The 126980-nt window shown below is 50.8% G+C and overlaps 1 protein-coding gene across 2 annotated transcripts; it reads left to right on the top strand.

Annotated features, from left to right (window-relative positions):
* The first annotated feature begins 14654 nt into the window (after positions 1-14654).
* On the top strand, positions 14655-113579 carry GSK3B (glycogen synthase kinase 3 beta). 2 transcript variants are annotated; one of them, XM_077293624.1, is made up of 11 exons: positions 14655-16652; positions 38562-38755; positions 71432-71515; positions 72805-72915; positions 75478-75608; positions 102101-102207; positions 102748-102845; positions 103717-103812; positions 104460-104646; positions 112687-112785; positions 113234-113579. In XM_077293624.1, exons 1-11 carry the CDS (start codon positions 16565-16567, stop codon positions 113299-113301), a joined length of 1263 nt encoding a protein of 420 aa, XP_077149739.1. In that variant the 5' UTR covers positions 14655-16564; the 3' UTR covers positions 113302-113579. The 2 variants fall into 2 exon arrangements, with proteins under 2 accessions (XP_077149739.1, XP_077149738.1); XM_077293623.1 differs by having other exon boundaries at positions 14761-16652; positions 104442-104646.
* Positions 113580-126980: the final 13401 nt, after the last annotated feature.

Raw genomic sequence — 126980 nt, 5'->3', positions numbered from 1 at the left:
CTACTAGCCAAAGTATCTCCCCACCCTGGGGTGCTAGAACGGATCGAGACCCTTGAAGGCATTTGGCCCATTCCAGAGATCTAAAACATGCAACTGGTGTGTGGCTAGGACGTACGATAAGTCCACATTCTCCTTGTGAAGTATGCTTCTAGAAATGTTCCTTGGCAGCTTCGATTCAGCATGACTCTATATTGCAAGCAAGCCCTTGTCCTGAGCTTAGCTGGCCCAGGATGTGACATCTGTCCTCACAGTCTTTTGAGGCTTGACCACCAGCTGAGTCAGGTGCAAGCTTTCTTCTTTGAAGCTGAGAAGGCTGGGTCACCTGCTGAGCCAGGTGTCCTGTTACAGCTACACATGTTGAAGGAGTATAGTATGATATGATACAGTTGATGAGCATGACTTAAATCCCCCCATATTTTTCACAGGAACGTTGTCCCCTTCTTGTCTGATTCTCGCTGCTTCTTAGTTTGGAGTCTTTGTTGAATTTTTTGTTTTATAATGCCCCAAATGTTTTCTATTAGTGAAAGGAACAGACTGCAGGCGGCTGGTTCACCCGCTAAATTCTTCTGCTGAGCCATGCTGCTGTGATGGATACAGTATTGGGTTTACCATTGCCCTGCTGAAATATACAAGGTCTACACTGAAATAAATGCTATCTGGATGGAGCAGATGTTGTTCTCGCACCGAGTGGCTACTTGGGGAGCCTAGGCTGGACTTCCATAGGTACTAATGCCCCAATAAAGAGATGTGAACTATGCATTGTCCTCCATAACAAGCTGGATGGTCCCTGTCCTCAATAACAAGCTTGATGGTTCCTCCCCTCAATAACAAGCTGAATGCTCCCTCTCCTTGATAAGCTGGATTGTCCCTATCCTCAACAAGTAGGATGGTTCCTCTCTCCGATAAGAAGCTGGATGGTTCCTCTCCTCGATTACAAGCTGCATGGTCCCGCTCTTCGATAACAAGCTCAATGATGGTCCCTCTCCTCGATAACAAGCTGGATGGTCCCTCTCCTCCTAAGTCCATAGGACATGGCAGATGGGGTTACCATAAAGAATCTCACATTCTGATTCATCCAACCACAGAACAGCTTTCTATTTTGCCTCTGCTCATTTTAATGAGCTTTGTCCCAGAGAAGATAGCATAATTTCTGGATTGTGCCAATATTTGGCTTCTTCCTCACATGATGGAGCGGTCACTTGCATTTGGGGATTGCACAGCATCTAATGATAACAGAAGATGGTTTCTGGAAGTATGCTGAACCCATACAGTGATTTTCACCATGGGATACTGCCTGTATTTAGTGCAGTGTGGCCTGAGGGCCCAGAGATCCCGAGGCTCCAATACTGGCCATCGGCCTTGTCCATTGTGCACATGGATTTTGCCAGACTCCTCTAATAATATTTTTTGATATACACTGCTCAAAAAAAATAAAGGGAACACTTAAACAACAGAATATAACTCCAAGTAAATCAAACTTCTGTGAAATCAAACTGTCTACCTAGGAAGCAACACTGATTGACAATCAATTTCACATGCTGTTGTGCAAATGGAATAGACAACAAATGGAAATTATTGGCAATTATCAACACACTCTCAATAAAGGAGTGGTTCTGCAGGTGGGGACCACAGACCACATCTCAGTACCAATGCTTTCTGGCTGATGTTTTGGTAACTTTTGAATGTTGGTTGTGCTTTCACACTCGTGGTAGCATGAGACGGACTCTACAACCCACACAAGTGGCTCAGGTAGTGCAGCTCATCCAGGATGGCACATCAATGCGAGCTGTGGCAAGAAGGTTTGCTGTATCTGTCAGCGTAGAGTCCAGAGGCTGGAGGAGCTACCAGGAGACAGGCCAGTACACGAGGAGACGGAGGGGGCCGTAGGAGGGCAACAACCCAGCAGTAGGACCGCTATCTCAGCCTTTGTGCAAGGAGGAACAGGAGGAGCACTGCCAGAGCCCTGCAAAATGACCTCCAGCAGGCCACAAATGTGCATGCGTCTGCACAAACGGTTAGAAACCGACTTCATGAGGATGGTCTGAGTGCCTGACGTCCACAGATGGGGGTTGTGCTCACAGCCTAATACCGTGCAGGACGCTTGGCATTTGCCACAGAACACCGGGATTGGCAAATTCGCAACTGGCACCCTGTGCTCTTCACAGATGAAAGCAGGTTCACAGTGAGCACATGTGACAGACGTGACAGAGTCTGGAGACGCCGTGGAGAGCGATCTGCTCCCTGCAACATCCTTCAGCATGACCGGTTTGGCAGTGTGTCAGTAATGGTGTGGGGAGGCATTTCTTTGGAGGGCCACACAGCCCTCCATGTGCTTGTCAGAGGTAACCTGACTGCCATTAGTTACCGAGATGAGATCCTCAGACCCCTTGTGAGACCATATGCTGGTGCGGTTGGCCCTGGATTCCTCCTAATGCAGGACAATGCCAGACCTCATGTGGCTGGAGTGTGTCAGCAGATCCTGCAAGATGAGGGCATTGAAGCTATGGACTGGCCCGCCCGTTCCCCAGACCTGAATCCGATTGAACACATCTGTGACATCATGTCTCGCACCATCCACCAACGTCACGTTGCACCACAGACTATCCAGGAGTTGGCAGATGTTTTAGTCCAGGTCTGGGAGGAGATCCCTCAGGAAACCATCCGCTGCTTCATCAGGAGAATGCCCAGGCACTGTAGGGAGGTCATACAGGCACATGGAGGCCACATACAGTACAGAGCATCATTTCCTGGTCTTGAGGCATTTCCACTGAAGTGGAAGCCTGTAACTTCATTTTCCACTTTGATTTTGAGCATCATTCCAACTCCAGACCTCCGTGGGTTTTATTGTTGTCAACACATTCCACTATGTAATGAATAAAGATTTACAACTGGAATATTTCAGTGATATCTAGGATGTGGGATTTTAGTGTTCCCTTTATTTTTTTGAGCTGTTTAGATGGGGATATTCAGTCTTTCTTATTTTATACCGAGGACCATTACTCTGAAGTTGTTTGACAATTTTTATCCAGAGTTGTTCTTGGATTGGGGACCTCCGACCATCTTTACTCCGGAGAGACTCTGCCTCTCTCACGTGTTCTTTATACACAGTCATGTGACTTAGTTGGACATTGACCCTCCCACTGTTTTTCTTTAGACCACTTACTTTTACAACCTTTGGTGTCCGAACTATTATGAGATTTGTTGCTGCCATCAATTTTAGGGATGAGTGAGTGTACTCGTTGCTCGGGTTTTCCCGAGCACGCTCGGGTGGTCTCCGAGTATTAGTAACTGCTCGGAGATTTAGTTTTCGTTGCCTCAGCTGCATGATTTACAGCTGATAGACAGCTTGAATACATGTGGGGATTCCTTAGCAACCAGGCAACCCCCACATGTACTCAGGCTGCCTAGCAGCCGTAAATCATGCAGCTGAGTCAACAAAAACTAAATCTCCGAGCAGTTACAAATACTTGCAGACCACCAGAGCGTGCTCGGGAAAACCCGAGCAACGAGTACACTCGCTCGTCACTAATCAATTTCTAAATTAGATAATTTTTTCAAATTAAATGAAGAAATGTGCAACTTCTGATTTGAGTGATAAAGTGTGGAGATATTTCCAAGTCACTGCATTGTTGGTGTCTTTACATCTTACACAGCTGCCCAAGTTTTTCTTTTAACATGGGGGTTGTAAATGATGAGCTGGAGCTGTAGTATAAGAAGTGTGGTCACATGCCTGATGTCATGTCAGTGATGTCATCACCAGGGGGTGGGGCTGACAACCTCTCCCACAGTGCATGCTGGTTGTCAGCACTAATAGTTGAGGAGTTGTATTATAAAGTGTGCGGATTTCAGGAATGATTAGAGCAGATTATCCCTCGGGGCTAAACATTGAGTAATCTTGGATTTTTGGTGCAGTCACTGGACTCTTTGTACTCTGAGGCGCATTACAGTCAAGTATAATTACGGTCTGAGGTGCAGAAGGTGGCGGACACAGATACCAGGGGGTGGGGGACACAAATACCGGGCGAGGGGGTCACAGATACCGGGTGGTGGTGGGGGACACAGATACCGGGTGGTGGTGGGGGACACAGATACCGGGTGTGGGGGGATGACACACAGATACAGGGGTGGCTCGTCACAAATGTGGAGGTGAAATCTATTCCCAACCTGAAATCAATGTCAGCTGCATGTGAAGGCGAGTGCGGCCTCCGGTGATAATCAGTCAGGATGAGTGGTGACGTCTAGCTGTCTGACACTGATCTCCTCCAGGAAGGTACTCACGCATATCCACCGCTGCAGTGCGCACTCCTGAACTACCTGGTGTAATGGAGAACTGTCAGTACAGAGCTGCAGTACCGTGTACAGCCTGCACACACAAGTGGCGCTCTCTGCAAGGAAAAAATAATTATACAACTTCATTACTAATAACAATCGTTGGGTCCATGGGTCTTTTGCAGAAGAGGATTCTGGAGCTGTCCATCACTAATCTATAGGGTGCTGTGTCCACCATCATCACTGCACATATGGAAACACATTCGGGTCCCGATTCATCACTACTGTTGTCCCTTTTTTTCATCTGCACCCAGGTCATTCTTCTATTTGAGCCTTTTTGAAGTCAATTTTATATGTGCTCGCCTATTTTTCTTGTGTTCCACTTGTGGGCAGAGTTTAGTGATTCCAGATGTTTTCAGCTGATTCTTTACGTGCAACTTTTTAAAAAGTCGCAAAATTTGGAGCAACTTTTTTTTGTGCTGAAAACCCCCCAGAAACAAATCATTTTTTACTTTGCACAAAATTTATGAACCACGTGCATGACTTAGGAATTTGGTACAAAAAAGGTCAGCGAATTCCACAGGAGAAAAAATTGTAAGTGACCTTAAAACCACAAATGATGAATCGTGGCTACAAAGTTATTGGTGCATGAATTTTAGGCAAAACCAGAACTAAATCACAAAAAGCATAAAAGGCCGGACTGTCTGGAAATGAACACATACAGTGCATGTAAAAGTCTGTGCACCCCCAGTTAAAATGACTGTTATTGTGAACAGTTAAGCAAGATGAAATGATCTAAAAGGCATAAAGTTACAGATGACACATTTAATTATTATTTTAGGCACAGCAAAAAAAGTATTTATTTTAAAAATTCCAAAAATGAAAATGGGCCAATGCAAAAGTTTGGGCACCTTTGGAGATTTGTGTGCCCAGATAGCTTTGACGAAGGTTTAAGACCTTAATTAGCCTGGTAGGGTATGTGCGCTCGGTCAGTAATTGGCTGCGCTTTGGATGCAGCACATGTTCGCTCCGTCAAAAGTGCTGCAGGTGACTGTGCATGTGTTCATTGAACCGTGCGGAATCACTGCGCCCAATACATTGTACAGGTGAGATTTTTCTTAATTCGAGTTCTCACTGTCGCTGTGTGTTAATTTCTCATGTTTGTATGTCACAAGGATCCTTCAGCTCGTAGTACCCTTCTGGGATATCCTCCCAAGAAGATAAGGCGGCGACTGTGTCCCTCACCATCCAGAAACCTCAGTTCCGTCTATATCATTTTTCATGGAAGTAGATCTCGGCGAAGACTCTAGGTGGAGACGAGTGACAGCCGGGACAAGTCAGCCTCTCCCCAAGCTCCAATATGAGAAGATACTGATCCACGGCTCTTGCTTTGCCCTTCTAGATGGGAGGCTTAGGAAAAAGTTTGTAAGGGTATGTGCCCATGATCAGTAATTGCTGCGGGTTTGCATATTTATGCAGCGTCAAACCCATAGCAGCCAGCTGCGGCAGCATAGTGGATGGGATTTCTAGAAAACTCATGTCCACTATGCATCCTGTGAATCACCCGAAGACTGACATGGGGCGCGCCTCAGCAAGAGAAACTTCATCAATAGAATGTATAGAATGCGGTGACTCCACACGTTTCAGTGAACTAACGGGAATAGTTTAGCAACTGGTCATTCCCCTGAGCGTCAACAACCTCTCTTTCCAGATCGGAGCATATAGACACCAAGTCCGTCCCCTTGCTGGTCATATCGGTAAGAGGTTTGGCTACTACCGAAAAGTTTTTGATGAACTTACGAAAGTAGTTGGCGAAACTCAGAAACCTTTGTAACGCCTTGAAAATCTTCAGCACGATCCCAATCCAATACCGCCCAGACGTTTGCCAGATCCATGCGAAAACCGGTGGATGACAATACATAACCGTGGAAAGGAATCTCATCAACCGAGAAACATACACTTTACGGATATGACATATAAAATTGATTGTCTCCGAGTATGTGTAAGACCTGCCTGACATGTACCGGATGTGACTTAAGATCAGGTGAATAAATTAATATGTCATAAAGAAAGACAACCACAAATCTACCTACAAGGTGACTAAAGATGTCATTTACAAAGTGCCGAAAGACGGTGGGCACATTCATCAACCCAAATGGCATCACCAGGTTCTTATAGTGTCCCTCAGGCGTATTAAAAGCGGTTTTCCACTCATCTCCCTCTTTAATGCAAATGAGATTATACGCCCCTCTGAGATCTAGTTTTGAAAACCATTTTGCTCCTACAATCTGATTAAAGAAGTGCGGGATGAGAAGGAGCAGATATGGATCCCGGCCCGTGATCTGATTCAGTTTGTGGAAATATAGGCATGAGTGGAGCCCCCCCCCCGTCTTTTTTTCTTAAGAAAAAAAGAACCCCGTGTGTCAAGAATTCCACCGCGCTGCAACCAATATGTCACAGTTCACGGGGAGGATACCTTTATCATCCCCACCACTCACCAATTTGTCACGAACCGGGGTTGTTTGGTTGCCCCTGATTCTTTCTGAAAGGGATTTATCTATATCCCACTTCCTAGTTCCGGATTGGAACTTGCAGCTCTCTGGCGCCCCCCTTACCCTCAGGTAAGTCAGGGTACTGCACCTAAGGTAATGTAATTAGTAGCCAGAAAGGCTGCCTGCTATGTACTGGCTATTGGGCACGCTGCAGCGAGGGCAATATAACTACTCCCACTCAGGCAGGAACAATAATTATCAACACCGCCGTCTCGCTACAAAGCCTCCCAATTGTACAGGACAAATTCTGCTGCCACCAGCTCCGATTTCCTAATTATTAATGGGTCCGGAGCCGACCCAGATTAGTAGCATAATTCACTTTAGAAGACATGACCGTACGTTATAGAGCAAAGAGAGACAAGCTAGTAATTTTATATTTTACTCCAAAAAAGGTAGGCAGTAGTGATGAGGGAGTGATGGTTTTCCCGAGCACGCTCGGGTGACCTCCGAGTATTTCTTATTGCTCGGAGATATAGTTTTCATTGCCTCAGTTGCATGATTTACGGCTTCCAGATACGCTGAATACATGTGGGAATTTCCTAACAAATAGGCATTCCTCACATGTATTCAGTGTATCTGGCAGCCATAAATCATGCAACTGAGGCGATGAAAACTATATCTCCGAGGTAACCCGAGCAATGAGTACCCTCGCTCATCACTAGTAGGCAGTGTTTACAGAGGTATAAAAAGATATTATAAAGAAAACAAATATGAACAATACAATTACAAATAAAATGGGATTAAGGTTGAAAATAAACACTTACGTTTCGTTATGCCATCTTATCTCATGGCCGACTGTGTGCTGTGGAGGATGGGCACACATCTAGATGCATTGCACGCATCTGTATAGCAGCTAGACCTCGGACAAAGACACGTGAAGACTACTTGCTTCCCTCACTTATTTCCCAACCTAAACCCAAGGCACTCCCCCTGTGGTGACCTCGCTTAGAGGCTGAAACCTCCTCTTTTACTTAGTGTTATGGCAACCATTTTTCTACCTAGCTCGCTGTATGAATCTCATGCGAAAGACACCAGGATCAAGAGGTGCACCACGTTGGGGCGATTCTTTTAAGTGTAAACACAGCGTACTTACATGATCCGCTTACGGAGAGACACGCACTTTGCACTCGTTGGGTTTAGCTTCTAGCGATTTCAGGAAGTTATAGATCCCTCGATGGACATTCAGAATATATAATTCTTATATCTCTAGCCCTGTTCGGTGCCAATATATATAACCCTGAAAGAACAATAGAAGCTAAGGCTTTCTATACCAGTTTTAACCAGTACCAGGTGGGAAGGGGGAATGAGTAGGGTAGGGAGACTTGTCTGTCCGCAGCACAGAGCCATATAAATTCTTGAGGGAGGAGGGAAATGAGGGGTTTTGGGTTACACACTCAGGCAGAGTGGGAAGAGGGGGGTCGGAAAGGCCCACAGCATGTATCTGGAAGCCATGGAACTTTTAGGGTGATACTCAAACATGGCATATTCCCATTATTGTGACACCTCCTACTTTTGGACCGCGCTACGGAGGCAGAACCTCACGGTACTCCTCCATGCGCACCTCAGCAGGTTTTCCCCAGTAGGACAACCCATCTGCATTGCCATGCTCCCTGCACGTTTTGTGTTTGACTGTAAAGTCGTACTGCTGGAGGACAAGGCTCCAGCGTAGCAACCTTCTGTTGGTTCCACACATGGCTTGTAGCCAGCGCAGAGGGTTGAAGGTATGACCGTACAGGTAGGGCTGCAGAGCCCAGACTATGGCCAGGCACTCCTTCTCGATGGTGGAATAGGCAACTTCCCTTAGCAGAAGCTTCCGGCTCAGGTACAATACGGGGTGCTCTTGGTTCCTCAAGTCGACCTGGCTGAGCACAGCACCAAGGCCAAACTTGCAGACGTCGGTTTGCACCAGGAACAGTCGACTGCTTTTAACACGGGAGAGTTGCACAGGGCTGTTTTCAAAGCCTGAAAGGCCCCCTCACAGCCATCGGTCTAGTCGACTATTTGGGGTAGCTTCTTCCTGGTGAGGTCCGTCAAGTGCTTTGCCAGGCTACTATAGTTCTGTACTTCTGCGCTTCGCCTATAGTACCCTGCAGTGCCCAGGAAGGAAATCACCTGTTTCTTGGTCCTGGAGGTGGGCCAGGACGCGATAACGTCTACTTTCCCAGGCTCTGGCCTTATGGACTTCCCACCTACCCGGTGCCCCAGGTAGTGGACCTCTCTCATGCCCATCTGGCACTTTCCCGGCTTGATGGTCAGACCGGCTTGGTGAATTCGCCTGAGCACCTCCTGAAGATACTACATGTGCTCGTCCCAGGAGGAACTGAAGATGGCAATGTCATCGAAATCCGCCAACGCGTACTTCTGAAGCAGGCGGTTGACCATCCACTGGAAAGTGGCAGGGACATTCTTCATGCCGAAGGGCATGACCGTGGACTCGTACAGTCCGAAGGGTGTGATAAAGGCGGACTTCTCCTGCGCCTCGGGGCTCAGGGGAATCTGCCAGTATCCCTGACTCAGATCCATTATGGTCAGATATTTTGTGCCAACTGCTCAAGCAGCTCCTCAATGCGCGGCATTGGGTGCGCGTCAGAGGCTGTGATGGAGTTGAGCCCCCCTGTAGTCCACGCAGAACCGAGTGGTCTGGTCCTTCTTTGGCATGAGAACTACAGGTGAGGCCCACACGCTCTTTGACTGTTGAATCACCCCCAACTGTCACATCTCATTTATCTCCTGGCGCATAACCTGCTGCACCTCGTCGGAGATCCGATAGGGTGTACGCCGTAGTGGGGCATGATTCCCGATGTCCACCTCGTGGACCGCTAACTCAGTCCTTCCAGGTCGGTTGAACACAACCCAGAAGGGTTCCAGTATGGTCCGCAACTGGGATCACTGGTGTTCAGTTAAAAAGGCACTTACCTCCACGTCCTCGATGGACCCACCAGCCTTGGGTTGGGCCAGCACGACCAGGAGGGGCTCTTCCTCCTCGTCTTCGGGCAGGCTGCAGACCGGTAGGACGTAGGCTTCACTTCGTGATGAGCCTTCTTCATGTTGATGTGAAAGGCCTTTCGCCTACCCCGAGAATGGTCAAACATGACCACGTAGGTGACTGGGTTGAGCTGTTGGTGGATGACGTATGGGCCTTCCCAGGCTGCCTGAAGCTTATCCTTTGGTACGAGGACCAGCACCCACACCTTTTGACCCACGTGGCAGGTCCGTTCCCGGGCGTTCTGGTCGTACCAGTGCTTCTCATAAGCCTGAGCCTGCGTCATGTTGTCACGCACCAACTGCGTCAAGGTCTGCATTTTGTCACGGAAGCGCATGACATACTCCACTATGGACACTTCAGAAGGGTTTGGCTCCTCTTCCCAGGATTCCCTTAACCCAAGAGGTCCCCAGAATCGCCTGCCGAACAGGAGCTCGAAGGGGGAGAAACCCGTTGAGGCCTGCGGAACCTCTCAGTAAGCGAATAGCAGGTGTGGGAGGTACCCTCCCAGTCGCATTCTTGGGTCTCAACCAGCATGCGTAGCATCTGTTTGATGGTACCATTTAAGCGTTCACACAAGCCATTGGTCTGTGGGTGATACGCACTCGATACCAGGTGATTCACCTGCATTTTCTTACAGAGAGCCTCCATTACGCAAGACATGAATTGGGTCCCTTGATCGATAAGCATCTCCCTGGGAAATCCTACCCCTGAAAAGATAGCCAACAGGGCATCCGCCACCTTATCTGCCCTAGTTGATGACAGAGCTACTGCCTCTGTGTACCGGGTAGCGTAGTCTACCACAGTAAGGATGTATTGCTTTCCAGAGCTGCTGGGGACGGCCAGCGGGCCCACAATGTCCACCACGATCCTCTGGAAAGGCTCCTCTATCACTGGCAAAGGGATCAGGGGAGCCTTAAGAGCAGGCCCCGCCTTCCCCACTCTTTGACAGGTGACACAGGAGCGGCAGTAGTTTGACACATCTGTCCTCATCTTAGGCCAATAGAAGTGTTGAGACAGCCGGGCCTTAGTTTTTCTGATCCCCAAGTGTCCAGCGAGCGGGATCTCATGGGCAATCCATAACAACTCACCCCGGAATTGGTGCGGAACGACCAGCTGTCTTTTCCATGCTGTCAGCGCATCCTCCTATCCAACCCCCGCCGAGATCAGCGCATCCTCCTGTCAAACCCCCGCCGGGCTCAGCGCATCCTCCTGTCCATCCCCCGCCGGGCTCAGCGCATCCTCCTGTCCATCCCCCGCCGGGCTCAGCGCATCCTCCTGTCAAACCCCAGCCGGGCTCAGCGCATCCTCCGGTCCATCCCCCGCCGGGCTCAGCGCGTCCCTCGGTCCATCCCCCGCCGGGCTCAGCGCATCCTCCTGTCCATCCCCCGCCGGGCTCGGCGCATCCTCCTGTCAAACCCCAGCCGGGCTCAGCGCATCTTCCTGTCCATCCCCCGCCGGGCTCGGCGCATCCTCCGGTCCATCCCCCGCCGGGCTCAGCGCGTCCCTCGGTCCATCCCCCGTCGGGCTCAGCGCATCCTCCTGTCAAACCCCAGCCGGACTCAGCGCATCCTCCCGTCAAACCCCAGCCGGGCTCAGCGCATCCTCCTGTCCATCCCCCGCCGGGCTCAGCGCATCCTCCTGTCAAACCCCAGCCGGGCTCAGCGCATCCTCCTGTCCATCCCCCGCCGGGCTCAGCGCATCCTCCCGTCCATCCCCCGCCGGGCTCAGCGCATCCTCCCGTCCATCCCCCGCCGGGCTCGGCGCATCCTCCCGTCCATCCCCCGCCGGGCTCGGCGCATCCTCCTGTCCATCCCCTGCCGGGCTCGGCGCATCCTCCTGTCCATCCCCCGCCGGGCTTGGCGCGTCCCTCGGTCCATCCCCCGCCGGGCTCGGCGCATCCTCCTGTCCATCCCCCGCCGGGCTCGGCGCATCCTCCTGTCAAACCCCAGCCGGGCTCAGCGCATCCTCCTGTCCATCCCCCGCCGGGCTCAGCGCATCCTCCTGTCAAACCCCAGCCGGGCTCAGCGCATCCTCCTGTCCATCCCCCGCCGGGCTCAGCGCATCCTCCTGTCAAACCCCAGCCGGGCTCGGCGCATCTTCCTGTCCATCCCCCGCCGGGCTCGGCGCATCCTCCGGTCCATCCCCCGCCGGGCTCAGCGCGTCCCTCGGTCCATCCCCCGTCGGGCTCAGCGCATCCTCCTGTCAAACCCCAGCCGGACTCAGCGCATCCTCCCGTCAAACCCCAGCCGGGCTCAGCGCATCCTCCTGTCCATCCCCCGCCGGGCTCAGCGCATCCTCCTGTCAAACCCCAGCCGGGCTCAGCGCATCCTCCTGTCCATCCCCCGCCGGGCTCAGCGCATCCTCCCGTCCATCCCCCGCTGGGCTCGGCGCATCCTCCCGTCCATCCCCCGCCGGGCTCGGCGCATCCTCCCGTCCATCCCCCGCCGGGCTCGGCGCATCCTCCCGTCCATCCCCCGCCGGGCTCGGCGCGTCCTCCGGTCCATCCCCCGCCGGGCTCGGCGCGTCCTCCGGTCCATCCCCCGCCGGGCTCGGCGCATCCTCCTGTCCATCCCCCGCCGGGCTCGGCGCGTCCTCCGGTCCATCCCCCGCCGGGCTCGGCGCATCCTCCTGTCCATCCCCCGCCGGGCTCGGCACATCCTCCCGTCCATCCCCCACCGAGGTCGGCGCATCCTCCCGTCCATCCCCCGCCGGGCTCGGCGCATCCTTCTGTCCATCCCCCGCCGGGCTCGGCGCATGCTCCTGTCCATCCCCCGCCGGGCTCGGCGCATCCTTCTGTCCATCCCCCGCCGGGCTCGGCGCATCCTTCTGTCCATCCCCCGCCGGGCTCGGCGCATCCTCCTGTCCATCCCTTACCGAGGTCGGCGCATCCTCCCGTCCATCCCCCGCCGGGCTCGGCGCATCCTTCTGTCCATCCCCCGCTGGGCTCGGCGCATCCTTCTGTCCATCCCCCGCCGGGCTCGGCGCGTCCTCCTGTCCATCCCCCGCCGGGCTCGGCGCATCCTCCGGTCCATCCCCCGCCGGGCTCGGCGCATCCTCCGGTCCATCCCCCCGCCGAGCTCGGCGCATCCTGCTGTCCATCCCCCGCCGGGCTCGGCGCATCCTCCTGTCCATCCCCCGCCGGGCTCGGCGCATCCTTCTGTCCATCCCCCGCCGGGCTCGGCGCGTCCTCCGGTCCATCCCCCGCCGGGCTCGGCGCATCCTCCTGACCATCCCCCGCCGGGCTCGGCGCGTCCTCCGGTCCATCCCCCGCCGGGCTCAGCGCGTCCCTCGGTCCATCCCCCGCCGGGCTCGGCGCATCCTCCTGTCCATCCCCCGCCGGGCTCGGCGCGTCCTCCGGTCCATCCCCCGCCGGGCTCAGCGCGTCCCTCGGTCCATCCCCCGCCGGGCTCGGCGCATCCTCCTGTCCATCCCCCGCCGGGCTCGGCGCATCCTCCCGTCCATCCCCCGCCGGGCTCGGCGCATCCTCCCGTCCATCCCCCACCGAGGTCGGCGCATCCTCCCGTCCATCCCCCGCCGAGCTCGGCGCATCCTTCTGTCCATCCCCCGCTGGGCTCGGCGCATCCTTCTGTCCATCCCCCGCCGGGCTCGGCGCGTCCTCCTGTCCATCCCCCGCCGGGCTCGGCGCATCCTCCGGTCCATCCCCCGCCGGGCTCGGCGCATCCTCCGGTCCATCCCCCCGCCGAGCTCGGCGCATCCTTCTGTCCATCCCCCGCCGGGCTCGGCGCATCCTCCTGTCCATCCCCCGCCGGGCTCGGCGCATCCTTCGGTCCATCCCCCGCCGGGCTCGGCGCGTCCTCCGGTCCATCCCCCGCCGGGCTCGGCGCATCCTCCTGACCATCCCCCGCCGGGCTCGGCGCATCCTCCTGACCATCCCCCGCCGGGCTCGGCGCGTCCTCCGGTCCATCCCCCGCCGGGCTCGGCGCATCCTCCTGACCATCCCCCGCCGGGCTCGGCGCATCCTCCTGACCATCCCCCGCCGGGCTCGGCGCGTCCTCCGGTCCATCCCCCGCCGGGCTCAGCGCGTCCCTCGGTCCATCCCCCGCCGGGCTCGGCGCATCCTCCTGTCCATCCCCCGCCGGGCTCGGCGCGTCCTCCGGTCCATCCCCCGCCGGGCTCAGCGCGTCCCTCCGTCCATTCCTGCCCACTTGTCAGTGTTAGCCGCCGTCCATCACTGAGGTGACTGCTCACACATGATCTGTCAGGACACATGGACCTATAGAAACTTGTGGAACAGAACAAGGTGATAAACTTGCAGCACACCCTAGAGATGACAACATGGAGGCCACCCATCAGCCACACTGTTTCCATAGCAACTCTACTTCAATCAGGCCGCTGACACAAAGTGAAAGGTCACACTTCCGGCGTCTTAAAAGGCAGTGGCCACACCCACTTCCGCTTCTACCTCAGCTGCAACTGCTTTTTCCGACCAATCAGAAGACGCTTTTCATTCCTGGCTCGCCTCGCCCTTACCCTGGGGCGTTAATTAAGACGGGCAGATGAGTAACCAATCAGCAACTGCCTTATAAACATAAAGAGGCGGGTTTGTGTTACCATTGGGTAAGATTCCTAGAATGGTTACAGATGAGCCAATCAGCGTAGAACATCGTTAGCAGTGAGCTATGGAGGAGGAGCCCGAGAGGGAGCAGACGGGAACCTGACGACTGTCGTTACTGGTTAGTAATCGGCCCCGCCCCCTTTTCACTGTCCTGCCTCCTGATTGGAACCTGAGCGCTGGCGAGTGATGAGGGCGGAGTGAGGAGGCAGTGTGACGTCATGAAGGCTCTGGCTGCGCGGCCCGCCTCTGCTCCTATTCTCCATCTCCTCCTGCGCACTCTACGCTCCGTAACTGCGCTCTATGCGCCGAGCGCTACGTCATCAGGGAGGAGGGAGGAGGAGAGTATTGCAGGAGAAACCCGACAGGCAAATGCGCTCAGACGGACGGAGAGTGACAAAGGGAAAGAGAGCGAGCTGAGGGCGGAGAGGAACCGGAGACTCCCACTGTCCGCTGCGGTGACAGGAAGCGCCGCCGGCTGTGACCTGACGTGAGCGGAGGCCGAAACCACCGCCGGTGCATTGTCTGCAGCGCTGTGAGGGCTCCGGGGCCTGAGGAAGCCGCCATGAGCGCAGACTGCGGCCTGAGCCGTCCTCCATCCCGGCTGTGAGCGCCCCCGGAGGAGAGGGAGACCCCGACCACGGAAAGGGACCCCCAATAATACAGGGAGACCCCCTATTAATACAGGGAGACCCCCAATAACAGAAAGGGACCCCTAATAATACAGGCAGGGACCCCTAATAAAACAGGGAGACACCCCAATAACAGAAAGGGACCCCTAATAATACAGGGAGACCCCCCAATAACAGAAAGGGACCCCTAATAATACAGAGACCCCCTAATAATACAGAGAGACCCCCCAATAACAGAAAGGAGCCCCTAATAATATAGGGAGACCCCCCAATAACAGAAAGGAGCCCCTAATAATATAAGGAGACCCCCCAATAACAGAAAGGGACCCCTAATAATACAGAGACCCCCCAATAACAGAAAGGGACCCCTAATAATACAGGGAGACCCCCCCAATAACAGAAAGGAGCCCCTAATAATATAGGGAGACCCCCCAATAACAGAAAGGGACCCCTAATAATACAGGGAGACCCCCCCAATAACAGAAAGGAGCCCCTAATAATATAGGGAGACCCCCCAATAACAGAAAGGGACCCCTAATAATACAGAGACCCCCCCAATAACAGAAAGGGACCCCTAATAATACAGGGAGGCCCCCCCAATAACAGAAAGGGACCCCTAATAATACAGGGAGGCCCCCCCAATAACAGAAAGGGACCCCTAATAATACAGGGAGACCCCCAATAACAGAAAGGAGCCCCTAATAATACAGGGAGACCCCCCCCAATAACAGAAAGGGACCCACTAATACAAAGGGACCCCCAATAATAACTGTAATAATACAGTGAGATCCTCTAATAACAGAAAGGGAGCCCCAATATTAGTGTAGAGACCCCATATAATAGAGGGACCCCCAATATTTGTGTAGAGACCCCGTATAATAGAGGGACCCCCAATATTTGTGTAGAGACCCCGTATAATAGAGGGACCCCCAATATTTGTGTAGAGACCCCGTATAATAGAGGGACCCCCAATATTTGTGTAGAGACCCCGTATAATAGAGGGACCCCCAATATTACCGCAGAGCGCTCCTAATAATTTAGGATCTCTTAAAGTACAGAGACCCTAAAATAAGAGGGACCCCAATATTAATGGTCCCAATCTAGAGGGCTCCCCATAGTACCGAGCCCCCCGTATTACTATTCTGCAGTGTTACTGAGCCTGGGACCCCCAGTGTTACCTTTGCTGCCACCTCCCTGGCTTGTCAGAGCCCCCAGTATCATATGCGGACCCCCACGTTCCTCCCAGGGCTCCCGATCTCCTGTCTGCTGGGTTAGTGCCCCCTCAGGCCGCGTTGCTCCTGCTCGTGGGGTCCCCCCGGTAATCCTGGCCGTGTGCCCCCCATGGGCCTGTGACCCCCCACATCTGCCGGAGGCCGGAGTGTGTGGCATGCTGGAGAAGGAGTGACTGGCGGAGGATTCTCTGACTGTATCAGGCTCGCTGCTGATTCCGACCCCCCTATTGCAGAGAGGGGTCCGAGGTGTCTTGGCCGCCGGGGTCTTCATGTGTTTGTCCTCTATCCGGCTTTCATAACGAACAGAGAGAAGCAGCAGAATGTCGGGGAGGCCGAGGACCACTTCCTTCGCAGAGAGCTGCAAACCCGTACAACAACCCTCATCATTCGGCAGCATGAAAGTGAGCCGTGAGTACCCCATATCTTCATCTCTGGGGGGCTGCTCCATCCTGTGGTCCGGGCCCCTCACTGCCTGCTCTGAGGTATCCTATATACGTGGGGGCACAGGGGTCCGTCCCATCTGCCTTGGCAGGGGCCGCTGCTGCTTGGACTGGTCTGGAGCGGCTGATACATTGTTGCAGTTTTCTGCTCCATTGTATCCTGCAGCATCTATGGACCCGGCTGTTCTATCCCCCATACTAGTCACTAGGTTGCCCGTTCTGCTATTTATTTCTGCGGATCTGGGGTTTAGCGCCTGTTTGTCGCCGTCCGTATAGTGTCGCACCCTGTCCCCCCTCCCCCGTGACTCCAGTGGGGAGAGCAGGATCCGCCATTGCAGCAGAGCAGATGATGGCAGCTGCACGGTTCCTGCTCCGCCGGCTGCCATTGTGCAGGCCCTGCAGCTGTCCGTCTGCCCCACCTCACATGCAGGCTGCAGCACGGCTGCCCTCTCCTCCGTTACATGAGCACCATTTTCCAGCAGTCTTCCTCCCACCCGCCCCACCCTTTTTCACCTTCAATAGGCAGAGAGAATGTAGACCCCCATAGCTGCAGATCTGCCATTCTGGAGAGGACTACCCCCCCCAGCCGCACAGGAATCCGCCCCTCATTCACTCCTAGTGACTCCTTTTATGTGTCTGAAACCCTGCAAAAGCCATATTACACTCTGCAGCCCTGATGCCTGCGTCCACGCTGAGCGCTCTTAAAGGGGCTCGGTTCATTCATTTTCTGATAAATGAGGCTTCGTGCCCAGAGGCCGACCCTGTAGCACTGCGGGGATGTCACTGGCATAGAAAGGGTTATTGGGAGGATAAACCCTGATCATCCCCTTGCACTGCATGAATCTCACTGCTGGTGTACAGGACAGTCCCCGCCTCGTGTCCCCTGAGGCTGACAGTTGCATTCTGGGTAGTGGTTATTGGGGGCTTCTCCGCCAGTCCTGAGTGGCAGCATCGTCCTCCTCTGGTGCCTCGGTCGCTGGATCTGCAGCTGATGGATTTCTTTTGCTGCATATTCCCCATTAATGATTCAGGAGGTCTGGGGGGGGGATGTCTGCAGGCTCCGTACCCCGGGTGTGGGGGCTCACATATCCCGGGGAGAGGCCCTGGTGTCACCGCTCACATTATACATAATATTATTATAATGTTATATTTAGGGAATTCTGATGGAGGCAGTGAGCGGAGGCGCTGGCACCCTGCAGATGGTGACTGCTGGTCCTATGGATCTGCTACCTGTCTGCAGTCGGCCGCCCCTTACACGTTGTTTCCTTGTGATGGTTCTGTGGGGGAGAAGCGTCACTGATGTGGATGGCGGCCTCTTCTCCAGCCCGCTCTGTGCTGCGGACATTGGCAGATTATTTGTGCAGAAGTTCTGTATCAGCTCCGTGGCCCAGGACATTCCCAGTCCGCAGATTCCCCCAATAATGTGACCGCCGCATTCATCGGGATCATATCCCTTAATCAGATTTCACACGAGTCTCTCCGGGGCTTCCTCACCGTGGGGATTGGATTCCCTTCCTACTGTGGGCTTGTCCCAGAAATGAGTGATAACAGGGAGCAATAGCCTTCATTCAGCAGCATCGCTAATGGGGGGAATGCGGCCGGAGTCGTGTCCTTTTTAGTTTTCCTGTACATAAGGGTTTGTGCACACGTTAAGTATTTGCTGCAGACATTTCTGGATCAAGAATGTTTCTTTACAGGAAAAACGTTGCATTAAAAGCGACATTTCTTCGCACGTTTCTGACGATGATATGAAGCTTCAAATCTGCAAAGACAAAATAAGCAACGTGTGCATGAGCCCTGAGGAGTCTATTCACTTTCCTAGCTCAGGAAATGCTGTTTTTTTTGTGATAGACACAGAAAAACTGTGACGTGATCCCCTAACCGTTCATCCATCTCTAAAGGGAACCTGTCACCCCCCCCCCCCCCCAGGTGTTTGTAACTAAAAGAGCCACCTTGTGCTGCACTGATGCTGCATTCTGACAAGGTGGCTCTATTAGTTCTTGTTCCCGGCACTGCTGCAATAATCGTTTTTGAAACTTGTCCCTCATACCTCGAATTCGCCATGGGAGCAGGTCCTTCCGCCCTAATCCAGATGTCTCCCAGCCGTCACTCATGGCCTCTGCGCGCTGCCTCCTCTTCCTTCATTAGCGTCCCCGGCGCCTGCGCGGTTATTTTTTTTCCGGGCATGCGCAGTTGCGCTGCCCTTCGAACTTACAGCGCAGGCGCAGGGGACGATAAGGAAGAGGAGGCTACGCACAGAGGCCATGAGTGACGGCTGGGAGGCGTCTGGATTAGGGGGGAAAGACCTGCCCACATGGCGAATTCGAGGTATGAGGGACAAGTTTCAAAAACGATTATTGCAGCAGTGCCGGGAACAAGAACTAATAGACCCACCTTTTCAGAATGCAGCATCAGTGCACGTTTTTTAGTTACAGACGTCTGGGGGGGGGGGGGACAGGTTCCCTTTAACCCCCTGTAGCTTGACATCCAGAGCCGCGTTGCCCCTGGATTCTAGCTGGAAGCCCCCGTCCTGCGGTTTGGCTGCGCCGTTTTTCCTACTATCCGGGGATTCACATGCCGGTTGCATTGCTGCTGATTTGCGGATTTTCCAACTGACAAGGATTCTGTGACCTTCCGGGCTCCGCTCATCTTTAGTCTTTGATTATTAAAGGAACCAAAGTGCAAAATTAAAAAAAAGGATAAATGTTCATCCCCAGATTACAAATCCGCACGGAGAGATCTGCTCAGACACTGAACACGCGGGGGATGCTGGGAGATTACAGCTCTGACTCCTGTAGAATAGTGAGCTGGGGATGCTGGGAGATTACAGCTCTGACTCCTGTAGAATAGTGAGCTGGGGATGCTGGGAGATTACAGCTCTGACTCCTGTAGAATAGTGAGCTGGGGATGCTGGGAGATTACAGCTTTGACCCCTGTAGAATAGTGAGCAGGGGATACTGGGAGATTACAGCTCTGATTCTTGTAGAATAGTGAGTGGTGGATGCTGGGAGATTACAGCTCTGATTCTTGTAGAATAGTGAGCGGGGGACGCTTGGAGATTACAGCTCTGATTCTTGTAGAATAGTGAGCTGGGGATGCTGGGAGATTACAGCTCTGACCCCTGTAGAATAGTGAGCAGGGGATGCTGGGAGATTACAGCTCTGACTCCTGTACAATAGTGAGCAGGGGATGCTGGGAGATTACAGCTCTGACTCCTGTAGAATAGTGAGCAGGGGATGCTGGGAGATTACCGCTCTGACCCCTGTAGAATAGTGAGCTGGGGATGCTGGGAGATTACAGCTCTGACCCCTGTAGAATAGTGAGCAGGGGATACTGGGAGATTACAGCTCTGACTCCTGTAGAATAGTGAGCAGGGGATACTGGGAGATTACAGCTCTGATTCCTGTAGAATAGTGAGCAGGGGATACTGGGAGATTACAGCTCTGATTCTTGTAGAATAGTGAGCAGGGGATGCTGGGAGATTACCGCTCTGACCCCTGTAGAATAGTGAGCAGGGGATGCTGGGAGATTACAGCTCTGACTCCTGTACAATAGTGAGCAGGGGATGCTGGGAGATTACAGCTCTGACTCCTGTAGAATAGTGAGCAGGGGATGCTGGGAGATTACCGCTCTGACCCCTGTAGAATAGTGAGCTGGGGATGCTGGGAGATTACAGCTCTGACCCCTGTAGAATAGTGAGCAGGGGATACTGGGAGATTACAGCTCTGACTCCTGTAGAATAGTGAGCAGGGGATACTGGGAGATTACAGCTCTGATTCCTGTAGAATAGTGAGCAGGGGATACTGGGAGATTACAGCTCTGATTCTTGTAGAATAGTGAGCAGGGGATGCTGGGAGATTACCGCTCTGACCCCTGTAGAATAGTGAGCAGGGGATGCTGGGAGATTACCGCTCTGACCCCTGTAGAATAGTGAGCAGGGGATGCTGGGAGATTACAGCTCTGACTCCTGTAGAATAATGAGCAGGGGATACTGGGAGATTACAGCTCTGACCCCTGTAGAATAGTGAGCAGGGGATACTGGGAGATTACAGCTCTGACCCCTGTAGAATAGTGAGCAGGGGATGCTGGGAGATTACAGCTCTGATTCTTATAGAATAGTGAGCAGGGGATGCTGGGAGATTACCGCTCTGACCCCTGTAGAATAGTGAGCAGGGGATGCTGGGAGATTACAGCTCTGACTCCTGTGGAATAGTGAGCAGGGGATGCTGGGAGATTACAGCTCTGACTCCTGTACAATAGTGATCAGGGGATGCTGGGAGAACACAGCTCTGACTCCTGTAGAATAGTGAGCAGGGGATACTGGGAGATTACAGCTCTGATTCTTGTAGAATAGTGAGCAGGGGATGCTGGGAGATTACCGCTCTGACCCCTGTAGAATAGTGAGCAGGGGATGGTGGGAGATTACAGCTCTGACTCCTGTAAAATAGTGCGCAGGGGATACTGGGAGATTACAGCTCTGATTCTTGTAGAATAGTGAGCAGGGGATGCTGGGAGATTACAGCTCTGACTCCTGTAGAATAGTGAGCAGGGGATGCTGGGAGATTACAGCTCTGACTCCTGTACAATAGTGATCAGGGGATGCTGGGAGAACACAGCTCTGACTCCTGTAGAATAGTGAGCTGGGGATGCTGGGAGATTACAGCTCTGACTCCTGTACAATAGTGATCAGGGGATGCTGGGAGAACACAGCTCTGACTCCTGTAGAATAGTGAGCTGGGGATGCTGGGAGATTACAGCTCTGACTCCTGTACAATAGTGATCAGGGGATGCTGGGAGAATACAGCTCTGACTCCTGTACAATAGTGATCAGGGGATGCTGGGAGAACACAGCTCTGACTCCTGTAGAATAGTGAGCTGGGGATGCTGGGAGATTACAGCTCTGATTCTTGTAGAATAGTGAGCAGAGGATGCTGGGAGATTACAGCTCTGACTCCTGTAGAATAGTGAGCAGGGGATGCTGGGAGATTACAGCTCTGACTCCTGTAGAATAGTGAGCAGGGGATGCTGGGAGATTACAGCTCTGACTCCTGTAGAATAGTGAGCTGGGGATGCTGGGAGATTACAGTTCTGATTCTTGTCGAATAGTGAGCGGGGGATGCTGGGAGATTACAGCTCTGACTCCTGTACAATAGTGAGCAGGGGATGCTGGGAGATTACAGCTCTGACTCCTGTAGAATAGTGAGCAGGGGATGCTGGGAGATTACAGCTCTGACTCCTGTAGAATAGTGAGCAGGGGATGCTGGGAGATTACAGCTCTGACTCCTGTGGAATAGTGAGCAGGGGATGCTGGGAGATTACAGCTCTGATTCTTGTAGAATAGTGAGCAGGGGATGCTGGGAGATTACAGCTCTGACTCCTGTAGAATAGTGAGCAGAGGATGCTGGGAGATTACACCTAATAGTCTCTGCTCCGCCCTCTGCTATTTTAGTCATTTACTCTGTTTCTAAACCAGTTCATAACCTTCAGGAGACCAGAACTCTGCAACTGGAGTGGACGGCGAAAACTGGAGCCCATAATGTCACTGCAGCTGGTGTGATGTCATGTGATGTAAGAACTAATGATGTCGCTGCCCCGGTGCATACAGCTGCTGATGTCGCTGCCCCGGTGCATAGAGCTGATGATGTCACTGTCCCGGTGCATGCAGCTGCTGATGTCACTGCGCCGGTGCATAGAGCTGATGATGTCACTGTCCCGGTGCATGCAGCTGCTGATGTCACTGCGCCGGTGCATAGAGCTGATGATGTCACTGCCCCGGTGCATACAGCTGCTGATGTCACTGCCCCGGTGCATACAGCTGCTGATGTCACTGCCCCGGTGCATAGAGCTGCTGATGTCACTGCCCCGGTGCATAGAGCTGCTGATGTCACTGCGCCGGTGCATAGAGCTGCTGCTGATGTCGCTGCCCCGGTGCATAGAGCTGCTGCTGATGTCGCTGCCCCGGTGCATAGAGCTGCTGATGTCGCTGCCCCGGTGCATAGAGCTGCTGATGTCGCTGCCCCGGTGCATAGAGCTGCTGATGATGTCACTGCCCCGGTGCATAGAGCTGCTGATGATGTCACTGCCCCGGTGCATAGAGCTGCTGATGTCGCTGCCCCGGTGCATAGAGCTGCTGATGTCGCTGCCCCGGTGCATAGAGCTGCTGATGATGTCACTGCCCCGGTGCATAGAGCTGCTGATGATGTCGCTGCCCCGGTGCATAGAGCTGCTGATGATGTCGCTGCCCCGGTGCATAGAGCTGATGATGTCGCTGCCCCGGTGCATAGAGCTGCTGATGTCGCTGCCCTGGTGCATAGAGCTGCTGATGATGTCACTGCCCCGGTGCATAGAGCTGCTGATGATGTCGCTGCCCCGGTGCATAGAGCTGCTGATGATGTCGCTGCCCCGGTGCATAGAGCTGCTGATGTCGCTGCCCCGGTGCATAGAGCTGCTGATGATGTCACTGCCCCGGTGCATAGAGCTGCTAATGTCGCTGCCCCGGTGCATAGAGCTGCTGATGATGTCGCTGCCCCGGTGCATAGAGCTGCTGATGTCGCTGCCCCGGTGCATAGAGCTGCTGATGTCACTGCGCCGGTGCATAGAGCTGCTGATGTCGCTGCCCCGGTGCATAGAGCTGCTGATGATGTCGCTGCCCCGGTGCATAGAGCTGCTGATGTCGCTGCCCCGGTGCATAGAGCTGCTGATGTCGCTGCCCCGGTGCATAGAGCTGCTGATGTCACTGCCCCGGTGCATAGAGCTGCTGATGATGTCGCTGCCCCGGTGCATAGAGCTGCTGATGATGTCGCTGCCCCGGTGCATAGAGCTGCTGATGATGTCGCTGCCCCGGTGCATAGAGCTGCTGATGTCACTGCCCCGGTGCATACAGCTGCTGATGTCACAGCCCCGGTGCATAGAGCTGCTGATGATGTCGCTGCCCCGGTGCATAGAGCTGATGATGTCACTGCGCCGGTGCATAGAGCTGCTGATGTCGCTGCCCCGGTGCATAGAGCTGCTGATGATGTCGCTGCCCCGGTGCATAGAGCTGCTGATGATGTCACTGCCCCGGTGCATAGAGCTGCTGATGTCGCTGCCCCGGAGCATAGAGCTGATGATGTCGCTGCAGGTGGTGTATTGTCTCTTTATGTTAGGCTGTAGCTGATAATGTCACCTCGTGCATGAATAGGACATATTTCCTTGCGCTGACCAGTTCAGGCCGGGGTTCTGGTCTCGGTCCTCTCGGCTCTTCTTACGGCTTTTTAACAACTGCCCTGTTGAACCGATTGATGGTCTCCAAAATCGTGCAGCTCGACAGCATCGGAAAGTGATGATGTGGCAATAAAGCGGCCGCATTCCGTGACGTGGCAGCGATCGGTGCTGTGTCCGCCGTACAGGCATTGATTGCTCTGCAGGACGGACAGGAGCAGCTTTGCTAGACTCCGGGCATTGAGTGCAGCTGAGAACAGTGACTGCCACTTCCAGAAGATAACCGTACAGCCCAGTGGAGACTGATCGGACCATCCGGCCCGGCTGCAAATCTGCAATTCTTGGAATAATTTCTCCACTCGTCTCCTTGACACACTGAGCTCAGTAGGATGAAAGCCCCACAAGTTGTGACCACATAGAGGTGTCCATATAATGAATGATCTCCAGTAACCTCCTACTGTACGGACCACCACAGAGGACATCATGGGCCTGCACAGCCTCGCGTTACTCTGTAACCTGGCGGACCCCATTGTAGTTGGTTTAGTTTGTTGCGTCAGTTCTGCTGCTCTGGTGGTTTCTTAGCACAAATGCAGTGTGAGCTGGGAGGTTCGTGTGAAGGGTTAATTTGTAATCTCGGCTGATCTGCCGTCCCAGTGAATGGACTTCCTGTTATTCCCTTTTGCACTTTTTAGGAGGGGTGAGGGCTCCCCCTCAGAGAAGACCACCACCAGGTCCTCCCACCAAAACTACAGAGTAAAGTTTCCGAAGTGTTGAGAAGTCGTGATTCCCGTTGCCCCCTGATCTGTGGTCCTGTCATCCGCCTCCCCTCCCCCGTACTCAGACCTGTGTGATAAGGATCACCCAGGCCAATGACCGGTCCCCTCCGCTGTCACCTGCTGCCTCTCGTACCCCTGCCGCCAGGTCAGAGGAGGACTGAGAGACCTCATTCTATAGTCCGGAGGTCTGTGTAGTCGCCCCATAAGGGTAAGTTCACACAGGACTTTTTTGCTGCGTTTTTTTTATGCTAATTTTCAGCTGCTTTTTACAATACCAGCAAAGCCTATGAGATTTCAGAAATCTCATGCACACACATTGGTTTTTTGTGTGATCAGTATTTTGTGCTTTGCTGTGTTTTTTAGACATAGAGCGTGTCACTTCTTTTAGCATTTTTGCTGCGTTTTTTCACCCATTGACTTGAATGGGTGTTGAAAAAAACGCAGGTATCATTATTTGCTGCGTTTTTGCTGCTGAAAATCCAAGGACATTAGCCTGGAAAAAGAGAAAAAAAAGGGCACCAAAAAGCGCACCAAAAACGCACCTATAAGCAGCTGAAAATTAGCATAAAAAAAGCAGCAAAAATACGCAGCAAAAAAGTCCTGTGTGAACTTACCCTAAGGGCGCTGGTCACATGAAGCTGGGGGGGAGCAGAAACTGAGGGTTGTATTTCCCCATTATTGGGGTATTGTCATCGCCGGGCTCCTGGGTCAGTGATCCGAATCTATAACCCCGAGGCAGGCAGAATCCGTCTCTCCTGGTGACCTTGTCCATGAGAGCAGAGGTCGGCTCTATTAATTGCCCACCCCTTCTGCTGATGCCTCACGTATTAATGAAGTGGTCAGGAGGCCTTTCTGGGTCTTAAATAAAGGAAGAGGTTAATGACTAGTGATGAATGAGCGTGCTCGGATAACGTCTTATCCTCGGGCGTGCTCGGATAACGTCTTATCCTCGGGCGTGCTCGGATAACGTCTTATCCTCGGGCGTGCTCGGATAACGTCTTATCCTCGGGCGTGCTCGGATAACGTCTTATCCTCGGGCGTGCTCGGATAACGTCTTATCCTCGGGCGTGCTCGGATAACGTCTTATCCTCGGGCGTGCTCGGATAACGTCTTATCCTCGGGCGTGCTCGGATAACGTCTTATCCTCGGGCGTGCTCGGATAACGTCTTATCCTCGGGCGTGCTCGGATAACGTCTTATCCTCGGGCGTGCTCGGATAACGTCTTATCCTCGGGCGTGCTCGGATAACGTCTTATCCTCGGGCGTGCTCGGATAACGTCTTATCCTCGGGCGTGCTCGGATAACGTCTTATCCTCGGGCGTGCTCGGATAACGTCTTATCCTCGGGCGTGCTCGGATAACGTCTTACTCGCAGAGACTCAATTATATTATACGAGCATGCCTGAGATACTCGCAGGGACTTCGCATAATATACGAGCACGCCCGAGATACTCGCAGGGACTCGATTATAATATACGAGCACGCCCGAGATACTCGCAGGGACTCGATTATAATATACGAGCACGCCCGAGATACTCGCAGGGGCTCGATCATAATATGCGAGCACGCCCGAGATACTCAGATAACACCCGAGCATAAGGGTACCGCCTCACAGTGGCACTTTGGTCGCTACAACGGCACGATCCGTGACGCTCCAGCGTCGCTCCAATATCGCTCCAGCGTCGTAGACTGCGGTCACACTTCGCAATGCACGACGCTGGAGCGATAATTTCATGACGTATTTGCGATGTAGAAGCCGTTGGTTACTGTGCGCACATCGTATACAACCTTTGTTACACGATGCGATCATGCCGCCACAGCGGGACACTAGACGACGAAAGAAAGTTTCAAACGATCTGCTACGACGTACGATTCTCAGCGGGGTCCCTGATCGCTGCTGCGTGTCAGACACAGCGATATCGTATGGATATCGCTGGAACGTCACGGATCGTACCGTCGTAGCAACCAAAGTGCCACTGTGAGACAGTACCCTAAAATGTTCTCTTATCCTCAGCTGATCACATTCTCTCATCACTATTAATGACACTTTGGTTGCACGGCTGAGGATGCCGAGAAATTATGCACCGCATCTCCTCACATCTGGAATTGTCGAGATAAAAAGGACATGGATCTGCTGAAGGCGTAAGATACGCTGCCGGTGGAGGGGGAGGCCTCTCAGTCAATGCTGGAGGAGGAGGAGGCCTCTCAGTCAATGCTGGAGGAGGAGGAGGCCTCTCAGTCTATACTGGAGGAGGAGGCCTCTCAGTCAATGCTGGAGGAGGAGGAGGCCTCTCAGTCTATACTGGAGGAGGAGGCCTCTCAGTCAATGCTGGAGGAGGAGGAGGCCTCTCAGTCAATGCTGGAGGAGGAGGAGGCCTCTCAGTCAATGCTGGAGGAGGAGGAGGCCTCTCAGTCAATGCTGGAGGAGGAGGAGGCCTCTCAGTCAATGCTGGAGGAGGAGGAGGCCTCTCAGTCAATGCTGGAGGAGGAGGAGGCCTCTCAGTCAATGCTGGAGGAGGAGGAGGCCTCTCAGTCTATACTGGAGGAGGAGGCCTCTCAGTCTATACTGGAGGAGGAGGCCTCTCAGTCTATACTGGAGGAGGAGGCCTCTCAGTCTATACTGGAGGAGGAGGCCTCTCAGTCTATACTGGAGGAGGAGGCCTCTCAGTCTATACTGGAGGAGGAGGCCTCTCAGTCTATACTGGAGGAGGAGGCCTCTCAGTCTATACTGGAGGAGGAGGCCTCTCAGTCTATACTGGAGGAGGAGGCCTCTCAGTCTATACTGGAGGAGGAGGCCTCTCAGTCTATACTGGAGGAGGAGGCCTCTCAGTCTATACTGGAGGAGGAGGCCTCTCAGTCTATACTGGAGGAGGAGGCCTCTCAGTCTATACTGGAGGAGGAGGCCTCTCAGTCTATACTGGAGGAGGAGGCCTCTCAGTCTATACTGGAGGAGGAGGCCTCTCAGTCTATACTGGAGGAGGAGGCCTCTCAGTCTATACTGGAGGAGGAGGCCTCTCAGTCTATACTGGAGGAGGAGGCCTCTCAGTCTATACTGGAGGAGGAGGCCTCTCAGTCTATACTGGAGGAGGAGGCCTCTCAGTCTATACTGGAGGAGGAGGCCTCTCAGTCTATACTGGAGGAGGAGGCCTCTCAGTCTATACTGGAGGAGGAGGCCTCTCAGTCTATACTGGAGGAGGAGGAGGAGGCGGCCTCTGTCTATGCTGGAGGAGGAGGAGGCAGCCTCTCTGTCTATGCTGGAGGAGGAGGCCTCTCTGTCTATCCTGGAGAAGGAGGCGGCCTCTGTCTATACTGGAGGAGGAGGAGGCAGCCTCTCTGTCTATGCTGGAGGAGGAGGCCTCTCTGTCTATCCTGGAGGAGGAGGCGGCCTCTGTCTATGCTGGAGGAGGAGGAGGCAGCCTCTGTCTATGCTGGAGGAGGAGGCCTCTCGGTCTATGCTGGAGGAGGAGGCAGCCTCTCTGTCTATCCTGGAGGAGGCGGCCTCTGTCTATGCTGGAGGAGGAGGCCTCTTGGTCTATTCTGGAGGAGGAGGCTGCTCAGCTTAGGTCTAGATCAATTCTTGGTATGTGATGGACGTGGAGTTTCTGATCTTATTGCCTCCAGTGTTTGGCATCATGTGAATGTGTCCCTCCTGGAGGCTTTTGGGGGTGGTTGTGGTGCATAGACGGAGGCCGGTGATAGTCACCGCGTCGTGCTCCTGGTTCGGCATCTGAGCTGGTTGCCACTTGTCTGCACACAATGACTGGGTGGCGTTCTTCTCCTGCGATCTGTCAGAAGAATGAGTGAAGTGCTGAGACCTCAGCCGGGATGATTCGTAACCCATGTGCACCGCATTACACCCAGTCACTGAGCGGTGAGTCAGGCTGTAAACAAGGGGATCATTGTGACATGTGCACCAGCAGGTTCAGTGGGTACGCAGCACATGTTGCCAGTACAGGTGCATTTCTCCAGGTGCATCAGGCCTGGGCTATGCTGCGGATTTGTAGAGCTGCATTTTTGTGGTTCTAAGAAGAGGACGGGAAGAACTGTTCTGCCGTAAGGGGTCAGAGGAGGACGGGAAGAACCGTTATGCCGGAAGGGGTCAGAGGAGGACGGGAAGAACTGTTCTGCCGTAAGGGGTCAAAGGAGGACGGGAAGAACCGTTATGCCGGAAGGGGTCAGAGGAGGACGGGAAGAACCGTTCTGCTGAAAGGGATCAAAGGAGGACGGGAAGAACCGTTTTGATGAACAAGTGTTGCACAGTATTGAAAACTGTAGACAAATGCTACAGCGGTGTGTGAGCTCATTGTCCTTCCGTTATGGTCCGTGGTAAGCAGAAGGGAAGGCTCCAGTGGGTAGGACTCGCCATCACTTCATGAACAGTGGTGGTGTAAACACTATCGATCTTGAGAATAAAGGGGCCGCAGCCTGCACTCTTCTTGTGTCCCCTTTACTTTTCCCTGAACTCTGGTTCTTCCACCACCAGGAAGCTGCGGCACAGAGCTGTCCATGTGAACGCAGTCCTCCTCACCGTTGGTCGGCTTGGGGCGCTATTTTGTTGGGAAAACTGAGGCATGCATCCAAGGTGCAACTTCTGAGAAGCCCCTTCATAAAATCCTCAGTGGCTTCCCACTGCATGTGACTTGTTAACGGCCGCATAGTTTCCCCTAAACCAGCCTTTAGCTTGCGATAGTCGCAGTCCACCATGATTGCCTCCATCCTCGGCAGACACATGCATGCTTGATTCGGCTGAGTGTTTTCAATGGGGAGAAGGAAATAGGTCGGAGGCGGCTTATCTTCCTTGATGAGAAGAATGGATCGGGCATATTGAAATTCAGCATGCTTGATCCTTTTTTTTTTCCCCTCTGATACGTGCAAATGAACATCAGATGTACATGAAGTGATGATCCTCGGGGTAGGATGGGATTACTCCATTAGATCCTGTTCCTCTCTATAAGCAGTATTTGTGGGTTTACAGATGGGCACCTTCTCCTCTGCCCCCCTAACATCGCCTGCCTCTGATGAAGGGGGCAGGCAGCGCTTTACTGCTTGTCTCAAATATGGCAGCCGCTCCACAACAGGCGGGAACCTGTCTGAGGTTTATATACCATGTGATAACACTCGCTACCTGACAACACCATAGAAACATCCAGCTGTTACAATGTATCAGTCCCTAGCAACCAGACAGAAGATTGGGAGATGGCAGCCGCGCAGCAGATGCCTCATGTGGGTGCTGTTATACTGCGCTGCCAGTTGCTGGGGCCCAAATGACTCTCCTTCCTATTGGAGGTCACATGCTCCCCCCCCCATCTCTGAGTCTGTTGTGGATTGGGGCGGTGGGGCACGCTGCCATGCAGGTGGAGTAATACGGTTAGGTTCCACGGTCCAAGGCCATGTATCTCGCCATTCCCAATGCGCCAGTGTGGGATGTAGTTAGAGGGCAGACACCACTTCATCACCGGGTGCAGTCTGTGTGATTGGACTATATTGTGCTGACGAGGCCAGGGTTTTATTGGTGCCCTAGCAGACAGACTGGTGAAGCCCTGCTAGCTGGCTCTCTCTCGCAGGCGGGTGAAGCCCTGCTGGCTGGCTGGCTCGCTCTTGCAGGCGGGTGAAGCCCTGCTATCTGGCTGGCTCTTGCAGGCGGGTGAAGCCCTGCTAGCTGGCTGGCTCTTGCAGGCGGGTGAAGCCCTGCTGGCTGGCTCTTTCAGGCGGGTGAAGCCCTGCTAGCTGGCTGGCTGGCTCTCGCAGGCGGGTGAAGCCCTGCTGGCTGGCTCGCTCTCCCAAGCGGGTGAAGCCCTGCTAGCTGGCTCACTCTTGCAGGCGGGTGAAGCCCTTCTGGCTGGCTCGCTCTTACAGGCGGGTGAAGCCCTGCTGGCTGGCTCGCTCTCGCAGGTGGTTGAAGCCTCGCTCTCTCCTCCGCAGATGTTTTCTTTTAGGGATTGGGCTCAGTTCTTGGAATTCTCTGTGCCGGGCAGAGCTGATGACTCCAAGGAAAGTGGCGCTTCTGAAGGGCCAGAAGGGGTATTTGTAGAGCATGTGACGCCCAGGTGTGGGCTTCATTCCCCAGTGCCCCTAGCAGGGAGGCTTCATACGATCAATAAATATTGCTGTCAGCCTCTCCTGCACCTGAAATGGCTGATAAGAGAGCAGGTTGTGTCCACCTGCCCTACAGCCTGCCTCTGCACAGATCCCTGGTATCCGGCTGATAACCTAGGACTGGATCTTGTGCCAGTGGGGGGGGTATATATGTATACTGCAGCTGTACCAGTGAATGTGACGATGGCAGACCCCCCTGTGGAGTGTGGGGTCTGTGTGTGGAGGGTAAAGGGGGTGTCCTGCTCATCTCATGATATAAGGGACTTTACAGAAGTGAAGCTTAGTAATGAAATCCTTTACATTGTATCAGTGCAGACGACTGCGCACAGTCACAAGTCCGTGAGCTGAGAGATGATAATGATGGGAGTAGTAGTCGCGTCTGTCACTGCTGTGGTGAGATTTTTTGGGATTTCCGTCCTGCTCAGTCACGGCACGTCCCACTCCTGTCTGACCCTGCGTAGCCCCGTGCATGTGAGGTGGTTTTATAATGCCCACCCCCATATGTTCCCTCTCACCCACTGGTAATCGTTCCACTAATTCAGTTAAAAATTACCCAGTAATCTGCGGCTATAGCTCTGGGGTCAAGGATGGAGCCTCGGCCGGGTCCAGGGCACAACCTTGAGCAATGCAACAGGAGAGGGCTGGGAAGTGCTGCAGCCACCCGTCACCCAGCCAGGAGTGGCTGATAACAAGGAGCAGTAGCTTGCACTAAGCTTCAGGGTGTGTGATGTCTGGCTGTCAGCTGGTGTCTGTGCATGGCGAGATATCATCAGTGGAGTCAGTCGTATACGATCAGACATGTAGCGGAGCGTCTCCCCCGCCTGCCCCTTATCAGCCCCGGGTCCGGGCGACACCAACCCTGGCTGTCTTACCCCTGTACTCCCTGCTTGATCAGTGTCTTGGTCTCTTCACACCGGGCTCTAGACTGTCACCATTCTAGGAGCTCAGACTGCTAGGTGGCTGAGAGTGCACAGTCTTGCTGACTGTTTCCAGCAGTATCCGTGGGACAGCTTGGGGCATTGTGTCTAGTATAATGGGTGCCGAGGGCTTTTCCTCTGTGCAGTACTGTATGCTGGGTGCCCCATCTGGCGGCTGTGCCCATGAGGTCACCGTGCTGCAGCCGGGTCTCCTCGCTGGTCCCTGAGGTCACCATGCTGCAGCTGTGTCTCCTCACTGGTTCATGAGGTCACCATGCTGCAGCCGGGTCTCCTAGCTGGTCCCTGAGGTCACCGTGCTGCTGCCGGGTCTCCTCGCTGGTCCCTGAGGTCACCGTGCTGCTGCCGGGTCTCCTCGCTGGTCCCTGAGGTCACCGTGCTGCAGCCATGGCTCCTCGCTGGGCCCTGAGGTCACCGTGCTGCAGCTGTGGCTCCTCGCTGGTCCCTGAGGTCACCGTGCTGCAGCTGTGTCTCCTCGCTGGTCCCTGAGGTCACCATGCTGCAGCCATGGCTCCTCGCTGGTCCCTGAGGTCACCGTGCTGCAGCCGGGTCTCCTCGCTGGTCCCTGAGGTCACTGTGCTGCAGCTGTGTCTCCTCGCTGGTCCCTGAGGTCACCGTGCTGCAGCCATGGCTCCTCCCTGGTCCCTGAGGTCACCGTGCTGCAGCCGGGTCTCCTCGCTGGTCCCTGAGGTCACCGTGCTGCAGCCATGGCTCCTCCCTGGTCCCTGAGGTCACCGTGCTGCAGCCGGGTCTCCTCGCTGGTCCCTGAGGTCACCGTGCTGCAGCCATGGCTCCTCCCTGGTCCCTGAGGTCACCGTGCTGCAGCCGGGTCTCCTCGCTGGTCCCTGAGGTCACCGTGCTGCAGCCGGGTCTCCTCGCTGGTCCCTGAGGTCACCGTGCTGCAGCCATGGCTCCTCCCTGGACCCTGAGGTCACCGTGCTGCAGCCGTGGCTCCTCGCTGGTCCCTGAGGTCAGCGTTCTGCAGCTGGGTCTCCTCGCTGGTCTGCAGCTGGGTCTCCTCGCTGGTCCCTAGACATCTTGTAGGGCTCCTCTATAGGTAGGACATCCTGACAGGAGGCTGCTTCCATGACTGGAGACTCTCTGGTCTTCGGAGGACGGTGACTGCATGCTCTTCCCATGGAGCATCGTCTGTACAGCTCCATACCAGGGTTTTGTATGGCCGCTGACTATCACCCCACAATGTCGGGGCCTCTGAGCCTCACGTGGGTGTTACACGTGGGGCGCAGGTGATCTCAGCAGAGTTTAGGTTTGCCCTGGACCTTCTTGGTGGAGTCCGATGACGCTTCTCCTGCAGGAAGGGGCCACATACTCCACGTGACAGGTTATGGGGCCCTTATCACCATGTGCACCTCTATGGTAGGATACTGGTCCTGGTCCGGAGCGTCCTGACAGCGCACACGGACCCTCCGCTCTCCTTCCTGTTTTGAGTACACAGGACCGCCGCGTGTTTGATGTCTCAGGAATGTGGCCGGACAGCAGACGCTTTGTTCTAGAGCAGATTTGTCTGAGGATTTATAATGTGGTGAGATGATCTGCAGATGATGTCACTGATCCGCAGCTGCCGACCGTTGTATGTCAGTCTCATTAAGTGCGGGAAATAAGTATTTGATCCCTTGCTGATTTTGTAAGTTTGCCCACTGACAAAGACATGAAGAGTCTATAATTTTAATTTTAACATTGAGAGATAGAATATCAGAAATAAAATCCAGAAAATCACACTTTATAAATTCTATACATTTATTTGCATTTTGCAGTGAGAAATAAGTATTTGATCCCTCTGGCAAACAAGACTTAATACTTGGTGGTAAAACCCTTGTTGGCAAGCTCAGCAGTCAGACGGTTTTTGTAGTTGATGATGAGGTTTGGCACATGTCAGGAGGAACTTTGGTCCACTCCTCTTTTCAGATCATCTCTAAATCATTAAGATTTTGAGGCTGTCGCTTGGCAACTCGGAGCTTCACCTCCCTCCATAAGTTTTCTATGGAATGAAGGTCTGCAGACTGGCTAGGCCACTCCATGCCCTTAATGTGCTTCTCTTTGAGCCACTCCTTTGTTGCCTTGGCTGTATGGTTTGGGTCATTGTCTTGCTGGAAGACCCAACCACGACCCATTTTTAATGTCGTGGCAGAGGGAAGGAGGGGCGTCTGCCAGCATGTATGCCCGGGTGCAGGGGCGTCTGCCAGCATGTATGCCCGGGTGCAGGGGCGTCTGCCAGCATGTATGCCCGGGTGCAGGGGTGGCTGCCAGCATGTACGCCCGGGTGCAGGGGTGGCTGCCAGCATGTACGCCCGGGTGGCTGCCAGCATGTACGCCCGGGTGGCTGCCAGCATGTACGCCCGGGTGGCTGCCAGCATGTACGCCCGGGTGGCTGCCAGCATGTACGCCCGGGTGGCTGCCAGCATGTACGCCCGGGTGGCTGCCAGCATGTACGCCCGGGTGGCTGCCAGCATGTACGCCCGGGTGCAGGGGTGGCTGCCAGCATGTACGCCCGGGTGCAGGGGTGGCTGCCAACATGTACGCCCGGGTGCAGGGGTGGCTGCCAGCATGTACGCCCGGGTGGCTGCCAGCATGTACGCCCGGGTGCAGGGGTGGCTGCCAGCATGTACGCCCGGGTGCAGGGGTGGCTGCCAGCATGTACGCCCGGGTGCAGGGGTGGCTGCCAGCATGTACGCCCGGGTGCAGGGGTGGCTGCCAGCATGTACGCCCGGGTGCAGGGGTGGCTGCCAGCATGTACGCCCGGGTGCAGGGGTGGCTGCCAACATGTACGCCCGGGTGCAGGGGTGGCTGCCAGCATGTATGCCCGGGTGGCTGCCAGCATGTACGCCCGGGTGCAGGGGTGGCTGCCAGCATGTACGCCCGGGTGGCTGCCAGCATGTACGCCCGGGTGCAGGGGTGGCTGCCAGCATGCACGCCCTGGTGCAGGTGGTATTTCTCGATGTACACAGCTCTCAGCCCTACCGATGTATTCCCATGCTCTCTTCAGGTTCCAGTTTATCGTCCTTTGCTCTGACTTCACAGATTGTGTAGACACCACCGGAGCCTGGGTTGGGGGATGGGAACGGTCCACATACGAGTCTGATTACACCCCTGCATTGGGGTCTCTTCCACACCCCTCCTGCGGCCACATCAGCACGGCTTTTCCATGGTTTTCACATGTTCTCTCGCTTTCCTCCAGCAGTCTCCTATTATAGGTGAATGAACCCCTGTAGAAGGGAGATTAGATCACATGCTCCCGGGGTCAGAGGTGATTTGTCCAGGAGTTCAGCAGTGTCTGCTCTTCACCATTTTCACAACCTCTGCTTGCTGTCAGTGAATGGTAATTCATGGTTTAGATTCTGGATTTGAGTCTCTGGATGTAAAGGAGAATGTTCTCATTCACTGATCTATTAGAGCTGGTGGTCCGGGACCTCTGCAGACATCGAGCGTGGCTCATGCTGAGTGGAAATCCGCTTGTGTCTCAGTAAATACCCTTCTTCCAGGCACAATGTACAGTGGCTTGAAGAACTCTCCGTACCCCGTGATCTTTTCCATATTTTCTTTCATTGCACCACAAACTGAAATCTATTTTATTGTTTTTTTGTGATAACAGAAAGTATCAAGTGTTAGTGACGTGTAAAGGAAATGATACAATGTCACTAATTGTTTTATAAACATAAATCTGACAATTGTACCGTGCATTAATATTCAGCCCCCATAGTCCGTACTTTGTAAGACCTCCTTTCTCTGCAGTCTTTTGGGGTCTGTCTCCTCCTTTCTCTGCAGTCTTTTGGGGTCTGTCTCTCCACCTTTCTCTGCAGTCTTTTGGGGTCTGTCTCCCTCCTTTCTCTGCAGTCTTTTGGGGTCTGTCTCTCCTCCTTTCTCTGCAGTCTTTTGGGGTCTGTCTCTCCTCCTTTCTCTGCAGTCTTTTGGGGTCTTTCTCTCCACCTTTCTCTGCAGTCTTTTGGGGTCTGTCTCTCCACCTTTCTCTGCAGTCTTTTGGGCTCTGTTTCTCCTTTCTCTGCAGTCTTTTGGGGTCTGTCTCCTTTCTCTGCAGTCTTTTGGGGTCTGTCTCTCATCCTTTCTCTGCAGTCTTTTGGGGTCTGTCTCTCCCACCTTTCTCTGCAGTCTTTTGGGGTCTGTCTCCTCCTCCTTTCTCTGCAGTCTTTTGGGGTCTGTCTCTCCACCTTTCTCTGCAGTCTTTTGGGGTCTGTCTCTCCCTCCTTTCTCTGCAGTCTTTTGGGGTCTGTCTCTCCACCTTTCTCTGCAGTCTTTTGGGGTCTGTCTCTCCACCTTTCTCTGCAGTCTTTTGGGGTCTGTCTCTCCACCCTCCTCTGCAGTCTTTTGGGGTATGTCTCTTCCTCCTTTCTCTGCAGTCTTTTGGGGTCTGTCTCTCCACCTTTCTCTGCAGTCTTTTGGGGTCTGTCTCTCCTCCTTTCTCTGCAGTCTTTTGGGGTCTGTCTCTCCTCCTTTCTCTGCAGTCTTTTGGGGTCTTTCTCTCCACCTGTCTCTGCAGTCTTTTGGGGTCTGTCTCTCCACCTTTCTCTGCAGTCTTTTGGGCTCTGTCTACCTTTCTCTGCAGTCTTTTGGGCTCTGTTTCTCCTTTCTCTGCAGTCTTTTGGGGTCTGTCTCCTTTCTCTGCAGTCTTTTGGGGTCTGTCTCTCCTTTCTCTGCAGTCTTTTGGGGTCTGTCTCTCCTCCTTTCTCTGCAGTCTTTTGGGGTCTGTCTCTCCTCCTTTCTCTGCAGTCTTTTGGGGTCTGTCTCTCCCTCCTTTCTCTGCAGTCTTTTGGGGTCTGTCTCTCCTCCTTTCTCTGCAGTCTTTTGAGGTCTTTCTCTCCACCTTTCTCTGCAGTCTTTTGGGGTCTGTCTCTCCACCCTCCTCTGCAGTCTTTTGGGGTATGTCTCTTCCTCCTTTCTCTGCAGTCTTTTGGGGTCTGTCTCTCCTCCTTTCTCTGCAGTCTTTTGGGGTCTGTCTCTCCTCCTTTCTCTGCAGTCTTTTGGGGTCTGTCTCTCCTCCTTTCTCTGCAGTCTTTTGGGGTCTTTCTCTCCACCTGTCTCTGCAGTCTTTTGGGGTCTGTCTCTCCACCTTTCTCTGCAGTCTTTTGGGGTCTGTCTCTCCACCTTTCTCTGCAGTCTTTTGGGCTCTGTCTACCTTTCTCTGCAGTCTTTTGGGCTCTGTTTCTCCTTTCTCTGCAGTCTTTTGGGGTCTGTCTCCTTTCTCTGCAGTCTTTTGGGGTCTGTCTCTCCTTTCTCTGCAGTCTTTTGGGGTCTGTCTCTCCTCCTTTCTCTGCAGTCTTTTGGGGTCTGTCTCTCCTCCTTTCTCTGCAGTCTTTTGGGGTCTGTCTCTCCCTCCTTTCTCTGCAGTCTTTTGGGGTCTGTCTCTCCTCCTTTCTCTGCAGTCTTTTGGGGTCTGTCTCTCCCTCCTTTCTCTGCAGTCTTTTGGGGTCTGTCTCTCCCTCCTTTCTCTGCAGTCTTTTGGGGTCTGTCTCTCCCTCCTTTCTCTGCAGTCTTTTGGGGTCTGTCTCTCCTCCTTTCTCTGCAGTCTTTTGGGGTCTGTCTCTCCCTCCTTTCTCTGCAGTCTTTTGGGGTCTGTCTCTCCACCTTTCTCTGCAGTCTTTTGGGGTCTGTCTCTCCCTCCTTTCTCTGCAGTCTTTTGGGGTCTGTCTCTCCCACCTTTCTCTGCAGTCTTTTGGGGTCTGTCTCTCCTCCTTTCTCTGCAGTCTTTTGGGGTCTGTCTCTCTTCCTTTCTCTGCAGTCTTTTGGGGTCTGTCTCTCCAGCTTTGCCCATCTACAGGTGACATTTTCCCCTTCTTCTTTCCCCCTCGCTCTCGCTCAGTGACATTGGATGGAGACGTCTGTGATCAGTGATTTTCACGTCTTGTCTCAGATTCTCTGGGATTTGGGTCTGGACGGTGACTGCACCGATCACACACAGGAATCTGCTCTGATCTGCACCCTCCATTGTGGCTCTGGCAGGATGTTGAGGGTCGTTGTCCTGCTGGAAGGTGAACCTACGCTCCAGTCTCACGTCTCCTGCAGCCTCTAACAGGTTTTCCTCCGGGATTGTTCTGTATTTAGCTCCATCCATCTTCCCATCACATCTGACAATTTTCTCTGCCCCTGCTGAAGAAAAGCCTCCCCACAGCAGGATGCTACCTCCACCATGTGTGATGGTGGGAACGGTGTTTTTCAGGGTGATGTGCGTGTTCATTTTTCATCACACATAGCATTTTGTATTTCGCCCCTAACTTTTCCTTTGGTCTCGTCTTCCACCAGCTCACTGTGTCCTCTACATGGGACTTCTTATGGATTTCAACAATGTCTTTCATCATGCTGCTCTTCCATAAGGGGCAGATTTGTAGATATACGACTAATAGTCGTCCTGTGGACAGATTCTCCCCTTTACATGAATCAGGGATTGTGGTTAGCGGTGGGCGCGGTGCTGTGGTATTTTCCAGCTGTGCCAAGAAGCAGCTATGAAGCTAATTAGCACCAAGCTGGGCAAGACGGCGGTCAGTCACTGTGATTGACCGTGCCCATGGAGCGCGCTGTACCCTGGCAGTCAGCATCTGCTCCTCATCTGCAGGCTGATGGGGTCTGAGGGCCGATCACTGGGACTAGACTAGTCTACGTGTTACCATGTCACGTCTGCGTCAGGGTCATCATGCACACAGGAGTACGGTGCCGTCGGGATCTGGGTGGCAGATGGGGGGCCGGGCTCTGGGCGGGAGATGGGGGGCCGGGCTCTGGGCGGGAGATGGGGGGCCGGGCCCTGGGCGGGAGACGTGGGGCTGGCCGGGTCTCGCAGTCATCTTTCATGCTCTTTATTTCCTGACGTTGGCACTAACCACCTTGTGTCATTTTATTTTTTCCAGGAGACAAAGATGGCAGCAAGGTCACCACTGTGGTGGCCACCCCGGGGCAGGGTCCGGACCGGCAGCAGGAGGTTAGCTACACGGACACCAAGGTGATCGGCAATGGCTCCTTTGGTGTCGTCTACCAGGCCAAACTCTGCGACTCGGGCGAGCTGGTGGCCATTAAAAAGGTTCTACAGGACAAGAGGTTCAAGGTGAGTGCGGCCGGCGGGTCACGCTGTTACTCTGGGGTCCGGTGTCACACTTTGGGTGGGGGCTTCACACCGCCTCTTAGTGCGCAGTGTTACTGGCACTACTAGAGTGATTTCATGGGGGGTAGGGGGTGGGATGTGAAATGTCCGCACCGGATCTCAGGACCCATCTCATTGATATGTGTGACTCCTCATTGGTTGCTGAACATGCCGCTACGCCCCAAAATCGGTGCATTGCTCTCCTGAAATGCTCTGTGCTCCAGAGCTGCCCGCCATCATTACCTGCCTCGTGATAGGTTTTTTCCTTAAATTTTACAAGTAGAGATATTTAAATTCGCGTTGTAAAACGATGAGTGGCTTTTGCATTTTTTGCTGCAGCTCCTACAAGCAACTGTGTAAATGCCGCCATATACCTGCCTGTTATGTCCGGCTCTGGGGCCTGCACCTCGGTGGGGTCAGTGCTCGGCTGAGCAGACGCTGGTTGTGCTCGATGCTCAGTGTCAATCTCAGGAGACCTGGACTAACTTCAGTGCTGGCGATCTCAGGAGACCTAGACTGACTGCAGCATTGGTGATCTCAAGAGACGTGGACTGACTGCAGCGCTGGCGATCTCAGTAGACTTGGACTGACTGCAGCGCTGGCGATCTCAGGAGACTTGAACTGACTGCATCGCTGGCGATCTCAAGAGACCTGGACTGACTGCAGCGCTGGCGATCTCAGGAGACATGGACTGACTTCAGCGCTGGCGATCTCAGGAGACCTGGACTGACTGCAGCATTGGTGATCTCAGGAGACCTGGACTGACTGCAGCGCTGGCGATCTCAGGAGACATGGACTGACTGCAGCGCTGGCGATCTCAGGAGACGTGGACTGACTGCAGCACTGGTGATCTCAGGAGACGTGGACTGACTGCAGCGTTGGCGATCTCAGGAGATGTGGACTGATTGCAGCGCTGGCGATCTCAGGAGATGTGGACTGACTGCAGCACTGGTGATTTCAGGAGACGTGGACTGACTGCAGCATTGGCGATCTCAGGAGATGTGGACTGATTGCAGCGTTGGCGATCTCAGGAGATGTGGACTGATTGCAGCGCTGGCGATCTCAGGAGATGTGGACTGATTGCAGCGTTGGCGATCTCGGTAGACCTGGACTGACTGCAGCACTGGTGATCTCAGGAGACGTGGACTGATTGCAGCACTGGCGATCTCAGGAGACATGAACTGATTGCAGCACTGGTGATCTCAGACCTGGACTGATTGCAGCGTTGGCGATCTCTGTAGACCTGGACTGACTGCAGCGCAGGTGATCTCAGGAGACATGGACTGATTGCAGCGTTGGCGATCTCAGGAGATGTGGACAGATTGCAGCGCTGGCAATCTCGGTAGACCTGGACTGACTGCAGCACTGGCGATCTCAGGAGACATGAACTGATTGCAGCGCTGGTGATCTCAGGAGACATGGACTGATTGCAGCGTTGACGATCTCAGGAGATGTGGACTGATTGCAGCGCTGGCGATCTCAGGAGATGTGGACTGATTGCAGCACTGGCGATCTCAGGAGACGTGGTCTGGCTGCAGCGCTGGTGATCTCAGGAGACGTGGTCTGGCTGCAGCGCTGGTGATCTCAGGAGACGTGGTCTGGCTGCAGCGCTGGCAATCTCAGGAGACGTGGTCTGGCTGCAGCGCTGGCAATCTCAGGAGACATGGACTGTCTGCAGCGCTGATTATCTCAGGAGATGTGGTCTGGCTGCAGCGATGGCGTGGGTGGCTGCGATGCTGCTATTTATATAAACGTTGTGCAATAGGCGTTGTGTGATTTGTGACGTGCCGGAATTGGCCCAGACTCTCTTCCCTCCTCCGCAGCTTTGTCTTTCCTTGTAGCAGAGAGGGCTCTGTGTCTCAAGCTTGTGTTCCAGGGATGCTGTGACCCTGGTGAAGCTCTGCGGATGGCAGAATCTGCTCAGTGGCTCCTTATAATCCGCTCCCCCATGGCCACGTTGCAGCTCCGGGCCGGTGACGTTCTGTCGGGGCCCCTGTATGTCACGTGCATCATCGGAGCTGGTCCGGCCTGGATCTCAGCTGCCGTTGTCCTCACTATTGCAGGGAGTTGCCGCAGCTCCTTTAGGGGCTGTTAATCCTGGGTGATGGCTTTCTTGTCTCTGCTCCTCTTCCCTTCTCCCTGTCCTGAGTCCTGCAGCGCTGAGGTAATTTGCCTTTCAGGGGTTTAGGAAAGCTGGGTGACATCTGATTCTTAGTATGTAGGGAGGAGCTGTGTGACTTGTGATCACAGCCGGAGGTGCAGATCCTGAGCGGAGACGCTGCACCTGGGGGAAGCCACGTGAGTGGAGCTGCCTGTACACGACACTGCAGGAGAAGTCACCGTGCAAGCAGCAGACGGAGCACCGATCCGCTCTGCTCATGCGAGTACATGGCCGCCCCTGGTGATGGTGGCGTCAGATTTACAGCAGGGGGTGAGGGGTGCAGCCGCCTCCTTTCTTCCAGGACTCACAGTGGACTCCTTTTTCTCGCAGCCGCCTCCTTTTTCTCGCAGGCCTCACAGCCGCCTCCTTTTTCTCGCAGGCCTCACAGCCGCCTCCTTTTTCTCGCAGGCCTCGCAGCCGCCTCCCTTTTTTCCCATCGAATCCTAGAATGTTAGAGTTGGAAGGGACCTCCAGGGTCATCATGTCCACCCCCTGCTCAATGCAGGATTCACTAAATCATCCCAGATGTCTGTCCAGCCTCTGTTTGAAGACTTCCATTGAAGGAGAACTCACCACCTCTCGTGGCCGCCTGTTCCACTCATTGATCACCCTCACTGTCAAAAAGTTTTTCTAATATCTAATCTGTGTCTCCTCCCATTCAGTTTCCTCCCATTCCTTCTAGTCTTTCCTTGTGCAAATGAGAATAAAGATGATCCCTCTACAATGTGACAGCCCTTCAGATATTTGTAGACAGCTATTAAGTCTCCTCTTCGCCTTCATTTTTGCAGCTAATCATTCCCAGATCCTGTAAATGTTTCTCATAGGACATGGTTTGCAGTCCACTCACCATCCTGGTCGCTCTTCTCTGAACTCACTCCAGTTTGTTGATGTCTTTTATATAATGTGGAGCCCAAAACTGGACCCAGTATTCCAGATGGGCCTGACCAAGGAGGAGTAGAGGAGATAATTACTTCATGGGATCTAGACTCTATGCTTCTTCTAATATATCCTAGAACTGTGTTTGCAGAGGAAACGCACACAAACACGGGGAGAACATACAAACTCCTTGCAGATGTTGTCCTTGGTGAGATTTGAACCCATGGCTGCAGTGCTAACCTCTGAGCCACCATGCTGATCAAGCTTATCTAGATCCTTCTGAATCCTTTCTCGTTCTTCACTAGTGTTCGCTATCCATCCTAGCTTTGCATCATCTGCACATTTGATTAGTTTACCTTCAGTTCACTTATCTAGATCATTTACAAAAATGTTAAACTTCACTGGGACCAGGACAGAGCCTTGTGGTCCCCACTTGAAACACTCTTTCAACTGGATGTGCAACCATTTATTACCACTCTTTAAATACGACCACTGAACCAATTATAAATCCACCGAACCGTAGCCTTATCAATCCAGTACTTGGTAATATTTTTCAATCAGGGTGGTGTGAGATACTTTATCAAATGCTTTGCTGAAGTCGAGATATACTAAATCTACCGCATTTCCCTGATCCACTCAGTCAGTGATTCCATCATAGAATTAAATTAGATTAGTCTGATATGACTTGTTTGGTACAAACCCATGCTGGCTCTGGTTAATTACTGTATTCTTATCCAAGTACTTACATACCAAATTTTTCGGACTATTAAGGGTAAGTTCACACAGGGCGTTTTTGCTGCCTTTTTTATGCTAATATTCAGCTGCTTTTTACAGTACCAGCAAAGCCTATGAGATTTCAGAAATCTCATGCACACACATTGGTTTTTTGTGTGATCAGTATTTTGTGCTTTGCTGCGTTTTTGGACATAGAGCATGTCACTGCTTTCAGTTTTTTTGCTGCGTTTTTTCACCCATTGACTTGAATGGGTGTTGAAATAAACGTAGCAAAAACGCAGGTATCATTATTTGCTGCGTTTTTGCTGCTGAAAATCAAAGGACATTAGCCTGGACAAAGAGAAAAAAAACGCACCGAAAAATCCATAAAAAAAAACACAAAACCTGCGTTTTTGACGCAGCTTCTTTCCTGCCAAGATGATCAGGTTTTGCTGCAGAAAAAAAAAAGAGCAAAGACGTCCTGTGTGAACGTACCCTAAGACGCACCGTATGATAAGATACATCCCAAATTTTCAGAAGGAAAATAGGGAAAAAAAATTAATGCGTCAAGTGGGGGTCCGTCTTACAGTCCGAATTCAGCTTATAGGGGGGTGGATTGTGTGATTGGGAGCGCTGGTGGAGCGGGGTTGCAGGAGGAGTTCGGTGGTCTGGCGATGATCTGACTCTCATCCCAGGCTAGTGTGAAAGTCCGAGATCTCAATCTGCACATGCACCGCCTCTGGCGGCCATTTTCTTGGAGTCCACCGCATTACAGCAATGCATGTGTCAGGGCTCCAGACTTTAACAAAATGTCAGCAGAGCGCCTGAACCTGCCGCACCAGCCTAGGGTGGAAGTCAGTCCAACTTCTGCTTTGGGCCACAGGCTTCCAGTTGTCTTCTTCTACAGGAAGACGTTCTTCTCTTGGAACATTGTGACGAGATTCTTCTGCTCTGTCAGGAAATCCTCACCTTCTGTGATGAGCGTCAGTGCAGATCTTCTCTCCTGCAGACTTTCCTCTAGCAGAGTCACAATCTACGTTCCTGGCAGTAGAGTTCCTTTCCCTCTGACAGGTCTGTAGACATACAGCGCACACTGCAGCACCATGTGGGTGATCGCCTCCATGCTGACCAAATCCAATTTATGTGGAATCACCGTAAAGGTTTGACTATTTCCTCCAAGCAGGTCCATCCAGCTACACCCAAGGATCCTGAGACTCTCAGCGGCCTCCCTTTTTCTCCCTTGCCCCTCAGCGGCCTCCCTTTTTTCTCCCTTGCCCCTCAGCGGCCTCCCTTTTTTCTCCCTTCCCCCTCAGCGGCCTCCATTTTTTCTCCCTTGCCCCTCAGCGGCCTCCCTTTTTTCTCCCTTGCCCCTCAGCGGCCTCCCTTTTTTCTCCCTTGCCCCTCAGCGGCCTCCCTTTTTTCTCCCTTGCCCCTCAGCGGCCTCCCTTTTTTCCCCCTTGCCCCTCAGCGGCCTCCCTTTTTTCCCCCTTGCCCCTCAGCGGCCTCCCTTTTTTCTCCCTTGCCCCTCAGCGGCCTCCCTTTTTTCTCCCTTGCCCCTCAGCGGCCTCCCTTTTTCTCTCAGGCCCCTCAGCGGCTTCCCTTTTTTTTTCCTTGCCCCTCAGCGGCCTCCCTTTTTTTTCCCTTGCCCCTCAGTGGCTTCCCTTTTTTTTTCCTTGCCCCTCAGCGGCCTCCCATTTTCTCCCAGGCCCCTCAGCGGCTTCCCTTTTTTTTTCCTTGCCCCTCAGCGGCCTCCCTTTTTTCTCCCTTGCCCCTCAGTGGCTTCCCTTTTTTTTTCCTTGCCCCTCAGCAGCCTCCCATTTTCTCCCAGGCCTCGCAGCGGCCTCCCTTTTTCTCTCAGGCCTCACACCTAATGATGGCACAGAGGCCATGGTGAAGTCCAGGTGGCAACAGCTGGGATCAGACACATTGTTGCAGGGGAACAGCTGTCAGGACAAAACCCCCACATCCCCCCAGATCTGGAGCTGGGACAAAGGATTTCAGGTCACATGTCAGGCACAGAACACATTAACCCTTCCTTGCCTGGGCAGAGTCACGTGACTCCTGAGGTATAGATCCCAGTCGTATAACTTCTCGCACCTGAGGGGGCGCTGTTCCATGGAGACCGCTGGTCACAGACAAATTTCGGGGCCACTCCTTTGTGTTTAGCAATGGTTAAAGCGCCAGTGATAATCATTCTGTGATCAAGGAGGAGGGGAGGCCTCTGTCCCAAGAAAGAGCCTGCAGTCACTACCTGAAATGGCTGATAACGTAGAGTAGTAGCTTGTGAAGGCTAGCGACTGGTTTGGAAATTACCTCTAGGTATATTCAGGATTTATTCATTCTTGTCTAGACTATTATAACTCTACTGATCGGTCTCCCTCTTACTAAACTCTCCCCGCTCCAATCTGTCCTGAATGCTGCTGCCAGGATCATATTCCTCACCAACTGTTATACCGATACCTCTACCTTGTGCCAGTCATTACACTGGTTACCCATCCTATAGAGTCGAATATAAACTAATCGCAATTGCCCACAAAGCTCTCCAGCACCACCCTACATCTCCTTCCATGTCACAGTCTACCACCCTACCCATCCTCTCCATGGCTCAGCACCACCCTACATCTCCTCCTTCGTCTAGTTCTACCACCCTTCCTGTGCCCCCCACGGCTCTGCACTACCCTACATCTCCTCCTTGTCTGTCTACCACCCTACCCGTGCCCTCCATGGCTCCGCACCACACTTCATCTCATCCCTCATCTCAAAAAACCATCATACCCATCCTGTCCACGGCTCTGCACCACCCTACATCTCCTCCCTCGTCTCGGTCTACCAGCCTACTCGTGCCCTCCATGGCTCTGCACCACCCTACATCTTCTCCCTCGTCTCAAAAAACCATTGTACCCATCCTCTCCACGGCTCTGCACTACCCTACATCTCCCTTGTCTGTCTACCACCCTACCCGTGCCCTCCACGGCTCAGCACCACCCTACATCTCCTCCCTTGTCTCAGTCTACCACCTACCATCTTCTCCACGGCTCTGCACTACCCTACATCTCCCTTGTCTGTCTACCACCCTACCTGTGCCCTCCACGGCTCAGCACCACCCTACATCTCCTCTCTCGCCTCAGTCTACCACCTACCCATCCTCTCCACGGCTCAGCACCACCCTACATCTCCCTCGTCTGTCTACCACCCTACCCGTGCCCTCCGTTCTAATGACTTAAGATTAACATCCTCAATAATCTGAACCACCCACTCCGTCACAAATACTTCTCACGTGCTGCAACAATTCTTTGGAATGCACTGCCCTGGACAATTCCTTTAATCCCCAATACCCAGTTTCATGTGTGCCCTAAAAACGCATTTCTTCAGTGCCCTCGTATCATCTGTTCTCACACCCTTTATGCATTTACTAGCTCTGTGTGTCTGTACTCAAACATATACTGGTTGGAGACCGGTTCATGCAACATTACATGAACACCCGATTTATTACATTATGGCCGACCGTACAATGAACGGAATTGTTACCATCCATATGGTGGGTGCTGTGTACTCACATTATGGTGATTGATGTGGATAGAGCAGATGTCAGTGGGGATCCTGCACTCATCCCTCTGTTTATAGCCCCTGTGGCCTCCTTCCCCATCACTGATGTCTTCAGGACCCTTCCTCCACTCGTCCACAGCTCCTGTCCAGACTGGAAAATGGCCACAGCGTAGACGGGCTGCAGACCTCAGTAACTACAGTTGTGGGAGACGTCTTCCCTCGTCCTTATAGCTGCAGTAAGACCCGGACAGTGGCGGCCCTTGGTTGTAGTCATTGTCTCTTTCTGGGCCTCGGCCCCCGGACGCTCTATGGCTTGAGGAGCCATTGACGACCCATTTCAGAACATGACCCCAGGTCCTGATACATGGACAAGCCCCTGATTAGCCAGGACATCCGCGGACAGCCACGCGCTTCATCTGCAGGGGACGCGGCAGGTACAATGCTGCACTACAGGCGCCAAACAAAGGAATCGACGACTTTTAGCTGCTTGTACAGAGTAGGGCACGGGTGCAGGCGTTGTGTTCAGGATACTGTCTCTTTAATAGAGGGGCTGCTAAATGCAGTGTAGAGACCACCTACACAGAGCAGCTCTAACTCTGGAGAACCTGGTATGTCCGTACATTACACGAATGTGCTGAGATCCGTGCAGTGTTCTCTGTACGTGTCCTCGGTGCGGGGTTATTACTCGCTGTAGTATCCTCGGTGCCGGGTTATTACTCGCTCTCTGTGTCCTCGGTGCGGGGTTATTACTCGCTCTCTGTATCCTCGGTGCGGGGTTATTACTCGCTCTCTGTATCCTCGGTGCGGGGTTATTACTCGCTGTAGTGTCCTCGGTGCGGGGTTATTACTCGCTGTAGTATCCTCGGTGCCGGGTTATTACTCGCTCTGTGTCCTCGGTGCTGGGTTATTACTCGCTGTAGTGTCCTCGGTGCGGGGTTATTACTCGCTGTAGTGTCCTCGGTGCGGGGTTATTACTCGCTGTAGTATCCTCGGTGCCGGGTTATTACTCGCTCTGTGTCCTCGGTGCGGGGTTATTACTCGCTGTAGTGTCCTCGGTGCGGGGTTATTACTCGCTGTAGTGTCCTCGGTGCGGGGTTATTACTCGCTCTCTGTATCCTCGGTGCCGGGTTATTACTCGCTGTAGTGTCCTCGGTGCGGGGTTATTACTCGCTGTAGTATCCTCGGTGCCGGGTTATTACTCGCTCTCTGTATCCTCGGTGCGGGGTTATTACTCGCTCTCTGTATCCTCGGTGCCGGGTTATTACTCGCTGTAGTGTCCTCGGTGCGGGGTTATTACTCGCTGTAGTGTCCTCGGTGCGGGGTTATTACTCGCTGTAGTATCCTCGGTGCCGGGTTATTACTCGCTCTGTGTCCTCGGTGCGGGGTTATTACTCGCTGTAGTGTCCTCGGTGCGGGGTTATTACTCGCTCTATGTATCCTCGGTGCCGGGTTATTACTCGCTGTAGTGTCCTCGGTGCGGGGTTATTACTCGCTCTCTGTATCCTCGGTGCGGGGTTATTACTCACTGTCTGTATCCTCGGTGCCGGGTTATTACTCGCTCTCTGTATCCTCGGTGCCGGGATATTACTCGCTGTAGTGTCCTCGGTGCGGGGATATTACTCGCTGTCTGTATCCTCGGTGCGGGGTTATTACTCGCTCTCTGTGTCCTCGGTGCGGGGTTATTACTCGCTCTCTGTATCCTCGGTGCCGGGTTATTACTCGCTCTCTGTATCCTCGGTGCCGGGTTATTACTCGCTGTCTGTATCCTCGGTGCGGGGTTATTACTCGCTCTCTGTATCCTCGGTGCGGGGTTATTACTCGCTCTCTGTATCCTCGGTGCGGGGTTATTACTCGCTCTCTGTGTCCTCGGTGCGGGGTTATTACTCGCTCTCTGTGTCCTCGGTGCCGGGTTATTACTCGCTCTCTGTATCCTCGGTGCCGGGTTATTACTCGCTCTCTGTATCCTCGGTGCGGGGTTATTACTCGCTGTAGTATCCTCGGTGCCGGGTTATTACTCGCTCTCTGTATCCTCGGTGCCGGGTTATTACTCGCTCTCTATCCTCGGTGCCGGGTTATTACTCGCTCTCTGTGTCCTCGGTGCGGGGTTATTACTCGCTGTAGTGTCCTCGGTGCGGGGTTATTACTCGCTGTCTGTATCCTCGGTGCCGGGTTATTACTCGCTGTAGTGTCCTCGGTGCGGGGTTATTACTCGCTCTCTGTATCCTCGGTGCCGGGTTATTACTCGCTGTCTGTATCCTTGGTGCCGGGTTATTACTCGCTGTAGTGTCCTCGGTGCGGGGTTATTACTCGCTCTCTGTATCCTCGGTGCTGGGTTATTACTCGCTCTCTGTGTCCTCGGTGCGGGGTTATTACTCGCTCTCTGTATCCTCGGTGCGGGGTTATTACTCGCTCTCTGTATCCTCGGTGCAGGGTTATTACTCGCTGTAGTATCCTCGGTGCGGGGTTATTACTCGCTGTAGTATCCTCGGTGCCGGGTTATTACTCGCTCTCTGTATCCTCGGTGCCGGGTTATTACTCGCTCTCTGTATCCTCGGTGCGGGGTTATTACTCGCTCTCTGTATCCTCGGTGCCGGGTTATTACTCGCTGTCTGTATCCTTGGTGCCGGGTTATTACTCGCTGTAGTGTCCTCGGTGCCGGGTTATTACTCGCTCTCTGTATCCTCGGTGCCGGGTTATTACTCGCTGTCTGTATCCTTGGTGCCGGGTTATTACTCGCTGTAGTGTCCTCGGTGCCGGGTTATTACTCGCTCTCTGTATCCTCGGTGCGGGGTTATTACTCGCTCTCTGTATCCTCGGTGCGGGGTTATTACTCGCTCTCTGTATCCTCGGTGCCGGGTTATTACTCGCTCTCTGTATCCTCGGTGCCGGGTTATTACTCGCTCTCTGTATCCTCGGTGCGGGGTTATTACTCGCTGTAGTATCCTCGGTGCGGGGTTATTACTCGCTCTCTGTATCCTCGGTGCCGGGTTATTACTCGCTCTCTGTATCCTCGGTGCCGGGTTATTACTCGCTCTCTGTATCCTCGGTGCTGGGTTATTACTCGCTCTCTGTGTCCTCGGTGCGGGGTTATTACTCGCTCTCTGTATCCTCGGTGCGGGGTTATTACTCGCTCTCTGTATCCTCGGTGCAGGGTTATTACTCGCTGTAGTATCCTCGGTGCGGGGTTATTACTCGCTGTAGTTTCCTCGGTGCCGGGTTATTACTCGCTCTCTGTATCCTCGGTGCCGGGTTATTACTCGCTGTAGTATCCTCGGTGCGGGGTTATTACTCGCTGTAGTATCTTCGGTGCGGGGTTATTACTCGCTCTCTGTATCCTCGGTGCCGGGTTATTACTCGCTCTCTGTGTCCTCGGTGCTGGGTTATTACTCGCTCTCTGTATCCTCGGTGCCGGGTTATTACTCGCTCTCTGTATCCTCGGTGCGGGGTTATTACTCGATCTCTGTATCCTCGGTGCTGGGTTATTACTCGCTGTAGTATCCTCGGTGCGGGGTTATTACTCGCTCTCTGTATCCTCGGTGCGGGGTTATTACTCGCTCTCTGTATCCTCGGTGCGGGGTTATTACTCGCTGTAGTATCCTCGGTGCGGGGTTATTACTCGCTCTCTGTATCCTCGGTGCGGGGTTATTACTCGCTCTCTGTATCCTCGGTGCTGGGTTATTACTCGCTGTAGTGTCCTCGGTGCGGGGTTATTACTCGCTGTAGTGTCCTCAGTGCGGGGTTATTACTCGCTGCAGTGTCCTCGGTGCCGGGTTATTACTCGCTCTGTATCCTCGGTGCCGGGTTATTACTCGCTCTGTATCCTCGGTGCGGGGTTATTACTCGCTCTGTATCCTCGGTGCTGGGTTATTACTCGCTGTAGTATCCTCGGTGCCGGGTTATTACTCGCTGTAGTGTCCTCGGTGCGGGGTTATTACTCGCTCTCTGTATCCTCGGTGCTGGGTTATTACTCGCTGTAGTGTCCTCGGTGCGGGGTTATTACTCGCTGTAGCGTCCTCGGTACGGGGTTATTACTCGCTCTGTATCCTCGGTGCTGGGTTATTACTCGCTCTCTGTATCCTCGGTGCGGGGTTATTACTCGCTCTCTGTATCCTCGGTGCGGGGTTATTACTCACTGTCTGTATCCTCGGTGCCGGGTTATTACTCGCTCTCTGTATCCTCGGTGCCGGGATATTACTCGCTGTAGTGTCCTCGGTGCGGGGATATTACTCGCTGTCTGTATCCTCGGTGCGGGGTTATTACTCGCTCTCTGTGTCCTCGGTGCGGGGTTATTACTCGCTCTCTGTATCCTCGGTGCCGGGTTATTACTCGCTCTCTGTATCCTCGGTGCCGGGTTATTACTCGCTGTCTGTATCCTCGGTGCGGGGTTATTACTCGCTCTCTGTATCCTCGGTGCGGGGTTATTACTCGCTCTCTGTATCCTCGGTGCGGGGTTATTACTCGCTCTCTGTGTCCTCGGTGCGGGGTTATTACTCGCTCTCTGTGTCCTCGGTGCCGGGTTATTACTCGCTCTCTGTATCCTCGGTGCCGGGTTATTACTCGCTCTCTGTATCCTCGGTGCGGGGTTATTACTCGCTGTAGTATCCTCGGTGCCGGGTTATTACTCGCTCTCTGTATCCTCGGTGCCGGGTTATTACTCGCTCTCTATCCTCGGTGCCGGGTTATTACTCGCTCTCTGTGTCCTCGGTGTGGGGTTATTACTCGCTGTAGTGTCCTCGGTGCGGGGTTATTACTCGCTGTAGTGTCCTCGGTGCGGGGTTATTACTCGCTGTCTGTATCCTCGGTGCCGGGTTATTACTCGCTGTAGTGTCCTCGGTGCGGGGTTATTACTCGCTCTCTGTATCCTCGGTACCGGGTTATTACTCGCTGTCTGTATCCTTGGTGCCGGGTTATTACTCGCTGTAGTGTCCTCGGTGCGGGGTTATTACTCGCTCTCTGTATCCTCGGTGCTGGGTTATTACTCGCTCTCTGTGTCCTCGGTGCGGGGTTATTACTCGCTCTCTGTATCCTCGGTGCGGGGTTATTACTCGCTCTCTGTATCCTCGGTGCAGGGTTATTACTCGCTGTAGTATCCTCGGTGCGGGGTTATTACTCGCTGTAGTATCCTCGGTGCCGGGTTATTACTCGCTCTCTGTATCCTCGGTGCCGGGTTATTACTCGCTCTCTGTATCCTCGGTGCCGGGTTATTACTCGCTCTCTGTATCCTCGGTGCCGGGTTATTACTCGCTCTCTGTATCCTCGGTGCGGGGTTATTACTCGCTCTCTGTATCCTCGGTGCGGGGTTATTACTCGCTCTCTGTATCCTCGGTGCCGGGTTATTACTCGCTCTCTATATCCTCGGTGCCGGGTTATTACTCGCTCTCTGTATCCTCGTTGCGGGGTTATTACTCGCTGTAGTATCCTCGGTGCGGGGTTATTACTCGCTCTCTGTATCCTCGGTGCCGGGTTATTACTCGCTCTCTGTATCCTCGGTGCCGGGTTATTACTCGCTCTCTGTATCCTCGGTGCTGGGTTATTACTCGCTCTCTGTGTCCTCGGTGCGGGGTTATTACTCGCTCTCTGTATCCTCGGTGCGGGGTTATTACTCGCTCTCTGTATCCTCGGTGCAGGGTTATTACTCGCTGTAGTATCCTCGGTGCGGGGTTATTACTCGCTGTAGTTTCCTCGGTGCGGGTTTATTACTCGCTCTCTGTATCCTCGGTGCCGGGTTATTACTCGCTGTAGTATCCTCGGTACGGGGTTATTACTCGCTGTAGTATCTTCGGTGCGGGGTTATTACTCGCTCTCTGTATCCTCGGTGCCGGGTTATTACTCGCTCTCTGTGTCCTCGGTGCTGGGTTATTACTCGCTCTCTGTATCCTCGGTGCTGGGTTATTACTCGCTGTAGTATCCTCGGTGCGGGGTTATTACTCGCTCTCTGTATCCTCGGTGCGGGGTTATTACTCGATCTCTGTATCCTCGGTGCTGGGTTATTACTCGCTGTAGTATCCTCGGTGCGGGGTTATTACTCGCTCTCTGTATCCTCGGTGCGGGGTTATTACTCGCTCTCTGTATCCTCGGTGCGGGGTTATTACTCGCTGTAGTATCCTCGGTGCGGGGTTATTACTCGCTCTCTGTATCCTCGGTGCGGGGTTATTACTCGCTCTCTGTATCCTCGGTGCTGGGTTATTACTCGCTGTAGTGTCCTCGGTGCGGGGTTATTACTCGCTGTAGTGTCCTCAGTGCGGGGTTATTACTCGCTGCAGTGTCCTCGGTGCCGGGTTATTACTCGCTCTGTATCCTCGGTGCCGGGTTATTACTCGCTCTGTATCCTCGGTGCGGGGTTATTACTCGCTCTGTATCCTCGGTGCTGGGTTATTACTCGCTGTAGTATCCTCGGTGCCGGGTTATTACTCGCTGTAGTGTCCTCGGTGCGGGGTTATTACTCGCTCTCTGTATCCTCGGTGCTGGGTTATTACTCGCTGTAGTGTCCTCGGTGCGGGGTTATTACTCGCTGTAGCGTCCTCGGTACGGGGTTATTACTCGCTCTGTATCCTCGGTGCTGGGTTATTACTCGCTCTCTGTATCCTCGGTGCGGGGTTATTACTCGCTCTCTGTATCCTCGGTGCGGAGTTATTACTCGCTCTCTGTGTCCTCGGTGCCGGGTTATTACTCGCTCTCTGTATCCTCGGTGCGGGGTTATTACTCGCTCTGTATCCTCAGTGCCGGGTTAATACTCGCTCTCTGTATCCTCGGTGCGGGGTTATTACTCGCTCTGTATCCTCAGTGCCGGGTTATTACTCGCTCTCTGTATCCTCTGTGCGGGGTTATTACTCGCTGTAGTGTCCTCGGTGCGGGGTTATTACTCACTGTAGTGTCCTCGGTGCGGGGTTATTACTCGCTGTCTGTATCCTCGGTGCGGGGTTATTACTCGCTCTCTGTGTCCTCGGTGCGGGGTTATTACTCGCTCTCTGTATCCTCGGTGCCGGGTTATTACTCGCTCTCTGTGTCCTCGGTGCGGGGTTATTACTCGCTGTAGTATCCTCGGTGCGGGGTTATCACTCGCTCTCTGTATCCTCGGTGCCGGGTTATTACTCGCTCTCTGTGTCCTCGGTGCTGGGTTATTACTCGCTCTCTGTATCCTCGGTGCTGGGTTATTACTCGCTGTAGTATCCTCGGTGCGGGGTTATTACTCGCTCTCTGTATCCTCGGTGCGGGGTTATTACTCGCTCTCTGTATCCTCGGTGCTGGGTTATTACTCGCTGTAGTATCCTCGGTGCTGGGTTATTACTCGCTCTCTGTATCCTCGGTGCTGGGTTATTACTCGCTGTAGTGTCCTCGGTGCGGGGTTATTACTCGCTGTAGTGTCCTCAGTGCGGGGTTATTACTCGCTGCAGTGTCCTCGGTGCCGGGTTATTACTCGCTCTGTATCCTCGGTGCTGGGTTATTACTCGCTGTAGTGTCCTCGGTGCGGGGTTATTACTCGCTCTCTGTATCCTCGGTGCCGGGTTATTACTCGCTCTCTGTATCCTCGGTGCTGGGTTATTACTCGCTGTAGTATCCTCGGTGCCGGGTTATTACTCGCTCTCTGTATCCTCGGTGCGGGGTTATTACTCGCTGTAGTATCCTCGGTGCCGGGTTATTACTCGCTCTGTATCCTCGGTGCCGGGTTATTACTCGCTCTCTGTATCCTCGGTGCGGGGTTATTACTCGCTCTGTATCCTCGGTGCTGGGTTATTACTCGCTGTAGTATCCTCGGTGCCGGGTTATTACTCGCTGTAGTGTCCTCGGTGCGGGGTTATTACTCGCTGTAGTGTCCTCGGTGCTGGGTTATTACTCGCTCTCTGTATCCTCGGTGCGGGGTTATTACTCGCTGTAGTATCCTCGGTGCCGGGTTATTACTCGCTCTCTGTGTCCTCGGTGCGGGGTTATTACTCGCTCTCTGTATCCTCGGTGCCGGGTTATTACTCGCTCTCTGTATCCTCGGTGCGGGGTTATTACTCGCTGTAGTGTCCTCGGTGCCGGGTTATTACTCGCTGTCTGTATCCTCGGTGCGGGGTTATTACTCGCTGTAGTATCCTCGGTGCCGGGTTATTACTCGCTCTCTGTGTCCTCAGTGCGGGGTTATTACTCGCTCTCTGTATCCTCGGTGCGGGGTTATTACTCTCTCTCTGTGTCCTCGGTGCAGGGTTATTACTCGCTCTCTGTATCCTCGGTGCCGGGTTATTACTCGCTCTCTGTATCCTCGGTGCGGGGTTATTACTCGCTCTCTGTATCCTCGGTGCAGGGTTATTACTCGCTGTAGTATCCTCGGTGCGGGGTTATTACTCGCTGTAGTTTCCTCGGTTCCGGGTTATTACTCGCTCTCTGTATCCTCGGTGCCGGGTTATTACTCGCTGTAGTATCCTCGGTGCGGGGTTATTACTCGCTGTAGTATCTTCGGTGCGGGGTTATTACTCGCTCTCTGTATCCTCGGTGCCGGGTTATTACTCGCTCTCTGTATCCTCGGTGCCGGGTTATTACTCGCTCTCTGTATCCTCGGTGCTGGGTTATTACTCGCTCTCTGTATCCTCGGTGCTGGGTTATTACTCGCTCTCTGTATCCTCGGTGCTGGGTTATTACTCGCTGTAGTATCCTCGGTGCCGGGTTATTACTCGCTCTCTGTATCCTCGGTGCCGGGTTATTACTCGCTGTAGTATCCTTGGTGCCGGGTTATTACTCGCTCTCTGTATCCTCGGTGCGGGGTTATTACTCGATCTCTGTATCCTCGGTGCGGGGTTATTACTCGATCTCTGTATCCTCGGTGCTGGGTTATTACTCGCTGTAGTATCCTCGGTGCGGGGTTATTACTCGCTCTCTGTATCCTCGGTGCGGGGTTATTACTCGCTCTCTGTATCCTCGGTGCGGGGTTATTACTCGCTGTAGTATCCTTGGTGCGGGGTTATTACTCGCTCTCTGTATCCTCGGTGCGGGGTTATTACTCGCTCTCTGTATCCTCGGTGCTGGGTTATTACTCGCTGTAGTGTCCTCGGTGCGGGGTTATTACTCGCTGTAGTGTCCTCAGTGCGGGGTTATTACTCGCTGCAGTGTCCTCGGTGCCGGGTTATTACTCGCTCTGTATCCTCGGTGCCGGGTTATTACTCGCTCTGTATCCTCGGTGCGGGGTTATTACTCGCTCTGTATCCTCGGTGCTGCGTTATTACTCGCTGTAGTATCCTCGGTGCCGGGTTATTACTCGCTGTAGTGTCCTCGGTGCGGGGTTATTACTCGCTCTCTGTATCCTCGGTGCTGGGTTATTACTCGCTGTAGTGTCCTCGGTGCGGGGTTATTACTCGCTGTAGCGTCCTCGGTACGGGGTTATTACTCGCTCTGTATCCTCGGTGCTGGGTTATTACTCGCTCTCTGTATCCTCGGTGCGGGGTTATTACTCGCTCTCTGTATCCTCGGTGCGGGGTTATTACTCGCTCTCTGTGTCCTCGGTGCCGGGTTATTACTCGCTCTCTGTATCCTCGGTGCCGGGTTATTACTCGCTCTGTATCCTCAGTGCCGGGTTAATACTCGCTCTCTGTATCCTCGGTGCGGGGTTATTACTCGCTCTGTATCCTCAGTGCCGGGTTATTACTCGCTCTCTGTATCCTCGGTGCCGGGTTATTACTCGCTGTAGTGTCCTCGGTGCGGGGTTATTACTCACTGTAGTGTCCTCGGTGCGGGGTTATTACTCGCTGTCTGTATCCTCGGTGCGGGGTTATTACTCGCTCTCTGTGTCCTCGGTGCGGGGTTATTACTCGCTCTCTGTATCCTCGGTGCCGGGTTATTACTCGCTCTCTGTGTCCTCGGTGCGGGGTTATTACTCGCTGTAGTATCCTCGGTGCGGGGTTATCACTCGCTCTCTGTATCCTCGGTGCCGGGTTATTACTCGCTCTCTGTGTCCTCGGTGCTGGGTTATTACTCGCTCTCTGTATCCTCGGTGCTGGGTTATTACTCGCTGTAGTGTCCTCGGTGCGGGGTTATTACTCGCTCTCTGTGTCCTCGGTGCTGGGTTATTACTCACTCTCTGTATCCTCGGTGCCGGGTTATTACTCGCTGTAGTGTCCTCGGTGCGGGGTTATTACTCGCTCTCTGTATCCTCGGTGCGGGGTGGGGTTATTACTCGCTGTAGTATCCTCGGTGCGGGGTTATCACTCGCTCTCTGTATCCTCGGTGCCGGGTTATTACTCGCTCTCTGTGTCCTCGGTGCTGGGTTATTACTCGCTCTCTGTATCCTCGGTGCTGGGTTATTACTCGCTGTAGTATCCTCGGTGCGGGGTTATTACTCGCTCTCTGTATCCTCGGTGCCGGGTTATTACTCGCTCTCTGTATCCTCGGTGCCGGGTTATTACTCGCTGTAGTATCCTCGGTGCCGGGTTATTACTCGCTGTAGTGTCCTCGGTGCGGGGTTATTACTCGCTCTCTGTATCCTCGGTGCGGGGTTATTACTCGCTCTCTGTATCCTCGGTGCTGGGTTATTACTCGCTGTAGTATCCTCGGTGCTGGGTTATTACTCGCTCTCTGTATCCTCGGTGCTGGGTTATTACTCGCTGTAGTGTCCTCGGTGCGGGGTTATTACTCGCTGTAGTGTCCTCAGTGCGGGGTTATTACTCGCTGCAGTGTCCTCGGTGCCGGGTTATTACTCGCTCTGTATCCTCGGTGCTGGGTTATTACTCGCTGTAGTGTCCTCGGTGCGGGGTTATTACTCGCTCTCTGTATCCTCGGTGCTGGGTTATTACTCGCTGTAGTATCCTCGGTGCCGGGTTATTACTCGCTCTCTGTATCCTCGGTGCAGGGTTATTACTCGCTGTAGTATCCTCGGTGCCGGGTTATTACTCGCTCTGTATCCTCGGTGCCGGGTTATTACTCGCTCTCTGTATCCTCGGTGCGGGGTTATTACTCGCTCTGTATCCTCGGTGCTGGGTTATTACTCGCTGTAGTATCCTCGGTGCCGGGTTATTACTCGCTCTCTGTATCCTCGGTGCGGGGTTATTACTCGCTGTAGTGTCCTCGGTGCCGGGTTATTACTCGCTGTCTGTATCCTCGGTGCGGGGTTATTACTCGCTCTGTATCCTCGGTGCTGGGTTATTACTCGCTGTAGTATCCTCGGTGCCGGGTTATTACTCGCTCTCTGTATCTTCGGTGCCGGGTTATTACTCGCTCTCTGTGTCCTCGGTGCGGGGTTATTACTCGCTCTCTGTATCCTCGGTGCCGGGTTATTACTCGCTCTCTGTATCCTCGGTGCGGGGTTATTACTCGCTGTAGTGTCCTCGGTGCCGGGTTATTACTCGCTGTCTGTATCCTCGGTGCGGGGTTATTACTCGCTCTCTGTATCCTCGGTGCCGGGTTATTACTCGCTCTCTGTATCCTCGGTGCCGGGTTATTACTCGCTCTCTGTATCCTCGGTGCTGGGTTATTACTCGTTCTCTGTATCCTCGGTGCGGGGTTATTACTCGCTCTCTGTGTCCTCGGTGCCGGGTTATTACTCGCTCTGTATCCTCGGTGCCGGGTTATTACTCGCTCTCTGTATCCTCGGTGCGGGGTTATTACTCGCTGTAGTGTCCTCGGTGCGGGGTTATTACTCGCTGTCTGTATCCTCGGTGCGGGGTTATTACTCGCTCTCTGTATCCTCGGTGCCGGGTTATTACTCGCTCTCTGTGTCCTCGGTGCGGGGTTATTACTCGCTCTCTGTATCCTCGGTGCCGGGTTATTACTCGCTCTCTGTATCCTCGGTGCGGGGTTATTACTCGCTCTGTATCCTCGGTGCTGGGTTATTACTCGCTGTAGTGTCCTCGGTGCCGGGTTATTACTCGCTCTCTGTATCCTCGGTGCGGGGTTATTACTCGCTCTCTGTATCCTCGGTGCCGGGTTATTACTCGCTCTCTGTGTCCTCGGTGCGGGGTTATTACTCGCTCTCTGTATCCTCGGTGCCGGGTTATTACTCGCTCTCTGTATCCTCGGTGCCGGGTTATTACTCGCTCTCTGTATCCTCGGTGCGGGGTTATTACTCGCTGTAGTATCCTCGGTGCCGGGTTATTACTCGCTCTCTGTGTCCTCGGTGCGGGGTTATTACTCGCTCTCTGTATCCTAGGTGCCGGGTTATTACTCGCTGTCTGTATCCTCGGTGCGGGGTTATTACTCGCTCTCTGTATCCTCGGTGCCGGGTTATTACTCGCTCTCTGTATCCTCGGTGCTGGGTTATTACTCGCTCTCTGTATCCTCGGTGCGGGGTTATTACTCGCTCTCTGTGTCCTCGGTGCCGGGTTATTACTCGCTCTGTATCCTCGGTGCCGGGTTAATACTCGCTCTCTGTATCCTCGGTGCGGGGTTATTACTCGCTGTAGTGTCCTCGGTGCGGGGTTATTACTCGCTGTCTGTATCCTCGGTGCGGGGTTATTACTCGCTCTCTGTATCCTCGGTGCCGGGTTATTACTCGCTCTCTGTGTCCTCGGTGCGGGGTTATTACTCGCTCTCTGTATCCTCGGTGCCGGGTTATTACTCGCTCTCTGTATCCTCGGTGCGGGGTTATTACTCGCTCTCTGTATCCTCGGTGCCGGGTTATTACTCGCTCTCTGTGTCCTCGGTGCGGGGTTATTACTCGCTCTCTGTATCCTCGGTGCGGGGTTATTACTCGCTCTCTGTATCCTAGGTGCCGGGTTATTACTCGCTGTCTGTATCCTCGGTGCGGGGTTATTACTCGCTCTCTGTATCCTCGGTGCCGGGTTATTACTCGCTCTCTGTATCCTCGGTGCTGGGTTATTACTCGCTCTCTGTATCCTCGGTGCGGGGTTATTACTCGCTCTCTGTGTCCTCGGTGCCGGGTTATTACTCGCTCTGTATCCTCGGTGCCGGGTTAATACTCGCTCTCTGTATCCTCGGTGCTGGGTTATTACTCGCTGTAGTGTCCTCGGTGCGGGGTTATTACTCGCTGTAGTGTCCTCAGTGCGGGGTTATTACTCGCTGCAGTGTCCTCGGTGCCGGGTTATTACTCGCTCTGTATCCTCGGTGCCGGGTTATTACTCGCTCTGTATCCTCGGTGCGGGGTTATTACTCGCTCTGTATCCTCGGTGCTGCGTTATTACTCGCTGTAGTATCCTCGGTGCCGGGTTATTACTCGCTGTAGTGTCCTCGGTGCGGGGTTATTACTCGCTCTCTGTATCCTCGGTGCTGGGTTATTACTCGCTGTAGTGTCCTCGGTGCGGGGTTATTACTCGCTGTAGCGTCCTCGGTACGGGGTTATTACTCGCTCTGTATCCTCGGTGCTGGGTTATTACTCGCTCTCTGTATCCTCGGTGCGGGGTTATTACTCGCTCTCTGTATCCTCGGTGCGGGGTTATTACTCGCTCTCTGTGTCCTCGGTGCCGGGTTATTACTCGCTCTCTGTATCCTCGGTGCCGGGTTATTACTCGCTCTGTATCCTCAGTGCCGGGTTAATACTCGCTCTCTGTATCCTCGGTGCGGGGTTATTACTCGCTCTGTATCCTCAGTGCCGGGTTATTACTCGCTCTCTGTATCCTCGGTGCCGGGTTATTACTCGCTGTAGTGTCCTCGGTGCGGGGTTATTACTCACTGTAGTGTCCTCGGTGCGGGGTTATTACTCGCTGTCTGTATCCTCGGTGCGGGGTTATTACTCGCTCTCTGTGTCCTCGGTGCGGGGTTATTACTCGCTCTCTGTATCCTCGGTGCCGGGTTATTACTCGCTCTCTGTGTCCTCGGTGCGGGGTTATTACTCGCTGTAGTATCCTCGGTGCGGGGTTATCACTCGCTCTCTGTATCCTCGGTGCCGGGTTATTACTCGCTCTCTGTGTCCTCGGTGCTGGGTTATTACTCGCTCTCTGTATCCTCGGTGCTGGGTTATTACTCGCTGTAGTGTCCTCGGTGCGGGGTTATTACTCGCTCTCTGTGTCCTCGGTGCTGGGTTATTACTCACTCTCTGTATCCTCGGTGCCGGGTTATTACTCGCTGTAGTGTCCTCGGTGCGGGGTTATTACTCGCTCTCTGTATCCTCGGTGCGGGGTGGGGTTATTACTCGCTGTAGTATCCTCGGTGCGGGGTTATCACTCGCTCTCTGTATCCTCGGTGCCGGGTTATTACTCGCTCTCTGTGTCCTCTGTGCTGGGTTATTACTCGCTCTCTGTATCCTCGGTGCTGGGTTATTACTCGCTGTAGTATCCTCGGTGCGGGGTTATTACTCGCTCTCTGTATCCTCGGTGCCGGGTTATTACTCGCTCTCTGTATCCTCGGTGCCGGGTTATTACTCGCTGTAGTATCCTCGGTGCCGGGTTATTACTCGCTGTAGTGTCCTCGGTGCGGGGTTATTACTCGCTCTCTGTATCCTCGGTGCGGGGTTATTACTCGCTCTCTGTATCCTCGGTGCTGGGTTATTACTCGCTGTAGTATCCTCGGTGCTGGGTTATTACTCGCTCTCTGTATCCTCGGTGCTGGGTTATTACTCGCTGTAGTGTCCTCGGTGCGGGGTTATTACTCGCTGTAGTGTCCTCAGTGCGGGGTTATTACTCGCTGCAGTGTCCTCGGTGCCGGGTTATTACTCGCTCTGTATCCTCGGTGCTGGGTTATTACTCGCTGTAGTGTCCTCGGTGCGGGGTTATTACTCGCTCTCTGTATCCTCGGTGCTGGGTTATTACTCGCTGTAGTATCCTCGGTGCCGGGTTATTACTCGCTCTCTGTGTCCTCGGTGCCGGGTTATTACTCGCTCTGTATCCTCGGTGCCGGGTTATTACTCGCTCTCTGTATCCTCGGTGCGGGGTTATTACTCGCTCTGTATCCTCGGTGCTGGGTTATTACTCGCTGTAGTATCCTCGGTGCCGGGTTATTACTCGCTCTCTGTATCCTCGGTGCGGGGTTATTACTCGCTGTAGTGTCCTCGGTGCCGGGTTATTACTCGCTGTCTGTATCCTCGGTGCGGGGTTATTACTCGCTCTGTATCCTCGGTGCTGGGTTATTACTCGCTGTAGTATCCTCGGTGCCGGGTTATTACTCGCTCTCTGTATCTTCGGTGCCGGGTTATTACTCGCTCTCTGTGTCCTCGGTGCGGGGTTATTACTCGCTCTCTGTATCCTCGGTGCCGGGTTATTACTCGCTCTCTGTATCCTCGGTGCGGGGTTATTACTCGCTGTAGTGTCCTCGGTGCCGGGTTATTACTCGCTGTCTGTATCCTCGGTGCGGGGTTATTACTCGCTCTCTGTATCCTCGGTGCCGGGTTATTACTCGCTCTCTGTATCCTCGGTGCCGGGTTATTACTCGCTCTCTGTATCCTCGGTGCTGGGTTATTACTCGTTCTCTGTATCCTCGGTGCGGGGTTATTACTCGCTCTCTGTGTCCTCGGTGCCGGGTTATTACTCGCTCTGTATCCTCGGTGCCGGGTTATTACTCGCTCTCTGTATCCTCGGTGCGGGGTTATTACTCGCTGTAGTGTCCTCGGTGCGGGGTTATTACTCGCTCTCTGTATCCTCGGTGCCGGGTTATTACTCGCTGTAGTGTCCTCGGTGCGGGGTTATTACTCGCTGTCTGTATCCTCGGTGCGGGGTTATTACTCGCTCTCTGTATCCTCGGTGCCGGGTTATTACTCGCTCTCTGTGTCCTCGGTGCGGGGTTATTACTCGCTCTCTGTATCCTCGGTGCCGGGTTATTACTCGCTCTCTGTATCCTCGGTGCGGGGTTATTACTCGCTCTGTATCCTCGGTGCTGGGTTATTACTCGCTGTAGTATCCTCGGTGCCGGGTTATTACTCGCTCTCTGTGTCCTCGGTGCGGGGTTATTACTCGCTGTCTGTATCCTCGGTGCGGGGTTATTACTCGCTCTCTGTATCCTCGGTGCCGGGTTATTACTCGCTGTCTGTATCCTCGGTGCGGGGTTATTACTCGCTCTCTGTATCCTCGGTGCCGGGTTATTACTCGCTCTCTGTATCCTCGGTGCTGGGTTATTACTCGCTCTCTGTATCCTCGGTGCGGGGTTATTACTCGCTCTCTGTGTCCTCGGTGCCGGGTTATTACTCGCTCTGTATCCTCGGTGCCGGGTTAATACTCGCTCTCTGTATCCTCGGTGCGGGGTTATTACTCGCTGTAGTGTCCTCGGTGCGGGGTTATTACTCGCTGTCTGTATCCTCGGTGCGGGGTTATTACTCGCTCTCTGTATCCTCGGTGCCGGGTTATTACTCGCTCTCTGTGTCCTCGGTGCGGGGTTATTACTCGCTCTCTGTATCCTCGGTGCCGGGTTATTACTCGCTCTCTGTATCCTCGGTGCGGGGTTATTACTCGCTCTCTGTATCCTCGGTGCCGGGTTATTACTCGCTCTCTGTGTCCTCGGTGCGGGGTTATTACTCGCTCTCTGTATCCTCGGTGCGGGGTTATTACTCGCTCTCTGTATCCTAGGTGCCGGGTTATTACTCGCTGTCTGTATCCTCGGTGCGGGGTTATTACTCGCTCTCTGTATCCTCGGTGCCGGGTTATTACTCGCTCTCTGTATCCTCGGTGCTGGGTTATTACTCGCTCTCTGTATCCTCGGTGCGGGGTTATTACTCGCTCTCTGTGTCCTCGGTGCCGGGTTATTACTCGCTCTGTATCCTCGGTGCCGGGTTAATACTCGCTCTCTGTATCCTCGGTGCGGGGTTATTACTCGCTGTAGTGTCCTCGGTGCGGGGTTATTACTCGCTGTCTGTATCCTCGGTGCGGGGTTATTACTCGCTCTCTGTATCCTCGGTGCCGGGTTATTACTCGCTCTCTGTGTCCTCGGTGCGGGGTTATTACTCGCTCTCTGTATCCTCGGTGCCGGGTTATTACTCGCTCTCTGTATCCTCGGTGCGGGGTTATTACTCGCTCTCTGTATCCTCGGTGCCGGGTTATTACTCGCTGTAGTGTCCTCGGTGCGGGGTTATTACTCGCTGTAGTATCCTCGGTGCTGGGTTATTACTCGCTGTAGTATCCTCGGTGCTGGGTTATTACTCGCTGTCTGTATCCTCGGTGCTGGGTTATTACTCGCTGTAGTGTCCTCGGTGCGGGGTTATTACTCGCTGTCTGTATCCTCGGTGCTGGGTTATTACTCGCTGTAGTGTCCTCGGTGCGGGGTTATTACTCGCTCTCTGTGTCCTCGGTGCGGGGTTATTACTCGCTCTGTATCCTCGGTGCTGGGTTATTACTCGCTCTCTGTGTCCTCGGTGCCGGGTTATTACTCGCTCTGTATCCTCGGTGCTGGGTTATTACTCGCTCTCTGTGTCCTCGGTGCGGGGTTATTACTCGCTCTCTGTATCCTCGGTGCCGGGTTATTACTCGCTCTCTGTGTCCTCGGTGCGGGGTTATTACTCGCTCTCTGTATCCTCGGTGCGGGGTTATTACTCGCTCTGTGTCCTCGGTGCCGGGTTATTACTCGCTGTAGTATCCTCGGTGCGGGGTTATTACTCTCTCTCTGTATCCTCGGTGCGGGGTTATTACTCACTGTAGTGTCCTCGGTGCGGGGTTATTACTCTCTCTGTATCCTCGGTGCGGGGTTATTACTCGCTCTCTGTATCCTCGGTGCCGGGTTATTACTCGCTCTCTGTATCCTCGGTGCCGGGTTATTACTCGCTCTCTGTATCCTCGGTGCGGGGTTATTACTCGCTGTAGTATCCTCGGTGCGGGGTTATTACTCGCTCTCTGTATCCTCGGTGCTGGGTTATTACTCGCTCTCTGTGTCCTCGGTGCTGGGTTATTACTCGCTCTCTGTATCCTCGGTGCCGGGTTATTACTCGCTCTCTGTATCCTCGGTGCCGGGTTATTACTCGCTGTAGTGTCCTCGGTGCCGGGTTATTACTCGCTCTCTGTATCCTCGGTGCGGGGTTATTACTCGCACTCTGTATCCTCGGTGCGGGGTTATTACTCGCTCTCTGTATCCTCGGTGCGGGGTTATTACTCGCTGTCTGTATCCTCGGTGCCGGGTTATTACTCGCTCTCTCTATCCTCGGTGCGGGGTTATTACTCGCTCTCTATCCTCGGTGCGGGGTTATTACTCGCTGTCTGTATCCTCGGTGCGGGATTATTACTCGCTCTCTGTATCCTCGGTGCGGGGTTATTACTCGCTGTAGTGTCCTCGGTGCGGGGTTATTACTCGCTCTCTATCCTCGGTGCGGGTTTATTACTCGCTCTCTGTATCCTCGGTGCCGGGTTATTACTCGCTCTCTGTATCCTCGGTGCGGGGTTATTACTCGCTCTCTATCCTCGGTGCGGGGTTATTACTCGCTCTCTGTATCCTCGGTGCGGGTTTATTACTCGCTCTCTGTATCCTCGGTGCGGGGTTATTACTCGCTCTGTGTCCTCGGTGCGGGGTTATTACTCGCTCTCTATATCCTCGGTGCGGGGTTATTACTCGCTCTGTGTCCTCGGTGCCGGGTTATTACTCGCTCTCTGTATCCTCGGTGCGGGGTTATTACTCGCTCTCTGTGTCCTCGGTGCGGGGTTATTACTCGCTCTCTGTATCCTCGGTGCGGGGTTATTACTCGCTCTCTGTATCCTCGGTGCTGGGTTATTACTCGCTCTCTGTATCCTCGGTGCGGGGTTATTACTCGCTCTCTGTATCCTAGGTGCCGGGTTATTACTCGCTCTCTGTATCCTCGGTGCTGGGTTATTACTCGCTCTCTGTATCCTCGGTGCGGGGTTATTACTCGCTCTCTGTATCCTAGGTGCCGGGTTATTACTCGCTCTCTGTATCCTCGGTGCGGGGTTATTACTCGCTCTCTGTGTCCTCGGTGCGGGGTTATTACTCGCTCTGTATCCTGGGTGCTGGGTTATTACTCGCTCTCTGTGTCCTCGGTGCCGGGTTATTACTCGCTCTCTGTGTCCTCGGTGCGGGGTTATTACTCGCTCTCTGTGTCCTCGGTGCGGGGTTATTACTCGCTCTGTATCCTGGGTGCTGGGTTATTACTCGCTCTCTGTGTCCTCGGTGCCGGGTTATTACTCGCTCTCTGTGTCCTCGGTGCGGGGTTATTACTCGCTCTCTGTATCCTCGGTGCCGGGTTATTACTCGCTCTCTGTGTCCTCGGTGCGGGGTTATTACTCGCTCTCTGTATCCTCGGTGCGGGGTTATTACTAGCTCTCTGTATCCTCGGTGCTGGGTTATTACTCGCTCTCTGTATCCTCGGTGCGGGTTTATTACTCGCTCTCTGTATCCTCGGTACGGGGTTATTACTCGCTGTAGCATCCTCGGTGCCGGGTTATTACTCGCTGTAGTGTCCTCGGTGCGGGGTTATTACTCGCTGTAGTATCCTCGGTGCCGGGTTATTACTCGCTGTAGTATCCTCGGTGCGGGGTTATTACTCGCTGTCTGTATCCTCGGTGCGGGGTTATTACTCGCTCTCTGTATCCTCGGTGCGGGGTTATTACTCGCTGTAGTGTCCTCGGTGCCGGGTTATTACTCGCTCTCTGTATCCTCGGTGCCGGGTTATTACTCGCTCTCTGTATCCTCGGTGCGGGGTTATTACTCGCTCTCTGTATCCTCGGTGCGGGGTTATTACTCGCTCTCTGTATCCTCGGTGCGGGGTTATTACTCGCTCTCTGTATCCTCGGTGCCGGGTTATTACTCGCTCTCTGTATCCTCGGTGCGGGGTTATTACTCGCTCTCTGTATCCTCGGTGCCGGGTTATTACTCGCTCTCTGTATCCTCGGTGCTGGGTTATTACTCGCTCTCTGTATCCTCGGTGCGGGGTTATTACTCGCTCTCTGTATCCTCGGTGCCGGGTTATTACTCGCTCTCTGTATCCTCGGTGCGGGGTTATTACTCGCTCTCTGTATCCTCGGTGCGGGGTTATTACTCGCTCTCTGTATCCTCGGTGCCGGGTTATTACTCGCTCTCTGTATCCTCGGTGCGGGGTTATTACTCGCTCTCTGTATCCTCGGTGCGGGGTTATTACTCGCTCTCTGTATCCTCGGTGCCGGGTTATTACTCGCTCTCTGTATCCTCGGTGCTGGGTTATTACTCGCTCTCTGTATCCTCGGTGCGGGGTTATTACTCGCTCTCTGTATCCTCGGTGCGGGGTTATTACTCGCTCTCTGTATCCTCGATGCGGGGTTATTACTCGCTCTCTGTATCCTCGGTGCGGGGTTATTATTCGCTCTCTGTATCCTCGGTGCGGGGTTATTACTCGCTCTCTGTATCCTCGGTGCGGGTTTATTACTCGCTCTCTGTATCCTCGGTGCGGGTTTATTACTCGCTGTCTGTATCCTCGGTGCGGGGTTATTACTCGCTCTCTGTATCCTCGGTGCTGGGTTATTACTCGCTCTCTGTATCCTCGGTGCGGGGTTATTACTCGCTCTCTGTATCCTCGGTGCGGGGTTATTACTCGCTCTCTGTATCCTCGATGCGGGGTTATTACTCGCTCTCTGTATCCTCGGTGCGGGGTTATTATTCGCTCTCTGTATCCTCGGTGCGGGTTTATTACTCGCTGTCTGTATCCTCGGTGCGGGTTTATTACTCGCTGTCTGTATCCTCGGTGCGGGGTTATTACTCGCTCTCTGTGTCCTCGGTGCCGGGTTATTACTCGCTCTCTGTATCCTCGGTGCGGGTTTATTACTCGCTCTCTGTATCCTCGGTGCTGGGTTATTACTCGCTGTAGTATCCTCGGTGCCGGGTTATTACTCGCTGTAGTGTCCTCGGTGCGGGGTTATTACTCGCTCTCTGTATCCTCGGTGCTGGGTTATTACTCGCTCTCTGTGTCCTCGGTGCCGGGTTATTACTCGCTCTGTATCCTCGGTGCCGGGTTATTACTCGCTCTGTGTCCTCGGTGCCGGGTTATTACTCGCTCTCTGTATCCTCGGTGCGGGGTTATTACTCGCTCTCTGTATCCTCGGTGTGGGGTTATTACTCGCTCTCTGTATCCTCGGTGCCGGGTTATTACTCGCTCTCTGTATCCTCGGTGCCGGGTTATTACTCGCTCTCTGTATCCTCGGTGCCGGGTTATTACTCGCTCTCTGTATCCTCGGTGTGGGGTTATTACTCGCTCTCTGTATCCTCGGTGCCGGGTTATTACTCGCTCTCTGTATCCTCGGTGCCGGGTTATTACTCGCTCTCTGTATCCTCGGTGCCGGGTTATTACTCGCTCTCTGTATCCTTGGTGCCGGGTTATTACTTGCTCTCTGTATCCTCGGTGCGGGGTTATTACTCGCTCTCTGTATCCTCGGTGCGGGGTTATTACTCGCTCTCTGTATCCTCGGTGCCGGGTTATTACTCGCTCTCTGTATCCTCGGTGCCGGGTTATTACTCGCTCTCTGTATCCTTGGTGCCGGGTTATTACTTGCTCTCTGTATCCTCGGTGCCGTGTTATTACTCGCTCTCTGTATCCTCGGTGCGGGGTTATTACTCGCTCTCTGTATCCTCGGTGCGGGGTTATTACTCGCTCTCTGTATCCTCGGTGCCGGGTTATTACTCGCTCTCTGTATCCTCGGTGCCGGGTTATTACTTGCTCTCTGTATCCTCGGTGCCGTGTTATTACTCGCTCTCTGTATCCTCGGTGCGGGGTTATTACTCGCTCTCTGTATCCTCGGTGCGGGGTTATTACTCGCTCTCTGTATCCTCGGTGCCGGGTTATTACTCGCTCTCTGTATCCTCGGTGCCGGGTTATTACTTGCTCTCTGTATCCTCGGTGCCGTGTTATTACTCGCTCTCTGTATCCTCGGTGCCGGGTTATTACTCGCTCTCTGTATCCTCGGTGCCGGGTTATTACTCGCTCTCTGTATCCTCGGTGCCGGGTTATTACTCGCTGTAGTGTCCTCGGTGCGGGGTTATTACTCGCTCTCTGTATCCTCGGTGCCGGGTTATTACTCGCTCTCTGTATCCTCGGTGCCGGGTTATTACTCGCTCTCTGTATCCTCGGTGCGGGGTTATTACTCGCTGTAGTGTCCTCGGTGCCGTGTTATTACTCGCTCTCTGTATCCTCGGTGCCGGGTTATTACTTGCTCTCTGTATCCTCGGTGCCGTGTTATTACATGTTGCTCGTATCTGTTTCGCGCCTGTGTTATCTAATTTGTGGGCTATTTTTCGGGTGGCGGACCCCCTTAAAACGGTCTTCTTACATGTGCTTTCTGGCAGGTGATTCAGGAATTCACAGCCGGTTACAGCGGCTCCCGCTCCTCCAAATAGATTATACTTCAAAGCAGCCAGGAATCTGCGGCCCCTCATTGTCTGAAGTGCAGCCATAAATTGCATGATCACAACACCAGAAACCTTAGGGAGGTAGTGGAGGCCGCATTACAGGAGAACAGAGGGAGGTAGCAGAGGCCACGGGACAGGAAAATAGAGGAGGAAGGTAGTAGAGGCCGCGGGACAGGAGAACAGAGGGAGGTAGTGGAGGCCGCGGGACAGGAGATTGGAGACAGTCATAGTGGAGGCTGCAGGAAAATACAGAGGAGGAGGCGGCAGGACAGGAGGTAGTGGAGGCGGCAGGACTGGAGGAAGTGGAGGCTGCAGGACAATACAGAGGAGGAGGCGGCAGGACAGGAGGTAGTGGAGGCTGCAGGAGAAAACAGAGGAAGAGGCGGCAGGACAGGAGGTAGTGGAGGCGGCAGGACAGGAGGTAGTGGAGGCTGCAGGAGAAAACAGGAAGAGGCGGCAGGACAGGAGGTAGTGGAGGTGGCAGGACAGGAGGTAGTTGAGGCTGCAGGAGAATACAGAGGAGGCGGCAAGACAGGAGGTAGTGGAGGCGGCAGGACAGGAGGTAGTGGAGGCGGCAGGACAGGAGGTAGTGGAGGCGGCAGGACAGGAGGTAGTGGAGGCGGCAGGGCAGGAGGTAGTGGAGGCGGCAGGGCAGGAGGTAGTGGAGGCGGCAGGACAGGAGGTAGTGGAGGCGGCAGGACAGGAGGTAGTGGAGGCGGCAGGACAGGAGGTAGTGGAGGCGGCAGGACAGGAGGTAGTTGAGGCTGCAGGAGAATACAGAGGAGGCGGCAAGACAGGAGGTAGTGAAGGCGGCAGGACAGGAGGTAGTGGAGGCGGCAGGACAGGAGGTAGTGGAGGCGGCAGGACAGGAGGTAGTGGAGGCGGCAGGACAGGAGGTAGTGGAGGCGGCAGGAGAATACAGAGGAGGAGGAGGCGGCAGGACAGGAGGTAGTGGAGGCGGCGGGACAGGAGGTAGTGCAGGCGGCAGGACAGGAGGTAGTTGAGGCTGCAGGAGAATACTGTGGAGGCGGCAGGACAGGAGGTAGTGGAGGCGGCGGGACAGGAGGTAGTGGAGGCGGCAGGACAGGAGGTAGTTGAGGCTGCAGGAGAATACTGTGGAGGCGGCAGGACAGGAGGTAGTGGAGGCGGCGGGACAGGAGGTAGTGGAGGCGGCAGGACAGGAGGTAGTTGAGGCTGCAGGAGAATACTGTGGAGGTGGCAGGACAGGAGGTAGTGGAGGCGGCAGGAGAATACAGAGGAGGAGGCGGCAGGACAGGAGGTAGTGGAGGCGGCGGGACAGGAGGTAGTGGAGGCGGCGGGACAGGAGGTAGTGGAGGCTGCAGGACAGGAGGTAGTGGAGGCGGCCACTGGGTCTGGGAACCCTTCCTGTGGTGCTGCCCTCTGCTGGCGAGGCACTGTATCGCCCCAGTTGCCCCGACGTGAGCCGTGTTCTGGCCTTTCTTCCTGCTGCCTCCATTCCGCCTTTTCCGGTCGGTGCAGTTTTATCTTTGTATCTCATTATCAGCTGTAATGCCTTTTTATAGGTTTGGCAGAGTCATCGGCCTAAAATAGTAGGAGGATGACGGCGCGTAGGATGCAGACCCCCGCCCCGCCGCCGCCATGACACGAGCGCTGTGCTGGGAATTCTGTCATTTCATTTCTTCCCTCTGCTTTTCCGATTTCCTTCAGAATGAAGGTGTCGTCTTCTGCTGGCGGCTGCAGTCGGGGCTGAGAGTCATCTGATGATTCATTGACGGGGTCCGCGCTGCACTAATGCGTGGAGGGGGCTATTGTTTTCTCTTTATGCCATTGGCTCTGAATTAGTTGCCTGCTAATAATGTCTGCCGGATGTGAGCAGCTCCAGATCTCAGGACGGGGCATCAGACTGGACAGCGCAGCCTGGAAACATTCATTAGTCCTATTTGCTGTCAGTGGATAGTTTCTTTTACATCCTGAAGCCGAGAACCAGATGAGCTTCTCCAACGACACGTTTACCATAATTGTAGCCCGAGCCGCAGTGATGGGGCCGCATTAGGGTCCTGGTCCTCCCGCACTCCTCCGCCGTGATGGGGCCACATTAGGGTCCTGGTCCTCCCGCACTCCGCCGTGATGGGGCCACATTAGGGTCCTGGTCCTCCCGCACTCCTCCGCCGTGATGGGGCCACATTAGGGTCCTGGTCCTCCCGCACTCCGCCGTGATGGGGCCGCATTAGGGTCCTGGTCCTCCCGCACTCCTCCGCCGTGATGGGGCCACATTAGGGTCCTGGTCCTCCCGCACTCCGCCGTGATGGGGCCACATTAGGGTCCTGGTCCTCCCGCACTCCTCTGCGGTGATGGGGCCGCATTAGGGTCCTGGTCCTCCCGCACTCCTCCGCCGTGATGGGGCCACATTAGGGTCCTGGTCCTCCCGCACTCCGCCGTGATGGGGCCACATTAGGGTCCTGGTCCTCCCGCACTCCTCTGCCGTGATGGGGCCACATTAGGGTCCTGGTCCTCCCGCACTCCGCCGTGATGGGGCCACATTAGGGTCCTGGTCCTCCCGCACTCCTCCGCCGTGATGGGGCCACATTAGGGTCCTGGTCCTCCCGCACTCCGCCGTGATGGGGCCACATTAGGGTCCTGGTCCTCCCGCACTCCTCCGCCGTGATGGGGCCACATTAGGGTCCTGGTCCTCCCGCACTCCGCCGTGATGGGGCCACATTAGGGTCCTGGTCCTCCCGCACTCCTCCGCCGTGATGGGGCCGCATTAGGGTCTTGGTCCTCCCGCACTCCTCTGCGGTGATGGGGCCGCATTAGGGTCCTGGTCCTCCCGCACTCCGCGGTGATGGGGCCGCATTAGGGTCCTTGTCCTCCCGCACTTCTCCGCGGTGATGGGGCCGCATTAGGGTCTTGGTCCTCCCGCACTCCTCCGCGGTGATGGGGCCACATTAGGGTCCTGGTCCTCCCGCACTCCTCTGCGGTGATGGGGCCATATTAGGGTCCTGGTCCTCCCGCACTCCTCTGCGGTGATGCTACTTTCTGTAGTCCGGTCACCTCTGCTGCGTCATTGATGTCGGCTCGATGACATTGTTTCTTCTGTTGGCTCCTGATACATTGTAGCAGATAATATCGGGGGCCTCATCTCCCATAATCAGGTCATTTTAAGATGATGACGACTTATTAATAACAATGTTCTTATATTTCAGAACCGAGAGCTTCAGATAATGAGGAAACTGGATCACTGCAACATCGTGCGGCTCCGCTACTTCTTCTATTCCAGTGGAGAGAAGGTGAGTGCTGGGAGGTGACTGGAGGCCGTGCCGCGTGCTGGGAGGTGACTGGAGGCCGTGCCGCGTGCCGGGAGGTGACTGGAGGCCGTGCCGCGTGCTGGGAGGTGACTGGAGGCCGTGCCGTGTGCTGGGAGGTGACTGGAGGCCGTGCCGCGTGCTGGGAGGTGACTGGAGGCCGTGCCGCGTGCCGGGAGGTGACTGGAGGCCGTGCCGCGTGCTGGGAGGTGACTGGAGGCCGTGCCGCGTGCTGGGAGGTGACTGGAGGCCGTGCCGCGTGCTGGGAGGTGACTGGAGGCCGTGTCGCGTGCTGGGAGGTGACTGGAGGCCGTGTCGCGTGCTGGGAGGTGACTGGAGGCTGTGTCGCGTGCTGGGAGGTGACTGGAGGCTGTGTCGCGTGCTGGGAGGTGACTGGAGGCCGTGCCGCGTGTCGGGAGGTGACTGGAGGCCGTGCCGCGTGTCGGGAGGTGACTGGAGGCCGTGCCGCGTGTCGGGAGGTGACTGGAGGCCGTGCCGCGTGTCGGGAGGTGACTGGAGGCCGTGCCGCGTGCTGGGAGGTGACTGGAGGCCGTGCCACAAGGGGGGGGTGACTGGAGGGCGTGCTGGGAGGTGACTGAAGGCTGTTCCACGTGGAGGGGAGGTGACTGGAGGCTGTGGAGGGAGGTGACTGGAGGCTGTGCCACGGGGAGGGTGGTGACTGGAGGCTGTGCCACGGGGAGGGAGGTGACTGGAGGCCGTGCCACGGGGAGGGAGGTGACTGGAGGCCATGCCACGGGGAGGGAGGTGACTGGAGGCCGTGCCACGTGGAGAGGTGACTGGAGGCCGTGCCATGTGGGGAGGTGACTGGAGGCCGTGCCACGTGGGGAAGTGACTGGAGGCCGTGCCATGTGGGGAGGTGACTGGAGGCCATGCCACGGGGAGGGAGGTGACTGGAGGCCATGCCACGGGGAGGGAGGTGACTGGAGGCCGTGCCACGTGGAGAGGTGACTGGAGGCCGTGCCATGTGGGGAGGTGACTGGAGGCCGTGCCATGTGGGGAAGTGACTGGAGGCCGTGCCATGTGGGGAGGTGACTGGAGGCCGTGCCATGTTGGGAAGTGACTGGAGGCTGTTGGGATTAGTGCCCACATTTCCGTCCATGTTTTGATATTTGCTGCCATGTCTGACCCGTCTTTGTTCTGCTCCTGGTCACATTACTCTACATTTCTGCGCTCCTGATTATCAGACTTTCTGGATCATCAGATTTCCCTTCAGGTGAGGATCATTATGTTGATGCTTTTCTTGCTCTTTCTAGAAGGACGAGGTGTACCTGAATCTGGTGCTGGACTACGTTCCGGAGACTGTGTACAGAGTGGCCAGACATTACAGCCGAGCCAAGCAGGCGCTGCCCATGATCTACGTCAAGGTGATTTATGTGGTGCAGAGTGTGCGGCCTCACGGGACGGGTGAAGGATAAGGGGAACGTCTGCCCCTGAACATCGCGACACTCACAGGAGCTGCAGGAGCGCTCATCAGAACTGTCCTGAAAGGGACTGGGAGGCTGTCCTGGGTGCCCGGGGACTGGGAGGCTGTCCTGGGTGCCCGGGGACTGGGAGGCTGTCCTGGGTGCCCGGGGACTGGGAGGCTGTCCTGGGTTCCCGGGGACTGGGAGGCTGTCCTGGGTGCCCGGGGACTGGGAGGCTGTCCTGGGTGCCCGGGGACTGGGAGGCTGTCCTGGGTGCCCGGGGACTGGGAGGCTGTCCTGGGTGCCCGGGGACTGGGAGGCTGTCCTGGGTGCCCGGGGACTGGGAGGCTGTCCTGGGTTCCCGGGGACTGGGAGGCTGTCCTGGTGCCCGGGGACTGGGTGGCTGTCCTAGGTGCCAGAAGACTGGGTGGCTGTCCTAGGTGCCAGAAGACTGGGAGGCTGTCCTGGGTGCCCGGGGACTGGGAGGCTGTACTGGGAGGCTGGCTTTTTTTTATGTCTCTGTCACAGCTTGTTAAAGTAGTTTCTGTTATTTTATGTAAATGAGGCTTAATGGTGGTAATGGTTAACCTTGGTTTAGTTTCTTCACCATTTCTAAGATCTCTGCTTGATTTTGCTGAATGGGAATATGCAGAGACTTAAAAGGTTCTGGGGTCAGGAGGTTGAGAGTGACTGTGTTGAGGGATTTCGGAGGGTTGGGTGGGTGAGGATGGCATTTGGCAATATTGTAGAGGGTTGAATGGATGAGAATGGCAGCCTGCAGTATTGAGGGGGTGGAGTGGATTGGGAGGGTTAGGGTGGCGCTTGGCAGTATTGTGAGTGGTTGGGATGGAGAGGATGGAGGTTGGGAGTATTGTGGAGATAGTGTTCGGCCGTGCTGTGGGGGGTTGGGGAGGATGGTGTGCGGTAGTATTGTGGGAAGCTGGGTTGGTGAGAATGGCACTTGGCATTGTTTGGGGGGTTTGGTTGGCGAGGATGGCACTCGGCAGTTTTGTGGAGGGTTGGGTTGGTGAAGATGGCACTCGGCAGTACTGTGGGGAGTTCGGTTGCTGAGGATGGCGCCCGGCAGTATTGTGGGGGGTTGGGTTGGTGAGGATGGCAAAAGGTCACAGACACAAAAAGAGGACTTAAAAATCCTCCAACAAATTGAAAAAAATCACAGAGAAAAAAGCAGAGATGATCACCTGCTGAAGCCTCCAACCAAATGCACCAGCAGGGCGCAGCGGACCCGATAAATGATGGCAACAACACAGGTGCAAAAAATACCGATGAAACAACCACTTTCAATCCAGTGTTGGCTGTTTGGCATTAGTGCACAGAAAGATAAGAGATAATAGTCTGTATGAGGCATTGTTCACACAGGCAATGCAGAGCATCTGGTCTACAGCCTATTACTAACGCACATACAGGCGGGCCGCCCAGTGCTACAAAATGCATGCTGTGTGAATGGAGGCCTACAGTTTACAGAGCCATCTTGGTCCTACTGCGCCCTGCAAGATAAAGTGCAAAAAAAACACATATCAATGTATGTAAGGTATTAGTTTATATTGGGGCCTCAATACGTAAGCCGGCAACCCACGTCAAGGGTCCTTACATTTTGCCGGTCCTAACGCTAAACATTGAGTAAAAGCTCACAGATGCACAAAGAGGACTTAAAAATCCTCCAGAAAATTGAAAAAAAGTCAGAGAAAAAAAAGCAGAGGATGGCACTCGGCAGTGTTGTGGGGGGTGTGGTTTGCGAGGATGGCGCCCGGCAGTATTGTGGGAAGTTGGGTTGGTGAGGATGGTGCTTGGCAGTACTGTGGGGGGAGGGGGGGGGGGTTGGGTTGGTGAGGACGGTGCTTGGCAGTATTGGGGGTTGGTGAGGATGGTGGTCGGCTGTATTGTGGGGGGTTGGGTTTGTGAGAATGTCGCTCGGCAGTATTGTGGGGGGTTTGGTTGGTGAGGATGGCGCTCGGCAGTATTGTGGGGGGTTTGGTTGGTGAGGATGGCGCTCGGCAGTATTGTGGGGGGTTTGGTTGGTGAGGATGGCGCTCAGCAGTATTGTGGGGGGTTCGGTTGGTGAGGATGGCGCTCGGCAGTATTGTGGGGGGTTTGGTTGGGGAGGATGGCACTCGGCAGTATTTTGGAGGGGTTCTGTTGTGAGGATGACACTCGGCAGTACTGTGGGGGGTTGGGTTGGTGAGGATGGTCCTCGGCAGTATTGTGGGGGGTTGGGTTTGTGAGGATGGCGCTCGGCAGTATTTTGGAGGGGTTCTGTTGTGAGGATGACACTCGGCAGTACTGTGGGGGATTTGGTTGGCGAAGATGGCGCTCGGCAGTATTGTTGGGGGTTTAGTTGTCGAGGATGGCGCTCAGCAGTATTGTGGGGGGGGGGTTCGGTTGTCGAGGATGGTGCTCGGCAGTACTGTGGGGGGTTCGGTTGTAGAGGATGGCGCTCGGCAGTATTGCGGGGGTGATGCGTACCCTACAGTGACGCTGGTCCGTGTTGTCTTTTCTCCGCAGTTGTACATGTATCAGCTGTTCCGCAGTTTAGCCTACATCCATTCCTTTGGCATCTGCCATCGAGACATAAAGCCACAGAACCTGCTGCTGGACCCCGACACTGCGGTGCTGAAGCTTTGTGACTTTGGCAGGTAAGAAGACGACGCTTGTACCTCGGCCCATACCCACCTGTAATGTGACCGCAATGCGCCAGCAGTCCTGTATCCAGGAGCGGGTGTAAGAGAGATGGACAGAAGGCGATGGATGATGGGAGTTTGTATGTCGACTGGGGAATGTGACGGTGCGCTCCTGAGGACATGGATAATGGGAGTTATACTTTGTCTGTCATCTAAGGGCATGATTGTGGTCAGAGACATGAAATCAGGACGTGGTGCTCCAAGTCACTGACAGCAAGCAGAGATGCCTTCTCCCCCATGTGCCTGAGGTGTTCCCCCCCATGTGCCTGAGGCCTCCCCCCTCCCCACCCCCCATGTGCCTGAGGCCTTCCCCCCATGTGCCTGAGGTCTCCCCCCCCCCCCCCCCCCCATGTGCCTGAGGCCTCCCCCCTCCCCACCCCCCAGGTGCCTGAGGCCTCCCCCCCAGGTGCCTGAGGCCTCCCCCCCCCCCCCCCCCAGGTGCCTGAGTCCTCCCCCCGTGCCTGAAGCCTCCCCCTTGTGCCTGAGGCCTCCCCCCCCCCCCCAATGTGCCTGAGACCCTCCCTCTCCCCCCCCCCCCCCCGTGTGCCTGAGGCCTTCCCCTCCCGTCCCCCCTCCCCGCCCCGTGTGTCAGATATGGGGGAGATATGTGTCTGACACTACAGAATCCTCTTGGAACTCCCCGATCTGCAGTTTGCCTTTGTCACTTTGACTCTCAGATGTTTTCATCACTATAATCCAAATGTAGTACAGGATGTTGGGGGTTATACCAGGATGCACCCGAGCCGAAGATACAGCGCACAACATGTGATAATCGGCTCTACTGTGCGATTATACGTGATTATATGCTATCCTACACATGGTATATACAGGGGATATGTGACCGGTATATACTATGTGTACACAGATATCAGGGGTTATACACAGGGGATATGTGACCGGTATATACTATGTGTACAGATATCAGGGGTTATATACAGGAGATATGTGACCGGTATATACCATGTGTACAGATATCAGGGGTTATATACAGGGGATATGTGACCGGTATATACTATGTGTACAGATATCAGGGGTTATATACAGGGGATATGTGACCGGTATATACCGTGTGTACAGATATCAGGGGTTATATACAGGGGATATGTGACCGGTATATACCATGTGTACAGATATCAGGGGTTATATACAGGAGATATGTGACCGGTATATACCATGTGTACAGATATCAGGGGTTATATACAGGGGATATGTGACCGGTATATACCATGTGTACAGATATCAGGGGTTATATACAGGGGATATGTGACCGGTATATACTATGTGTACAGATATCAGGGGTTATATACAGGGGATATGTGACCGGTATATACTATGTGTACAGATATCAGGGGTTATATACAGGAGATATGTGACCGGTATATACTATGTGTACAGATATCAGGCGTTATATACAGGGGATATGTGACCGGTATATACTATGTGTACAGATATCAGGGGTTATATACAGGAGATATGTGACCGGTATATACTATGTGTACAGATATCAGGGGTTATATACAGGAGATATGTGACTGGTATATACTATGTGTACAGATATCAGGGGTTATATACAGGGGATATGTGACCGGTATATACTATGTGTACAGATATCAGGGGTTATATACAGGGGATATGTGACCGGTATATACTATGTGTACAGATATCAGGGGTTATATACAGGAGATATGTGACTGGTATATACTATGTGTACAGATATCAGGGGTTATATACAGGGGATATGTGACCGGTATATACTATGTGTACAGATATCAGGGGTTATATACAGGAGATATGTGACCGGTATATACTATGTGTACAGATATCAGGGGTTATATATAGGGGATATGTGACCGGTATATACTATGTGTACAGATATCAGGGGTTATATACAGGGGATATGTGACTGGTATATACCATGTGTACAGATATCAGGGGTTATATACAGGGGATATGTGACCGGTATATACCATGTGTACAGATATCAGGGGTTATATACAGGAGATATGTGACCGGTATATACTGTGTGTACAGATATCAGGGGTTATATACAGGGGATATGTGACCGGTATATACCATGTGTACAGATATCAGGGGTTATATACAGGAGATATGTGACCGGTATATACTATGTGTACAGATATCAGGGGTTATATACAGGAGATATGTGACCGGTATATACTATGTGTACAGATATCAGGGGTTATATACAGGATATATGTGACCGGTATATACTATGTGTACACAGATATCAGGGGTTATATACAGGGGATATGTGGCCGGTATATACCATGTGTACAGATATCAGGGGTTATATACAAAGGATATGTGACCGGTATATACCATGTGTACAGATATCAGGGGTTATATACAGGAGATATGTGACCGGTATATACTATGTGTACAGATATCAGGGGTTATATATAGGGGATATGTGACCGGTATATACTATGTGTACAGATATCAGGGGTTATATACAGGGGATATGTGACCGGTATATACCATGTGTACAGATATCAGGGGTTATATACAGGGGATATGTGACCGGTATATACCATGTGTACAGATATCAGGGGTTATATACAGGGGATATGTGACCGGTATATACTATGTGTACAGATATCAGGGGTTATATACAGGGGATATGTGACCGGTATATACTATGTGTACAGATATCAGGGGTTATATACAGGAGGATATGTGACCGGTATATACCGTGTGTACAGATATCAGGGGTTATATACAGGGGATATGTGACCGGTATATACTATGTGTACAGATATCAGGGGTTATATACAGGAGATATGTGACCGGTATATACTATGTGTACAGATATCAGGGGTTATATACAGGAGGATATGTGACCGGTATATACTATGTGTACAGATATCAGGGGTTATATACAGGGGATATGTGACCGGTATATACTGTGTGTACAGATATCAGGGGTTATATACAGGAGATATGTGACCGGTATATACTATGTGTACAGATATCAGGGGTTATATACAGGGGATATGTGACCGGTATATACTACGTGTACAGATATCAGGGGTTATATACAGGAGATATGTGACCGGTATATACTATGTGTACACAGATATCAGGGGTTATATACAGGGGATATGTGACCGGTATATACTATGTGTACAGATATCAGGGGTTATATACAGGAGATATGTGACCGGTATATACCGTGTGTACAGATATCAGGCGTTATATACAGGAGATATGTGACCGGTATATACCGTGTGTACAGATATCAGGGGTTATATACAGGAGATATGTGACCGGTATATACCATGTGTACAGATATCAGGGGTTATATACAGGAGGATATGTGACCGGTATATACTATGTGTACAGATATCAGGGGTTATATACAGGAGATATGTGACCGGTATATACTATGTGTACACAGATATCAGGGGTTATATACAGGGGATATGTGACCGGTATATACTATGTGTACAGATATCAGGTGTTATATACAGGGGATATGTGACCGGTATATACCATGTGTACAGATATCAGGGGTTATATACAGGGGATATGTGACCGGTATATACCATGTGTACAGATATCAGGGGTTATATACAGGGGATATGTGACCGGTATATACTATGTGTACAGATATCAGGGGTTATATACAGGGGATATGTGACCGGTATATACTATGTGTACAGATATCAGGGGTTATATACAGGAGGATATGTGACCGGTATATACTATGTGTACAGATATCAGGGGTTATATACAGGGGATATGTGACCGGTATATACTGTGTACAGATATCAGGGGTTATATACAGGGGATATGTGACCGGTATATACTGTGTGTACAGATATCAGGCGTTATATACAGGGGATATGTGACCGGTATATACTATGTGTACAGATATCAGGGGTTATATACAGGGGATATGTGACCGGTATATACTATGTGTACAGATATCAGGTGTTATATACAGGGGATATGTCCCGGTATATACTATGTGTACAGATATCAGGGGTTATATACAGGGGATATGTGACCGGTATATACCATGTGTACAGATATCAGGGGTTATATACAGGAGGATATGTGACCGGTATATACTATGTGTACAGATATCAGGGGTTATATACAGGAGATATGTGACCGGTATATACTACGTGTACAGATATCAGGGGTTATATACAGGAGATATGTGACCGGTATATACCGTGTGTACAGATATCAGGGGTTATATAAAGGGGATATGTGACCGGTATATACTACGTGTACAGATATCAGGGGTTATATACAGGAGATATGTGACCGGTATATACTATGTGTACAGATATCAGGGGTTATATACAGGAGATATGTGACCGGTATATACTATGTGTACAGATATCAGGGGTTATATACAGGGGATATGTGACCGGTATATACTATGTGTACAGATATCAGGGGTTATATACAGGAGATATGTGGCCGGTATATACTATGTGTACAGATATCAGGGGTTATATACAGGGGATATGTGGCCGGTATATACTATGTGTACAGATATCAGGGGTTATATACAGGGGATATGTGGCCGGTATATACCATGTGTACAGATATCAGGGGTTATATACAGGGGATATGTGACCGGTATATACCGTGTGTACAGATATCAGGGGTTATATACAGGAGATATGTGGCCGGTATATACTATGTGTACACAGATATCAGGGGTTATATACAGGGGATATGTGACCGGTATATACTATGTGTACAGATATCAGGGGTTATATACAGGAGGTATGTGACCGGTATATACTGTGTACAGATATCAGGGGTTATATACAGGGGATATGTGACCGGTATATACCATGTGTACAGATATCAGGGGTTATATACAGGAGGATATGTGGCCGGTATATACTATGTGTACAGATATCAGGGGTTATATACAGGAGGATATGTGGCCGGTATATACTATGTGTACAGATATCAGGGGTTATATACAGGGGATATGTGGCCGGTATATACCATGTGTACAGATATCAGGGGTTATATACAGGGGATATGTGACCGGTATATACTATGTGTACAGATATCAGGGGTTATATACAGGAGATATGTGGCCGGTATATACTATGTGTACAGATATCAGGGGTTATATACAGGGGATATGTGACCGGTATATACCATGTGTACAGATATCAGGGGTTATATACAGGAGATATGTGACCGGTATATACTATGTGTACAGATATCAGGGGTTATATACAGGGGATATGTGACCGGTATATACTATGTGTACAGATATCAGGGGTTATATACAGGAGATATGTGGCCGGTATATACTGTGTACACAGATATCAGGGGTTATATACAGGAGATATGTGACCGGTATATACTATGTGTACAGATATCAGGGGTTATATACAGGGGATATGTGGCCGGTATATACCGTGTGTACAGATATCAGGGGTTATATACAGGGGATATGTGACCGGTATGTACTATGTGTACACAGATATCAGGGGTTATATACAGGGGATATGTGACCGGTATATACCATGTGTACAGATATCAGGGGTTATATACAGGGGATATGTGACCGGTATATACCATGTGTACAGATATCAGGGGTTATATACAGGGGATATGTGACCGGTATATACTATGTGTACAGATATCAGGGGTTATATACAGGGGATATGTGACCGGTATATACCGTGTGTACAGATATCAGGGGTGTTATATACAGGGGATATGTGACCGGTATATACCATGTGTACAGATATCAGGGGTTATATACAAAGGATATGTGACCGGTATATACCATGTGTACAGATATCAGGGGTTATATACAGGGGATATGTGACCGGTATATACTATGTGTACAGATATCAGGGGTTATATACAGGGGATATGTGACCGGTATATACCATGTGTACAGATATCAGGGGTTATATACAGGGGATATGTGACCGGTATATACTATGTGTACAGATATCAGGGGTTATATACAGGGGATATGTGACCGGTATATACTGTGTACACAGATATCAGGGGTTATATACAGGAGATATGTGACCGGTATATACTATGTGTACAGATATCAGGGGTTATATACAGGGGATATGTGACCGGTATATACTATGTGTACAGATATCAGGGGTTATATACAGGGGATATGTGACCGGTATATACCATGTGTACAGATATCAGGGGTTATATACAGGGGATATGTGACCGGTATATTCTATGTGTACACAGATATCGGGTTATATACAGGGGATATGTGACCGGTATATACTATGTGTACAGATATCAGGGGTTATATACAGGGGATATGTGACCGGTATATACCATGTGTACAGATATCAGGTGTTATATACAGGGGATATGTGACCGGTATATACTATGTGTACACAGATATCGGGTTATATACAGGGGATATGTGACCGGTATATACTATGTGTACAGATATCAGGGGTTATATACAGGGGATATGTGACCGGTATATACTATGTGTACAGATATCAGGGGTTATATACAGGGGATATGTGACCGGTATATACTATGTGTACAGATATCAGGGGTTATATACAGGAGATATGTGACCGGTATATACCATGTGTACAGATATCAGGGGTTATATACAGGGGATATGTGACCGGTATATACCATGTGTACAGATATCAGGGGTTATATACAGGGGATATGTGACCGGTATATTCTATGTGTACACAGATATCGGGTTATATACAGGGGATATGTGACCGGTATATACTATGTGTACAGATATCAGGGGTTATATACAGGGGATATGTGACCGGTATATACCATGTGTACAGATATCAGGTGTTATATACAGGGGATATGTGACCGGTATATACTATGTGTACACAGATATCGGGTTATATACAGGGGATATGTGACCGGTATATACCATGTGTACAGATATCAGGGGTTATATACAGGGGATATGTGACCGGCATATATTCTATGTGTACAGATATCAGGTGTTATATACAGGGGATATGTGACCGGTATATACCATGTGTACAGATATCAGGGGTTATATACAGGGGATATGTGACCGGTATATACTATGTGTACACAGATATCGGGTTATATACAGGGGATATGTGACCGGTATATACCGTGTGTACAGATATCAGGGGTTATATAAAGGGGATATGTGACCGGTATATACCATGTGTACAGATATCAGGGGTTATATACAGGGGATATGTGACCGGTATATACTATGTGTACAGATATCAGGGGTTATATACAGGGGATATGTGACCGGTATATACCGTGTGTACAGATATCAGGCGTTATATACAGGGGATATGTGACCGGTATATACTGTGTACAGATATCAGGGGTTATATACAGGGGATATGTGACCGGTATATACCATGTGTACAGATATCAGGGGTTATATACAGGGGATATGTGACCGGTATATACAGGTCCTTCTCAAAAAATTAGCATATAGTGTTAAATTTCATTATTTACCATAATGTAATGATTACAATTAAACTTTCATATATTATAGATTCATTATCCACCAACTGAAATTTGTCAGGTCTTTTATTGTTTTAATACTGATGATTTTGGCCTACAACTCCTGATAACCCAAAAAACCTGTCTCAATAAATTAGCATATCAAGAAAAGGTTCTCTAAACGACCTATTACCCTAATCTTCTGAATCAACTAATTAACTCTAAACACATGCAAAAGATACCTGAGGCTTTTAAAAACTCCCTGCCTGGTTCATTACTCAAAACCCCCATCATGGGTAAGACTAGCGACCTGACAGATGTCAAGAAGGCCATCATTGACACCCTCAAGCAAGAGGGTAAGACCCAGAAAGAAATTTCTCAACAAATAGGCTGTTCCCAGAGTGCTGTATCAAGGCACCTCAATGGTAAGTCTGTTGGAAGGAAACAATGTGGCAGAAAACGCTGTACAACGAGAAGAGGTGACCGGACCCTGAGGAAGATTGTGGAGAAGGACCGATTCCAGACCTTGGGGAACCTGAGGAAGCAGTGGACTGAGTCTGGTGTGGAAACATCCAGAGCCACCGTGCACAGGCGTGTGCAGGAAATGGGCTACAGGTGCCGCATTCCCCAGGTAAAGCCACTTTTGAACCATAAACAGCGGCAGAAGCGCCTGACCTGGGCTACAGAGAAGCAGCACTGGACTGTTGCTAAGTGGTCCCAAGTACTTTTTTCTGATGAAAGCAAATTTTGCATGTCATTCGGAAATCAAGGTGCCAGAGTCTGGAGGAAGACTGGGGAGAAGGAAATGCCAAAATGCCTGAAGTCCAGTGTCAAGTACCCAGTCAGTGATGGTGTGGGGTGCCATGTCAGCTGCTGGTGTTGGTCCACTGTGTTTCATCAAGGGCAGGGTCAATGCAGCTAGCTATCAGGAGATTTTGGAGCACTTCATGCTTCCTGGCACCTGCTCACAGTGCCAAAACCACTGGTAAATGGTTTACTGACCATGGTATTACTGTGCTCAATTGGCCTGCCAACTCTCCTGACCTGAACCCCATAGAGAATCTGTGGGATATTGTGAAGAGAAAGTTGAGAGACGCCAGACCCAACACTCTGGATGAGCTTAAGGCCGCTATTGAAGCATCCTGGGCCTCCATAACATCTCAGCAGTGTCACAGGCTGATTGCCTCCATGCCACGCCGCATTGAAGCAGTCATTTCTGCCAAAGGATTCCCGACCAAGTATTGAGTGCATAACTGAACATTATTATTTGATGGGTTTTTTGTTTGTTATTAAAAAACACTTTTATTTGATTGGACGGTTGAAATATGCTAATTTATTGAGACAGGTTTTTTGGGTTATCAGGAGTTGTAGGCCAAAATCATCAGTATTAAAACAATAAAAGACCTGACAAATTTCAGTTGGTGGATAATGAATCTATAATATATGAAAGTTTAATTGTAATCATTACATTATGGTAAATAATGAAATTTAACACTATATGCTAATTTTTTGAGAAGGACCTGTACTGTGTGTACAGATATCAGGCGTTATATACAGGGGATATGTGACCGGTATATACTATGTGTACAGATATCAGGGGTTATATACAGGGGATATGTGACCGGTATATACCATGTGTACAGATATCAGGGGTTATATACAGGAGGATATGTGACCGGTATATACTATGTGTACAGATATCAGGGGTTATATACAGGAGATATGTGACCGGTATATACTATGTGTACAGATATCAGGGGTTATATACAGGGGATATGTGACCGGTATATACCATGTGTACAGATATCAGGGGTTATATACAGGGGATATGTGACCGGTATATACCGTGTGTACAGATATCAGGGGTTATATACAGGGGATATGTGACCGGTATATACTATGTGTACAGATATCAGGGGTTATATACAGGGGATATGTGACCGGTATATACTGTGTGTACAGATATCAGGCGTTATATACAGGGGATATGTGACCGGTATATACTATGTGTACAGATATCAGGGGTTATATACAAGGGATATGTGACCGGTATATACTATGTGTACAGATATCAGGTGTTATATACAGGGGATATGTGACCGGTATATACTATGTGTACAGATATCAGGGGTTATATACAGGAGGATATGTGACCGGTATATACCATGTGTACAGATATCAGGGGTTATATACAGGGGATATGTGACCGGTATATACTATGTGTACAGATATCAGGGGTTATATACAGGGGATATGTGACCGGTATATACTATGTGTACAGATATCAGGGGTTATATACAGGAGGATATGTGACCGGTATATACTATGTGTACAGATATCAGGGGTTATATACAGGGGATATGTGACCGGTATATACTGTGTACAGATATCAGGGGTTATATACAGGGGATATGTGACCGGTATATACTATGTGTACAGATATCAGGGGTTATATACAGGGGATATGTGACCGGTATATACTGTGTACAGATATCAGGGGTTATATACAGGGGATATGTGACCGGTATATACTGTGTGTACAGATATCAGGCGTTATATACAGGGGATATGTGACCGGTATATACTATGTGTACAGATATCAGGGGTTATATACAGGGGATATGTGACCGGTATATACTATGTGTACAGATATCAGGTGTTATATACAGGGGATATGTCCCGGTATATACTATGTGTACAGATATCAGGGGTTATATACAGGGGATATGTGACCGGTATATACTGTGTACAGATATCAGGGGTTATATACAGGGGATATGTGACCGGTATATACCATGTGTACAGATATCAGGGGTTATATACAGGAGGATATGTGGCCGGTATATACTATGTGTACAGATATCAGGGGTTATATACAGGAGGATATGTGGCCGGTATATACTATGTGTACAGATATCAGGGGTTATATACAGGGGATATGTGGCCGGTATATACCATGTGTACAGATATCAGGGGTTATATACAGGGGATATGTGACCGGTATATACTATGTGTACAGATATCAGGGGTTATATACAGGAGATATGTGGCCGGTATATACTATGTGTACAGATATCAGGGGTTATATACAGGGGATATGTGACCGGTATATACCATGTGTACAGATATCAGGGGTTATATACAGGAGATATGTGACCGGTATATACTATGTGTACAGATATCAGGGGTTATATACAGGGGATATGTGACCGGTATATACTATGTGTACAGATATCAGGGGTTATATACAGGAGATATGTGGCCGGTATATACTGTGTACACAGATATCAGGGGTTATATACAGGAGATATGTGACCGGTATATACTATGTGTACAGATATCAGGGGTTATATACAGGGGATATGTGGCCGGTATATACCGTGTGTACAGATATCAGGGGTTATATACAGGGGATATGTGACCGGTATGTACTATGTGTACACAGATATCAGGGGTTATATACAGGGGATATGTGACCGGTATATACCATGTGTACAGATATCAGGGGTTATATACAGGGGATATGTGACCGGTATATACCATGTGTACAGATATCAGGGGTTATATACAGGGGATATGTGACCGGTATATACTATGTGTACAGATATCAGGGGTTATATACAGGGGATATGTGACCGGTATATACCGTGTGTACAGATATCAGGGGTGTTATATACAGGGGATATGTGACCGGTATATACCATGTGTACAGATATCAGGGGTTATATACAAAGGATATGTGACCGGTATATACCATGTGTACAGATATCAGGGGTTATATACAGGGGATATGTGACCGGTATATACTATGTGTACAGATATCAGGGGTTATATACAGGGGATATGTGACCGGTATATACCATGTGTACAGATATCAGGGGTTATATACAGGGGATATGTGACCGGTATATACTATGTGTACAGATATCAGGGGTTATATACAGGGGATATGTGACCGGTATATACTGTGTACACAGATATCAGGGGTTATATACAGGAGATATGTGACCGGTATATACTATGTGTACAGATATCAGGGGTTATATACAGGGGATATGTGACCGGTATATACTATGTGTACAGATATCAGGGGTTATATACAGGGGATATGTGACCGGTATATACCATGTGTACAGATATCAGGGGTTATATACAGGGGATATGTGACCGGTATATTCTATGTGTACACAGATATCGGGTTATATACAGGGGATATGTGACCGGTATATACTATGTGTACAGATATCAGGGGTTATATACAGGGGATATGTGACCGGTATATACCATGTGTACAGATATCAGGTGTTATATACAGGGGATATGTGACCGGTATATACTATGTGTACACAGATATCGGGTTATATACAGGGGATATGTGACCGGTATATACTATGTGTACAGATATCAGGGGTTATATACAGGGGATATGTGACCGGTATATACTATGTGTACAGATATCAGGGGTTATATACAGGGGATATGTGACCGGTATATACTATGTGTACAGATATCAGGGGTTATATACAGGAGATATGTGACCGGTATATACCATGTGTACAGATATCAGGGGTTATATACAGGGGATATGTGACCGGTATATACCATGTGTACAGATATCAGGGGTTATATACAGGGGATATGTGACCGGTATATTCTATGTGTACACAGATATCGGGTTATATACAGGGGATATGTGACCGGTATATACTATGTGTACAGATATCAGGGGTTATATACAGGGGATATGTGACCGGTATATACCATGTGTACAGATATCAGGTGTTATATACAGGGGATATGTGACCGGTATATACTATGTGTACACAGATATCGGGTTATATACAGGGGATATGTGACCGGTATATACCATGTGTACAGATATCAGGGGTTATATACAGGGGATATGTGACCGGCATATATTCTATGTGTACAGATATCAGGTGTTATATACAGGGGATATGTGACCGGTATATACCATGTGTACAGATATCAGGGGTTATATACAGGGGATATGTGACCGGTATATACTATGTGTACACAGATATCGGGTTATATACAGGGGATATGTGACCGGTATATACCGTGTGTACAGATATCAGGGGTTATATAAAGGGGATATGTGACCGGTATATACCATGTGTACAGATATCAGGGGTTATATACAGGGGATATGTGACCGGTATATACTATGTGTACAGATATCAGGGGTTATATACAGGGGATATGTGACCGGTATATACCGTGTGTACAGATATCAGGCGTTATATACAGGGGATATGTGACCGGTATATACTGTGTACAGATATCAGGGGTTATATACAGGGGATATGTGACCGGTATATACCATGTGTACAGATATCAGGGGTTATATACAGGGGATATGTGACCGGTATATACAGGTCCTTCTCAAAAAATTAGCATATAGTGTTAAATTTCATTATTTACCATAATGTAATGATTACAATTAAACTTTCATATATTATAGATTCATTATCCACCAACTGAAATTTGTCAGGTCTTTTATTGTTTTAATACTGATGATTTTGGCCTACAACTCCTGATAACCCAAAAAACCTGTCTCAATAAATTAGCATATCAAGAAAAGGTTCTCTAAACGACCTATTACCCTAATCTTCTGAATCAACTAATTAACTCTAAACACATGCAAAAGATACCTGAGGCTTTTAAAAACTCCCTGCCTGGTTCATTACTCAAAACCCCCATCATGGGTAAGACTAGCGACCTGACAGATGTCAAGAAGGCCATCATTGACACCCTCAAGCAAGAGGGTAAGACCCAGAAAGAAATTTCTCAACAAATAGGCTGTTCCCAGAGTGCTGTATCAAGGCACCTCAATGGTAAGTCTGTTGGAAGGAAACAATGTGGCAGAAAACGCTGTACAACGAGAAGAGGTGACCGGACCCTGAGGAAGATTGTGGAGAAGGACCGATTCCAGACCTTGGGGAACCTGAGGAAGCAGTGGACTGAGTCTGGTGTGGAAACATCCAGAGCCACCGTGCACAGGCGTGTGCAGGAAATGGGCTACAGGTGCCGCATTCCCCAGGTAAACAGCGGCAGAAGCGCCTGACCTGGGCTACAGAGAAGCAGCACTGGACTGTTGCTAAGTGGTCCCAAGTACTTTTTTCTGATGAAAGCAAATTTTGCATGTCATTCGGAAATCAAGGTGCCAGAGTCTGGAGGAAGACTGGGGAGAAGGAAATGCCAAAATGCCTGAAGTCCAGTGTCAAGTACCCAGTCAGTGATGGTGTGGGGTGCCATGTCAGCTGCTGGTGTTGGTCCACTGTGTTTCATCAAGGGCAGGGTCAATGCAGCTAGCTATCAGGAGATTTTGGAGCACTTCATGCTTCCTGGCACCTGCTCACAGTGCCAAAACCACTGGTAAATGGTTTACTGACCATGGTATTACTGTGCTCAATTGGCCTGCCAACTCTCCTGACCTGAACCCCATAGAGAATCTGTGGGATATTGTGAAGAGAAAGTTGAGAGACGCCAGACCCAACACTCTGGATGAGCTTAAGGCCGCTATTGAAGCATCCTGGGCCTCCATAACATCTCAGCAGTGTCACAGGCTGATTGCCTCCATGCCACGCCGCATTGAAGCAGTCATTTCTGCCAAAGGATTCCCGACCAAGTATTGAGTGCATAACTGAACATTATTATTTGATGGGTTTTTTGTTTGTTATTAAAAAACACTTTTATTTGATTGGACGGTTGAAATATGCTAATTTATTGAGACAGGTTTTTTGGGTTATCAGGAGTTGTAGGCCAAAATCATCAGTATTAAAACAATAAAAGACCTGACAAATTTCAGTTGGTGGATAATGAATCTATAATATATGAAAGTTTAATTGTAATCATTACATTATGGTAAATAATGAAATTTAACACTATATGCTAATTTTTTGAGAAGGACCTGTACTGTGTGTACAGATATCAGGCGTTATATACAGGGGATATGTGACCGGTATATACTATGTGTACAGATATCAGGGGTTATATACAGGGGATATGTGACCGGTATATACCATGTGTACAGATATCAGGGGTTATATACAGGAGGATATGTGACCGGTATATACTATGTGTACAGATATCAGGGGTTATATACAGGAGATATGTGACCGGTATATACTATGTGTACAGATATCAGGGGTTATATACAGGGGATATGTGACCGGTATATACCATGTGTACAGATATCAGGGGTTATATACAGGGGATATGTGACCGGTATATACCGTGTGTACAGATATCAGGGGTTATATACAGGGGATATGTGACCGGTATATACTATGTGTACAGATATCAGGGGTTATATACAGGGGATATGTGACCGGTATATACTGTGTGTACAGATATCAGGCGTTATATACAGGGGATATGTGACCGGTATATACTATGTGTACAGATATCAGGGGTTATATACAAGGGATATGTGACCGGTATATACTATGTGTACAGATATCAGGTGTTATATACAGGGGATATGTGACCGGTATATACTATGTGTACAGATATCAGGGGTTATATACAGGGGATATGTGACCGGTATATACTGTGTACAGATATCAGGGGTTATATACAGGGGATATGTGACCGGTATATACTATGTGTACACAGATATCAGGGGTTATATACAGGGGATATGTGGCCGGTATATACCATGTGTACAGATATCAGGGGTTATATACAGGGGATATGTGACCGGTATATACTATGTGTACAGATATCAGGGGTTATATACAGGGGATATGTGACCGGTATATACCATGTGTACAGATATCAGGGGTTATATACAGGGGATATGTGACCGGTATATACCGTGTGCAGAGATATCAGGGGTTATATACAGGAGGATATGTGACCGGTATATACTGTGTACAGATATCAGGGGTTATATACAGGGGATATGTGACCGGTATATACTATGTGTACAGATATCAGGGGTTATATACAGGGGATATGTGACCGGTATATACTATGTGTACAGATATCAGGGGTTATATACAGGGGATATGTGACCGGTATATACCATGTGTACAGATATCAGGGGTTATATACAGGGGATATGTGACCGGTATATACCGTGTGCAGAGATATCAGGGGTTATATACAGGAGGATATGTGACCGGTATATACTGTGTACAGATATCAGGGGTTATATACAGGGGATATGTGACCGGTATATACTATGTGTACAGATATCAGGGGTTATATACAGGGGATATGTGACCAGTATATACTGTGTGTACAGATATCAGGGGTTATATACAGGGGATATGTGACCGGTATATACCGTGTACAGATATCAGGGGTTATATACAGGAGATATGTGACCGGTATATACCATGTGTACAGATATCAGGGGTTATATACAGGGGATATGTGACCGGTATATACCATGTGTACAGATATCAGGGGTTATATACAGGGGATATGTGACCGGTATATACCATGTGTACAGATATCAGGGGTTATATACAGGAGATATGTGACCGGTATATACCATGTGTACAGATATCAGGGGTTATATACAGGGGATATGTGACCGGTATATACCATGTGTACAGATATCAGGGGTTATATACAGGGGATATGTGACCGGTATATACTGTGTACAGATATCAGGGGTTATATACAGGAGGATATGTGGCCGGTATATACTATGTGTACAGATATCAGGGGTTATATACAGGGGATATGTGACCGGTATATACTATGTGTACACAGATATCAGGGGTTATATACAGGGGATATGTGACCGGTATATACTGTGTGTACAGATATCAGGGGTTATATACAGGGGATATGTGACCGGTATATACTGTGTACACAGATATCAGGGGTTATATACAGGGGATATGTGACCGGTATATACTATGTGTACAGATATCAGGGGTTATATACAGGGGATATGTGACCGGTATATACCATGTGTACAGATATCAGGGGTTATATACAGGGGATATGTGACCGGTATATACTATGTGTACACAGATATCAGGGGTTATATACAGGGGATATGTGACCGGTATATACTGTGTGTACAGATATCAGGGGTTATATACAGGGGATATGTGACCGGTATATACTGTGTACACAGATATCAGGGGTTATATACAGGGGATATGTGACCGGTATATACTATGTGTACAGATATCAGGGGTTATATACAGGGGATATGTGACCGGTATATACTGTGTACACAGATATCAGGGGTTATATACAGGGGATATGTGACCGGTATATACTATGTGTACAGATATCAGGGGTTATATACAGGGGATATGTGACCGGTATATACCATGTGTACAGATATCAGGGGATATGTGACCGGTATATACTGTGTGTACAGATATCAGGGGTTATATACAGGGGATATGTGACCGGTATATACTGTGTACACAGATATCAGGGGTTATATACAGGGGATATGTGACCGGTATATACTATGTGTACAGATATCAGGGGTTATATACAGGAGATATGTGACCGGTATATACCATGTGTACAGATATCAGGGGTTATATACAGGAGATATGTGACCAGTATATACCATGTGTACAGACATCAGGGGTTATATACAGGGGATATGTGACCGGTATATACTATGTGTACACAGATATCAGGGGTTATATACAGGGGATATGTGACCGGTATATACTGTGTGTACAGATATCAGGGGTTATATACAGGGGATATGTGACCGGTATATACTGTGTACACAGATATCAGGGGTTATATACAGGGGATATGTGACCGGTATATACTATGTGTACAGATATCAGGGGTTATATACAGGGGATATGTGACCGGTATATACTATGTGTACAGATATCAGGGGTTATATACAGGGGATATGTGACCGGTATATACCATGTGTACAGATATCAGGGGTTATATACAGGGGATATGTGACCGGTATATACCGTGTGTACAGATATCAGGCGTTATATACAGGAGATATGTGACCGGTATATACCGTGTACAGATATCAGGGGTTATATACAGGGGATATGTGACCGGTATATACCATGTGTACAGATATCAGGGGTTATATACAGGGGATATGTGACCGGTATATACCGTGTGTACAGATATCAGGGGTTATATACAGGAGATATGTGACCGGTATATACTATGTGTACAGATATCAGGGGTTATATACAGGGGATATGTGACCGGTATATACCATGTGTACAGATATCAGGGGTTATATACAGAGGATATGTGACCGGTATATACTATGTGTACAGATATCAGGGGTTATATACAGGGGATATGTGACTGGTATATACCATGTGTACAGATATTAGGGGTTATATACAGGGGATATGTGACCGGTATATACCATGTGTACAGACATCAGGGGTTATATACAGGGGATATGTGACCGGTATATACTATGTGTACACAGATATCGGGTTATATACAGGGGATATGTGACCGGTATATACCATGTGTGTACAGATATCAGGGGTTATATACAGGGGATATGTGACCGGTATATACCATGTGTACAGATATCAGGGGTTATATACAGGGGATATGTGACCGGTATATACCATGTGTACAGATATCAGGGGTTATATACAGGGGATATGTGACCGGTATATACCGTGTGTACAGATATCAGGGGTTATATACAGGGGATATGTGACCGGTATATACCGTGTGTACAGATATCAGGGGTTATATACAGGGGATATGTGACCGGTATATACTATGTGTACAGATATCAGGGGTTATATACAGGGGATATGTGACCGGTATATACTATGTGTACAGATATCAGGGGTTATATACAGGGGATATGTGACCGGTATATACCGTGTGTACAGATATCAGGGGTTATATACAGGAGATATGTGACCGGTATATACTATGTGTACAGATATCAGGGGTTATATACAGGGGATATGTGACCGGTATGTACTATGTGTACACAGATATCAGGGGTTATATACAGGGGATATGTGACCGGTATATACTATGTGTACAGATATCAGGGGTTATATACAGGGGATATGTGACCGGTATATACCGTGTGTACAGATATCAGGGGTTATATACAGGGGATATGTCCCGGTATATACTATGTGTACAGATATCAGGGGTTATATACAGGGGATATGTGACCGGTATATACCGTGTGTACAGATATCAGGGGTTATATACAGGGGATATGTCCCGGTATATACTATGTGTACAGATATCAGGGGTTATATACAGGGGATATGTGACCGATATATACCGTGTGTACAGATATCAGGGGTTATATACAGGGGATATGTGACTGGTATATACCGTGTGTACAGATATCAGGGGTTATATACAGGGGATATGTGACCGGTATATACCGTGTGTACAGATATCAGGGGTTATATACAGGAGATATGTGACCGGTATATACCGTGTGTACAGATATCAGGGGTTATATACAGGGGATATGTGACCGGTATATACCGTGTGTACAGATATCAGGGGTTATATACAGGGGATATGTGACCGGTATATACTATGTGTACAGATATCAGGGGTTATATACAGGGGATATGTGACCGGTATATACCGTGTGTACAGATATCAGGGGTTATATACAGGGGATATGTGACCGGTATATACCGTGTGTACAGATATCAGGGGTTATATACAGGGGATATGTGACCGGTATATACCGTGTGTACAGATATCAGGGGTTATATACAGGGGATATGTGACCGGTATATACTATGTGTACAGATATCAGGGGTTATATACAGGGGATATGTGACCGGTATATACCGTGTGTACAGATATCAGGGGTTATATACAGGGGATATGTCCCGGTATATACTATGTGTACAGATATCAGGGGTTATATACAGGGGATATGTGACCGGTATATACCGTGTGTACAGATATCAGGGGTTATATACAGGGGATATGTGACCGGTATATACTATGTGTACAGATATCAGGGGTTATATACAGGGGATATGTGACCGGTATATACTATGTGTACAGATATCAGGGGTTATATACAGGGGATATGTGACCGGTATATACCGTGTGTACAGATATCAGGGGTCATATACAGGGGATATGTCCCGGTATATACTATGTGTACAGATATCAGGGGTTATATACAGGGGATATGTGACCGGTATATACCATGTGTACAGATATCAGGGGTTATATACAGGGGATATGTGACCGGTATATACTATGTGTACAGATATCAGGGGTTATATACAGGGGATATGTGACCGGTATATACTATGTGTACAGATATCAGGGGTTATATACAGGGGATATGTGACCGGTATATACCGTGTGTACAGATATCAGGGGTTATATACAGGGGATATGTGACCGGTATATACCGTGTGTACAGATATCAGGGGTTATATACAGGGGATATGTGACCGGTATATTCTTTAACCCCTTAATGACCGCCGATGAATCTTTTAACAGCAGCGGTTAAGGGTAATTATTCCTCAGCTCGGTTTTTAACTGCACTGAGAAATAAGGTTACAGCGCTCCCCATTGTCAGAAAATCTCCGGGGTCTAAGCTACTGGGGGGTAGCTGAGACCTTGGAGTACACGATTAAGGTCGGATTGTCCCGTCACGTAATCGGCGTTATTCACTGAATAACAGAAATCACAAAAAAGCCTGATTTTCAGTTAATCTTACTCCACTCTGATATGATCTAGCATATCAGAGGAGAGAGAGATGGCCCCCCCCCCCCCCACCCGGGCCCCCCCCCCACCGGACCCCCTCCCCACTATCTTCGCCTTCCCCCGACACTTCACGTATCTTCCTGGAATGAAAATGGCAGGCGCATGTTGGCCGGTACCAGGCAACAATAGGAGATGTTTCCTATTGGTTCGTTTTGATCAAAATAAAATAAAAATAGTAAGTCAAGCCCCCCTTTATCACTCCATTAGTTAGATAAAAATTATAAAATACAAAAAAATCCTTTCCATTCTTTGCTGTTCGCGTTGGGTTTAGAGCTGTGGTTAGGGTTGGGTTGGGGCTGTGTTGGGGGTAGGGGCTGTGTTGGGGGTAGGGGCTGTGTTGAGGTTAGGGACTGTGTTGGGGGTAGGGGCTGTGTTGGGGGTAGGGGCTGTGTTGAGGTTAGGGGCTGTGTTGGGGGTAGGGGCTGTGTTGGGGGTAGGGGCTGTGTTGGGGGTAGGGGCTGTGTTGGGGGTAGGGGCTGTGTTGGGGGTAGGGGCTGTGTTGGGGGTAGGGGCTGTGTTGGGGGTAGGGGCTGTGTTGGGGGTAGGGGCTGTGTTGGGGGTAGGGGCTGTGTTGGGGGTAGGGGCTGTGTTGAGGTTAGGGACTGTGTTGGGGGTAGGGGCTGTGTTGGGGGTAGGGGCTGTGTTGGGGGTAGGGGCTGTGTTGGGGGTAGGGGCTGTGTTGGGGGTAGGGGCTGTGTTGGGGGTAGGGGCTGTGTTGGGGGTAGGGGCTGTGTTGGGGGTAGGGGCTGTGTTGGGGGTAGGGGCTGTGTTGGGGGTAGGGGCTGTGTTGGGGGTAGGCGCTGTGTTGGGGGTAGGGGCTGTGTTGGGGGTAGGGTTTGGTTTAGGGCTGTATATACACATGCCAGAACTGATAACATGAAAAGACCATATTAATAGGAAATACTCTTTAAAGAGCAACGTGGTAACCATAAGAAAGAAAAAAGAGCTTACAATTCCCAAATGTAACTATTGGTATTAGATAAGTAACAAATGCCATAAGAATGTTTTTTAGAAACATTTATACAAAGCTTTATTACCACATCAATATAAAAACAGGCAAATAAGTACACACAATAAAAAATACTGGACAGGTAAGTTATATGACGATGCAAACAGGCAGTGACAGGCTATCCATAACACAGGGGTACTCAACCAATGACACCATGTACTATTTTTAGAAAAATATACATATGAGTATCCCCAGCCAAAAAGTATATAAATGGGTGAGCTACATATACAATGCCTACAAGTAGTATTCAACCCCCTGCAGATTTAGCAGGTTTAATAAGATGCAAATAAGTTAGAGCCTTCAAACTTCAAACAAGAGCAGGATTTATTAACAGATGCATAAATCTTACAAACCAAAAAGTTTTGTTGCTCAGTTAAATTTTTATAAATTTTAAACATAAAAGTGTGGGTCAATTATTATTCAACCCCTAGGTTTAATATTTTGTGGAATAACCTTTGTTTGCAATTACAGCTAATAATCGTCTTTTATAAGACCTGATCAGGCCGGCACAGGTCTCTGGAGTTATCTTGGCCCACTCCTCCATGCAGATCTTCTCCAAGTTATCTAGGTTCTTTGGGTGTCTCATGTGGACTTTAATCTTGAGCTCCTTCCACAAGTTTTCAATTGGGTTAAGGTCAGGAGACTGACTAGGCCACTGCAACACCTTGATTTTTTGCCTCTTGAACCAGGCCTTGGTTTTCTTGGCTGTGTGCTTTGGGTCGTTGTCTTGTTGGAAGATGAAATGAAGACCCATCTTAAGATCCTTGATGGAGGAGCGGAGGTTCTTGGCCAAAATCTCCAGGTAGGCCTTGCTATCCATCTTCCCATGGATGCGGACCAGATGGCCAGGCCCCTTGGCTGAGAAACAGCCCCACAGCATGATGCTGCCACCACAATGCTTGACTGTAGGGATGGTATTCTTGGGGTCGTATGCAGTGTCATCCAGTCTCCAAACGTCACGTGTGTGGTTGGCACCAAAGATCTCGATCTTGGTCTCATCAGACCAGAGAACCTTGAACCAGTCAGTCTCAGAGTCCTCCAAGTGATCATGAGCAAACTGTAGACGAGCCTTGACATGACGCTTTGAAAGTAAAGGTACCTTACGGGCTCGTCTGGAACAGAGACCATTACGGTGGAGTACGTTACTTATGGTATTGACTGAAACCAATTTCCCCACTGCCATGAGATCTTCCCGGAGATGCTTCCTTGTTGTCCTTGGGTTAGCTTTGACTCTTCGGACAAGCCTGGCCTCGGCACGGGAGGAAACTTTCAAAGGCTGTCCAGGCCGTGGAAGGCTAACAGTAGTTCCATAAGCCTTGCACTTCCGGATTATGCTCCCAACAGTGGAGACAGGTAGGCCCAACTCCTTGGAAAGGGTTTTGTACCCCTTGCCAGCCTTGTGACCCTCCACAATCTTGTCTCTGATGGCCTTGGAATGCTCCTTTGTCTTTCCCATGTTGACCATGTTTGAGTGCTGTTCACAAGTTTGGGGAGGGTCTTAAATAGTCAGAAAAGGCTGGAAAAAGAGATAATTAATCCAAACATGTGAAGCTCATTGTTCTTTGTGCCTGAACTACTTCTTAATACTTTAGGGGAACCAAACAGGATTCTGGTGGGTTGAGGGGTTGAATAATAAATGACCCTCTGAAAAGACTTTTCACAATTTAAAAAAAAAATAAACCAAGAAATAACATTATTTTTTGCTGCAGTGTATTTCACACTTCCAGGCTGATCTACAGTCCAAATGTCACAATGCCAAGTTAATTCCAAATGTGTAAACCTGCTAAATCTGCAGGGGGTTGAATACTACTTGTAGGCACTGTAGTAACAACCAGCCTATTCCTTATTCTATACGTACATTGTGGTATAATAACCACAACACCGACCCGTAATGTATAAGCAAATATGGCAAAAAAGGGATAGATGCTGGATAAAGTAATATCTCACCCATTGGACAACACTAGGCACAGCTCGGATACCCCGTGTTGGGGTTAAGGTTGGGTTTAGGACTCTGTTGGGGTTAGGGTGGGGTTTAGGGCTGTGCTGGAGTTAGGGTGGGGTTTAGGGCTGTGTTGGAGTTAGGGTGGGGTTTAGGCCTGTGTTGGGTTTAGGGTGGGGTTTAGGCCTGTGTTGGGTTTAGGGTAGGGTTTAGGGCTGTGTTGGGTTTAGGGTAGGGTTTAGGGCTGTGTTGGGGTTAGGGTAAGGTTTAGGGCTGTGTTGGGTTTAGGGTAGTGTTTAGGGCTGTGTTGGGTTTAGGGTAGGGGTTAGGGCTGTGTGGGGTTTAGGGTAGGGTTTAGGGCTGTGTTGGGTTTAGGGTAGGGTTTAGGGCTGTGTTGGGTTTAGGGTAGGGGTTTAGGGCTGTGTTGGGGTTAGGGTAAGGTTTAGGGCTGTGTTGGGTTTAGGGTAGTGTTTAGGGCTGTGTTGGGTTTACGGTAGGGGTTAGGGCTGTGTTGGGTTTACGGTAGGGTTTAGGGCTGTGTTGGGTTTAGGGTAGGGGTTAGGGCTGTGTTGGGGTTAGGGTGTGGTTTAGGGCTGTGTTGGGGTTAGGGAAGGGGTTAGGGCTGTGTTGGGGTTAGGTAAGGATTTAGGGCTGTGTTGGAGTTAGGGTAGTGTTTAGGGCTATGTTGGGGTTAGGGAAGGGTTTAGGGCTGTGTTGGGGTTAGGGTAGGGTTTAGGGCTGTGTTGGGGTTAGGGTAGGGTTTAGGGCTGTGTTGGGGTTAGGGTAGGGGTTAGGGCTGTGTTGGGGTTAGGGCTGTGTTGGGGTTAGGGCTGTGTTGGGGTTAGGGCTGTGTTGGGTTTAGGGTAGGGGTTAGGGCTGTGTTGGGGTTAGGGTAGGGTTTAGGGCTGTGTTGGGGTTAGGGTAGGGGTTAGGGCTGTGTTGGGGTTAGGGCTGTGTTGGGTTTAGGGTAGGGGTTAGGGCTGTGTTGGGGTTAGGGTGTGGTTTAGGGCTGTGTTGGGGTTAGGGAAGGGGTTAGGGCTGTGTTGGGGTTAGGGTAGTGTTTAGGGCTATGTTGGGGTTAGGGAAGGGTTTAGGGCTGTGTTGGTTAGGGTAGGGTTTAGGGCTGTGTTGGGGTTAGGGTAGGGGTTAGGGCTGTGTTGGGGTTAGGGCTGTGTTGGGGTTAGGGCTGTGTTGGGGTTAGGGCTGTGTTGGGGTTAGGGCTGTGTTGGGGTTAGGGCTGTGTTGGGGTTAGGGCTGTGTTGGGGTTAGGGCTGTGTTGGGGTTAGGGCTGTGTTGGGGTTAGGGCTGTGTTGGGGTTAGGGCTGTGTTGGGGTTAGGGCTGTGTTGGGGTTAGGGCTGTGTTGGGGTTAGGGCTGTGTTGGGGTTAGGGCTGTGTTGGGGTTAGGGCTGTGTTGGGGTTAGGGCTGTGTTGGGGTTTGGGCTGTGTTGGGGTTAGGTAAGGATTTAGGGCTGTGTTAGAGTTAGGGTAGTGTTTAGGGCCGTGTTGGAGTTAGGGTAGTGTTTAGGGCTGGGTTGGGGTAGGGGTTAGGGCTGTGTTGGGGTTAGGGCTGTGTTGGGGTTAGGGCTGTGTTGGGGTTAGGGCTGTGTTGGGGTTAGGGCTGTGTTGGGGTTAGGGCTGTGTTGGGGTTAGGGCTGTGTTGGGGTTAGGGCTGTGTTGGGGTTAGGGCTGTGTTGGGGTTAGGGCTGTGTTGGGGTTAGGGCTGTGTTGGGGTTAGGGCTGTGTTGGGGTTAGGGCTGTGTTGGGGTTAGGGCTGTGTTGGGGTTAGGGCTGTGTTGGGGTTAGGGCTGTGTTGGGGTTAGGGCTGTGTTGGGGTTAGGGCTGTGTTGGGGTTAGGGCTGTGTTGGGGTTAGGGCTGTGTTGGGGTTAGGGCTGTGTTGGGGTTAGGGCTGTGTTGGGGTTAGGGCTGTGTTGGGGTTAGGGCTGTGTTGGGGTTAGGGCTGTGTTGGGTTTAGGGTAGGGGTTAGGGCTGTGTTGGGGTTAGGGTAGTGTTTAGGGCCGTGTTGGAGTTAGGGTAGTGTTTAGGGCTGGGTTGGGGTAGGGGTTAGGGCTGTGTTGGGTTTAGGGTAGGGGTTTGGCTGTGTTGGGGTTAGGGAAGGGTTTACGGCTGTGTTGGGGTTAGGGTGTGGTTTACGGCTGTGTTGGGTTTAGGGTAGTGTTTAGGGCTGTGTTGGGTTTAGGGTAGGGGTTAGGGCTGTGCTGGGTTTACGGTAGGGTTTAGGGCTATGTTGGGTTTAGGGTAGGGGTTAGGGCTGTGTTGGGGTTAGGGTGTGGTTTAAGGCTGTGTTGGGTTTAGGTTAGTGTTTAGGGCTGTGTCGGGGTTAGGGTAGGGGTTAGGGCTGGGTTGGGGTTAAGGCTGTGTTGGGGTTGGAGTTTGAATTGATTTTTTTTTCACTGTTTAGCCACATCAGGGGGTCTCTAAATGCAACATCGTGCCCGCCATCTATTCCAGACAATTTTGCATTCAAAAAGTCAAACAGTGCTCCCTCTCTTCCGAGCTCTGCCATGCACCCAAACAGTGGCTTTCCCCCACATATGGGGTATCGGTGTACTCAGGAGAAATTGCACAACAAAGTTTGGAGTCCATTTTCTCCTGACACACTTGTAAAAATGAAAAAGCTTGGGTCTTAAGTAAATTTTTGTGAAAAAAGTTAAATGTTTATTTTTTCCTTCCACATTGCTTTAGTTCTCATGAAGCACCTGAAGGGTTAATAAACTTCTTGAATGTGGTTTTGAGCACCTTGAGGGGTGCAGTTTTTAGAATGGTGTCACACTTGGTTATTTTCTATCATATAGACCCCTCAAAATGACTTCAAATGTGATGTGGTCCATAAAGAAAAAATGATTTTGTTGTAAAAATGAGAAATCGCTGGTCAACTTTTAACCCTTATAACTCCCTAACAAAAAAATTGTATCCAAAATTGTGCTGATGTAAAGTAGACATGTGGGATATGTTACTTATTAACTATTTTTGTGTGACATATCTCTGTGATTTAAGGGCACAAAAATAAAAAGTTAGAGAATTGCAAAAGTTTGTAAAATTTTGTCAAATTTTCATTTTTTTTTCATAAATAAATGCAAGTTATATTGAAGAATTTTTACCACTATCATGAAGTAGAATATGTCACGAGAAAACTTTCTCAGAATCAGTCGGAAACGTTGGGGCGTTCCAGAGTTATAACCTCAAAAAGTGACAGTGGTCAGAATTGTAAAAATTGTCGCTAAGGGGTTAAATATCACCGTTTTCTCTTTGTTTTCAGTGCGAAGCAGCTCGTCCGCGGGGAGCCCAACGTGTCGTACATTTGCTCTCGGTACTATAGGGCCCCAGAGTTGATCTTTGGGGCCACTGACTACACCTCCAGCATAGGTAAGGCAGGGGCCATGTCTGGGGTGCGCTGATATTTCGGCTCTGCTGTTTCCTGCTTTTATCTTCATTGTGACTGATAGCGGGTGGGTGTTGGGATGCTCCCTGTACAGTGGGGCCCCTGCGTGCCTGATCGGAGGATGGTCAGGATGAGGTGCGGGTACCGCGAGGCGCCTGTGTGATGGCTGCTGACCACTCCTCATCTCCGACACTGCAGCCTGTACATCGCTGACCCCGTATAATGGAAGTCACCCGCCTGCCTGCGTCATCTATACTCTTCACACCTGTCCAGGCTGCAGCTGGTTCAGATAGAGGGGGGCCGACAGCATGGAGGCCTGTACACTGGCGCCCTAACGCCTCATCCTGCAGTCACAGCCGGAGCTGCGGAGCCTCCTGTCACACATCCACTGCCGCAGTGCAGCACAGCTCTGCAGGCTGGGAGTCTATGGCACAATGCGTCACCCGGGCATTTATTGGGAGCGGTACTCCAAGATGGCGGCGCTGCTACCAGTCAGACCTGACGACTTTTCTTTCCTTCCTTAGATGTGTGGTCAGCGGGCTGCGTGCTGGCAGAGCTTCTCCTGGGTCAGCCCATCTTCCCCGGTGACAGCGGCGTTGATCAGCTGGTGGAAATTATCAAGGTGAGTGCTGCGGCCTCCCAGGGTGTCATTTCCTGGCCTCCGCCTTCCCGCGCTGGGCCACAGTCACCAGTCGGTATGATGGTGGCCATTGCTCCCTGTTGATATCTGGACGGGTTGTATCTGTGCTGCCCTCTAGTGTCACATTTCGGTATTGCAGTGCTTCTGCTGGCAGTGAGGCAACACATAAGGGGCTGCCGCTTCCTCCCTGGTGGTCTTGAACCTGCTCTGATCCCACTTTATTCTCCTCACAGTCGGCCTCTTTCAGGCCTCGCTCTTCTCTCCGCGTCGTCCTTTGGGGGCTTATCTGTAGGGCAGATGTCCCCCTGGGCACAGACGCGTCCCCCTGGGCACAGACGCCGTCAAGTAGAGGAATATTGGTATACGTCTCGCCTGGGTCGGGCACTACTACACTAGGAGCGGTGTGATGTAGCAGAGCCAGACTGTGCGCGCTCCTGGTCGGTATCCCATGCAGTTGAGGTGCGGGCTGAGATACACCTATAGGGGTACGGCTATACTGCGGCCGGCGTTCTCAGACCCCTTTGGGGTTTCCCGGTGACTGGCGCACATCTCAGATCCCCCGCAGTGACTCCGATCTACACTGTGGCTTGTGTCCTCTGACATGCCGGGGGTCCCTGTCGTGGTCTGGTCACATTCTAGGACGGCGGGCCGCGTACGCTGCTGTGAGCGCAGCCCGTCTGCACATAGGAGGGTTACCTGAATATTGGACACTTAGGTATCAGGTTACGGCCTCCAGCCGCTGCCATGTATTCTGATGAATTCTGGTGGGGGGATCACTGCACCCCCATGTTCTGGGCACCCTGCCATGGGACCTCGGGCCGCTGCTGTCTAATCTCGTGGCGTTTTCTTGCAGGTCCTGGGGACCCCAACGCGGGAGCAGATCAGAGAAATGAACCCCAACTACACAGAGTTCAAGTTCCCCCAGATAAAGGCGCACCCCTGGACTAAGGTGAGACCCTCGGACGAGCCACCCCTGACTTCCCTGACCGCTGACTGTAGGGGTGGGATTTGACCTCTGCCTCCCGGTGTGGGGAGAGGAGGGGCATAGTGTCTGGGGGGGGGGGGGGCACGGTGTCCGGGGGGCTCGGTGTCCAGAGGAGGGGGAGGGCACAGTATCCGGAGGGTGGGCACGGTGTCCAGGGGGGGGAGGGCACGGTGTCCAGAGGGGGGGGGGGGCACGATGTCCGAAGTGAGGGCACGGTGTCCAGCGGGGGGCACGGTGTCCGGGGGGGACAGCTGACAGCCCTGGTGCAATTCTGGGAGTCCTTTAACCCTGTGCCCATACGTCAGACCCCTGTGCATGGCGCTCCTGGGGGCCTGACCCCCTGTAGGTGAGTGTGACGAGACCCCATGTAGGGGCTGCTGTACATGGTGCCGCTGGGTGGGCGTGTGAGATACAGCAGGGAGCCTCGGACCCCCACTATTGGGTAATGCGGGGGGTTTGTCACCTTGCACCATCTCATTGACCTCCCCACCAGTTCCCGGCCCCCTTCCATCTCATCTGCTCCATGACAAAGAATCACAAGCCGCACACTCAGTCAGATCTATTTTTTTTTTTTTTTTTTTTTATTTTTAAAGGGTTATGTCTTTTTGCAGGTGTTCAGAGCCCGGACTCCCCCGGAGGCCATAGCGCTGTGCAGCCGGCTGCTGGAGTATACCCCCACCGCCCGCCTCACCCCGCTGGATGCCTGCGCACATTCTTTCTTTGACGAGCTGCGAGACCCCAACCCCAAGCTCCCCAATGGCCGTGAATTCCCTGCACTGTTTAACTTTACCACTCAAGGTAGATACCGGCGCCGCCGCGTCGTGGAGACTGTGCCGGGTGCAAACTACAGGGAGCGGGCGGCACCGTCCCCCCAATACCTCCACCCTCCGGGTACAAGTCCGAAACTGACAGCAAGAGGGAATGGGGCTGATCAGATGGTAGAAACCTCCTCCTCTGCACGAATATGGTCCATGACATTTACCCCGATAATAAGAGGCTGACCCGAAAATGTCAGCGCTGCTGCAATGCTTCTATCTAAGATACTGGGGGTCACCAGTGAGGGACAGTCACGAGCATTGTCTGTGCAGAGACCAGTCACCGGACCCCTAAATGGTATCACATATACGTGCACTCCTGATCAGCAGCTCACAGGTCACATAGAAGCCAGAGACTCACTGTGCACATACATTACTGATCCTGAGTTACCTCCTGTATTATACTCCAGAGCTGCACTCACTATTCTGCTGGTGCAGTCACTGTGTACATACATTACATTACTGATCCTGAGTTACATCCTGTATTATACTCCAGAGCTGCACTCACTATTCTGCTGGTGCAGTCACTGTGTACATACATTACATTACTGATCCTGGGTTACATCCTGTATTATACTCCAGAGCTGCACTCACTATTCTGCTGGTGCAGTCACTGTGTACATAGATTACATTACTGATCCTGAGTTACATCCTGTATTATACTCCAGAGCTGCACTCTCTATTCTGCTGGTGCAGTCACTGTGTACATACATTACATTACTGATCCTGAGTTACATCCTGTATTATACCCCAGAGCTGCACTCACTATTCTGCTGGTGCAGTCACTGTGTACATACATTACATTACTGATCCTGAGTTACATCCTGTATTATACTCCAGAGCTGCACTCACTATTCTGCTGGTGCAGTCACTGTGTACATACATTACATTACTGATCCTGAGTTACATCCTGTATTATACCCTAGAGCTGCACTCACTATTCTGCTGGTGCAGTCACTGTGTACATACATTACATTACTGATCCTGAGTTACCTCCTGTATTATACTCCAGAGCTGCACTCACTATTCTGCTGGTGCAGTCACTGTGTACATACATTACATTACTGATCCTGAGTTACATCCTGTATTATACCCTAGAGCTGCACTCACTATTCTGCTGGTGCAGTCACTGTGTACATACATTACATTACTGATCCTGAGTTACATCCTGTATTATACCCCAGAGCTGCACTCACTATTCTGCTGGTGCAGTCACTGTGTACATACATTACATTACTGATCCTGAGTTACATCCTGTATTATACTCCAGAGCTGCACTCACTGTTCTGCTGGTGCAGTTACTGTGTACATACATTACATTACTGATCCTGAGTTACCTCCTGTATTATACTCCAGAGCTGCACTCACTATTCTGCTGGTGCAGTCACTGTGTACATATATTACATTACTGATCCTGAGTTACCTCCTGTATTATACCCCAGAGCTGCACTCACTATTCTGCTGGTGCAGTCACTGTGTACATACATTAAAATACTGATCCTGAGTTACATCCTGTATTATACCCCAGAGCTGCACTCACTATTCTGCTGGTGCAGTCACTGTGTACATACATTACATTACTGATCCTGAGTTACATCCTGTATTATACTCCAGAGCTGTACTCACTATTCTGCTGGTGCAGTCTCTGTGTACACACATTACTGATCCTGAGTTACATCCTGTATTATACTCCAGAGCTGTACTCACTATTCTGCTGGTGCAGTCACTGTGTACATACATTACTGATCCTGAGTTACATCCTGTATTATACTCCAGAGCTGCACTCACTATTCTGCTGGTGCAGTCACTGTGTACATACATTACATTACTGATCCTGAGTTACATCCTGTATTATACCCCAGAGCTGCACGCACTATTCTGCTGGTGCAGTCACTGTGTACATACATTACTGATCCTGAGTTACATCCTGTATTATACTCCAGAGCTGCACTCACTATTCTGCTGGTGCAGTCACTGTGTACATACATTACATTACTGATCCTGAGTTACATCCTGTATTATACCCCAGAGCTGCACTCACTATTCTGCTGGTGCAGTCACTGTGTACATACATTACATTACTGATCCTGAGTTACACCCTGTATTATACCCCAGAGCTGCACTCACTATTCTGCTGGTGCAGTCACTGTGTACATACATTACATTACTGACCCTGAGTTACATCCTGTATTATACTCCAGAGCTGCGCTCACTATTCTGCTGGTGCAGTCACTGTGTACATACATTACATTACTGATCCTGAGTTACCTCCTGTATTATACTCCAGAGCTGCACTCACTATTCTGCTGGTGCAGTCACTGTGTACATACATTAAAATACTGATCCTGAGTTACATCCTGTATTATACCCCAGAGCTGCACTCACTATTCTGCTGGTGCAGTCACTGTGTACATACATTACATTACTGATCCTGAGTTACATCCTGTATTATACCCCAGAGCTGCACTCACTATTCTGCTGGTGCAGTCACTGTGTACATACATTACATTACTGATCCTGAGTTACATCCTGTATTATACCCCAGAGCTGCACTCACTATTCTGCTGGTGCAGTCACTGTGTACATACATTACATTACTGATCCTGAGTTACATCCTGTATTATACCCCAGAGCTGCACTCACTATTCTGCTGGTGCAGTCACTGTGTACATACATTACATTACTGATCCTGAGTTACATCCTGTATTATACTGCAGAGCTGCACTCACTATTCTGCTGGTGCAGTCACTGTGTACATACATTACATTACTGATCCTGAGTTACATCCTGTATTATACTGCAGAGCTGCACTCACTATTCTGCTGGTGCAGTCACTGTGCAGTGTGTACATACATTACATTACTGATCCTGAGTTACATCCTGTATTATACTGCAGAGCTGCACTCACTATTCTGCTGGTGCAGTCACTGTGTACATACATTACATTACTGATCCTGAGTTACATCCTGTATTATACTGCAGAGCTGCACTCACTATTCTGCTGGTGCAGTCACTGTGTACATACATTACATTACTGATCCTGAGTTACGTCCTGTATTATACCCCAGTGCTGCACTCACTATTCTGCTGGTGCAGTCACTGTGTACATACATTACATTACTGATCCTGGGTTACATCCTGTATTATACTCCAGAGCTGCACTCACTATTCTGCTGGTGCAGTCACTGTGTACATACATTACATTACTGATCCTGAGTTACATCCTGTATTTTACCCAAGAGCTGCACTCACTATTCTGCTGGTGCAGTCACTGTGTACATACATTACATTACTGATCCTGAGTTACATCCTGTATTATACTCCAGAGCTGCACTCACTGTTCTGCTGGTGCAGTCACTGTGTACATACATTACATTACTGATCCTGAGTTACATCCTGTATTATACTCCAGAGCTGCACTCACTATTCTGCTGGTGCAGTCACTGTGTACATACATTACATTACATTACTGATCCTGAGTTACATCCTGTATTATACTCCAGAGCTGCACTCACTGTTCTGCTGGTGCAGTCACTGTGTACATACATTACATTACTGATCCTGAGTTACATCCTGTATTATACCCCAGAGCTGCACTCACTATTCTGCTGGTGCAGTCACTGTGTACATACATTACATTACTGATCCTGAGTTATATCCTGTATTATACTCCAGAGCTGCACTCACTATTCTGCTGGTGCAGTCACTGTGTACATACATTACATTACTGATCCTGAGTTACATCCTGTATCATACTCCAGAGCTGCACTCACTATTCTGCTGGTGTAGTCACTGTGTACATACATTACATTACTGATCCTGAGTTACATCCTGTATTATACCCCAGAGCAGCACTCACTATTCTGCTGGTGCAGTCACTGTGTACATACATTACATTAGTGATCCTGAGTTACCTCCTGGTTTATACCCCAGAGCTGCACTCACTATTCTGCTGGTGAAGTCACTGTGTACATACATTACATTAGTGATCCTGAGTTACCTCCTGGTTTATACCCCAGAGCTGCGCTCTTGATTCTGCTGGTGCAGTCACTGTGTACATACATTACATTACTGGTCCTGAGTTACATCCTGTATTATACCCCAGAGCAGCACTCACTATTCTGCTGGTGCAGTCACTGTGTACATACATTACATTAGTGATCCTGAGTTACCTCCTGGTTTATACCCCAGAGCTGCACTCACTATTCTGCTGGTGCAGTCACTGTGTACATACATTACATTAGTGATCCTGAGTTACCTCCTGGTTTATACCCCAGAGCTGCGCTCTTGATTCTGCTGGTGCAGTCACTGTGTACATACATTACATTACTGATCCTGAGTTACATCCTGTATTATACCCCAGAGCAGCACTCACTATTCTGCTGGTGCAGTCACTGTGTACATACATTACATTAGTGATCCTGAGTTACCTCCTGGTTTATACCCCAGAGCTGCACTCACTATTCTGCTGGTGCAGTCACTGTGTACATACATTACATTAGTGATCCTGAGTTACCTCCTGGTTTATACCCCAGAGCTGCGCTCTTGATTCTGCTGGTGCAGTCACTGTGTACATACATTACATTACTGATCCTGAGTTACATCCTGTATTATACCCCAGAGCAGCACTCACTATTCTGCTGGTGCAGTCACTGTGTACATACATTACATTAGTGATCCTGAGTTACCTCCTGGTTTATACCCCAGAGCTGCGCTCTTGATTCTGCTGGTGCAGTCACTGTGTACATACATTACATTACTGATCCTGAGTTACATCCTGTATTATACCCCAGAGCTGCACTCACTATTCTGCTGGTGCAGTCACTGTGTACATACATTACATTACTGATCCTGAGTTACATCCTGTATTATACCCCAGAGCAGCACTCACTATTCTGCTGGTGCAGTCACTGTGTACATACATTACATTAGTGATCCTGAGTTACCTCCTGGTTTATACCGCAGAGCTGCGCTCACTATTCTGCTGGTGCAGTCACTGTGTACATACATTACATAACTGATCCTGAGTTACATCCTGTATTATACTCCAGAGCTGCACTCACTATTCTGCTGGTGCAGTCACTGTGTACAGACATTACATTACTGATCCTGAGTTACGTCCTGTATTATACCCCAGAGCTGCTCTCACTATTCTGCTGGTGCAGTCACTGTGTACATACATTACATTACTGATCCTGAGTTACCTCCTGTATTATACCCCAGAGCAGCACTCACTATTCTGCTGGTGCAGTCACTGTGTACATACATTACATTAGTGATCCTGAGTTACCTCCTGGTTTATACCCCAGAGCTGCACTCACTATTCTGCTGGTGCAGTCACTGTGTACATACATTACATTACTGATCCTGAGTTACATCCTGTATTATACCCCAGAGCTGCACTCACTATTCTGCTGGTGCAGTCACTGTGTACATACATTACATTACTGATCCTGAGTTACATCCTGTATTATACCCCAGAGCTGCACTCACTATTCTGCTGGTGCAGTCACTGTGTACATACATTACATTACTGATCCTGAGTTACCTCCTGTATTATACCCCAGAGCTGCACTCACTATTCTGCTGGTACAGTCACTGTGTACATACATTACATTACTGATCCTGAGTTACGTCCTGTACTATACCCCAGAGCTGCACTCACTATTCTGCTGGTGCAGTCACTGTGTACATACATTACATTACTGATCCTGAGTTACGTCCTGTACTATACCCCAGAGCTGCACTCACTATTCTGCTGGTGCAGTCACTGTGTACATACATTACATTACTGATCCTGAGTTACCTCCTGTATTATACCCCAGAGCTGCACTCACTATTCTGCTGGTACAGTCACTGTGTACATACATTACATTACTGATCCTGAGTTACGTCCTGTACTATACCCCAGAGCTGCACTCACTATTCTGCTGGTGCAGTCACTGTGTACATACATTACATTACTGATCCTGAGTTACATCCTGTATTATACCCCAGAGCTGCACTCACTATTCTGCTGGTGCAGTCACTGTGTACATACATTACTGATCCTGAGTTACGTCCTGTATTATACCCCAGAGCTGCACTCACTATTCTGCTGGTGCAGTCACTGTGTACATACATTACATTACTGATCCTGAGTTACATCCTGTATTATACCCCAGAGCTGCACTCACTATTCTGCTGGTGCAGTCACTGTGTACATACATTACATTACTGATCCTGAGTTACATCCTGTATTATACCCCAGAGCTGCACTCACTATTCTGCTGGTGCAGTCACTGTGTACATACATTACATTACTGATCCTGAGTTACCTCCTGTATTATACCCCAGAGCTGCACTCACTATTCTGCTGGTGCAGTCACTGTGTACATACATTACTGATCCTGAGTTACGTCCTGTATTATACCCCAGAGCTGCACTCACTATTCTGCTGGTGCAGTCACTGTGTACATACATTACATTACTGATCCTGAGTTACCTCCTGTATTATACCCCAGAGCTGCACTCACTATTCTGCTGGTACAGTCACTGTGTACATACATTACATTACTGATCCTGAGTTACATCCTGTATTATACCCCAGAGCTGCACTCACTATTCTGCTGGTGCAGTCACTGTGTACATACATTACTGATCCTGAGTTACGTCCTGTATTATACCCCAGAGCTGCACTCACTATTCTGCTGGTGCAGTCACTATGTACATACATTACATTACTGATCCTGTTACCTCCTGTATTATACCCCAGAGCTGCACTCACTATTCTGCTGGTGGAGTCACTATGTACATACATTACATTACTGATCCTGAGTTACATCCTGTATTATACCCCAGAGCTGCACTCACTATTCTGCTGGTGCAGTCACTGTGTGCATACATTACATTACTGATCCTGAGTTACATCCTGTATTATACCCCAGAGCTGCACTCACTATTCTGCTGGTGCAGTCACTGTGTACATACATTACATTACTGATCCTGAGTTACCTCCTGTATTATACCCCAGAGCTGCACTCACTATTCTGCTGGTGCAGTCACTGTGTACATACATTACATTACTGATCCTGAGTTACATCCTGTATTATACCCCAGAGCTGCACTCACTATTCTGCTGGTGCAGTCACTGTGTACATACATTACATTACTGATCCTGAGTTACCTCCTGTATTATACCCCAGAGCTGCACTCACTATTCTGCTGGTGCAGTCACTGTGTACATACATTACATTACTGATCCTGAGTTACGTCCTGTACTATACCCCAGAGCTGCACTCACTATTCTGCTGGTGCAGTCACTGTGTACATACATTACATTACTGATCCTGAGTTACGTCCTGTACTATACCCCAGAGCTGCACTCACTATTCTGCTGGTGCAGTCACTGTGTACATACATTACATTACTGATCCTGAGTTACATCCTGTATTATACCCCAGAGCTGCACTCACTATTCTGCTGGTGCAGTCACTGTGTACATACATTACATTACTGATCCTGAGTTACATCCTGTATTATACCCCAGAGCTGCGCTCACTATTCTGCTAGTGCAGTCACTGTGTACATACATTACATTACTGATCCTGAGTTACATCCTGTATTATACCCCAGAGCTGCACTCACTATTCTGCTGGTGCAGTCACTGTGTACATACATTACATTACTGATCCTGAGTTACATCCTGTATTATACCCCAGAGCTGCACTCACTATTCTTCTGGTGCAGTCACTGTGTACATACATTACATTACTGATCCTGAGTTACATCCTGTATTATACCCCAGAGCTGCACTCACTATTCTGCTGGTGCAGTCACTGTGTACATACATTACATTACTGATCCTGAGTTACCTCCTGGTTTATATCCCAGAGCTGCGCTCTTGATTCTGCTGACAGTCCTTACTCCTGTCCCGGATCTCTGTACCCCTGATGGTCGGAGGTTATTTTCCCCCTCACTGTTCTGTATCGTTCCCGCCATGTTTTCATTCCGTCGTCCTTTGACCCGTCTTTCTTTTTTCCAGAGCTGTCCAGTAACCCCTCGCTATCGTCTATCCTAATCCCGGCCCACGCTCGGAACCAGGCCTCCGTGTCCACCCCCACGAGTTCCACGGCGACATCAGGTGAGTTGCCTGCCCTGCGTTACTATTCAGCTATGGCCATTGTGTGGCCCCTGAGGGCACTGTGTAAACACTGACATGATGTCGGGGGCCACCAGTTGTGATTGGCTGCAGTGGTCTTCATTGAAACCAATGTGGAGTCAGCAGGGCGGTGAGGGTCTGGGGGCCGACATCCCTGGTTGTGTGGGCTCGCGAGGGGTTAACTACCCGCCGCCCTGGTGGTCTAGGGCAGTACAGGAGTCCGATGCGACCCCCACTAGTCCTATGGATCTGCCATAAATGTGTGGAATCGGTTACTGCCCTGAAGTGTGTGGCCCTGGTGGGGTGGTGGAGGCCCCAACATGAGGACGGCCAGGTCCGTCCCCTCCTACCCCCAGTGAGGGTCTCGCTCGGCCCTCTGTGTCCTCTGGACGTGATTTGTTGTTTTGATTTCTCTGTTTTTGTCATTTAGACTCGAACCCCGGGGACCGCGGGCCGACCAACACCTCCGCCGCGGCCTCCGCCTCCAACTCCACCTGAGCCGATACCTGAAGCATGTTCTGCGCACGGACGAGAAGGAAACGGGCAAAGTAGCAAGAGGGTGGGGAAGGAGAGAGGGGCCGCGCTCGCCCTCTTGTCCCCGGACTCTTCCACCAAACACTGGCCACATTTATCAAGAAAAAAAGAAAATATATATATATACATAAACTGTAAAGGAAGCGCCACCCACGCGGATTTTAGTGGTTCAGTTTTTTATTATTATAATTATTATTGTTATTTAACCTTGTAAAATATCTATAAATACCGCAGGATTCAGATTTTTTTTTTTTCCCTTTTTATTCTTTTTTTTTATTTTTGTCTGTTTTTACTCTCACTCCATAGGAGTGTTCTTGTGCGAGGGGAGGGGTCCGCTTCCCCCCCCCCCCCCCACTCGGGCCTCAGCAGAGGACGGCTTGCTGATTGGCCACAGCAGAGGACGGCTTGCTGATTGGCCGCAGCAGAGGACGGCTTGCTGATTGGCCACAGCAGAGGACAGCTTGCTGATTGGCCGCAGCAGAGGACGACTTGCTGATTGGCTGCAGCAGAGGACGGCTTGCTGATTGGCTGCTGCCGCGCTGGTCTCCCCTGTCTGTCATTTTGCTGTACATTCTGCGCTCAGCGGGTTCGGCTCCTCCATCATCGCACCGGATAGAATCTCGGAGTGCCTTATTATGAGACCCGTGACCGCCCTGCCTCACTGCACACACCGCCTGTCCGCTGCTCCTCCGCCTGTCCGCTGCTCCTCCGCCTGTCCGCTGCTCCTCCGCCTGTCCGGCCTAGTTTTGTTTTTTATATTTTTTCTTCATTTTCCCTCCATTGATTGCAGACTCGTCTCAGTTTTTGTTTTCCTGTTAATTTTGCCAAATGTACTGCGGGGGAAGGACTGGGTGGGGAATGTGACTCTTCATTGGCTGCTCTCCCGGCTTCTCTGATTGGCTTGCTCATAGAGAAGGTTGGCTCTGATTGGTTCATTATGTTATGTGGCCGCTCTTCTCCACCCCTGAGCAGCTCACTTGGGCATTAACTCTTTGTTGGACTATTATTGCCCCCATGTCGTGTTCTGTAGCACTCGGATAGAGAACAATGGCCATTTACCATCCCCCTGATGCGGCCCCTTCCCGATATTCGGGGTTTGTCAGGATTGGCGCCTTACACCACTATGGGGGTGACCCCAGAATCTAGAGATAAGCCCTCAGCCCGGCGTTGATGTACCCGCTGCCATAAAGGGGCACTGACCGTAAGCCCGAGGATCTCCAGGGTCATTTCTATGTATCCGAGCAGATTCTCTCTTAAAGGGGCAGCTCATATATTACGCACATGTGACGGCTGGTGGCAGATTCTGGATCTCTGGAGCCGCCTGATCGCGCCTCCATGTCCTTTATGCTCCGGGGTCTGAGGCACCAGAGGCCGCGCTGGGGGCCACTCATCAGGTGTTTTATCCTACCCCCGGGGGCGCTCTGTTCCTGACGCTACGGTACATTTGTGTGCGGCGGAGCAGCGTGTGCTGTGGGCGTCCTCGGCGGTAGAGCGGCTGCTCGGGGGGCTCGGCTGCTCGGGGGGCTTGTCGCTCCTTGTCTCGGTCTCTGACCTTCAAGCGATTGATGAAGTATTAACTGTCCGATCCCGCAATCGTCTGTATTTGTCATATCCTATTCTCTAGTCACAGCCAAAGCTGCAGAGCGACTGCTCTAGTTATGCATTATGGGATTGCCGCAGCTTTGGATGTGATTGGAGTGACTCTGCATTCTATGCTATAACGTGTCGTCGGAGAGCTCGGCTTCTGGCACCGCCGTCCCATCCGTCTGCACTGTGCCGCCTCTCACCCCACCGTCTGCCGTTAAGACGCATCTATATATATATATATATATATATATATATATATATATATATATATATATATATATATATATATATATACACACACACGTTTTGTTTTTAACACTTTCTGGATCGGCCCCTTCTCCGCTACTCTTCTCCGTGCCGCAGAGGCGACATCTCCCAGATAAAAGCACAGTGCATGTAATGGACGGCCGGAGGCACCACGACGTCACAGGCAGCACGGGGGAGGGGAGTTGGGGGTCTGCCGCGGTGGTCGCTGCTTTGTCTTTTATTTTGTTTCTTTTTTTCACATGCAAAAATGCAATAATATTATTTTTAAATTTGTATGACGATGAAGTCTTATGTGCCGCCAGGTGGGAAGGGGCGGCCGGTGCAAGGCGAAAAGGGGCGGCCGGTGCAAGGCGAAAAGGGGCGGCCGGTGCAAGGCGAAAAGGGGCGGCCGGTGCAAGGCGAAAAGGGGCGGCCAGGAGAGGGAAAGGTCAGGGCGGCCGGCGTGGGGAGGGAAGAGGCGGCCGGTGCAAGGCGGGAAGGGGCGGCCGGTGCAAGGCGAAAAGGGGCGGCCGGTGCGGAGAGGGAAGAGGCGGCCGGCACATGCTCAGAATGTCGCCTGCAGCTGGGATTGTTTTCTCTATAGGAGATATATATATATATATATATATATATATATATATATATATATATATATATATATAGTTGCTTTGCCTGTAATATCGCTGCCGCATGTGTTTTCTGACGGGCGACTCTGAGAGTGGCCCTAAATCTGCCGGGAAAAGTCCACCGTCGTCCTGGTGCGCAAAAAGAAAAGCTAAACGTCCCCCTCCCCCCCAGCCATGGCCCCCGTGCCTGCGTTCACCGCCAGAGATATTATTACTACTTGAATGCCTTCATGACTGAAAACAGACACACACCCCCCCCCCCCCCCGTGTATCCCCCCCCCCCGTGTATCCCTCCCCCCCACCCCTGTATCCCGGCCCCGGCGGCGCGGTGACGCTCTATAATATATATATATAATTTTTTTATTTTCTGTCACTTCTGATGCCTCTTGTCCATCGCCGCCTCTGCAGCCCCCCGGCCCCTTCTTTCCCTCTTTGTAAATACATTTTGTTCTGTGTGACACAATTCCAGAAATAGTTACCTGGTCTCTGTAATTTGCATTAAATAAAAAAAGAAAAGTAGGATTAGTCTGGAAATGAAATAAAAAAACTGAAATGCCAAAAAAAAAGGAAAGAAGAGAAAAACGAGTGCAATGCTTGCGGCGTGTGTCAGGTGTGTGTGCTTGTTGCGGTGTGTGTGTCAGGTGTGTGTGTGCAATGCTGGCGACGTGTGTGTCAGGTGTGGGTGCGCTGGTTGCAGTGCGTGTGCTTGGTGCAGTGTGTGCGCATGCTGGTTGCGGCGTGTGTCGGGTGTGTGCGCTGGTTGCGGCGTGTGTGTGCATTGCTGGCGACGTGTGTCAGGTGTGTGCGCTTGTTGCGGTGTGTGTGCTTGTTGCGGTGTGTGTTAGGTGTGTGCGCTGGTTGTGGCGGGTGTGTCAGGTGTGTGCAATGCTGGCGACGTGTGTGTCAGGTGTGTGTGCTTGTTGCGGTGTGTGTGCGCGCTGGTTGCGGCGGGTGTGTCAGGTGTGTGTGCTTGTTGCGGTGTGTGTGTGTTTGTGGTGTGTGTGCTTGTTGCGGTGTGTGTGTTTGCGGTGTGTGTGCTTGTTGCGGTGGGTGCTGTGTGTTTGCGGGGTGTGTGTTTGTTGTGGTGTGTGTGTGCTTGTTGCGGTGTGTCAGGTGTGTGTGTCAGGTGTGGGCGCGCTGGTTGCAGTGCATGTGTCTGGTTGTGTGCATGCACTGGCTGCAGCTTGTATTGTGACTTGTGTCAATGCTATCATACAACTAACGGATGTGGAAAAGCACAGTGAGGGGCACAGAAAGCCTTGCAGATTTGTCTGTGACCATTGCTTGAGATCAGTTCTGACTTCTCAGCTTCTGTGTGGTTGGATCTAGAAAATGCCAAATTGTAGAAAATTGCTCGCCCCTTACTTGAAGGAAAAAAAAAAAAGTTCATTGGGGTCTCCAGACCATTTAGGCTGCTTTCACACTAGCGTCGTACGACGCACGTCGCAATGCGTTGTTTTGGGAAAAAACTTTTCTCCATAAACTTGCATTAACGACGCATTGCGATGGATTGCCACACGTTGCATCTGTCGTGCCACGGATGCGTCGTGTTGCGTCGGACCGTCGGCACAAAAAAAGTTACATGTAACGTTTTTTGGTGTGTCGTGTCCGCCTTTTCCGACCACGCATGCGCGGCCGGGACTCCGCCCCCACCTCCCCGGACATCACAATGGGGCAGCGGATGCGTTGAAAAACTGCATCCGCTGCTCCCGCTGTGCTTTTTTTGGCACAGTATGCGTCGGTACGTCGTCGCATTGCGACATGCGTCGTACGACGCTAGTGTGAAAGTAGCCTAACGAGTGGTGTAACAATCGCTGCATTCTATCTTCTATGCTCCACTCACATCCAGAGCTGCACTCACACTGCATGCACATCAGTAACGTTTTGTGATCCCGAACAAATCTGATGAAATATCGGATAATGCAGCTCTCTGCTATAAACACTACAACTCGCAACGGTGAGAACCAGTCAGTGAGCAGCTGATTTATAACCCCTGTCAAAAATTATGGAATCACCGGCCTTGGAGGATGTTCATTCAGTGGTTTAAATTTTGTATAAAAAAAGCCGATCACAGACATGGCACAAAACTAAAGTCATTTCAAATGGCAACTTTCTGGCTTTAAGAAACACTAAAAGAAATCAAGAACAAAAAATATGGTAGTCAGTAATGGTTACTTTTTTTTTTAACCAAGCAGGGGGGAAAAAATTATGGAATCACCCTGTAAATTTTCATTCCCAAAACTAACACCTGCATCAAATTAGATCTGCTCGTTAGTCTGCATCTAAAAAGGAGTGATCGCACCTTGGAGAGCTGCTGCACCAAGTGGACGGACATGAATCATGGCTCCAACACAAGAGATGTCAATTGAAACAAAGGAGAGGATTATCAAACTCTTAAGAGGGTAAATCATCACGTAATGTTGCAAAAGATGTTGGTTGTTCACAGTCGGCTGTGACTAAAATCTGGACCAAATACAAACATGGGAAGGTTGTTAAAGGCAAACATACTGGTAGACCAAGGAAGACATCAAAGCGTCAAGACTGGAAACTTAAAGCAATATGTCTCCAAAACAGGAAATGCACAAGAAAACAAATGAGGAACGAATGGGAGGAAACTGGAGTCAACGTCTGTGACCGAACTGTAAGAAACCGCCTAAAGGAAATGGGATTTACATACAGAAAAGCTAAACGAAAGCCATCATTAACACCTAAACAGGAAAAAACAAGGTTACAATGGGCTAAGGAAAAGCAATCATGGACTGTGGATGACTGGATGAAAGTCATATTCAGTGATGAATCGCGAATCTGCCAGGGCCGCCATCAGGGCATTACTGCCCTTTCTGCTGTATGGGGCCCTGTCAGCAGCAGTACAGAGGGCCCCGCAGATCCGGGGCCCCACTGTTGTGCTTCTACTGATAGGGCCCCATTGTGCACTAAAATACTGTGCACTGCGGCGCACACGTCGGTGCTGGGGCCCAGGAGCCTTTTTGGAGCTGTGCACGGCCGTCTTACCTAGTCGCCAGCGCGGCTCCTGCTCGGCTGTAGCTAGAATGTAGGGGCTCCCTGCAGGTCCTGACTACAGCCCCTCCATTCTAGCTGCTGCTTCACTGCTCAAAACACTCTAGACGCCCCGGAACGACTGAGGTAAGTATAAAAAACATTTTTGCTTTTTTAAATGGGTGAGGGGGGGGGGGGGGGGGGAGTGAGACTGCAGATGATGAAGTGTGTTTGAGGGGGCACTGTGCATGATGAAATGATAGGGGGCTGCAGATGAAGTGTGTTTGAGGGGGCACTACGCATGATGAAATGATAGGGGGCTGCAGATGATGAAGTGTGTTTGAGGGGGCACTGTGCATGATGAAATGATAGGGGGCTGCAGATGAAGTGTGTTTGAGGGGGCACTGCGCATGATGAAATGATAGGGGGCTGCAGATGATGGGGTGATGCGGACTGCAGATGATGAAGTGTGTTTGAGGGGCACTGCACATGATGAAATGATAGGGGGCTGCAAATGAAGTAAGGGGGACTGCAGATGAAGTGAAGGGGGATAGGGGACTAAATGATGGAGGACTGCAAATAATGAAGTGGGGGTGCGGGGACTGCAGATGAAGTGAAGGGGGAATAGGGGACTAAATGATGAAGTAAGGTGGACTGCAAATGATGAAGTGGGGGTGATGGGGACTGCACATGAAGTGAGTGTGAGGGACGGTGGACAGCAATTGAATTGAAGGTGGGGAGAGCCAATGGTGTATTGAAGGTAGGGAGAGCAAATAATGAATTTTGAGGGTGGGGGAAGAGCAGTTGATAATGAATAGAGGGGGGGAGAGGGAAGACATGACAATGAATTGAGGCAGAAGGGGCATGTAACTATAATGAATCGGAGTTAGGGTTAGAGCGGGAGGTACATAGTGGGATCGTTGAGGATAAAGTGACTGGAAATAAATTGGGGGAAAGAGTACAGGTGCTAATTAATTTATATATTAAATGGGGAAAGTGGCTATATATAGATAGTGGGGGCACAGTGGCGTATTTAATTTATATTTGGAATGGTGGGTTGCACAATAACCAATTATTAATGGTGGGTGAATGTCTGTATTCAGATGTGTAGTGTAGAAGAAAGGGAAAAAGTGGGGAATGTGCTCTGGAAGCGGTGCTCTAGATAACTGTGTTATTTTATGCAGAGACGAGTCCTGGCTGAAAGAAGTGATGGCGGTCTGCGCTGGATTAAAAAGAAACCCAAAGATAAAGGACTTCAGCTAGAGACGTCACTAGTGAGTCAGTATGTCACCTGTACACTGACACCATACACTGTATACTGTATACAGAGCTCCTGTGTATAATGTCACTGGTGATCACTATATTATCTGTACACTATACACTATATACAGAGCTCCTGTGTATAATGTCACCAGTGATCACTGTATTACCTATACATTATATACAGAGCTCCTGTGTATAATGTCACTGGTGATCCCTGTATTACCTGTACACTGACACTATATATATAGACCTGTGTGTGTCACTGGTGATCACTGTATTACCTGTACACTGGCACTATATATAGACCTGTATATGTCACTGGTGATCACTGTATTACCTGTACACTGGCACTGCATACTAAGTACAGATCTCCTGTGTATAATGGCAAGTATGGTGATGGTATTGTGGTTTTTTTTATTAATGATCAGTCTTGTACTATTCAGTCACAATGTGGTGGTAATATCTCGTCTGGTCATGTTGTGTTGGTATTTGTTCCTTGTATGTAGTTGGTCACCATGTGGTGGTAATATGTGGTCTGTACATGCTGCAGTGGTATTTGTCCCTTGTATGCGATATTGTTCGGTCACTGTGGTGGTAATATGTGGTCTGGACATGGTGTGGCGGTATTTGTTCCTTGTAGATAGTATAGGTCACTATGTGGTGATAATATGGTGTCTGGTCATGGTGTTGTATTTGTCCTTTGTATGTGGTATTATTGGTCATTTGAAAAATAAAAATATACCTAAATTGTATTGCATATTTTAACAAATGTGTCATACATTAGAGTAGAGTAGGGCCTGGCCAAAAGAGTCTACCTTGTCGTCGTGGCAGATTTAAAAATCCTTTTGGCCAAAACAAAATCTGCTGGCTATGTGTGTGATCTGGTGATGGGAACTGTTAATGTGTGATTGGTGAGAAGTGGAGTTTTTCCAAGAGAGAGCGATGGGACTGTGGACATTTCGAGGGGTGGAGATGGGGCGGAGTCTTAAGGGGGACCCAAAAATTTTGCCAGTATGGGGCCCCAAAATTCTTAGTGGCAGCCCTAGAATCTGCATTGGGCAAGGTGATGATGCTGGAACCTTTGTTTGGTGCCGTTCCAATGAGATTTATACAGATGACTGCCTGAAGAGAACATGCACATTCCCACAGTCATTGATGATATGGGGCTGCATGTCAGGTAAAGGCACTGGGGAGACGGCTGTCATTACATCTTCAATAAATGCACAAGTTTATGTTGATATTTTGGACACTTTTCTTATCCCATCAATTGAAAGGATGTTTGGGGATGATGAAATCATTTTTCAAGATGATAATGCATCCTGCCATAGAGCAAAAACTGTGAAAAAAGACAATGTCATGGCCTGCAAATAGTCCGGAGCTCAATCCAATTGACAATCTTTGGTGGAAGTTGAAGAAAATGGTCCATGACAAGGCTCCAACCTGCAAAGCTGATCTGGCAGCAGCAATCAGAGAAAGTTGGAGCCAGATTGATGCAGAGTCCTGTGTGACCCTCATTAAGTCCAGGCCTCAGAGACGGCAAGCTGTTAGAAAAGACAGAGGTGGTGCAACAAAATACTAGTGATGTGTTGGAGGGTTTTTTGTTTGTTCGTTTTTCATGATTCCATAATTTTTCCCCTATGCTTGGTTAAAAAAAGTAACCATTACTGACTACCACATTTTTTGTTCTTGATTTCTTTTAGGCTGTGTGCACACGTAGCAGATTTTTCTCTATAAAACCGCGAAAAAACCGCTCACATTAAGCATCCTATTTAATAGAATGCAATCCGCATTTTTTGTGCACATGCTGCGTTGCTTTCCTGAGCGGAATCACATTCCAGAAAAAAACGCAGCATGTTCATTAAATTTGCGGAATCGTGGGGATTCCGCACACCTAGGAATGCATTGATCTGCTTTCTTCCTGCACGGGGCTGTGCCCACATTGCGGGAAGTAAGCAGATTATGTGCGGTTGGTACCCAGGGTGGAGGAGAGGAGACTCTCCTCCACGGACTGGGCACCATATGTTAAAAAAAAAAAAGAGAATTAAAATAAAAAATAGTCATATACTCACCTTCGATGGCCCCCGGAGTCTTCCCGCCTCTCAGCGGTGCACGCTGCCGCTTCCGTTCCTATAGATGGTGTGTGTGAAGGACCTGCGATGACATCACGGTCACGTGACCGCGACGTCATCGAAGGTCCTTCACACACACCATCTATAGGAACGGAAGCTGCTGAGATCGGCTGTCTGCGGAAGGTGAGTATAACCATTTTTTAAATTATTTTTAACATTCTATCTTACTATTGATGCTGCATAGGCAGCATCAATAGTAAAAAGTTGGTCACACTTGTCAAACACTATGGGTACCGTTACACTAAACGATTTACCAACGATCACGACCAGCGATACGACCTGGCCGTGATCGTTGGTAAGTCGTTGTGTGGTCGCTGGGGAGCTGTCACACAGACAGCTCTCCAGCGACCAATGATGCCGAAGTCCCTGGGTAACCAGGGTAAACATCGGGTTACTAAGCGCAGGGCCGCGCTTAGTAACCCGATGTTTACCCTGGTTACCATCGTAAATGTAAAAAAAACCAAACAGTACATACTCACATTCCGGTGTCTGTCCCCCGGCGTCCGCTTCCCGCACTGACTGTGAGCGCCGGCCGTAAAGTAAAAGCAGAGCACAGCGGTGACGTCACCGCTGTGCTCGCTTTCCGGCCGGCCGGCGCTCACAGTGCAGAGAAGCAGAACGCCGGGGGACAGACACCGGAATGTGAGTATGTACTGTTTTTTGTTTTTTTTTTACATTTATGATGGTAACCAGGGTAAACATCGGGTTACTAAGCGCAGCCCTGCGCTTAGTAACCCGATGTTTACCCTGGTTACAAGCGAACGCATCGCTGGATCGGTGTCACACACAACGATCCAGCGATGACAGCGGGAGATCCAGCGACGAAAGAAAGTTCCAAACGATCTGCTACGACGTACGATTCTCAGCAGGGTCCCTGATCACTGCTGCGTGTCAGACACAGCGATATCGTAACGATATCGCTGGAACGTCACGGATCGTACCGTCGTAGCGACCAAAGTGCCACTGTGAGACGGTACCCTTAGTTTGTGTGACCAACCTGTCAATCAGTTTTCTAAGCGATGCTACAGATCGCTTGGAAAATGCTAGCACTCTGCAAGCTAATTATGCTTGCAATACGCTAGTGTTTAGCGGGAATATGCATGCCAATTCCGCATGCGATATACCCGTGACAGGAGCTGCAGAATTGCTGCGGAAATGTCCGCGGCAATTCTGCAACGTGTGCACTTAGCCTTAGTGTTTCTTTTTTAAATCAGATATTTTTATTAAACAGTAAGGGTAATACATGTAAATTACGTTACTGTAAGCAGTACACACATGTATTTAACTTTTTAAGAAATTTTAAAACCCCAAACCCAACTCCCACAACCCCTCCCCCCCCAACCTTAGAGACCTGACAAAAACCACCCCAGTTTGCTACATCGTACATAGTTATACAAGAAAAGGAAGATGACTTGTTGGTATTGCCCTCGAGAGGGCAGAGAACCCAGGAACAGAAACAGTCACTTAAATCACGTTGATTCGAGCCACGGATTCCACAACCTGCTGAAAAGGTCCATCTTGTTTCTCTTAAGGTAAATGCTCCTCTCCAGAGCGATAATGTGGTCCACTTGCGTCATACAGTCTCTTCTCGTTGGTGGCTCTTCCCTAATCCAGAACTTAGCAATCAGCTTTCGCGCAATAAACTGCAATCTAGCAATAACCATTTTGTACAGATTATCAGTTACAATCTCCTCTACGTAGCCCAAAACACATACCAAAGGGTCCCGTGGCATAGAGCAGTTATGTCAATCCCACCTTATTCAGTACCACAATCCAAAAGGAGGACAGCCTGGGGCATTGCCACATCATATGGAGGATGCCCGCCTCGGATTGTGAGCACCTAGGGCATTCCGAATTAGGTCTCAGACCAGCTTTGAATAACATGTCCGGAGTTCTGTAAGCCCTATGGATAACAAATAATTGTGACAACCTCCCAGGCTCGCTCATCGAGATCTTGGGCACGTACTCCAATATTGAATCCCAACAATCGTTGTCAATCACCCCCAGGTCAGCCTCCCATTTCGCCCTGGCTCTAATAGGGTGCCCCTCTAAGAAAGAAAATAGAAGAAATTCGTATATACCTGAAATCACCCCCTTCGTGCCTCCCCCCGTAAGAATAAAATCCAGCATGAGATCAACCTGAATCTCCACAGGCCCTCTCCTACACTGTGCCTGATATGCATCTGAAATGCAGCTATACTGATACAACTCAGAGTTTGGCAGTAGAAATTCTTCCTGCAATGCCTCGAAGTTCCTAATCCTACCCTGATGTAATATTTGACTTATCCGAGAGATGCCGCCTCCCTCCAGACATGAAATCCCGCCATCTGTCTAAACTCTGGTAGGAAGTAGTTATTCCAAATAGGTGAGAATCTAGTGAAAGCCCTCACTCCCCTAATTACCTTTACTGTGTCCCAAACGTTGTGCCTAATAGTGCAGAATTTAGAGCCCAGCCTTAGTGTTTCTTAAAGCCAGAAAGTTGCCATTTGAAATGACTGTAGTTTTGTGCCATGTCTGTGATCGGCTTTTTTTTCTACAAAATTAAACAACTGAATGAACATCCTCCAAGGGGTTGTACAATCTCGGGGCCGACATTCCCCATAATGTGCTCGAGATAGCGTCAGTAGAGGAAACACCAACGGGGCAAGACAGAAACGCAGGATGCCGATTTGGATGTGACTGGAGCAGAGATGAGAAGTAGATACTCCAGACACTGAGGAGTGCAGCTCCTGCTGCGCATCATTAAAAGCTGCACACAATCCTGATCATAGAGGATGTCCGGATCCATCAGAATGAACCGGGGAGCGATCAGTACAACTGCTGAAGACAATGGAAAGGGCCGACCCAATGATCCCAAGATGAGTCCATGAACTGCAAGTAAAATCTGTGTGGCAACAACCCCAAGAGCTGGCAAGCTACAGGAGACGGGACTGCGGAGTAACAAGTGACCAAGGAGAACTGTGATCATTTAGGTCTCCACTAGATGGCAACACAGTTTCTCCCATGTTTGCGCTCCACAGATCATCACCGCCGTCCCAAGGAAAGCACAAAGTTCTGCATGTACAGCGCCTTAGAACCAGGATCCTGCTGTGTAAGGGACATCGCAACAATGTAACACTGCTAAGGAAATCACGTCTTTATACTTTCAATTAAACTTGCTACATACGCAATATACAGTCTCCATTAGAGGGAGCTCACTACATACAGATTTATACAGTCACCACTAGGGGGAGCTCACTACATACAGATTTATACAGTCATCACTAGAGGGAGCTCACTACATACAGATTTATACAGTCACCACTAGGGGGAGCTCACTACATACAGATTTATACAGTCACCACTAGTGGGAGCTCATTACATACAGATTTATACAGTCACCACTAGAGGGAGCTCACTGCATACAGATTTATACAGTCACCACTAGTGGGAGCTCATTACATACAGATTTATACAGCCACCACTAGGGGGAGCTCACTACATACAGATTTATACAGTCACCACTAGGGGGGAGCTCACTACATACAGATTTATACAGTCACCACTAGGGGGAGCTCACTACATACAGATTTATACAGTCACCACTAGAGGGAGCTCACTACATACAGATTTATACAGTCACCACTAGGAGGAGCTCACTACATACAGATTTACACAGCCACCACTAGGGGGACGATCACTACATACAGATTTATACAGTCACCACTAGGGGGAGCTCACTACATACAGATTTACACAGCCACCACTAGGGGGACGATCACTACATACAGATTTATACAGTCACCACTAGGGGGAGCTCACTACATACAGATTTATACAGTCACCACTAGGGGGAGATCACTACATACAGATTTATACAGTCACCACTAGGGGGAGCTCACTACATACAGATTTATACAGTCACCACTAGGGGGAGCTCACTACATACAGATTTACACAGCCACCACTAGGAGCTTGTAGTCTGTGGAGGAAGGTGCTGGTTTGTTTGCTCCAGGAGAGTAACCAGTTTTTTTTCACCCAGTAATTTCCCCCCTCTCTGACCCAGGAAAGAGAGGGGTGTAGTGGATGGACTGTGGGGCTGAGTCCCCGTCTCCCACCCCTCGGTCTAAGCCGGCGAGGGGTGGGAGCTCATTGCTACCGGCAAAGAGGGTCACCAGATCTGGCAAGGCCCAGAGCATGGAGGAGCCCAGGAAGACCCAGGAGGGCTGCAAAGCCCCTAAGGCTGAGGCGAGGGCCACTGCGGTGTCTCCTCCCGGAGGTGAGCGGAGTACTCGCAGAGGTGCATCGGCGGCGGTGCAGAAGGATTGGGGCACTAGGGCCGCACGGGAGCCGGTTACCAGCTATGGCTCCCGCGTCCATGCGTACCTCAGCGAGTATGAGGAGGCTGGGAAGACCATCAGGAGACTCCGGGAGGAGCTGAAGGAGGTGAGGCAAGCTGCAAGCAGAGCCTCCCGCACAGAGAAGTCTGCCCTGACAGCCAGGATATCCAGCCTGGGGATCTGCATTGAGGGCATGGAAGCCCGGAGAGCGGCTATATTAAACAACAGCGGGCCCTTCCGGGAAAAGCTGGAGAATGAGGACAGATTCCACAACATGGCTGCTGCGAAGGTGCCAGAGGGGTCTCGGCGTCCGACCCAGGTGGAGGAGGTGGACCATGAGGAGATGGAGGAGGCACCGTACCCACCTGGGGGCTTGGTAAGTGATCTCCAGGCCACACACAGCGGGATAGATCCAGTGCAGGTCCCACTCCCATCAGACAACAGTATTTCAGAGGATGATGGGGGTGATGCGGATG

The sequence above is a fragment of the Ranitomeya variabilis genome, chromosome 3 (genome assembly GCF_051348905.1).
Source record: "Ranitomeya variabilis isolate aRanVar5 chromosome 3, aRanVar5.hap1, whole genome shotgun sequence".
NCBI classification, from domain to species: domain Eukaryota; kingdom Metazoa; phylum Chordata; class Amphibia; order Anura; family Dendrobatidae; genus Ranitomeya; species Ranitomeya variabilis.
The sequence above is the reverse complement of the archived record's forward strand: the minus strand, read 5'-3'. Positions and strand labels throughout refer to the sequence as shown.

Excerpts from the sequence above, each read along its gene's own strand:
- GSK3B (XM_077293623.1), top strand. The coding sequence starts at position 16,565 with ATGTCGGGGAGGCCGAGGACCACTTCCTTCGCAGAGAGCTGCAAACCC. Across the intron at positions 102,846-103,716 it reads AGCTGGTGGAAATTATCAAG|GTCCTGGGGACCCCAACGCG; the intron begins GTGAGTGCTGCG and ends GTTTTCTTGCAG. Across the intron at positions 104,647-112,686 it reads GTTTAACTTTACCACTCAAG|AGCTGTCCAGTAACCCCTCG; the intron begins GTAGATACCGGC and ends TCTTTTTTCCAG.